This window comes from Thamnophis sirtalis, unplaced genomic scaffold (assembly GCF_051295495.1).
Source record: "Thamnophis sirtalis isolate CommonGarterSnake01/CBP01778 unplaced genomic scaffold, rThaSir2_p1.2 scaffold_15, whole genome shotgun sequence".
NCBI lineage: Eukaryota > Metazoa > Chordata > Lepidosauria > Squamata > Natricidae > Thamnophis > Thamnophis sirtalis.
This window is the reverse complement of record NW_028261395.1, coordinates 12,788,628-12,932,806: the sequence shown is the minus strand read 5'-3', so window position 1 is coordinate 12,932,806 and position 144,179 is coordinate 12,788,628. Positions and strand designations below refer to the sequence as shown.

Here is a 144,179-nt window from a genome sequence, read left to right as displayed (position 1 = left end):
TCCCAGATGTGCCAACGTGGCTATTTTAATAAAGTGGAATTTCGAGGAACTTCTTGCCTCAGATTCTCATTTTATTTGGGATGATACTTGGAACTCTGAGGATCCCACTTTATCAGGGTACCCCCATAAACAGCTTTTAAATAATCTTCCAACTTGATCGCTTATTGGGAAGGTGAACCAAGGCAGATTTGACTATGAGGCACAAGGAGTATTAAAATCACATCCAGTTTAGGATTAGTACAGGGCCATGATGGTGAACCTATAGCATGCATGCTCCAAGTAGCATGTTTAACCATGTCACTTGACACGTGCAGCCTTGCCTGTTTGTCTTTCAAGTTTCTGGCGCACTGTACTTCTCGCACCTGGCAGTGGTGAAAACTAGCATGCGTGCCGGCCAGCTGATCATTGGTGTTTAAGCACGCCAGAACCCGGAGGTTTGGCTTTTCTGGAGCGCAGTCCCTTAGCCCCTGGCAGTGCCAAAAGCCAGTGTGCACATGCGAGCCGGTCAGCTGATCTTTGGCCACACATGCGCCCCAAAACCCAGAGGTTCAGCTGCTCTGGAGTGCAATCACAACAAGCACGCCCACACACAATGTGCAGGCGTGTGACATTTCCACAACTTTTTGGCACTCAGTGCAGAAAAGGTTTGCCATCCCTGGCTTAGAGACTTCTAAGAACCAACCAGGATAGCTTCCAAACCATGATCAGAGTCTTAGGGTTATGTGTGAGTCCAACTAATTGTGGCATGTTTCACATCTGATGGCCACAAGGAGTTTTGAAATCACCTCCAGTATAGGATTAGTACAGGGCCGTGATGGTGAACCTATGGCACGCTTGCCCTAAGTGGCACTCCTAGCCATGTTGCCGGCATGTGTGGCCTTGCCTGTTCATCTTCCAAGTGTCTGGCGCACTGTACTTCACGCACCTGGCAGTGGTGAAAACCAGCGTGCGCATGCGCACCGGCCAGCTGATCGTGATGTGCCCCAGAACCCGGAAGTTCAGCTTTTCTGGAGCGTGGGCACAATCATGTGCCCACATGAAATGTGCAGGTATATGACATTTCCGCACCTTTTTGGCACTTGGTGCAGAAAAGGTTCGCCATCACTGGCTCAGAGACTTCTAAGAACCAACCAGGATAGTTTCCAAATCATGATCAGGGTCTTAGGGTTATATGTGAGTCCAACTAATTGTGGCATGTTTCACATCTGATGGCCATAAAAATCCATGCTTTCTGCCTTATGCAAGGCGGCCAATGACTGATGGTCTCTTCAGGTGTGTTTGTTGTTTTCCAAAATGGAGGTCACGTGTGGAGAGTTGTTGGTCTGCGTCCTTGTTTTTCAAACTTTAAGATGAATGGACTTCCACCCCCAGAATTCCCCACTTAACAATGCATCTCCCAGGATTCACTGGCCATCAAGCTGTCCAGGGAATTCTGGGAATTAAAGTCAGTTCATCTTCAAGTTCCCATACTGAAAAATGCTGGTCTGTATTCTCCCCTTGTGTCAGGAGTTAAACTCTGCACCAAGACTTGGCTAATCCACACATTTCTGAATAAGCAGGAGACAATTTTGCAGATGACTCCTGGGTTGTTTGGCTAATCCCTGATTAGGCTTACTCCTTTTTAGCTTTTGTTTTATATCTCTGGTTTTTATCTTTCTCTCCCCCCTTGGAAGACCCAGCCCTGCATGGCTTCTCCCCCACAGGAGCCTCTCCTGGAAAGACAGGAAGCCAAAGCGAAACTGGAAAAATCCTGGGGGCTGTGCCCCCCCCCCAAAAAAATTCAGCCCTGGGACCCATAAACCAGGATAGTCTTTCCCAAGGAATCAGGGGTGGGGTGAGGTGCCCGAGATCCCCTCCTCCTTCCTGGCCATCTTGGGCCTTTTCTATGGGTCTGGGCTTTGCAGTCCCAAGTGCCTTATGCATGGAAAGAGGTGGCAGTGGAACATGGGATGAGCTCCCCTCTTCCAAGGACTCAGAAGATGGAACTTGGAGGGGGCTTTCCATCTGCAACACAAGGCTCCTGAGCTTCCCTTTCTTCCCCCCATTTCATTCCTCACTTGGGGTGAGAGGCACGCTTGATTTCTCCATCTCTTTTCACTTGGTTTCTTCTGACTTCTCCCTCTCTGTGTGTTTATTTGTGGGTGTTTTTTCAACTAGGCAAAGTTCTGATAACTACTTTTTCATTAAAGTTGATTTTATTCTTGTAGTCTGGCCACACTGTTGCATCAGCCCTTTTGTTGAGCAATGACTTTCAAAATAAAGCAAATGTTTGCATGGAATCAACAGGCAGCTACTTCAGATCCGTGACATGCTGGGGCATTAACTGTCTCCTGGGTTTTCTCTCTAACCATGATGGCAACAAATGTCACATTTCTAGTGAGCTTCATCCATATGTGCCATGTATTCCCTCTGGGCTCAGTTTCAAGCATGGAGACCCCAAACCTCTCAATTCTAGGTGACCAGTTTAATTCGATATCTGCCCCTGTTATTATGAGCCATATGGGGAGTTGAATTATCCAGGGATCCCTCCTGAGAGGCAGAATTATGATAAAAGTTTCAGCTCTGCTCTTTGGCCGAATCCTCCAGGGGAGACTTTGGGCAGAGAAATAGGGAGTTTTGGGACAGGCAGGGTCTGTGCTCTTGAATGTACGTCTCTCTCCTTTCTAGGTGAAGTGAGTGTTTCTCTGTGTTTGAATCAGGAAAGACACTGGATCATATTCCACCTTGTGAGAGTCCTTTGAATTCTTCTCATTCTTCTTTGGAAACAGGAAGGGGATTGATTGATTCACCCCATGAATGATGGATCTCCTGCTTCTGCTTCTGATGCTGCTTTTGTTCCATCCAGTCTCTGGGAAGCTGGGAATGAAATGCCCGCAGAGTTTGGAGCACCGGGATGGAAAACGACCACAGAGCTTTTACAGCCCAGGAGACCATCTCATAGGTATAATCGCCACTGGAAACGAAAGACTGCATACAAAGTTGCTTTTCAACGTGGCTCCTTCTCTTCAGTTTGTTTTTCGTGATCCGTAAGTCATTCAGGGTGATAGAGTTGCACTCCCTCCATTCTAACACTCTCCTTCTTTACTGTTTTTCCCCCCATTTATTCCTATATTGGGGATTGTGTCTAATTTCCTCAATGATTTTCCATGGCTTCTCTTTTTTGTCTGATTTTGTGAAAGAAACTCAAATCGAAAAATAGGCCTAAAAAAATGCTGAAAGGGCTGCAGATTATTTTCCTCTCTCAATTCAATCCTTAATTTATCACTTGAATAATGAATTTTATTTAAAGTAGTGGTGGAACCAGTTGTAGTTGTCGTACCTCAGACCATTTCCATATTTGTATAACTGATCATTGCTTTTGGATCAATGTTGACTTAAGGTTCAGTAGGCTTTTGGAGGCTTATATATTTTTAAAAAGTATTTGTTGCTGCCAATTATAATAATATATTTTTTTACAATAGGGATGTTTATGGTTTTGCAGATGCCTTAAAATTCATTTTCAACATTCAACTTCTCAAGAAGAATTCCCAGCTCCTGCACAATCTCACACTGGGCTACAACATCCATGAAAACTATTGGAGCACTTTGCGCACTTCAGATGCCTTGCCGGACATTCTCTCCACTGGAGAAGCCAATGTCCCCAACTACGGCTGTGGAAGGAAGGAGAACCTTCTGGCTCTTCTTGATGCAACTGACAGGGACATCTCCATCCAGGCATCAACATTAGGTGACACCTACAAAGTTCCACAGGTTTGTGTGGATTTTTCTCCATCTGATAAAGTGAGGGGTGGGTGGTGGTGGGTGAGCAATAGATGCAATCATGTCTTCTCCATGGAATCCAAGAGCTGCTTTTCTCCATATTAGCAAAAATGTCAATATTTTACCCCTTTATGTTCATGTGGAGATTAATCATAAAAGCCCTGAAATGCAAGCAATACATTCCCTGGAGAAGACATTCTACCAACTATTTGATTGATCAAAATATATCCCTAGTTTTTCGGGCCTCTATTGGCATCTTCATTTTCATATATAAAACATGTCTACCCTATCCAGTCGGATTGAAATTGGCAGTAGCAGCATTTTATCTATCTAAAAAGGAGAATAAAAAGGACTCTAGAAACTTACTTCAACGAATGAAGGATCCAAACACAGATCATAAATAAATGTTATTTCATTCTTTGACAAAAATTACTAAATTAGTGGACCAGCGAAATGCAGTGCACATAGTATACAGTACTTGGATTTTAGAAAGGCTTTGACAAAGTAAACGACCATCTACTTTTTCAAAAGATAAAAATATATGGGATAGACAGCATCACCCACGGATGGACTCAGCCTATGGTCCTCACTGGAACTACATCTACATGGAGGGAAACAAGCATGGGGGACTCCATGGTTCTATTTTAGGCCCAGTACTCTTCAACATCTTCATCAACGGTTTGGATGAGGGATAGATGGGGAACTCATCAAATTTACAGATGACACTAAACTGGCAGGAATAGCCAACACCCCAGAAGATAGGCTGAAGATCCAGATGGATCTAGAAAGACTTGAATCCTGGGCCTATCTAGCAAAAGGAAATCCAATGTAGAGAAAAGTAAAATCTTACACTGAGGCGAGAAAAACCAAATGTACAGGTACAGATTAGGTGAAACCTGGCTCAATAGCAGGAACTGTGAGAGGGATCTTGGAATCTTAGAGGACAATCTCTTAAATGTGAGCCAACAATGTGTGGCAGCAGCCAAAAAAAGCCATTGCAATCCTAGGTTGCATCAACAGAAGGAGAGAATCCAAATCACGTGAAGTATTGGTACCACTTTATAATGTCATGGAAAAACCACCCTTGGAATAGTGCATGGATGGAGAACCTTTTCAGCACCAAGTGCTCTTGTCAGGGACGCAATCTGGAAGAGGAGTTGCACAGTGTACATGCCAATGCATACATGTGCACCAGGCAGCTCCTCTTACCGTTTCTGGTATGCACCCACATGACAATCAGCTGGCTGGTGCACATGCACTTGCAGAAACCGGAAGACCAGCTCTTCCCCTTCCTGGCACTACTGTACACACAGAGGCCAGCTGATTGTTGCACACACATGCGCACCAGAAACCTGGAAGAGCAACGGGCAAGGCCGCGCGTGCCAGATGACATGGCTCTGCGTTCCACTCAGCCCGAGTTAAGAAGCTGAGGCAGAGGGTGCCATTTTCCCCTCCTGGGGCCTCTGTGCATCCCGCTTTTGGCTTCCCCAGTCCCCAGAAACACCCTGCCGGCCAAAAACTTTGGTCTTGCTTTACAGCTTCAGTCCGTGGGGCTTGCGAAGGGAAGGCCTACGCTCAGCTGGTGAGGGGGGGCTGGAGGGTGGGCGGGGTGATTCGGGCAGGGTAGCCTCGTGGTCCCATGTGGGCCCGATTTATGGCTTCAGTGGGCTATATCTGGCCTGTGGGCCGTAGTTTGAGGACCCCTAGAATAGGGTCTCCTTCTTGAGCAGAGGGTTGGACTAGAAGACCTCAAAGGTCCTTTCCAACCCTTTTATTTTGTTATAACTTCTGTTATAGGTACATATGTTTAGCATGCTAAATACCTATTGGAATATGCTGATTTACACTGTGATATTATCATACTTACACATTGGATTATATACCCTGTGAGGAAGACTTGGATTCTTTTCTCATAATAATTATCTGATACTTAATAAATCAAGCTCAAAAGTTATAGTCTTTGGGAAATGACATCCTAGCCATAGATGGTCAGCCAATAGAGCTGACCTGGGGTAGTTTTCTCTGAGACTGAATCTTGGCTCCCTCATCCTCAAAGGAGCTCAGTTAGATCAAAGACATGAGTGAAAGTGGTGCTTAAAAGAAAACCTCATAGCTCTCCAGCTTCCTCAGCCCCAATTATTGAAGTATGTGAGGCCAAGGTTTCCCCCATGTTCTTACATCAATCTGATGTTTGGGGCTTCAGAGAGAAACCACCAGCAGAACCAACTGAATCCCAGCCGCTGAGGAGTATCTTGGGGTGGACAAAAGGACTCCAGCTGCTGCCCCTCAGAGCTGATTTGGGAATTTACACAATTTCTGCTTTGCCTAAAATCAGAAAATATGGGTATTGGCATAAAATTTAATCTATGGAAACTGACAGACTCAGAAAATTGTGGCTGTTAGAACAGAGAAAACTTCAATTAAAGACCAATCTTGTATTGTACAACTGACAAACTGTATTAAGAACTGACGTCTCCATGTTTCTTCTACAATTGGAGAAGAAGCTAAAAAGATTCCTCCACAAAGAATCTGGGCCATAGAAGCATTAAAATATGCACCAATCCTCAAAAATTATAGTAGGCCATTTATTGGAATAGAATACTTCAGTTGGCATTTGCACATGTTAATCTAATTGCAATAAATTGGGTTCCACCACAAAAGCGCGTACGACAAAATCGCGCTCGACAAAATTGCGCTGTGACGTCATCACAGCGCGACGGAAAAGTTCGAAAAAGTTGAAAATAAAGCAAAAAACTTACCCTAACCCCCCCAAACCTAACCCTAAACCTAACACTAAACCTAACCCTTAACCTAACCCTAAACCTAACCCTAAACCTAACCGTTAAAGTAACGAAAAACGTAACGCTAACTCTAACCTAACCCTAACCCTAACGCTAACGCTCTAAAGCTAACCCTAACCCTTAACCTATCCCTAACCCTAACCCTAAACCTAACCCTTACCTTAATGTGAATCCGCTTGCTGTAATTTATTTTTTATTAATTTTTATTTGATTTTTTCGATCTTTTTCGTCGCGCTATGATGACGTCAAAGGCGCGATTTTGTCGATCGCGCTTTTGTCGTCCGCGCTTTTGACGGGTCACGATAAATTGTAGGGGTGAGATACAGTAATTTGATTTATACTATTTATAGTTTTTTACTTTATTTATTATTTTCTGGTTTTATTATACAATCTTGCAAATATTCTGTCTTTAATATTTTAAACAATGTTTAATTAACAAATTATTCTAATGCTTTCATGAGAACAAGATTGGTTTTATTAAAATCTAATATTGTGGACTTGATCTGACCCCAAATATAACACAGCATTCTTCATTGTGGAAGGTTTTTGAATGCAGCTCAGAATCTGATAAGTCCAGTGAAACTCTGAAGATGAGGCTATGGATTATCAGCTTTTATTTCTGCAGAAAGCAAAAGACTGGATGACCTTTTGGTCTCCCACCTTAACAGAGTAGGCAGAGAGAGAAAAACAGGCACACGCCAAAAACTTTTCCAAATATGTTACAGCTCACAGAGCTTGCACAGAACGTCATTGCTATAGAAACATAATTTCATATCATGTGAATTTCATGATTTTTCTCAGTGAAAACAATGGACTTTAGAAGGGAAAAGAAATACATTTTCTGGCATATAACTCAGAGCTTTGTTAGGGAATGCAGAACTTACATTTTCAGTTACAAACAAGGCTCCTTGGCAGAATCCACATTTTACTTTTCACAAGACGTTACTTTGTTAGGCTAAGGTTGGCAATTCGCCTAGAACCAGGATGGCGAACCTATGGCACACGTGCAACAGGTGGCACGTGGAGCCTTTTGTCAGTGCACGTAAAGTGTTGCCCTGTTAGCTGGCAGGCGCGTATCCGCGCAGTGGCCAGCTGAGTTCAGCCATTTTAAAAGCCATTTTTCGCCCTCCCTAGGCTCCAGAGGCTTTATAGGAGCCTGAGGAGGGCGAAAACAGACCTCCCCCCCCCCCCCCGAGGCTCTCTGGGAACAGACTTCTGTTTTGCTCATAGGGCAGGTTTAAGCCCTCCGGAGCCTTCAGGGACCTTTAGGGGGCTTCCCTGAAGGCTCAGGAGGACTAAAAACGACCCTATGAGCAAACTGGAAGTCTGTTCCCAGAGAGCCTCGGGGGGGGGGGGGGGACTGTTTTCGCTCTCCCTAGGCTCCTATAAAACCTCTGGCGCCTGGAAGGGTAAAAAAAGCATGCAAAAAAGGGGGGGGGTGCCTGTCATGCACGCATGCATGCTGGGTGTGTGTGCCACACATTGCATTATGGGGTGCGGCACGCCCACGCATGAACCCCCTGAGCTCCCCCACTTATGGCACGTGAGCCAAAAAAAGGTTTGCCATCGCTGGCCTAGAAGTTTTATCCATGCAGTTGGCCCCTTAGGTTACAATGGAGCGTCTCTCACCAGCAATTTAACAAAAGCTGAATTAGGTTACACTCTGCCTATGCTCTAATCCAGTGATGGCAAACCTTTTAGAGACCGAACGCCCAAACCGCAACCCAAAACACACTTGTTTATCTCGGATTGCCAACACGACAATTTAACCTGAATAATGAGGTTTTAGTTTAGAAAAACAACTCATAGGTGATTAATTTCTTTTCTCTGAAAATCCCCCCATAATAACAGCACTTTCAATGATACAAACACCTTTTTATTGAAAGGTAAACATTTGCATTTGTCGTGCTTTTGATTAATGTGACCTTTGCTGTTGATGCACACTGATAATTTTTCTAACCTTGACTCAGACTTTGGAAGTTTGAGAGCAACACATGCAGCACTCAGGTCATCTGTTAATCCAGGGGGATCAAACTCAATTTCAAAGAGGGCCCCATTGTGGTTGATTTTGGAGGCCATGGTGGGTGCGCTCTCACTGCTGCTGTGCTTACTATCCTGGGTTGCCCATGGTGTGTGCAGGAGGGCAAAGTATGTGGGTCAGAGGGAGGCCCACTCTCTCTCCTTATGAGACCTAGCTTTGTAACCAAAGCATCCTCAATGATAGGATGGGAGACCACCAGGAGAGGTCAGGAGGAGAGGACAAGGGGTTGGTCAAAGGCAGCAGGGCTGCTGGTGATCAAGTGATAAGGCAGAATTTACCTCACACACCCACTCTCTCTCCTTATAATCTCCTTCCTTCCCTTCTTTTTCCTTCCCTCTTCATTTTTTCTTCCCCTCTTCCCTTCTTTTTGCTTCCTTGCTCTCTTCCCCTCTTTCCTTATTTTTCTTGGTCTTTCCTGTCCCGACTGGGATGCTCCAATGCAAAAGGGGAAACATTCCTTGCCTTGTGATCAAATGGCACTTTTGCTAGTAGTTTCTGGCCACTGAAAAGACTGAGAACAAACCAGGCTCAGTTTATTCCATGCTTGTATTTCATGGGGACAGACGACAGTACAGCAAAAGTGTCAAAATGATGGCTCTGGTAGTTGATGAGAACTCTTCTGTTTTTTTATATGCAGCAGCTTTAGCATTTAAGAACAGAGACAGGGAGGGTAAGAGAGCAATCCGTGTGTGTGTGTTTGTGCATGTTTCTCTCTCTGCGTGTCTGTGTGGGTGAGAGAGAGAGAGAAAGTGTGCTTCAGCCAGGGCACCCAAACTGCTGTCAGTGGTGTGGGCGACAGCTGAGCAGGGAGGCAGGGTGTGTTTGTACTTTCATCCCCATTCAAGCAGGGCCCCTCATTTCCTCCCCGGCACAGTTGGGGCATGCAGGCTGCTGCCACCTAAGCACCATGATTGCCCCCTCCCCAGCCAGCCAGCCCAAGCGGCAGTGGGCTCCACAGGACAGGCTCTCATTTCTGCACTGGGGCAGAAAACTCTGGTGGGCTGGAAGTGAATGTGGATGGCCTCCCCTCCCCCCCTCAGTGCTTCCTTGCTCAGTTGGAGGCTTCCTTCAGTCTTCAAACAGTTGCAGGGTTTTTTCTTTGCTCCCAGGTTGGTGCAAGAGGCTTTCCAGGGCCAAAATGGGGGGGGAAAACCCTGCGCTTTCTGCACCCCATTTTGGCCCTGGAAAGCCTCCTGGACCAACCTCAAAGCAAAAAATAAAAAATAAAACCCTTGCAACTGTTTGAAGGCTGAAGGAAGCCTCCTACTGAGCGAGAAAGCACTGGAGGCCCAGACCTTTCATTACAGCCCACCGGAGTTTCCTGCGCAATGTGAGCACGCACACACACACACACACACACACACACACACACCCTGCATACTCACACGTCCCCCGCCCTGGCCCCCCACAAAGGCCCAAAAACAAGCCAGCCGGCAGGAGGTGCTCCTGCATGTGGAAGCTAGTGGAGCTGGGCTGGGGTGGCTGGTTTGCCAGGAGAGGACGCTCTGTATGCCACAGGTTCCTCATCACGGCTCTAATCCTTTACAATTCCTTTTTCAGATCAATAATGCAATCGCTTCAGAGGCTCTGAGTGATAAAAGCAAATTCCCCTTTTTCCATCACATGTTCCCCAAAGAAGGATTCCAGGACCCAGCAATTGTCCAGCTGCTCCTCCACTTCAGATGGACCCTGATTGGCCTCTTTGCTTCAGACACAGAAAAGGGAGAGAATTTCATGAGGACTTTTCCTCCTGTGCTTGTCAGGAATGGAATTTGTGTGGTTATATCACAACTGTTCTCAACAACTGGACATACAGCAGCCCTCAGGGATTCCCTCTCTAAGTGGAGACAAGTCAACGTCTTTGTTCACTTCATGGAATATGATTCCCTTTGGGAGAGAATTCTTCCTTTCCATTTAACTTTTATGCGTCTCCCAGGACCCACTGAGGGGAAAGTCTGGATCCTCACAAGTTTTACAAACTATAAAACAAACAAGCGCAGACTTCTCAGATACATCCATAGTATTTGGAACTTTGGTTATCTGGCAAAAGGAAGGCCAAAAGATTCTGCTTTTAATCCCTTTTTCTTTGTGAAAGAAAAGTTTCAAGATCATTATTTTCATTGTTCTCTTTCAAAGAATGTCTTTTCTGTCAAAGGCCGCAAAAGATGCACCCAGAAAGCCCCACTGGAGACCCAGAGGAAAAGGGACAGAGAAAGGGTCCAAAATAGCCACAACTTTTACAGTGTCGCGAAGACTCTGGCCCAGGCCCTGAATGCTGCATATTCCTCCAGATCGAGGAGGGGAAGGAAGGAGGGAGAAAAGATCTTGGGGTCTCCAAGGCTGCAGCCATGGCAGGTAAGGGGATCCCTATATGGATCCATTAATCTTAGATCCTTTGGAGGAGGAATCCAGAGGAGAAGGAGGGGAACCATCTCAACAGATCTGGCCAATTTAATTATTCAGGGAATTAATGGTTCCAAAGAGTAGATACCATGGCATTTTTATATTTAGCACTGCTAATTGGAAAATGTTCTATTCCTTTTCAAAATAAATTCCCGTATTTGTGGGTTTGTGATTAGCCTGGTGGAATTCCACCTTTCTTCCGTCCCCATTGCAGGTGGGTCTGAGTGCAGCTGGACAGGCAGCTAAGCCCCCCTTTTCTCCTCCAATGAAAGGGAGCCTGGGGTGGATCTGAGTGCTTTATTGGGAGAAGAGGGCAGGTGAAACTGAGGAGATGCAAACAGTGGAAATCAAATAGAAAGACGAGATAGGCAGCATTAACTAACAGCCAGCAAAGAAGCAGCTGGAACCTCTCCAGCGATGCTCCGTGTGAGGGACGGAGGCCGTCTCCGGATGACCAGGGGTCTCGGTCACAACGGCTGCTTCCGTCTTCTCCAAAGGCAGACAGAAAATGGAGTCTGGCTTCAGACCTTATAGTTAGGCTTATTTGCCTCCGGCCACTAGGTGGGGCTAGAGCAACAACAGCACAACAGTTACCGTATTTTTCAGCATATAAGACGCACCAGTTTCCCTCAAAAAAGAGGCTGAAAATCTGGGTGCATCTTATACATCCAATACAGCTCTTTGGCCTCCCAAAGCCCCGCCCCTTCACCAAAATGGCCGTGCATACCCTTATGCAAGCTTCCAGAGAGCTCCTCGGGGATGTGGAGGGCATTTTTGGTTGGGGGGGCAAAAATGGACTATTTTTGCCCCCCGCCCCAACCCCAGCAGCACTCTATAAGCCTCCATATGGCTATGAATGCATTTTCTTTGAAAAAAATGGGCTTGTTTTTGAGAAAAATGGGCCATATTTTGCTCATTCCCCCCACCACCAGGAGCACTCTGCAAGTCCCCCCAAGGCTATGCATGACTTTTTTTAAAAAGGGTGGGTCGTTTTCACAAAAACAAGCTGTTTTGGGGAAGTTTGCAGAGTGTAAAAACTTTTTTCCCCCTCTTGGAAAGCTCTTTAACTGGTTGATGAGAATTACATTGATCAAGTGCTGTGCTAGGAGAAACAAAATCTTAAGTGCTACAGATTGTCAGCAATTTCCTTCTCCAGCACATGGATAAATACACCTGGAAACATCTACCTACCTACCTACTCTCTCTCTCTCCCTACCTACCTACTGTATTTCTCTTTCTATCTCTTTTTATTTCTCTCTTTCTATCCCTCTATCTACCTACCCTCTCTCTCTATCCCTACCTACCTATTGTATTTCTCTATCTCTGTATCTCTCTCTATTTCTCTCCCTCTCTATCCTTTTATCTACCTTTCTACCTCCCTACCTAACTACTCTCCCTTCCTACCTACCTACTGTATTTCTCTCTCTTTCTCTCCCTCTACCTACCTACCTACTGTTTTTTTTAAAAAATTGCCTCTTCAAAACCTTGGTGCGTCTTATACTCCGGTAAATCTTATACTCCAAAAAATATAGTACATGTTGTGGCATGACAACCTTTATAAATTTGGAGGAAACCCTGAGACCATCTAGCCCAACCCCTCCTCTCTGCAGGAATCCCAGTTCAAGCTTCTCTGACTGATGGCTGCTCAGTCTTTGCTTTCAGACGATCCATGAAGAGGAGACTGAACTTCTCTGCTTTAGTGGCTCAGCTCTAAAACAGCTCATCCTTTTATCATATTTTTTCTCTCATTCAGTTAAAATCTCCTTTCTTGTAACTGAATTCACTTTTTCCATGTCTGACAGTCTGGAATAAGAGTGAGCGGATTTTACACTCGTGTGTAACAGGAGTCAGTTATTGGAAGAGGGTTCTATCCAGTGGTGGGATTCAAATCTTTTTACTACTGGTTCTGTGGGCATGGCTTGGTGGTCATGTGACTGGGTGGGCATGGCTTGGTGGTCATGTGATTGGGTGGGTGTGGCTTGGTGCTCATGTACCTGGGTGGGAGTGGCTTGGTGCTCATGTGATTGGGTGGGTGTAGCCAACTTGACATCACTCACGTCAAGAGGTACCTTGCCTGGCCTCTCCTTGCGTCAACAAGATACAATTTCCCTGTCTATTTATTTACTACTAAAGAACATCCAAAATACACAATTTAAACCTATGTATATATGCCATATGTGTACATACATATAGCAAGGTATAGTGTGTGTATAGGCACACAAAAAGATACATTACTTTATACACTGTATGTGTATACACACACACACACAGCTCTTCTAAAACTATACACATTCAACCTCAGTTATTGCGTTTGGAAAAAGACACCCAGAGTCCACTTTCTGCCACACATTTAACTATCACTTCTGCACATTAGAACATTACACAGGCCTTCAGATGTTCTTCCCTAGCCTGCACATGACTGTGAGAGCCAGGAGATGTCATGGATTGAGTAAAATGTGGCAAAGCTCACTTAACAATGCTCTTGCTTAGCAATCAAAATGTTGGGATCGATTGTCATAAGTCAAGGACTGTCTCTGCCTTCCTCTGCATGGCAACCTTGTCCTAGTAAACTCCTTCCCTTTTCTGGCAATTTTCCTCTCTGTTAGAGGCACCAAAATAATCCAGAGGATATAAGGTCTCCAGCTGGAGCAGGGGGTTGGACTAGATGGCTTCCAAGGTCCCTTCTGACCCTACTAGAGCAGGAGTTGGACTAGAAAATGACCCCCAAGATCCCTTCCAGCCCTTTCAAACATTGTTGTGCTGTTTGAAAGAGTCTTCTGAAGCTTCTGTGTCCTTCCTTCCTCTCATTTTCTCTCTCTCCCTCCCTCCCTCCATGTATCTATTGACCCATCCATCCAACTATATCTCATTCACTTCCTCTTCCCTCCCTCCCTCTCTTTCTTTCTTTCCCTTCCTTCCATAACTCCTTCTTTCTCTCTCTCTCTCCATTCCTTTCTTTTCCTTTTCTTTTTTTCGATTCTTTCCTCTTTCTCTCTCTTTCTACCCCTTCCTTTCCTCCTTCCAAAGCTAGGAGATCCACCTGAAACCGCCCATTTTACACACACATACAAACACACACACACACACACACAGAGAGAGAGAGAGACTCTCGCGCGCACACACTCTTTCAAACAGCTCTGCACCTCGCCTCATTGTTGGATTTTAGTGGTGGGCTGGTGGCCGAAGTCCTTTCCAAGCGCCCAGCAGCATCGCTTGCATCCCAGGAAAGCCCGGCTGATTAACTTACTGGGACACGCTTTGATCGGTGCCTCTTCTGCGCAGGCAACCTTCTCTCTCCGGATCAGGCAGAGAAGGGGGACATGCAGGGATATGAGTGTGAGTGTGTGTCTGTGTCAGAGAGAGAGAGAGAGAGAGAGAGAGAGGGAGGGAGGGAAAAAAAGAAAGAGAGAGAGAGAGAGAGAGAGGAATCAGAAGCTTTTCAACCTTGTGGGCTGCCTGGGAGGAGGCGGAAACAGAGCGAGGGCCTCTCCCCGTTTCCTCTGGATCTCCCTCCCTCTTCCCCAAGTTTTTCTTTCCTCCCATCCATTCTCTCCCCCACTCCTGAGAGAAAAGCGGTGCTGCTTTGCCTGGGAGTTTTCTGGGCTCTGGAAGGGGCAGCGGGGGAGGGTGTTGGGTTCCCCAGAACTTCTTTGGGAGAAGCGTCATTCTGACCTTGGCGTTGGTTGCAGAAACGCAAAGGGGTGGGCAGCCTTGGAGGGCCTGTTCATCCTTCCCCTTTTCCTCTCAAAACAAGAAATCTCCCCCCACTCCAAGCAGCAACTGAGACTGTGCAGGGGGGAGGAGGGGGGGCAGGAGAAGAAGATCTGAAAGATTCCAATTCTGCTGCAAGAGGAGTTTCTGCAATGGGGAGGGGGAGGGGGCAACCCCAGCTTACAAAGGCCTTTTAGCCATAATTGCCATCAGAGCAGAAGTTGGGGAGGGGGTCAAGGAGGAAAGGGGTCCCCTGGCTCTCCCTCAGACTCCCAGGAAGGAAGGAGGGAAGGAAGGAAAGGAAGGAAGGAAGGAAGGAAGGAAGGAAGGAAGAAGGAAGGAAGGAAGGAAGGAAAGGAAAGGAAAGGAAAGGGAGGGGAGGGGAGGGGAGGGGAGGGGAGGGGAAGGAAAGGAAATGGGAAAGAAGGAAAGGATGAAAAACGGAGGGAATGGGAAGGGAAGGAAAAAGGAAAAGAGAAAGGAAAGAGGGAAAAGGTGAAGAATGGCTGCTGCTGGAGTGGTTGGGAGCAGCCTGAGATGGGCATTCAGGAGCAGACCAAGACAAGCAGGAGGCCACGGCAAAGACAGGCAAACAGGCTGGGCTGTGTGGCCACGTGGTCGAGGCAAGGGAGCCAAACAGCAGCTGCAGCAATGGCTTTAAGGCCCCAGCCAAGGCCTGCAAGGCAAGTAGTGGTGGGGAGAGACATGGCCAGGCAGAATTTTTACTATCGGTTCACTCGAACCGGGCCGGACCGTCTGACTCCCACCACTGGCTGTATCCTCCCTTCCCCAACCGAGAGATTGTTTCAGTGGGAAAAGGGGCTCCCAGACTCCTCTTGATCTTCAGCTCTTCTCCTTGTTGTCTTTCCTCAAGACTAAGAGCATCTCCTTTCAACTCTTCCTTGGCTTCATTGTCCTTCCCTGAAGTTCACGTAGATTTTGGGCAAATTCTTCTCCACGTGTAATGCCTGCAAGGGGACCTGGTCCTTGAGTTGGGGTCTCCCCAAACCAGAACGTTCACTTCCTCAGATTCTTATGGCTGCATTTGCCTTCTTTCCATGGACATCACCCTGCTGACTCAGATTCTGTTTCCAGTTAACTACGATTTTGAGATCATTTTCACAAACATACATATCAAATTTGGTATCTTTCATGTTTCTTCCAGTCCATCATTAATGTACTTATATGAGACTCCATTGTTAGTCAAGTCCTAGTAGATAAAAATCAGATATTTTTCTACTGCTTTTTACTTATGAACCCTTCTCTCTGTGTTAATCATAAATATTGTTTCTGGAAACTTGCTATTCCTCTTAAAAAATTTTATTTTATTCAAAAAGGTAAAATAAAAGTTTTGAAAAATAAAACTATTATAAAGACAAAACAAAACTAGATAAAACATTAAAAACAGACAAAGACATTCATATTGTCTCCCCAATTGAATATAATACAGCAATAATAGTTTCTCCCACTTGCAAAATAGGCCCACAATTATAAACTATATATTTACTGGACTTGTCATCTATCTGCTATATATAAAAAACATAGACAATTGTAGAAGAAAGATTCAATCTGGGATAAGAAACAAAGTTTTCTGCTTTTCAAATTCCTGGATGTTCCCATTCTAGTTTCATCCCTTTCTGGAGAAGAATGAATTTTGGAATATTTCTAATGTTAAACTATACTTGGACCAAAATGGAGAGATAAGAGCAGATGTTGGCATTTGCAGCTACTTGTTTCTCCCCAAGGAGGAAGCCAAGTATGTGATTCTAGCGTATTTTAAAAAAGAGAAACTTTCTATCAGACAAGATGTTCTTTCACGGCTAAAGTTGATCAATAAGGTGAGATAAATTTTGGTGTCTTTTCTCTGTTTTCCAAAGCCTGAGGTCCCATTTCAAGTGGGCAAAGCCGAGAGTCTCCAGGGTGGTTGGCATTCCATGCCAGTTGGTGTCATCTGATTGTAGTTCTTCAACAGATGGGACCTACAGTGAGTGGAGGGGCTTTGCCATGTTTTATGGAAATCTTTCAAGATCTTACTGGTCAGAGGTTTCTTTCTTCATCACAGTTGTATTCTTTATTGAAAAATCCAAAGGAATAGAAATTTCCTAAATCTTTTACAATAAATTTTATTCTCAGTTTTAATATGAATATATCATCATATGTAAATCTTTTTTCAATTCCATCTCTGCTGAGTTTATTACGTAGAAAAGTCCTTTATTGTAATGTTAAATGCCAAAAGCAAAAGGGAGGAACTAAATGAAGAATCTGCCAGTAGTTAGTTATACCTCCTGCATCTTCTTAGTAGTAGTCAGGTATTTCATATTTACTTACATGAAGACCAGAGGCTATTTGGCTAATGTCAGTGTCTATCTCTATTTTCTGTGAATGTTTTTTTTTTACATAATATTTTATTTACATTTCATTCTATACAATCACATGTTTACTGTGCATAATCAGGGCATATAACATTGAGTAATAAACACGGCCCTCACTTATATAGAAAATGCCCCCTACAATACAAACCCAATATACCACCTTGACCCACCATACACCCTCTTTCAACCCCCTCCAACTTTCATTCTTCCTTCTCACATACCCCTCTACACCTACTTCCCCTCCCCCTCTATCTAACCCTAACCCTATCACTCCCTTTCTTAATCCATTCCCTCCCTTCCTTCTCCTCCTCCTTTCTCTCACCCTCTCTACTCTCCTTCTTCTTTCACTCAGCTCCTCCCTTCGGTATACTTCTATTACCTTCCAATATATTCAGTTTGTTCTTTTTTGACACTAACATTAAGAAAAACCACAGTATACAAGTGCAATCATGTACTTTAGAATTTAACACATATTATATTTCCCCCCTCCCCCCTCCCCCTAGATCCCCACCTCCCTTCCCTCCCCCCGACTTCCCAGAGCCCATACATTGTATAACTTTTTGACAATCACAGTCTAAAATATCTCTACATTGAACTCAGCTTCTTACTGTTACCCAAATTTTAAACAGTTTAAGTTATTACTGATACTAAGCATAAGCTATCTGGAGTTTCTTAATCCCATATTTACTTTGTGTATAATCAATCCATTTTTTCCAGTCCCGTTTATATCTCTCGTTTGAATGTTCTTTAAGATATGCTGAAATTTTTGCCATTTCGGCTAAGTTTATAACTTTCAAAGTCCATTCTTGAATTGAGGGCAAGTCTTTCTTCTTCCAATATTGCGCCACCAAGAGTCTTGCTGCCGTTATTAAGTACAGAACCAAATTAATCTCTGCTGCTGTAAAGTCAATACATATACCTAGTAAAAACAGCTGGGGGGTGAATTTTATCCTTCTTTTGAAGATATTTTGCAGGATCCACCATATTTTTATCCAAAATGCCTTAACATTACGACATGTCCACCATATATGAAAATATGTAGCATCAAGAGAACCACATCTCCAACATTTAGGCTGAACATTCGGATACATAGAAGCAAGCTTTTTGGGATCTAAGTGCCATCCATAAAACATCTTATAAAAAATTTCTCTCAGATTTTGTGCTTGTGTAAATTTCACATTTCTTACCCAAATTCTTTCCCATGTGTCCAGCATTATTGGTTCCTCAATATTCTGAGCCCATTTTATCATACAGTCTTTAATCAGTTCCGTTTCAGAATCCAACTGTATTAATGCATTATATATCCTCTTTATGTGCATTGAGCTTTGATCTCTTATTTGTTTAAACAAATTATCCTCAACTTTTACAAAGCCAATTTTTTGATCTGTTTTCCACCTGGCCTGTAGTTGACCATACTGAAACCACGTTTGAACTACCTTCTCTTCTTTAAGTACCTCTAAAGATTTTAATTGCAACACCCCTCTTTCTAAAATAAGAAGTTGTCTATAGGTGGTTCTATCGTGTTTTTGTTCTGTATTCATATTTTCAATTGCATGTCTAGGAATTGCCCACATGGGCAATTTATCATTTAATTTATGTTGGTATTTTTTCCAGACCCGCAATAAAGCATTTCTTAAAATATGATTTTTAAAATTCTTATCCAGTTTTTTGTTAAATAACAAGTAAGCATGCCAACCATATACCAGGTCATGTCCCTCAATATTCAATATTCTATCATTAGTTAAATGAGTCCAATCACTAATTGCAGATAATGCCACTGCATCGTAGTATAATTTTAAGTTAGGTAATTTCAATCCTCCTCTTTCACGTGCATCTTGCATTATTTTCATCTTTACCCTCGGCTTCTTTCCTGCCCACACAAATTTGTTGATACCCTTCTGCCATTCTAAAAGATTCACATCTCTTTTGAGTATTGGTAACATTTGAAAAAGAAATAAAAATTTTGGTAAAATGTTCATTTTCACTGCCGCTATTCTACCCAGCAAAGACAAATGCAGTTTCTCCCACCTTTTCAACTCCAACTGTATACTATGCCAAAGTGATTCATAATTATGCTTATATAATTTCCCATTTGAGGTTAAAATATTAACTCCAAGATATTTCATATTTACTTACATGAAGACCAGAGGCTATTTGGCTAATGTCAGTGTCTATCTCTATTTTCTGTGAATGTTGACTACTAACACATTTTCTTTGGCATTCCTCATTTTTCTGCTCAGTCACTGCCTCAGTCCAACTGTGCGGAAAATTGTCTTCCTGGATTTGTCAAGAGGGCTCGAGAAGGAGAGCCAGTTTGCTGCTATGACTGCGTTCCTTGTCCGGAGGGGACCTTCTCCACTCAGGAAGGTGGGTCACACTGAGGAAAATGAGGCTTTGTGGAACTGGATCCATCCAGAATCTTTTCATGAAAGTGCAAGTTAAAAGACACAAGCTCACCTTTTTTTAATTTTTAAAATGCACAATTTCTTATCTAAAAGGAAGCAAATCAAAAAGTCTTTGAAGGAGGGGTTGGGAGGAGATTGGAGGAGGGGGTTGTAGACTGGGCAAGCTTTACTAACAGCAGAGGAAACATCTCCCCTGTTTTCTAGTCTGGATATGTGCTGCTAAGTTCACCTTTCTAGTAACATCCGAGTTCTTTGAAACTTGATGGATTGTTTTAGGTCCACCTTCTGAAAGACCTTGCAATTCACTGTATATTTGGATCCTCCCCTTGAGGATCACTGAAAAGGTGTCACTGGTCCATAATGTGGTGCTGTGGATAGTTATGGGGGCAACTCATTGAACAAATATTCTACCACTCATGTAGATCAATCAATCAATCAATCAATCAGAGAAAAGCTGGAAAGGACCTTGGAGGTCTTCTAGTGCTACCCCCTGCTCAAGTAGGAGACCTGATACCATTTCAGACAAGTGACTGTCCAGTCTCTTCTTAAAAACATTCAATGTTGAAGCACCCACAACTTCTGGAGGCCAGCTGTTCCACTGTTTAATTGTTGTCACTGGGAGGAAATTTCTCCTGAATTCCATATAGCTTCCAGATGTTACAAGATACTGTAGGTATCCTCTAAGTCCAGCATGTTAACTGCCATGTGGCAGGACTCTAAATATTTGAATAAAAAGATTATGTGATTCATTATTAACCTGTAATAATGTAGCTTCCTATGAATTACATTACACATTACACCAGAAATAATTAACACCCCAGGACTTTCCTCAACTTCATATGCCTAGCTACTTTAAAAAAAGTTACATCCCTCATGCTATTTTTAATGAAAAATAAAAGGAACGAAATATTAAAGAAAACCGATTTTTGGTTTCTCAGATGCAGAAAAATGCACCAAGTGTCCAGATGACAAATATCCTAATGAGGCCAGAGTCCAATGTATCCCCAAAGTTATAGCCTTCCTGTCTTATGAAGAACATCTGGGCATCATCCTGGTCTCTTTTGCCCTGCTCTTGTTCCTAACTACAGTCCTTGTTTTAATTATCTTCATTAAATATGGAGAAACTCCCATTGTCAAAGCCAACAACCGGGACCTCTCCTACATCCTCCTGGTCTCCCTCCTGCTTTGCTTCTTGTCTCCTTCTCTCTTCATTGGTCAACCAAGGAAAGCCACCTGCTTTCTCCGACAAACGGTTTTCAGCATCATCTTCTCCGTTGCCGTTTCTTCTCTCTTGGCCAAAACCATCACGGTGGTGCTGGCTTTCCTGGCCACAAAACCAGGAAATCGGGTGAAGAGATGGTTGGGGAAGAGCTTGGCCAACTCCATCATACTCTCTTCTTCTGCAGTCCAAATTATCATCTGCTCCATCTGGCTGGGAGCTTCTCCCCCCTTTCCTGACTCTGACCTCCACTCCCAGCCTGGAGAGATCATCCTGCAATGCAACGAAGGGGCCGTTGTCATGTTCTATGTCACCTTCAGCTACATGGGCTTCCTGGCTGCCATCTGCTTCATGGTGGCTTTCCTGGCCAGGAATCTGCCTGGGGCCTTCAACGAAGCCAAGCTGATCACCTTCAGCATGCTGGTCTTCTGCAGTGTCTGGGTGACTTTTGTGCCCACCTACCTGAGCACCAAAGGGAAACACATGGTGGCTGTTCAGGTCTTCTCCATCCTGGCCTCCAGTGCTGGTCTGCTGGTCTGCATCTTCATCCCCAAGTGCTACATTATCCTTCTGAGGCCAGACCTGAACACAAAGGAGCAGCTTACAGCCAGAACAAATTAGAAACATGAGCTATTTAGAGTCACAAACACATCATTATTTGTAAAAGTACTATTTTTTACCTGGCTCCTAAAGGGGATTCAACATAATTTAATCATTAAAACAGACCTATCATAAAAGTATTCTTTTACTGTGAGAAACATTTACCAATTCAAAAAAAAATCAGTTGTTTCTACAATGATCAAGAATTGTAATATCGATCAGCAATTATAAAAAATATGGAACTGGCCTGGGCAAGGACCACAACAACTGTTTCAATCACTTCTTTAAACAAAAGTTAGCATTCAAGTGATGAACTGAAGTTTGGATGGAAAGAAGGAAAATAATCTGGAGTTGTTACAGTTTTTATTCCGTCCCATCTTGGGATTTCAGCGACTTCCACAAAATAAGAGAAAAAGAGAGAAGCTTTGGAAATCCAGACCATGCAGGAAATTAGAGACAGGTCCTTTCATATAGGAGTAAGTGGAGTAAAGAGAAAAGAAGGAAAGTGTTAAGAGGAATGCAAACAGAGGAAAGGAAACTCCAGCACAGGGAATGACTTAGGAAGGAAACTGACCAGGAGGAGCCTGGTTGGAAGTCCTTGTTGTATGCAATCTTCCGGTGAAACTGAGGATTCTCCCAATGAGACAGTCTCCTGGCCTGGAAAAGCTCCATGGATTGTTTCTATCCTGGTGCTCCCTACTCAGCAGCAGGGACGTGCAGTCAGGGGTGGCAGAGCCTCACCACTGTCATCATGAAAAGAAAAAAAAATGTAAAAGGAAAAAGGCAAGAGCTGAGGTCAGGCTGAGCTAGTTGCTGCCAGAGTCACTGTGGGTGTCTCTGTTTAACTGTTTAAAAAAGCCTCTAAAAAAGCGCCCTCTACAGGAGGAGGTAGGAGAACGATGTGCCTCATCTTGTCTGACTTTAGGTGTTTTATGATCACTCGAGCAGAGTTAAGCAAGGGTTAAAAGCCTAAAAATTCCTTACGTAGGTAAGGCACGTTCTCCTGCCTCCTCCTGTAGAGAGCACTTTTTAGAGGCTTTTTTAAACAGTTAAACAGAGTCATCCACGGTGACTCTGGCAGCAACTAGCTCAGCCTGACCTCAACTCTTGCCTTTTTCCTTTTACATTTTTTTTTTCTTTTCATAATGACGGGCAAGAGCAGAATTGAAATCCTCTCTGAAACAGCTAGAAAAGGTATGTGTGGGTCGGAGGGATGGGGAGGAATTCAAATTTCATCCTCAAGTGTACATCCCTCCCCAAGTGTACTTTGATTGCAGGCAGAGCCACGTTGCCTTTTCAAACACACACACACATACACACACATACATACACACACACACACAGCTGGATAAAACTATATAGACCCAGCTTCACTGATTACAAGTTTGAAAAGGCAACGTGGCTCAGCCTGCAATCAAAGGCTCAGATCGGAAGGCAGCAGCGGAATAGGGGGAGGGGTATGGCAGAGGAGCTGCTTTCAAGCCATTGGAAAATATATCCAATCCAACTTCTGTGTTTGTGTTTGTTTCAGAGAGAGTGAGTGAGAGAGGGAAGGGGGTAGGAGAGATAGTCCAATCCAACTTCTCTGTGTGCGTGTGTCTGTTTGACAGAGGGGGGAGGGAGGGAGAAAGGGAGGAAGGAGGGGGAGGGAGAAGAAAAAGAATGAAGGAAACTTTTTCGCAAAGTAGAAAACAAATGCTGTCACTTTAAATCGGAACTGAGCATGCCTCGCTGTGGAATTCTGGGAGTTGAAGTCCACAAGTCTAAAAAAATTTGAAACCCACCACTGTGTCAGTGCCTCACCAGCCATAAACCTCACCACATGTGACTGCTCAGCGGGTACTTCATTCTCAGCTTCCCAGAGACTGGCTGGGACACCAGCAGCACCAGAACCAGGATCAGGAGGTCCACAATTCATGGGGTGAACCAATCAACCCCCTTCCTGTTTCTAAAGAAGAATTAGAAGAACTCAAAGGACTCCTGTTATGTTCTGGGCGGAGATTGGAGGCGAGGCCCGAGTGAATTCTAACAGCCCTTTATTCAATACTGCCTGCGAGGTATCAACTCCCTGGTTGTCACAGCACGTTTTAAAGGAAACTGATCACCTGAACAATCAGGAGAGAGCATTTTCCCACTCCAACAGAGGACCAGAATGAAAACTTCAACTGACAACAATACACTATACACCTTCTGTACCTCAAAAATAATAAGACCTCCCCAAAAATAAGGACAAGCACTTATTTCAGGGGTTAAAAGAAAACAAGACCCTGTCTTCTTTTGGGGGAAACACAGTACAATACCACATTTTTCAGAGTATAAGACACTCTGAAGTGTAAGACGCACCTAGCTTTTGGGGAGGAAAACAAGGGGAAAATATCTGCCTCTGCCTCCCAGCAATTTGCCTCCTTGCAACAAACAGTACAGACAATATACACTGTTTGTAGTGTTATATTTCAGACTAGTACAGATGCTGTTAAAATTGATGTGCTTTCTGGAAGTATAGTTATTCTCTGCTATTTAAAAGAATAACACTTTTTAAAACAATAGCACGGGGCCTCTTCAGATCAAACATTTATTTTAAAAAGCTTCTTCATTTTGTTAAATTGTCTAGAATAATAAAGCAGTCTTTAAAAAATAAGTCTAATGATTTGAACATTCTGTAGGCATTTATAGTTGTTGACTTGCCTCCTTGCAGCAAACAGCCTGATTAGCGCAAGAAAAAAATCTGCCTCCCAGCAATTTGCCATGGAGCAAACCGCAAATTTCACTTTCCATTTCTTCCATTAGCTTTTCAGGCTGCAGGGAAGCCCCCGCAAGCCCCCATTTGCTGCAAAGAGTTAAATTGCTGGGAGGCAGAGGCCAAAGGGTTGGGGCTGGTGGGTGGGTGAGGCTACATTCAGTGTATAAGACGCACCCAAATTTTCACCCTCTTTAAGGGGGGGGAAGCTGCATCTTATAGTCCTAAAAATACGGTATATAACAACTCTCACAAAGTGGAATATCCAGGTGCTTTCATGATTCAAAAGGAGAGAAGCTAAGCTTCAACTGAAAAGGAAAAGCTTGAATAACAAGGATATTGACCTTCTGCTGTCCTTCAACATGGTCTCTTGTCTCCAGAGACTGCTGGGGAATTTCATCCAGAGCTATAGAGTTTGGTGCCATTCTATTTGTTCTGTTCTATTCTGTTCTGTTCTGTTCTACTCTACTCTACTCTACTCCTCTCTACTCTACACTCTACTCTACACTCTACTCAGCGATGGTGGCACAGTGATTAGAATGCAGTCCTGCAGTTTCCTTCTGCTGACTGCCAGTTATCTTTGATTTGGCAGTTCGAATCTCACCAGGCTCAAGGTTGACTCAGCCTTCCGTCCTTCCGAGGTGGGTAAAATGAGGACCCAGATTGTTGGGGGCAATAGGCTGCCTCTAAGTGCTATTGCTATTCTACTCCACTCCACTCCATTCTAGTCTACTCTAGTCTATTCTATCCTTAGGCATTAAAAACCATCTGGATGACTACAGTCACTCTCACCCCAGAATTCCAGGTTCAGGCAACAAGCCAGCTGATCAATTCATGTTTGTCAATCAATTCCTATTGCGACCAATGAGCAATCAACTGGGTACAAATATGAAAAAAAAACCTCAATGGAAAATGTCCCAAAGGTGCTTTTTCAAGAGGCAAATGGACTTCTTTGTTTTCCTTTGAACATGATTACGTGTCTAAATTTTAAAAACAGCAACTAGCACCATTTTTAACCACAAAATTGGACCCTGAATCTTCTCCTGGCATCCGTTTTGTGTTTGGGTTGCCATCTCGTGGCCATTTTGAGTAGGAAAAACTGACAGCAGTCATCTCAAAATGTAATATAAATAAGAATAAGTAATAAAAATAATTGCTTCAAAAAAAAAATCCCATGGGAAATTTAGGGACCAATAACAGCCTGCCACCTCGTGGCCATTTTGAATATTGCAGGCAGAAGCCAGTGATCGAAAAGTTGAATGTACCGTATTTTTCAGAGTATAATACAGACCTTTTTTCCTCAAAAAAGAGGCTGAAAATCTGGGTGCATCTTATACACTGAATACAGCATGTTTTCCCTCCACTCGGATATGCATGCTCTTTTTTTTGGAGAAGAAATGGGCCATTTTTTTCTCTTTGTGGGGGCACCCCCCCCATGAGCACTCTACAAGCCTCCTAAAGGCTATTCATTCCCCTTTTTTGTGAAAAATGGGCCATTTTTGGGAGGTCTGCATAGTGCAAAACCTTTTTTTAAAATTTTTCTCTTCAAAACCTTGGTGCGTCTTATATTCCAAAAAATATGGTAAGTAAAAGTTATCAGGGGACAGATCGTGGCATTGGGCTGTGAACCCCACACACACACACACAGACATTTGGCTAGCAGTGAAAATGGGGTCCTTCAAATTAAATGAAAACCATTGCTTTAAAAGTCTCTGGGAAATTCATCATCTTTTAACAATCCCATTGTCAGCGTTACAAATATCATTAAATCAGAATCCAAGGCGATAGTATCCTTAATGTTCCAATTTAATAAGTCAGACATGTTGGCACATCTGTGGAAAATCCCAATTCTGAAAACTTCCTGGGATTTCACCCAGTTGAAAGTTCATGATCTTAACCCCACACCCATAAATCCATCACATGGTCCAATCTTCTTCAGCCACGCTGGCATTTCCACCCATCTGGTTCCGGTCAGATGTAGAGGTGCGGAGACAAAAGTTGACCTTGGGGTTCTAGAAAAGAAAATAATGACAACAACACATTCCACAATTCTACTCCTTTCTATTCCCCCCTCCCAACTACTACACTAATGAAACAGCACAGTGAAATAATAGAGAGTGTGGCAGGCTAAAAATCCTAAAAGGAATATAACTGCAGGCCTGACAACCATGATGCCTTGCAGGGTGGAGTGTGGGCAACTGAATGGAGCTGAGTGTTTACTGGCCGGATGCCCTTCATGTTGCCAATGTGGAGTTTTGTTCAGCAGATATATTCTCATTGTGGCCAGAGAGAGAAATATCTGCCTCTACCTAGGATCTCAGCCTCCTGATTATGAGGGGAGAGCTTCACCCCACCACTTTTAAAAGTCTATGGGAAATTGCATAGCAAGAGAGCCTGCCCTCTCGTGGCCATTTTGAGTATGGCAGGTGGAGGCCGCTGATCGCAAGAGTTTAAGATAAATAAAAGTAATGGGGTTACAGAAGGGGGGAAATTGGACATTGATTGAATTTTTTTCACTTGCATGCTTCATACTGGGGGAAATAAGAGCTCATTCTCCTCCTGAAGCCCATTATGACGCGGAGCCACAATGCGACCATTGGTGGGGTTCAAAGATTTTTTCTACTGGTTCTGTGGCCGTGGCTTGGTGGGCGTGGTATGGCCTGGTGGGTGTGGCTGGCCTGGTGGGCGTGGTATGGCCTGGTGGGTGTGGCTGGCCTGGTGGGCGTGGTGTGGCCTGGTGGGCATGGTGTGGCCTAGTGGGTGTGGCATGGCGTGGTAATCCAATAATCCAATCGCGCCCACATTCCCGGCACACACACCCCACATGCCTGCGCGACCCCCATTTCGGTGCTAGCAGGCCTCCCTGAAGCCTCCTGGGACCAAAAACAGTGCATGGGGTGGGCAACGCATCCCACCAGCCCCTGTGCGCTTCTCCCAGCAGAGACTTGAAAATCAGCTGGCCAGCGGGAGGCGTGGGCGTATGTGCAGTGCAACTGACCTGGGCGACAGCTCGCATGCCAGCAGAAACGGGTCCGCATGCCACCATTATGGATATAAGCAATGGGAAAGACAATGCCATGCCCCCATTGGTAGTCTGACTCTAAGATGGAAGGTGAAGAGCTGACAGAGAGCGGGAGAGTGGCTCCATTGGCAGTGGAGGAAACTGGGGAACGGCAAAGTCAGGCTGGGCAGAGCAGGGGAGAGGTAGAACAAGGGAGAGGGTTCTGATGAAGACCAAGGACCTCCTCCTCTTCCTCAGGCCGGGATGGTGAACCTATGGCATGCGGAGCCATTTGTCAGGGTATGCAAGGCGTTGCCTTGTGAGATGGCCAGCTGAGTTCAGCCTTTTTTAAAGCCATTTTTTGCCTTCCAGAGGCTTTATAGGAGCCTGGGGAAGGCGAAAATAGCCTCCCCCACCCTCCGGAGGCTTCAGGACCTTCCCTAAAGGCTCCGGAGTGCAAAAAACCGACCCTACGGGCAAACCGGAAGTTCGGGAACAGACTTCCGGTTTGCTCGTAGGGCCGGTTTAAGCCCTCTGGAGCCTTCGGGGGCCTTCTGGAGGCTTCCCTGAAGGCTCCGGATGATGAAAAATGACCCAACCGACAAACCGCAAGTCACTTCCGGTTTGCTCGTAGGGCCGGTTTAAGCCCTCTGGAGCCTTCGGGGGCCTTCTGGAGGCTTCCCTGAAGGCTCCGGATGATGAAAAATGACCCAACCGACAAACCGCAAGTCACTTCCGGTTTGCTCGTAGGGCTGTTTTTAGCCTCCGGAGCCTTCAGGGAAGCGCAGGTGTGGCACACCCACATACGACCCCCCCCTTCGGTCCCCCCGCTTATGGCACGCAAGCCAAAAAAGGTTCACCATCGCTGTCCTAGGGCATGCAGGGAAGAACGGAGAAGAGAGCAACCTGGGTTGCGTGGCTTACGAGGAATTCCCTACACAAGGCACACCTGGGGATGGAGTTTAAAGGATAGGCGAATGGGAGGGGCAGTTGTCAGGAACAAACACGGAGCTCATCTGGTGTTAACTTCTTATCTGAGTTCCTGGCATCCTCCCAACTGCTTTGATTTACTGCCGTGCTACTGCTACTTCATTTGTGGAACTCCTTATCTTGCTTGCCCTGCCAGATCAATCACCTTATCTTGCCTTGTTGGATTTATACTTGGACGTTTTCTGCTTGCAACGTTTGGACTGGAGTCTTGTCAGCCAAAGGAGGTTACAAGTTCGTCGGAGAGTTTTTCTCCAGGCCGGAGAGTTGAAAGGGACGTTGGGGGCCCAGTTGGTGGTAATAAAGGGACTCATGCTGGTTCTCTGGCTGTGTTGCCTTTGTGCCACACCCGGGGTCATTGCAATGTCCTTCAATTATGAACCCCAAATTTCTGTCACTAAGTGAGACAGTTGCTGACTTTGGTCCCGTTTTACAACCTTACTCGCCACCGTTGTTAAGTAAACCACTGCAGTTGGTGAAGTGAATCTGGCTTTCCCCATCGGCTTTGCTTGTCAGAAGGTCCCCAAAGGGGATCATGACATCCTCTTTATGCTGCATGCTATACATGCTTTATACTCCTTTGGTAAGGCCTCACTTGGAATCCCACATCCAGTTTTGGTCACCTGATGCAAACAAGATCTTGAGAGTCTGCAAACTGTGCAGAGAAGAGCAAGAAATACGAGGAGGGATCTGGAGGCTGAATCGCATGAGGAACAAGGGCAGGAACTGGGTCCATCTGGGCCAATGAAGAGAAGGATTCGGGGTGTCCTGATAGCAGCCTTCCAACGGTTGAGAGGCTGCCACAGAGAGGAGGGGGTCCAGCTAGTCCCCAAAGCTCCTAAAGGCAGGACTAGAAGTGGCAGATCGAAATTGATGCAGGAGAGAATCGACCTAGAATCCAGGAGACATTTTCTGACAGGGAGAACAAGGAATCCGTGGAAGGGCCTCCCTCCAGAGGTTGTGGGGGCTCCATCCCTGGAGGCTTTGGAGAAGAGACTGGAGAGGCATTTGACTGGGAGGGCAGAGGGTCTCCTGAATCCCCTCCAATTCTCTCTTTCTTTTACCTTGCAAGGCTGAGATCTGAGGCCATCAAAGCTAATCATAACCAGACAAATCCTTTCATGCCATTACATGTATAAGTGAGGGAACATTATTTTCTATCTACTTCTTCCCGTCAATTGGATTCCACCTGAACCGTTTCTTTCCTCCAGCTGGGAAGAGGAGGAATTCCTGGGTCTCTCGGAGGTTCTCTAGGAGGTTGGGATGGATTCCATGCAAAGACGGGCAGGGAGGAGTTTTTGATCTTTTGTTAATGCTTCCCCTTCCCCAGGCCCCAAGCCCCCTCCTCTGGATTTTACGAGCTCTCCTACAACAGGTAGTTCTCCACTCATGACCACAATTGACTCCAAACTTTCTGTTGCTAAGCGAAACAGTTGTTAAGGGAATTTTGCACCATTTTATGACCTTTCTTGCCACCGTTGTTAAGTGAATCACTACAGTAGTTAAGTGAACCTGACTTCCCCATTGACTTTGCTGGTCAGAAGGTCGCAAAAGGGGATCACGTGACCCCAGGACTCTGCGACCGTCATAAATAGGAACCAATTGCACAGCATCTAAATTTTGATCATGTGACCATGTGGATGCTGCAATGGTCGTAAGTGTGAAAATGGTTATAAGTCACTTTTTCAGTGACATTGTAAGTTTGAATGGTCACTAGATGAACTGCCGTAAGTCAAGGACTGCCTGTACAGTCTCTGTCTCTTGTCTGTTTGATGCCTTAATTCAAAGTCCCGAAGAGGAAGAGGAAGAGGCGGGAAAGAGGCAAAGCTTCCCTGGAGACCCCCGGGGGCTGCTGACCCTCCTCAAGTCCCTGAGTTCCTGAGGGGGGGTCCCTGCATGACTCTAAAAGCTCAGGAGGCTCAGCCTGAGGTCCCAGTGACCGACCCAGATTGGATCCTGCGATCTGGAATCTTTTAGGGGGGAAAGAGGAGAATTTTAAAAAGTAGAATAATGTGGCTGCAGAAGCATTCAGGCACAGCTGAACCCCCGGAAAATCTTCTGATTTCTCATATACCCCAACAAATGGCTGAAGCTTTGTTTCCTCTAAGGAGAAACTGCTGGTTGTTATAGCAGAAAGAGAAAAACTGAATTTTATATACAGACACACACAGAGACACACAAAACACACCAAGTTATGTTTAATATCTTTTTTTAGTTTACAAAACAATGTCATGTTTCAAGTGAAAAAAAGGAAGGAGGCCAATTTCTCTCTGTTCTTCATAATTTACAGGAAGACCATGGAAATTTCAAGGCTCTTGTCAGAAAAAGAGGAGCTCCAGTTGAAGAACAAGGAGCTTTCGGTGAAAAGTATCTAACAAATTACAGAAAAGGAGAAGCTTTCCAAAGATTTTGAAGAGAAACTGAACAGTGAGAAATTTTTAGCTAGCAGCCCTGACTTTTGTTCCAGAATTTCATCTTAAATACTCCTTAGCTCTCTCTCTCTCTCTCTCTCTCCCCTATTACCCATAGTTCTAGGTTGAATTACATTGCCTGGAATAAGATTGGGAAAAATAAGACCTGACTCTTTTCAACTTGTTCAAAACACAGAAAATTATACATAGACACACAACCATTCACTAAGGCTGCATTACTATTAGTTTTCTCATCCTTCCTATCACCCATCTCCTCCCACTTATGACTGCAGGACTGTAGCTTTGTGGCTTACATCCTTACGATTTATATTGATATTGATTATTTCCTGATTGCTTATTTTTATCCTATGACTATCATTAAGTGTTGTAGCTTATGATTCTTGAAGAATGTATTTTATTCTCCTTATGTTCAGAGAGCATCTGCACCAAAGACAAATTCCTTGTGTGTCCAATCACATTTGGCCAATAAAGAATTATATTCTATTCTATTGAATTGCAAGCCAATAAACAAAATACCAGATATTTTAATTAGTTTTAATTTTAAAGAAGTCTGATGACTCATGTAACAAACCCAAGGAAGCTAATTTTACTCTGGTTTAGATCTTTTACAGAAGAAATATTTCAGATGAGACCAGCTCAGAAAAGAGAATCGAGATCTGAGTTGCAGGGTTCAAAAACACGATGGAGAGAAGGTGGAACTCCTCAGAGAAAACAACCAATACAGAATCAAGAGTTTGGAGAAAGAACTCAATGATGTAAACAAGGAAAGCCATCATCTCCACTGCAGAGTTCAGGAACAAGCTGCGGAGGACCAGGAGATCCTCAGGGAGAATCGAGCATTGAGGGAACAACGGGACAGGTCAGAAATACCGTCTTTCCCTGAAAATAAGCCCTAGGCTGAGTTTTTTTGGGTGACCCAGTATAAGTGAAGGGGTGGGCGTGGCCAGCACAGGAGGCAGCCTTTCCCTTCCCCGGTCACCTCATGGAGGCTCCACCCCTTAATTATGGCCCGCAGATCAGCTGAGCGAGTGAGGGCCAGGCAACTCAGCCCAGATCTCTGGAGCCCCTTCCCAGGCGCCGACCAGCCAGGGCCCCCTTCACCAACCATTAAAACCAGAGATTGACTCTTCTTCCTCCACCCCTTTTCTCTTTCAGAAATGGACCCAAATGAGCTGTTGCAGCCATCCAGGGAAAGACCCCAGACCATCTTTGGAGACCCCTGGAAAGTCACATTGTTCATCGTTGGGGTCTATTTATTTGTTGGCCTCTGCATTTTTTACCACCAATGCAAACAAGTTACTCCTGTTAAAGGGAGTATCCTCACTACAACCTGGGGAGCTCTGGGGCACTGAAAGCCCCTCCCCCCCAAAAAAATGTTGGTGGAACTAACAGGAGAAAGGAGAGAATCCCTCAGGGCTGGAAGGGGCCTTGAAGGTCTTCTAGCCCAACCCCAATGTTTTCTTGAAAAGCTCCCATTAAGAATAAGCTCTATTATCATTGTTAAGAAAACAATGCACCAGTCAGTTGTATTTGATTCTTTTCTTCTTCTTCAATCCACAGAAAAGGGTGTCCGCAAGTGTCACCAGAGCAACAAAACGAAGATGTGGAGGCTGATATCATCACCATGGAACCCTACATACCCGAATCCATCTGCCCCAACATCATCTTAATTGATGGGCGAAGGATGTCAGATGTTCCACCTTGCACGACAATGTGATGGTTGGTAAGTGTTTGTCAGTTTTTCTTTATTTTTATATTTTAAAGGTATTCTGTTATTATTGTTCTTGTTATTTAATTCTTAACGCCTTTTGTTGTTTTGCATTTCTTGCTTTGGGATTTTGGACTATGGACGCTAACAGTAAGGAAAACTAGAAGCCTTTAATTCTAATTTGGTTGCTCAGGTTTTTTTATTGTTTTGTTTCTTGCTTACTATTTCATTATTCTTAAAATATTAAATCTGTGCTTCCTTTGCCCCAGGACAAATTGTGGCCATGGGTGAAATTCCATCCGTCAAATTGTTGACCAGACTGAACATCTGACATCGTCTTTCATCGATTATGGTGATGTTGGGATCAATGGATTCAGGTATGGAGCTTTCACCGTGATGGAGGCCTCCTCATCTTCAGCTGGTGGTTCTGGTGACGCTTGCAACACCTTCAATGCAGAGGCCAGACAACACATAGACCCCCAAAGATGACCAAAGTCATTTTCCAGGATCTCCAAGGAACTTTGGTGGTCTCTCACTGGATGGCTTCACCAGTTCTGTATCGGTTTATGTAAATATGCATTCTACATCTATATTAAACAATTTAATACATCTTTTATTACATTTCTTGCTTTTATTTGGGGTCTATGTATTCGTTGGTCTCTGCATTTTGTACCACCAATGCAAGTAAGTTACTCCTGTTAAAGGAGTATCATCACCACAACCTGGGGAGCCCTGGGGCACTGAAAGCCCCCCCTCCCCCCCAAAAAATATGTTTTTAGAACTAACAGGAGAAAGGATAAAATCCCTCAGGGCTGGAAGGTTCTTCTAGTCCAACCCCCAAACCTTGAAAATCTCCAGCAATGCAGCCCCCATCAAGAATAAGCTGTATTATTTAAAAAAACATTTTTTAAAAAAAATAAGCTCTATTATTATTATTGTTAAGAAAACAATGTACCAGTCAGTTATATTTGATTCTTTTCCTCTTCTTCAATCCACAGAAAAAGGTTTCTGCAAGTGTCACCAGAGCAACAAAACGAAGACGTGGAGGCTGATATCATCACGGTGGAACCCTACATACCGGAACCCATCTACCCCAACATCATCTTAATTGATGAGCGAAGGATGTCAGACATTGTGCCTTGCACGACAATGTGATGGTTGGTAAGTGTTTGTCAGTTTTTCTTTACTTTTCTATTTTAAAGGCATTTTGTTATTGCTGTTTTTATTTAATTCCTAATGCCTTTTCTTCTTTTGCATTTCTTGCTTTGGGATTTGGGGAGGGGATTGGACTATGCAAGCTAACAGGAAAGAAAATTAGGAACCTTTAACCTTAATTTGGTTGCTTAATTTTATTAATTGCTTTAACAGATGTTTTAACAGATTAAGAGAGTTGAAAGGGACCTCATAGGTCATCTAGTTCAAACACCCTCCCCCACTTAAGCAAGAGACCTTACACCATTTCTGACAAATGGCAGTCCAATCTCTTCTTGAAAGTCTCAAGTGATGAAGCTTTTTCTTCTTGCTTACCATTTTTTTATTATTAAAATGTTCAATCTGTGTTTCTTTTTCCCTAGGAAAAATCACAGCCATGGGTGAAATTCCAGCCATCACATTGTTGACCAGGGTTGAACGTCTGACATCGTCTTCCATCAATTATGGTGATGTTGGGATCGATGGATTCCGGTATGGAGGTTCCACCGTGATGGAGGCCTCCTCATCTTCAGCTGGTGGTTCTGGTGACGCTTGCAACACCTTCAATGTAGAGGCCAAACCATACAAAGACCCCAAAGATGACCAAAGTCATTTTCCAGGGTCTCCAAGGAACTTTGATGGTCTCTCACTGGATGGCTGCACCAGTTCTGTATCGGTTTATGTAAATATGTATTATACATCTATATTAAACAATTTAATAAATCTTTTATTCCATTTCTTGTTTTTATTTGAGGTCTATGTATTCATTGGCTTCTGCATTTTGTACCACCAGTGCAAATAAGTTGCTCCTGATCAGGGGAGTATCGTCACCACAACCTGGTGAGCCCTGGGGCACTGAAAGCCCCCCCAAAATGTTGATGGAACTAGTAGGAGAAAGTATAGAATCCTTCAGGGCTGGAAGGGACCTTGGAGGTCTTCTAGTCCAATCCCCAATCTTTTCTTGAAAATCTGGAGCCCGCATTAAGAATAAACTTTATTATCATTGTTAAGAAAACAATGTACCAGTCAGTTATATTTGATTTTCTTCTTCAATCCCCAGAAAAAGGTGTCTGAAAGTGTCACCAGAGCAATGAAATGAAGATGTGGAGGTTGACATAATCACTAGAACCCTACATACCGGAACCCATCTACCCCAATATCATCTTAATTGATGGGCGAAGGATGTCAGATGTTCTACCTTGCACGACAATGTGATGGTTAATAAGTGTTTGTCAGTTTTTCTTTATTTTTCTATTTTAAAGGTATTCTGTTATTATTGTTCTTGTTATTTAATTCTTAATGCCTTTTGTTATTTTGCATTTTCTGCTTTGGGCTTTTGGGTGGGGGTGGTTGGACTATGGAAGCTAACAGGAAGAAAAACCAGGAACCTTTAATCTTAATTTGGTTGCCTCCTCATCTTCGGCTGGTGGTTCTGGTGATGCTTGCGATATCTTGAACACAGAGGCCAAACCATCCATAGACCCCAAAGATGATCAAAATCATTTTCCATCCCAAAATCAAACCTCTGAGCAAGAAAAAAAATACCCAAGACAAGAAATCAAATCCTGCTCATCTACAGAACAAGTTTTCTCTCAGGGAAATTGACAGATCAGGAGATTTTCATGGAATTGGGTTACAGCTGAATACTGTCACATTATTCATGGTTTTTGTTGTTATTTATCCTCCTAAAATATTTCAAATAGATTTTTAGTTGAATTGAATAGCTTAGATGTTATATTAACGGTCGGAAAAGATCTTGGTCTGATTTTATTTTGCATCCATTATTTTTTGCACCTACTCTTCTTCCTCCATCCGTTTTCTCTTTCAGAAATGGACCCAAATGAACTGCTGTGGCCATCCAGTGACAGACCCCAGAATGTCCTTGGAGACCCCTGGAAAGTGACCTTGTTCATCTTTGGGGTCTATGTATTCATTGGCCTCTGCATTTTTCTCCATGTGCAAGTAAGTTGCTCTTGATCAGGGAGTGGTGTCACCACAACCTGGGGAGCCCTGGGGCACTGGGAGCCCCCCCCCCCAAAAAATGTTGGTGGAACTAACAGGAGAAAGGAGATAATCCCTCAGGGCTGGAAGGGACCTTGAAGGTCTTCTAGCCCAACCCCCAATCTTTTCTTGAAAAGCTCCAGTAATGGAGCCCCCATTAAGAATAAGCTTTATTATTATCCTTCAGAAAATAATGTACCAGTCAGTTATATTTTATTTTTTTCTTCTTCAATCCCCAGAAAAAAGTGTCTGCAAGTGTCACCAGAGTAACTAAGCAAAGATGTGGAGGCCACCATAATCACTGTGGAATCATACATACCCGAACCTCATCTACCCCAACATCACCTCAATTGATGAGCGAAGGATGTCAGACGTTCTGCCTTGCACAACAATGTGATGGTTGGAAAGTGTTTGGAGGAATTTGGTTGTCAGGTTTTTCCCATTATGATGATATTATTGTTGTGTAATTCTTACATGGATTCCATTGGAGAGGCAGAGAAACCCAGGTGGCTGCAGTCAGTTGGCAACTTGGAGGCTGCAGGAAGTGAGTGGCCGGAGGACTTGTCCAAAAGAAGAGTCCTGGCTGAAGGGAGAGGATTTGGGGTCTCTTGAGGTCACCTGGGGTCCTTGGTTGCTTTGCATTTCCTGCTTTGGGCTTTTGGGTGGGGATGTTGGCCTTGGAAGCTGAAAAGGAAGAAGAGTGGGAGGCTGGTACTTTTAAATATTAATTGGATTGCTAAGTTTTATTTATTTATTGTTTCTTGCTTATTTTTTTTAATTGAAATTTTAAATGTGTGCTTCTTTTGCCCCAGGATGAATAGCTGCCATGGGTGAAATCCCAAAACAACTGGAGCCCTATTTGAACCCCATCGGCATTGAAAACGTCACCATCGGTCAATTGCCAAAGGCCGATTTCCTTGGAACAGCTGACATCCAGTCTGAACATCTGGCTGACTGTGTGAAGAACCACAATCCCCCCGTGAGGCAGGACCTTGATGTGGTTGTGGGGCTTGTGTGCTCTGAGGAAGATGAGGGCTACAACTGAGGTTCAAGCATGCTGGACAGGACTCAGGAGAGGAATCGGACAAAGAGCGTCTCTCCCATAAGCAATACGGGGAAAACACACATGACAGAAACCCAGATTGGCTCTCTAGTTGCCCAGGTCAAGGAGGACCGTGCCAGGGGTTCAAATTCCTGGATATCTGGTGGAAAATGACCTGCAGGACTCAGGGATGATGGCTGAGCATCCAGGCCAGCAGCTGCTGAACAACTGGAAGGAAAATGTTATTCCGACTCTCCCCAAGTTGGCATCCAGACTCAGCAGGGGTTCCCCCCCCAGCTTCCTCACCTGAATTGGTTCTCTTCTTTTTTCTTTTTATGCACTTTTTAATGTAGTTTTATGGGGGTTTGTTTGGATGTTTTTTTCATTTTTTGGAGGTTTTGAATTGTTGGAAGAAATGTCCTTCTGGGTTTGGCTCCAAAAAGGGGGAAAAGACACTGAAGACATGGAGGCTGCTTGGAAAGATGGTTTTAATGGTGGGCAGGACCACATGGGTTGAGTCCTGAACAGAAAAGGTGATCACATGCTTCAAGGTTGGTGGAGAAGAGAAGAGGAGAAAGAAGCTCAGTTCCTGGTTTTATGCCCTCTCTGGCCTTTGATCTTGACCTTGTATTCTGATTGGTTGTCAGACTCCCATAGGGCCATGCAGGGGCAACTCTCTAGGCTGCGTTTTGAATCCAGGTTTGGTTGAGTTCTCAGATGCCATGTGGCGAGTTGGATAAAGGGCCAATATTATCATGCCTTAAACCCATCACTCTGGACTGAAGGGGAAAACTATTATGCAAAGTGGACTAGTTCAGGCTTTAATGGCTCATTGACAAAGGGGGGTGGGCAGGAAGCTGCAGGCAGCTATTCTGTCTTTTAAAACATATTTCTTCTTTTTCACATCCAGAGAAATATTCTGCCTTTTCAATATTTCCTAGGATTTCATTTTCCTGGGAGAGGGCTGGGTGATAACTTCCTACAATCCCTCCTTTATTTTTTCAAAACATGTGAGTGGAACACACATGTTTTTGACAAAAGATTAAAATTGGTCAGATCACAGAGACTTACTTTTTCTGATGTAAAAGCACTATGAAGTGATATATAAGTGCTACTGCTATTAGGAGACTGGAGGCTAAAACATACGAAGGACAGTTGCAGGAACTGGGCTGGCTAGTCTAGTGAAGAGAAGGACCAGGGGAGATATGAGAACATATTCCAATATTTGAGGGGCTGTCACAGAAAGAAAGGGGCTAAGCTATTTTCTAAGGCATCTGAAGGCCGGACAAGGAATAATGGAGGGAAACTGAACAGGGAGAGATTCAACCTAGAACAAAGGAGAAATTTCCTGACAGGGAGACCTATCAACCAATGGAGCAGAAGCTGCCTTCAGAAGGTGTGGGAGCTTCATCCCTGGAAGGTTTAAACTAGAGACTGGACAGGAACCTGTTAGAAATGGTGTAGGGTCTCCTGCTTGGGTGGGGGCATTGGACCAGATGGCCTACAAGGTCCCTTCTAACTCTGTTAATCTATTCAAGTTTCTAGAGAGGCTGGGAAGGATTCCACATGTGGATGCCCCAAACTGTGAATGCAGAAATGCTTAATTCCTTCTTTGAATTTCTTTTTAGGCACAAAGGAAAAAAATATGTGAAAAGAACACAAGAGAGATATATAGGTATACAATTCCAAATAAGCACAAAATTCGTAAGGTGGCCGACCAACTGCACCCAGTGAGGAGTCCTTCATGGAGCGACATCTACATGGAGAGAAATATTCAGAGGGGCACCTCAAGTTTCTGCCTTGGGCCCCAGACTCTTCCATCTCTTCCCAAGTGATCTATGTGAGGGGACAGAAAGGGAACTCATCAGGCTTGCAGATGGGACCAAGCTTGTGGGAATTACAAGAATATAAGCTCAATATCCAGAAGACACAAACATTGGATTCTACCTAACAAGATGCAGTTCACTGGTGAGAAAAGCCAGGATCTGCACTGAGGAGACCCCAATGCCCAGGTACAGAACAGGGGGAACCTGGCTCAGCAGTGGCACCTGTGGAAGGATCTCCTGGCAAAGCACTTAAGGATCAGCCAGAACTCTGCTGCAGAGGACAAAATAGGCCCAGGCAGTCTTAGGCAGCAATAAAAGAGGGGAAGATTCAAGAGGGAGAGAAGGGCTGGTAGAGCTTTCTGTCTCTCTGGTCAGACCATCCTTGGAATACTTTGTCCAGTTCTGGTCACCCTGGAAAAGAAAAAGTTGTGGAGATTCTGGACAATGTGAAGAGAAGAGGAACAAAGATGATTTAAGGTCCAGAGGCCAAATCATTTGATGAACTGTTGAGGGAGTTTGCTATGTCCAACCGAGACAAGGTGGGAAGGATTGGGCAGCCATGATAGAATCTTCTGGCACTTTGAGGGGCTCCCACAGAGAAGAGGGGAGTGACTTCATCTCCAGAGCCCTGGAGGGAAGGAGAAGAAGAAACGGGTGGGAATTTGTTAAAGAGAGACCCAATCTAGAAGTCAGGAGAAGTTTTCAGACAGTAGGAACAATTAAGCCATGGAATAAGTTGCATCCCAAAGTAGAGAGTGCTCCATTTCTGGAAGTTTTCAAAGTGGACAAGAGAACCATTTGACTGGGATGGTATAAAGTTCCTGCCTTGAGCAGAGGGCTGGACTAGAAGACCTCCAAAGTCCCTTCCAGCCCTATCAATCTACCTCCTATGTTCTACCATCCCTAAGGCTACTTCACCACCCACCACCCACCGGCCACTGACCAGCTCCAGTTGGCCTTGGTGGCCCCTGGCTTCCCCCTCCGGTTGCTTTTTCTTACAGCCTCTGGAGCAGCAGGGGTTTCTGCCTGCCCCCCCCCCCCCCGAGACCCTCAACCCTGCTCTGTCTTCCAGCTCTGTCAGCCTTGTGGCCTCTGGGGGGGGGTCTCTGCTGCCTCGAAACATCTCCTGCAGACACCTCGGCTCCCAGTTCAGTTTCTAGCTGTTCTCCTCTCTTCTCCTCTCCTGTGGGCTGCCCAGATCCCAGCTGCTTGGCTCGTTTGGCTGCTCGGTTCTGGCTCCCAGATCCGGCTCTGGCCAGACACTCTGCCCCCCTCACAGCAGAGCCCTCACCCTCCTCACTGCTTCCCCTCAGACTCAGATGGCACTCTGAGGCTTGGAGCTGAGCCTGGGGATCCACCCTTACCAACCTCACCACTGCAACGGCCATCACCTCCACCCTCCTTCTTGGCTCGGAGCCCTGGGATTCCTCGGTGCTCTCAGGCCCTGATGCTCGGTGGCTGGGAGGGTTTCAGCTCAGCTAACATTCCTGCAGTGACTGGTAAGGTGGGGGTAAGGGTGGGGCTTCAGGTGGTAAGGGTGGGGCTCTCCTGACTCCCCTGGCACACTGGGTGGCAAGTCAAGGGAAGGGAGGGGAAGAATCTCTTTTCTCTTTCAAATGGGTAAAAGGCTGCCATTCCTCTATTCCAAATATGGGGAGAGAGAGTGTCAGCAAAGTTGTCCCATGTGCTGCTCACTCAGGAGTGCCAACATCATTTCTGAAGAAGGCCACTTGGCTGGTGACCTCCCTGTGGATTTCTTCCCAGTCTTTCTCCAAACACCTGTTCTGCAGCTCTAATTCTTGGATCATCATTCTGACATGGGTCAATCCTTCTCTCTTGTCCTCCAGAGTTTTCTGCAGGTCATCTATTCTGGACTGGTAAACACAGGTCTGCTGCTGCTGAAGATTGTTGAGGTGCTTCTTCTCATTTCCCCTCACATTCTGAAGAATGATGACTTTCTACTTCAGTTGGCTGGATGGCTTTTCTCCACAAAGTGGAAGTTTGGTCCATCTCAGCCAGTTCATGCTGCAGACTCTAGAGGTGCTTCTTGAGTTCTTAAGAAGGTTCCAGACCTCTTTGAGGAACTTCTCAGAGGTTTTAAGGCAGCCTTCTCAAGTTTTAGGAAGGCCACTTGGCTAGGAACCTTAGACATTTTTTTCTGGAGTTCTTCACTGTGTTTCACCAAAGATTCTTTCTCTGGCTCTAACTGGTGGATCATTGTGTTGGTATGATCCAAGCTTCCTTTGTTGCCCCACAGAGTTTTCTGCAGGTCTTCTGTTGTGGTCTGAACTGAATCCACTGTCTGCTTGAGACAATTGAGCTTCTTTTTCATCCGTTGTTTGTCTTTCATGGATTCCTGGATCTGAAAGTCAACGGAACCTGGTTAATCTGGAGATCATGGAGGCCATCACTGCTCATTGAGAAAATAGCCCAAGGATATTCCCTAAAGGACCATTTCTTACCTGCTGCTGACCTCTTTGGAAAATGGAAAGACACAGTCACTTCTTCTCTCAGTTCAGGGATAATTTTGCTAGATGTCTAAAGCCCACAGATGCCTTCAAGTGGCCTAGTTTGAGAAACTCTGACTTAATCCGTCACAACTGATCTCCCTTCAAACTATCCTGACTTCCCATTTGATTCTGACTCCAATTCGACGCTTATCTTCTCTCAAGACTCTCCAAAGGAGTCAGATTCTGCTATCAGTCAATTCGGCCCGCTCTGGCACTGCTAGGGGGTTTCTCATGAGAGGGAAAGGGGAGGAACCATCTGGATTAGGAAAGAGCACCTCCCCTCCAAGTACTTACCAGTCCCATCCAAGGCAGGAAATTCTGGTGGGTCCCTTTGAGCCAGTCCCTCTCTCTCAGCCAAGCATGTTGTTGTGAGGATGATGGAGTCTTCAGTATGTTCACTGCCTTGAGCTATTTAGAGAAAGAATAAAGGTGGATAAAACTCTGAGTAATAAAAAATAAAAATATATAAATGAGTCAACCAGCAGGATGAGTCTGTTTGGGAAATAACTACATCTGGCCAATACCTTTGGGGTCGCAATGCCTTTCCAACTGGGACAACCTGAAGCCATTTTTCCCCCTAGATCACATTGCTGACCCCCAGGCGGCTGCTTCCAGCCCCTTTCCAGAGACAGGAACCTTTGACATGTTGGATGAGGAGTTTGGTGACAGTTATGGAGGCTGCAGACACAGAGGGATCAGCACATCTGTCATGTTGGTTGAACCCCACTTTTCTAATCTCTCCTCCTTAGTTCGGCCTTAGAGGGAGGGGTCTCTCCCTCCTTAGGAGCCCAGGCGATGGAGATCCTGCAATGCCCCCAGTGCCAGCCATCCAACCCAGCCACTTTCCAGGGATGTTGAGCAGAGCCTCAATTATGTGGCCCAGACTCACCAAGGATGATGGAGGTTGCCATGGTGAGCTCCAGCCAATGAACTCAGGAGGAGCCTCTGACATCACAAGCCAAGACTTTGATTGGCCTGGACCTGAGATTTGAATAATAATCACCAATTGGCTGTCTTCCCCCTGGGGGACATGACTTATCTATTGATGAGCCAATCCTGAAGGGGCTTTGAGCCCCAAATTCAGTTCAGGCAGAGAGTCTCCCTCTGAAGGGGGAACCCTTGATTGCTTGGAAAGGTTGGGGAGCCCCAGATTCCGCCCCTTCTTTGGGGGTGGAGTCCAGATTGAAATCTTGTCCCTTGGATCTGAATCTGGTATGAGAGATCCAGAGAATCCAGGTTTCCCTGCACCTGCCCAGATGATGAAAGGGAAACATGCATAAAATATTAGATGTTATTCCTCTTAAAAAGGCATTGTGGGAAGGTGCCTGAAGAAACGATGGATCCAATGATGTACAGTCCCTAACCAAATATCCTACACATAGTCCTCAATTTATATCCATTCATTTAGCAACAGTTCCAAGTTCCACAGCCATTGAAAAAAGCGCTTTATGATGGGTCCTCATATTTACGACTAGTGCAGCACACTTGAGTGCCTGGCAATCAACATGGATTTTTGACAAGGAAAATCAGTGGGCAAAGAGGTGTTTGTTTCATGACTGCAGGATTCACTCAACAACCTCAGTGATTCGCTTAACAACTGTGGCAATAAACAATGTAAAATTCAGCACAACTCACTTAACGACCACCTAGCTTAGCAATGGCATTCCTGGTCCCACTTCTGGTCATAAGTCGAGAGGTAGCTGTAGGGTGTAGCAGCAGGCTGATCTGGAAAAGCTTAAGCAGGGATGGATTTAAGCAGGGGTGGGAGACCACCAGGAAATGCCAGGGTTAGATTGAAAAGAAGGCCGTGGCCTATCTTTCTATGAAGAAAATTAGGTGGGGCCCTTTAGTGACTTTGAGCCAATCAGTAAGTGACTCTGAGTTCTAGTCCTACCTTAGACATCAAAGGCAGATGGGGACTTTGAGCCAATCACCAGGAGGCTCTGATTTCAATTCCCAGAGCACAGCTAGGACTTCATGGCCAATGTCTAATGTCCATTTCTCCCCACATTTTCCATGGACGGAGAGTCCTAACACATTTTTTTTTTTTGGCATTCCTTGTTTCTCTGCTTAGTCTCTGCCTCAGTCCAGATGAGTGGAAAATTGTCATCCGGGATTTGTCAAGAGGGCTCGAGAAGGAGAGCCAGTTTGCTGCTATGACTGTGTTCCTTGTCCGGAGGGGACCTTCTCCACTCAGGAAGGTGAGTCACACTGAGGAAAATGGGAGGCACTGCAGAAATCCAGAGCATTGTCATGAAAGTACCAATTAAAATACGCTTTGAAGCTCAATTCTTTTCTTGTTTATTTTCAAAATGCTCCATTTCTTATCTAAAGGAGAAAAGAGCAAAAAGATCACGAAGGAAAGGCTGGGAAGAGATGGGGGGCTGTGGTAGATTGGGCAAACTTTACCACTATTATTTATCTCTAATAAATTTACCTACCCAGTATCTCTTCTGGTTTTCAGTTTTGATGTTTCCAGCTATTTCTTTTTTTACCTTTTAAGAAATAGATCATAACTTTCATTCTAATTTCATGAATTCTACCTCACAGACTCAATGTTGCTTTTACAGCGCAGACTTGATCTCCTGAAATGATATCCATACATTTAACATATTTAACTTCACCTAAGACAATCCTCTGTGTGATCCAAAGGGCCGAAAAGTAGAAACCGTATCTTCTTAGAAGTTATATGAGAAATTCTTCAGAAATTCCACCTGAACCACATCAAAGATCTTTTCAACATCCAATGCAATGTGAGCATTGGATCGAGAGATATTATTCAGTCACCCGCGTCTTAGTCACACCTTCGAAAGGAAGAGATAAGAGGGTGGAAGTTTTCACAAGCTTTACCACTTCCGGAGAAAATCTCTCTTTGGATGTGACCTGCAACATTTGCCTCTGTAGCAATAGTTAAGTTCTTTGGAATTTGAGGGATTTTCTTAGGTCTGTAATGGTGTAGGGCTTCCTGCCTGAGCAGGGGGTTAGACTAGAAGACCTGAAAGGTCCCTTCCAACTCTGTTTCTCTGTTAGGTCCATCATGTGGAAGATTACTGCGATACATTCTACATGGGCCTCCCCTTCAGGAACTACATGGGCCTCCCCTTCAGGAACTCCCCTTCAGGAACTTCAGGAACAGCCAACTACATATCCCAAGATCCTCTGAATCAGGGGTGAAATCCTCCTGGTTCGGCCGAACCAGTAGGGATGATTGTCCTTGGTTCTGCAAACTGGTAGTAAAAAAAAAGCTTCCAGGGATTGTGCGGCTGAGCTGTGAGCTGCGCAATTGTTGGAAGCATTTTTTTCCACTTTTTAAAGCATTTTCCCCCTTCCAGTTTGGGCGAATTGGCAGGGAAAAATGCTTGAAAAAGTGGGGGGAGGGGTGCTGTGAAAGAGAGAGAGAGAGAGAGAGAGGGAGGGAGAGGGAGGGAGAGATGGAGGAATGAAGGGAGGGAAAAAGGAGAGGGAGGAAGGACCACAATCCTGGCTCTAGACGCGGCTTCAGAGGATGCCTTGAAAGAGCACAGCAGTCCAGGGCTGGAAGGGACCTGGAGGTCACCTAGTCCAACCCATAATAAAAAGATTATTAGATTCATTATTAACCTCAAATAATGTAGATTCCTGTGAAAAGTCTGCACATTAGACTGGAAATAATTAACATCCTATGATTTCTCCCAAATTCATAGATTTAGCTATGCTTTTTTAAAAAAATACATATTCTTATCTCTTTTGGTGAAACCCATCTTGGAAAGTGATCCTACTAACAATAGAAGATATTTTTTAAAATATAGAAGGATAACATATGAAAGAAATAATGCTTTTTGTTTTCTCAGATACAGAAAAATGTATCCCCAAAGTTATAACCTTCCTGTCCTATGAAGAACATCTGGGCATCATCCTGGTCTCTTTTGCCCTGCTCTTGTTTCTAATTACAGTCCTTGTTTTAATCATCTTCATTAAATATGTAGAAAATCACATTGTCAAAGCCAACAACCTCTCCTACATCCTCCTGGTCTCCTTCCTGCTTTGCTCTTGTCTCCTTCTCTCTTCATTGGTCAACCAAGGAAAGCCACCTGCCTTCTCCGACAAACGGTTATCAGCATCATCTTCTCAGTTGCCGTTTCTTCTCTCTTGGCCAAAACCATCATGGTGGTGCTGACTTTCCTGGCCACAAAACCAGGAAACCGAGTGAAGAGATGGTTGGGGAAGAGCTTGGCCAACTCCATCATCCTTTCTTCTTCTGCTCTCCAAATTATCATCTGCTCCATCTGGCTGGGGGTTTCTCCCCCATTTCGTCATTCTGACCTCCACTCCCAGCCTGGAGAGATCATCCTGCAATGCAACGAAGGGGCTGTTGTCATGTTCTACGTCACCCTCAGCTACATGGGCTTCCTGGCTGCCATTTGCTTCGCGGTGGTTTTCCTGGCCAGGAATCTGCCTGGGGCCTTCAATGAAGCCAAACTGATCACCTTCAGCATGCTGGTCTTCTGCAGCGTCTGGGTGAATTTTGTGCTGAATGGTGGGGAAAGGAAGGATTTGTCCTCTTTGCAGCCGTTTGGTGGTTAGCATTGTGAAGGTCAGCCATGAGCTCTCTGAGAGGCCTTGAGGCCACCTGGGGGTTTATCTGCCCCCTCAGGGCTACCTGAATCAGAGGGCAAATGGGGGGGGAGAACCCTTGGAACTGAGGAAAGGACCGTGTTGCTGTCTTGGGAAAGAGCAAAGTCCACCCTCTGGGCAGAGGAAACCCCTGGTTGGAAAGGAGGGTCCAAGAGGCCATCTATCTTAAAACTGAACAGCCCTCTCTCGACAGAGGGGGAGGGGTACGATCCCTCCTCTCTCTCCTGTCTACCACACAGTCCTCCTCAACCCACCATCCCCCCTCCCTCCCTTCTCTATCCTGGATCCTCTCGTCTTCTCCTTTCTTAGAACTGACTCCATTCACTTCATTTCCCTTGAGATTTCCTATTTTGGGAGGTGGGAGGCAGACGGGGCAGCTGGGAAGGTCCAGAATTGGAGGAAAGATCGGATTCCAAAGTCTTTTTGGCCCAGAGGCAGAAAACCTCTTTCCCCCAAAGGGCCCAAGAGATGGAAGGAAAGAGGGCTTCGCTCTGCCCCACAGATCCTAAACTCACCCACTAAGACGGCTCCCACTTGCCCCTCCCCAGCCCCCTCCCCCTTCTAGCCAGAGCGCTGCCCTCCCCTCCCCAGAGGGACTGGTAGGTCTCAATGGTTACGGAGTCCTTTGTGGGGAGCCTCCATGGCAGCTGGCAAGTCTCCTGGTCCTCTTCCCAGCCTTCAAAGAGACACGGAGCTGCTTCCTCTCCATCCGGACCCTCATAGACTCTGGGCACTGGGGATCGTCTGAATGGAGCCCTGGAGTCATAGTAATGTGGAAATGGTCCTGAGAGGCCGTGTGGGGCATCCTGCTGCTCCTTTCTTATATCTCTGATGCACATTTTTATAAGGATCTGAAATTTTGATCGATCTCATCACTCTGTTAAATAAAGAAAGTGAAGGTGTCATTTCTGTGTGGTCTCCTGTCCAATGAGATGATCAAGGTTATCCTAAGGATTGAGGAATTGAGGCATGAACTCTGTGTCAGCTGAATGGAGGGGGAGGGGAAGTTGGGAGAAGGGGAAGGCAAAGGATCGAGACATAGGAAGGGAAGCAGGGAGCAAAATGAAAGCAAACAGGAAGAGAAAGGAGAAAAGGAAGCAGAAGGGGAATTGGAAGAAGAGAAAGGGGAAAAGGGAAAGAGAAAGGAGAAGAAAAGGGAACTAATAAATCCCTTCACCTTCCCTTCCCTTTGGATTATTTTGCAACTACAAATAACTGAAGAAGAATCAGCCAGACACACTCACAACTTCAGAGAGCAAACCAATCAGATCGCCTCTTCAGAAGGGACTCACACAATGAGTCTCCCCCTCCGTCATTCCTTCCCTCTCCCTCCTCATGGAGTTTTCCTCCCTGATCAACTGCCAGTGTCTGGTCAGTGTCTGCAGCCTATTTGTGACATTGTCTTATTACGTAGCCCTTACACCGCAGAGCAAAAACCCACCTAGCTAGTCTTGTCTGAATGAGCAACCCAAAATCCCCGGGAGCTTCGATCTGCCCCGGGAAGACGGAGATCTCAGCCACAGTTGGAGAGAAAGGGATCTAGTGGGATCCCAGCTGCTTTGAGACGTTGGGCGGGAGGAAGGAAGAGGCTCCTGTGACGGTGGAGCTGAATTCCCATCAGGAAGGGCCCCCTTGCAGAGTCCCCGAGGGGCCCTTCAGCTCCGTCCGGCTGCTTGGCTGGAGTCCAAAGGGCGCTGCTAGCGGAGCGTCTCCGGGGCTGCGGAGTCCTTCGGCGGGGGCGGCAGAGGGGGCCTCGGTGGGGACGAAACCTTGGGCTAAAGGGGAGGAAGAGTGGGGGAAGGGCCACACCACCATCTGCCTTCAGTCTCAGCGGCCAGAGGCTTCCGGGCGCTCAGAGGTTTGGGGCTCTTGGGCGGGGCGAAGGGAAGGGAGGGGCTGGGATTCTGAGAAGGGGGAGGGGCAAATGCAGAGAGCCCCGCTTTTCTTTGGCGGAAGAAAGAGGCAGGAGAAGGCTCCCCTGCTGATGGCCGCTTGGCTTTCCCGCAGCGCTCGCCCTGGTGGTCGCCCCTCCAGGTGAGACTCTCCGCATCCCTGCTGAGCCCCGGAGACGCTGTGGGAGGATGGCGGTTCTTTGGCCCCTTGAACTCTCGCTTCTCTTGCGGCTCCTCTGCCCCCTTTCTCGGGCGCTTTCCCCGCTGCTCTCGCTTTTCCTCTCCTTCCCTCCCTGGCTTTAAGCCCCCCCCCCTCCTTCAATGCTCTCCTTCATCCACACACAACACGCCCCCACAAAAACAGCCCCCGCAACCAACCTCCCACCAACCCCCACCCAGAATACTCTTCCCTTACCAAACAAAGAGTGCCCACCCCCGCCTCGCTCCTTTGTCCCTCCCCAAGCAGAAAAGGCTCCTTCTGCTGCTGCGCCCCCTGCGGCCCCCTCGCCCTGCCCGGACCTCCAGCCGTCACCCTCGCCCCTCGCCTACCCTGCTCCCTCGTACCCGGAGCCGGCAAGAACAAGCCACGCACACCCCTCCACGAAGCCGCTGTTTGGGGAAAAGCCCGGCAGTCGCCCCTTCAACCTCCCACCCGCGGAGGACACGCCACGCTCCACCACCAATTAATACACTCACACCGCATTTTCTCAGCTTCCCATGCTTTTAGCCCTGGTGGTGTTATCTCCATGGGTCATGAAACGTCTGTAAGAAAACCAGGAAGCTCCAAGAGCCCAAGGAGCCTCAGGTCAACCCTGAGCTACAAATAGTCTCCTTCATTGGCTCCCAGTTTTGCCTCTAGAAAAACTCGCTTTCTTTTAATGCTCTCCTCAGACCCCAAACGGCATTCAGGAAGGCAGAGACCTCTAAAGAATGGGGGGAAGGGGCTGCTGAACCCTCAGGAAGGTGGGTGACACCAGAGGAAAGGAAGGCCTGGTGGAAATGGATTCATCCACAGCATTTTGATCAAAGTATAACTTTAAAAAATCTACATATCCCACCACCCACCCCCCCAAAAAAAATTGTGTCTCGGCAAAATGCATTAAAGCTCAACTCTTTTTTTATTTATTCAAAATGCACTAGAAACCCTCCAATTTCATATACCTTTACTATAAAAGTACTAGAAAATTATATTTTCTGTGGAATGGAAAATATTCCTGGAATTAGGTGTTGTCCAAAGAAAGTATTTCTTGAAATGTAAAAACAGAATATTAAAGAAATATTGCTTTTTGTCTTTCTCAGATACAGAAAAATATATCAAATGTCCAGATGATAAATATCCAAATGAGGCCAGAGTCCAATGTATCCCCAAAGTTATAGCCTTCCTGTCTTATGAAGAACATCTGGGCATCATCCTGGTCTCTTTTGCCCTGCTCTTGTTCTTAACTACAGTCCTTGTTTTAATTATCTTCATTAAATATGGAGAAACTCCCCTTGTCAAAGCCAACAACCTCTCCTACATCCTCCTGGTCTCCCTCCTGCTTTGCTTCTTGTCTCCTTCTCTCTTCATTGGTCAACCAAGGAAAGCCACCTGCCTTCTCCGACAAATGTTTTTCAGCATCATCTTCTCAGTTGCCGTTTCTTCTCTCTTGGCCAAAACCATCACGGTGGTGCTGGCTTTCCTGGCGACAAAACCAGGAAACCGAGTGAAGAGATGGTTGGGGAAGAGCTTGGCCAACTCCATCATCCTTTCTTGTGCTGAAGTCCAAATTATCATCTGTTCCATCGGCTACATTATCCTTCTGAGGCCAGACCTGGACACAAAGGAGCAGCTTACGGCCAGAATAAATGTAAAAACATGAGACATAACACCATTATGATATTGGAAGAATTGTTAATGTTTATTTTATTTGAAAAGAGATATTCTTTCCACTTTGATAGTAGGCAGGAGCCAAAGAAGAGCAAATCTACTAGTTTCAGAAGGAGAAATTATTGAATGACTGGACTTCTTGTATCTCCCTATTCATCCCAATAAATATATTTTATTCTAAATCTAAAGAGAACTCTGGGAAAGTCATTCAGAGGAATGTAATATTCAGAAACTTCCAATGAACCAGACACCTTATGAAAAATAATTGAGGCACTTGTTCCTACTGACAGCAACTAAAAGTGTTTGTGTGTGTGAGAGAGAGAAAGATCATAAGAGGTCAGGTGGGAGCTGTGGGAACCCTGCTCTAACCGTGTTGTTGGATCATCTCCATGAGAAGCCTTGGAATGGCAGAATGAGCTGGAATTTCAGGGATTGACCTGCTCTCCTTCACTATTATGTCCTTCATTCTTCATTTCCTGATAAAACCCCTTTCACAGAAAGCATCGATTGGAACAGCTGTTTGGGATTTCACTTTGGGGTTGTTATTATTTAAGTATCTACCTTTTAGAAATCCCCACTTTTTTCCTTTCTCATCCAGAGAATGAAAATAGCAACATCTAATCTGTCCCTTTAATTTTCCACTCTATCACTTGTCCATAAAGCCTTTCTCTGCCTTCTATTCCAAGTGGGCTTGTGTGTGTGAAGGGATGGAGAAGAGGCCCAGGGGAAAAAGCCCTTGAGAGTCTCTCCAGGAGGAGGTTGAGGGGATCCTGTGTAGAGGCAGCATCAAATGCTCTGGATTGTGGCATGAGAGCATTCAATGCCGCCTATTCATCCAGGTCAAGAAGGGAGGGGAGGGGGAGTAAGGGGGGGGACATCCAGGTTTCTAGCAAGAGGCACCCATGGAAGCGTGGCACAACATAACCGCGGTAGACTAAAGCGCGCTGACAACACCGTGGTGCTAAAACTGTGATGTCAAAAGCGCGCCCACAACAGCGCGCCCACAACAGCGCGCTGACAGAAGCGCGATTTAACTTAAGGTAAGGTTTAGGGCTAGGTTTAGGGTTAGATTTAGGGTTAGGTTTAGGGTAGGTTTAGGGTTATTTTTAGGATTATGTTACAGCATGCTTCTGTCGGTGCGCTGTTGTGGGCGCGCTGTTGTCGCACGGTTTTGACGGTGCGGTTTTGTCACCGTGCTTTAGTCACACGCGCTTTAGTCTACCGCGGTTTTGTGGTGGAACCCCAAGAGAATACATCCTTCCATTCCCCACCATTCAGTCAGAACTGAAGAAGCTTCTTGGAGGAGAAGTGAAATGTTTTTAAGGAAAAATTCAAGAAATTCTAGCTGTCTTTTGAAAAGAACCTGTGGGATGTGCGCTGAAGATGCCCCAAAAAGGGATGGGGTTTTCGGAGTCTCTTCCATGGCTGAAGAAGGAAAAGGGGTGAAGTGGGAGAGCCTTTCTTTTAGGCTGCACCTCAGGTCTTGTGCAGGAGGTGCCCTTTGCAAAGAGCAGGTGAGCCTATCAGGCCTGCTTGGGAGGAATTCAGTTTCTGCCATGGGTGAAGGGTGTTATTTGATGGCCGAGTCCATGGACACAGGTGGGATTGAACCAAGGTTTGGACGGTCACTTCTCGGAAAGCCCCACAGAACCTGCCCATCCTACGGTCCACATTCAGGGCTCTGCTTCGTGACCCAGGCAAGGACACCAAAGGGGGCTCATTCTTAGCCTCCCATCCCCGAGCAGGGGGGTCCTCTGTGCTTTGCCTGCCACGGCTGGTTGCTGGTGGTTTCAGGCATACAGAATTTAAGGGAATAGCAGACTTGGAAGGGACCTTGGAGGTCTTCTAGTCCAGTGGTTCTCAACCTTCCCAATGCTGTGACCCTTTAATACAGTTGCAAATGTTGTGGTGACCCCCAACCATAAAATTAGTGTCTCGCGAGTCTTTTCCGTGGCTGAAGAAGGAAAAGGGGTGAAGTGGGAGAGCCTTTCTTTTAAGCTGCACTCCAGGTCTTGTGCAGGAGGTGCCCTTTGCAGAGAGCCAAGCCCCATTAGCCCCCAAAGCTCCCCCCTCCTGCTCGCTCCCCCCTCCTGCCCAGTCGAAAGAAGTGGGGGCTTCTTCCACAGCCGAGGAAGGAACAAGAACGGAGGACTCGCCCACACCGCCAGGCTGCCCCAGGGCTCTGCGCCCACCAGAAACAGCGGGGTCGAAGGAGGGTTCCTCCCTGTCCCTGGATACTCTGGGGAAGGGCCGCTTCTCTCTCGCCCTCCGTCACGGGAGCCAGGAAGGGCAGCGGGCTCCTGCGCAATCGGCGCCTTTGGTGCCTGAAGCCCAAGTGGCCAGGAGGAAGACTAGGACAGGGATCTCCTCTCGGATCTAGCCTGGGAGAGAAGCAGCAGAGAAAGGTAAACCAGCATTTTATATTTTATTGTCTTTATTTGCTTTCGGCCCGAGCGGGGCGGGGAAGACACCTTGCCAGAGGCTGCTGGAGAACTCTTTCCGAAGAGCGGGGTTTGGGAGCTGGGCGGGCGAGATTGGAGCGGGCAGGCGGGCGAGCGCACTTGCTCCCCTTTCCCACGGCCCGCGTTTCCCCACGGAGCCTGTGGACGCGGCTGCTGGCTGTGCAGGTGTCCTGGAGGGAAGCCCCGAACCTCCTGGCGTGGACCTGGCGTTGGAGATCCGCGTTTCCAAAGCGTAGCATTATTTCACTCCTCTCTCGTTTTCTGGGTGGGGGGGAGACGAGAAGCGGGTGGTGGCCACTTGGGGAATATTTGTGTCCCCGGGAGATCTGCTCTTCCCCGCCCCTTACCTCCGAAGGGGAGGCCAGGCGTGGGAGAGAGTGCTAATGATAATGACCGATTCCCCCCTCTTTCTGCGGGTTTGGGGGGGGGGAGAGAAGGTAATTGCAGAGCCTGGACTGAAGTTAGGAGGCTGACTCGCTACAATAAGCGGTGACCATTATTTGAAGGAAGAAAAAGCGTAGCTGTGCGATGGAGATTCGCTCTCGCAGAAACTTTATCATCTTTTTTGTTTCCAAATTAAAAAAAGCCTTTTAAACATTCTTATGCCTACAGGCAAAAAAAACCCATGAGGCTTGATGGAGAACGGAGCGGAGGTGACGTGCGAGGGGGAGGCGGGGTGCCGTGGTGGGGGGAGAGGTTGCTGAAATAATTCGATCTATCAGGAACTCGGAGGTGGGGGGGGGGGGAAGGTCAGTGGGAAGCCTTTGCCGGCCCGACGCCAGCCGCAGCTCTGAAGTTGCTTTTCTTTCTACTGAAGCAACAGATGTTTCCCTTGCTTAATATCGGGAAGGCTTGACTGGCAGGCTCTGCTGGCCCCTCCGGCGTTTCAAAAGGCAACCGACAAAAGCCACTTTCCCGGAGAGGGGTTGGGGCTGTTGGGAGAGGGAAGTGGCTGTCGTTCCCCTCTTGCCGCTTTGCCGGAGTTGTTTTGAGGCTGGCCTCTTTGCGCACAGAATCCAGGAAAGGGCGCAACTAACACGTGTCCTTGCCACAAAGTGTCATTGAAACGCAATACTTTCTGTGTCGTCGTCCCCCGCCCCGCGCAATACCAAAGGCCATTTAAACAGATTAAGACCGAAGGACATAAAGCGAAAGTAGAGTTTGTTAGCGAGTCACTCCCCCCCCCTCATGTCTTCCTCTTTAAAACCTGTGGGGAATACAGCCCTTCTCCCGATCCCACTTAGGAATTTGATCTCCAGGTCATCGGAAAACCCGTGGCGGAGAAGGGAGGGAGGTTAGGAGGCTGCTTTCTTCTTTTCCCTCTGAATGGAGGTAGAAAAGTCTTGCTTGAAAAACAATTAAAGAAGAGTCTGTTATTCCCGGGAGGAGAGATAACTTTAAACGATGCCTTTTCAGTGGAAGCCAAAAACTCTCCTCAGCTGGATCTGCCGCCTGGCTTGACAAAGCTCCACAGACACAAATGAAAGCAGAGGAATAAATCCCTAAGAATTTAAATATTTACGGTGATAAAGTTCTGTATTGTAGGAGTTTAAAAGGATAATGAAGAGAAGATTGGACATTTAATTTCATATTCACGTGGCAGGAATGCACAAGTCTCCCTTTGGGCATTTTTTGCATTTTTCCTTTGAAGGGAATAGTAATGCAAGTAATAAGTATTATCGCATTAAAGTAGAAACTTGTTATTCTAGATATCTGTTCTGTTGTAGTATACAGATATGTTATACTGCTTTGAAAGTATTTTCCTTCTAAGCATCTGTATAAATATATGCCTGCAATCGATTGCATTCTTCCTGTGATAAGATCTGACTCCTTCATACGCCACCCTGCCTCTTCCAGGAATCAGCACATAACTATGCCCCATCTCAAATACCAGAGCAATCCTCACCCCTTTTGTGCTGCTAATAAGGGGACAAAAGGGCAATTAAGCAAACAGAGAAGGGAAAAGATAACAAAAGATAAACCCTGCCAGGAAGGATGTAAATCTAAGTTAGGATATATGATGAAGTTTTACAATGTATTTAGATTATATGACTAGAGTGATTTAGAGTAATTAGTAAGTTAGGATATATGACTTGAGTTTTACAATGTTGTTAGATTATATGACCAGAGTAATTTAGAATAATGAGAATACGAAGAACAAAGATTTTTTTGGGTATAAGAAAGGACACAGTGTCATCCAGTGTTTGTGGAACTTTCCTCCCATGTCTCTTGTGCATGGCTTTGGGCCTTCTTACCCAGAACTTTCACTTTGATCAGAGAATAAAGTCTGTTTTCTCTTTTTTTCAAGCCTCCATTTAAGTCTTCATTTTGATTCATTTTTGGCTTAAGCGTATTGCCAAACCTTACACCTTCCTCTGCATGGATCCCCCCCCCTCCATTGGAAACGAGGCGGATGTAGAAGCGAAGGGAGCACACGCCACATGGGCTTGTCCAACAGTTGAAGAAAGAAAGAAAGAAGAAAGAAAGAAAGAAGAAAGAAAGAAAGAAAGAAAGAAAGAAAGAAAGTCCACCCAAGACTGAGCTCAGAGGTCCATCCCAGCATGAACTGCGCAGCAGAGAGGGCCAATGCGGTGGTGGAACAATACATCTGATGCTATGCAGACTATCAGCAAGACAACTGGTCGGACTTACTACCCTTGGCCGAAGTGGCGTATAACAATGCGGTCCATAGCAGCACTGGATTTACTCCTTTTCAGATTACCTGTGGCATGGAATTTGTTCCCATGCCTGAGCTGCCTAGAGAACCTCCCTCCTCCATGTCTTTGAATGAATGGATGGACACACTAAAGAAAGGATGGGAAAATACGAATAAAGCTCTAGCAGATGTGGCAGAAGCTTAGAAGAAGCAAGCTGATAAACACCGCTCGCTCCAAAACCCCTTTGGTGTGGGGGACAAAGTTTTTGTATCTACCAAGTACATGAGATTAAGAATGCCTAGCAAGGAATTTGGTCCAACATTTCTATGTCCATATCCAATAGTGAAGATAGTTAACCCAGTTATAGTTTGACTCAGTCTACCCTGAAGTCTAGGGAAAATTGGCCCAGAATTTCATTGTAGCTTGTTGAAGCCAGTAATTGGGTCTCGCAAAAGACCATCCACCCAAGCTTTCTCTCCTCCTGTAGTGATAGAAGGGGAAACACAATCTGAGGTGGAAAAAATCATAGACTCCAGGCTGAATAGGGGTTGCTTACAGTATTTAGTGCATTGGAAGGGTTACCCTTTGTCTGAAGCTACTTAGGTGAAAAGCTGGAACCTAAAAGTGGAGAAGTTAGTAGAATAATTCCATGAGAAGTTTCCCGATAAGTCAAAGGGTCCCCCTGAGGGGGGAAGAGGTGGTAAAAAAACAAAGTTTTCTGCTTTTCAAATTCCTGGATGTTCCCATTCTAGTTTCATTCCTTTCTGGAGAAGAATGAATTTTGGAATATTTCTAATAGAAAACTGTACTTGGACCAAAATGGAGAGATAAGAGGAGATCTGGCCATTGACGGCTACTTGGTTCTCCCCAAGGAGGAAGCCAAGTATGTGATTCTGGTGTATTTTATAAGACAGAGACTTTCTATCGACCAATATGCTCTTTCATGGCTAAAGTTGCTCAATAAGGTGAGAGAAATTTTGGTGTCGTTTCTCTGTTCTCCAAAGCCTGAGGTCCCATTTCAAGTGGGCAAAGCCGAGAGTCTCCAGGGTGGTTGGCATCCCATGCCAGTTGGTGTTATCTGATTGTAGTTCTTCAACAGACGGGACCTACAGTGAGTCAAGGGGCTTTGCCATGTTTTATGGAAATCTTTCAAGATCTTACTGGTCAGAAGTTTCTTTCTTCATCACAGTTTTATTCTTTATTGAAAAATCTAATGGGATAGAAAGTTCCTAAATCTTTTACAATAAATTTTATTCTCAGTTTTAATATGAATATATCATCATATGTAAAAAAAAAAATTCAATTCCATCCCTGCTGACATTATTAAGTAGAAAAGTCCTTTATTGTAATGTTAAATGCCAAAAGCAAAAGGGAGGAACTAAATGAAGAATCTGCCAGTAGTTAGTTATACCTCCTGCATCTTCTTAGTAGTAGTCAGGTATTTCATATTTACTTACATGAAGACCAGAGACTATTTGGCTAATGTCCGTGTCTATCTCTATTTTCCATGAATGTTGACTACTAACACATTTTCTTTGGCATTCTTCATTTTTCTGCTCAGTCCCTGCCTCAGTCCAACTGTGCGGAAAATTGTCATCCTGGATTTGTCAAGAGGGCTCGAGAAGGAGAGCCAGTTTGCTGCTATGACTGTGTTCCTTGTCCGGAGGGGACCTTCTCCACTCAGAAAGGTGGGTCACACTGAGGAAAATGGGAGGCTTTGTGGAACTGGATCCATCCAGAATCTTTTCATGAAAGTGCAAGTTAAAAGACACAAGCTCACCCTTTTTTAATTTTTAACATGCACAATTTATTATCTAAATGGAAGTAAATCAAAAAGTCTTTGAAGGAGGGGCTGGGAGAAGATGGGAGGAGTGGTTGGGAGACTGGGCAAGCTTTACTAATAGCAGAGGAAACATCTCTCCTGCTTTCTAGTCTGGATATGTGCTGCTAAGTTCACCTTTCTAAGAAGAGCCGAGTTCTTTGAAACTTGATGGATTGTTTTAGGTCCACCTTCTGAAAGACCTTGCAATTCACTGTATATTTGGATCCTCCCCTTGAGGATCACTGAAAAGGTGTCACTGGTCCATAATGTGGTGCTGTGGATAGTTATGGGGGCAACTCATTGCACAAATATTCTGCCAGTCATGTAGATCTATCAATCAATCAATCAATCAGAGTAGAGCTGGAAAGGACCTTGGAGGTCTTCTAGTACTACCCCCTGCTCAAGTAGGATACCATTTCAGACAAGTGACTGTCCAGTCTCTTCTTAAAAACATCCAATGTTGAAGCACCCACAACTTCTGGAGATCAGCTGTTCCACTGGTTAATTGTTGTCACTGTTAGGAAATTTCTCCTGAATTCCATATAGCTTCCAGATATTACAGGATACTGTAGGTATCTTCTAAGTCCAGCATATTAACTGCCATGTGGCAGGACTCTAAATATTTGTATAAAAAGATTATGTGATTCATTATTAACCTGTAATAATGTAGCTTCCTATGAATTACATTACACATTACACCAGAAATAATTAACACCCTAGGACTTTCCTCAACTTCATATATCTAGCTACTTTAAAAAAAGTTACATCCCTCTTATGCTGTTTTTAATGAAAAATAAAAGGAACGAAATAATAAAGAAAACCAATTTTTGGTTTCTCAGATGCAGAAAAATGCACCAAGTGTCCAGATGACAAATATCCAAATGAGGCCAGAGTCCAATGTATCCCCAAAGTTATAGCCTTCCTGTCTTATGAAGAACATCTGGGCATCATCCTGGTCTCTTTTGCCCTGTTCTTCTTCCTAACTACAGTTCTTGTTTTAATTATCTTCATTAAATATGGAGAAACTCCCATTGTCAAAGTCAACAACCGGGACCTCTCCTACATCCTCCTGGTCTCCCTCCTGCTTTGCTTCTTGTCTCCTTCTCTCTTCATTGGTCAACCAAGGAAAGCCACCTGCCTTCTCCGACAAACGGTTTTCAGCATCATCTTCTCAGTTGCCGTTTCTTCTCTCTTGGCCAAAACCATCACGGTGGTGCTGGCTTTCCTGGCCACAAAACCAGGAAATCGGGTGAAGAGATGGTTGGGGAAGAGCTTGGCCAACTCCATCATCCTGTCTTCTTCTGCAGTCCAAATTATCATCTGCTCCATCTGGCTGGGAGCAGCGGCCATTCTTCACCTTTTCCCTCTTTCCTTTCTCTTTTCCTTTTTCCTTCCCTTCCCATTCCCTCCGTTTTTCATCCTTTCCGTCTTTCCCATTGCCTTTCCTTTCCCTCCCCCTTCCTTCCTTCCTTCCTTCCTTCCTTCCTTCCTTCCTTCCTTCCTTCCTTCCTTCCTTCCTTCCTTCCTTCCTTCCCCAACATCTGCTCTGATGGCAATTATGGCTAAAAGGCCTTTGAAAGCTGGTGCTACCCCCTCCCCCTCCCCTCCCCATTGCAGAAACTCCTCTTGCTGCAGATTTGGGATCTTTCACATCTTCTTCTCCTGCACCCCTCTCCTCCCCCCTGCACAGTCTCAGTTGCTGCTTGGAGGGGTGTGTGGGAACCAGGATGTTTAGCCATAGGTAAATTAGCTAGGATAGGATAGAACAAAGAATACTATCTGAATCTTAGTGGAAATTTACCAGAGCCAGGTTAAAAAAGACAGCCCTGAGAAAATCAAGATAAGGAAATATCTGGAATTCATCCTGGGTGTTTACATGAAAAACAGTTCCTGTCTTCTGAACCGTTATCTGTTATCACAGAGATGAGAAACATGCAACAGAGACATCTTTCTGACCTAAATTACTATGCAAGCCTCATGTGGCAAAAAACCTGTTACTCCCTCCCTGCTGTGATTTACAACTCTCTATCTCTTCAATGCCATTCAACTGTAAATCTTTTGTTCCTCCTTCCTGCCCTCCCTTTTGTCAGGATGTAATGAACCTTTTGTTAGTTTATTTTGTGCTAATTGTTGATTATATATGTCCCTTTGATACATTCCTTTCCATGACGATGTAATTAGCTTCTTCTAAATAAAAGGGGCATTCTGTGAAGACAGAATTTGCCAATTCACCCAGACCATAGCCTTTGTCTTATTGGGAAACTGTCTCAGGATTGGAACCGTGAAATTGGTCCACTAGTTGAAGAGACTTCTGCTTCCAAGCAGACGTCGTCTCTTCAAGTGGTGACCCCGACGTGATTCATTTTACAACAGAAATCGGTCGAGGTGCGACGCAGGAGAGACTTCTCGTCTCGTGGCGTACCCAACACTCTCACCTCTTACCCAGCGCAAATTCGTAAGTATGGGGGTAGATTTGTCTACAGGGCGGACGGCTCACCTTATGGGGACAGCTTGGTCTAAAGACCAGGTGAATCACCTTAAGGAAATTTGACAAATAGTTGGAGATCACAAAATTATATTAAAGAGTAGAGGTGAACTTCCTACAAAAAAAGGGGTTCAGGAATTATTGAAATATATTTGGCAGAATTGTCCATCATACCCCTCATATGGGTCTTTAAATATTAAAATATGGACAGATATAGGCTCTTATTTTCATGAGGAGCTGAGGGCACCACCACCTATATTGTTTAACTGGAAAGCAGTTTTAATCGCCCTCTGTCTCCATCACGGAAACACAGTTACTCTTTCAAAAAAGCAGGCGGATGAATTAACACCTTTAAACCCAACCGCCCCTCCCAAATATGAGGAAGTAACAATAGAGGCTGTAGGGAGAGTAAAAGGGGAAAGCAAAGAGGAGATTATACAACAAACTCCTCAGGAAGAAAAATCTAATATTCCTCCAAAATATGAAAAAGTAACAACAGAAATTGTAGAGGGAATTAAGGAAAGAGATGAAGAGGAGAACAAACAACAAACTCCTCAGGGAGAAAAATCTAACATTTATCCGGTTTTAAATACTGGGTGTCCATACGGACCTCTGACTACGGGGATTCAGGCAGCAAGAAGTGGTGAAAATGTAAAATTGGAAGATTTAGAAATGATGGCCGCTTTCCCCGTTGATTTTACAGGAGCAAATCCTGTGCTCACTCCCTTGTCACATAATGTTTTAAAAGATTTAAAATCAGCCATAACAACTTATGGATTATTATCCCCATATGTTCAGGGCTTATTTATAAGTTTAGCTGACAACTATGTTATGTTACCGGGCGAATGGTATTTATTAGCAAAAACGGTTCTTAGTATGACCCAGGCGATGTTATGGAAGGCTGTTTCAACTGCCCTTTGTTTGCATCAGGGAGATACTCTTACTCTCTCAAAAAAGCAAAGTAACATCTATCAAAATTATCCTGAAAAGGGCTCAATTCAAACAGCCACTTGGAAAGAATTAGGGGAGTATTTTCACCAGCCTCCAAGGGCACCAGGGAAAATACTTTCCACTTGGCAGATCATCATGGAATGCTTAAAAGTTCATGAAAAAGCCATGATGGGGGGACCAGACACCCCCCCGCTACATTTGGAAACCTTTTTACTAAATTTGCACTTTGAATCTAAGGCTTTCTCTTCTCTTGTATGCATGTCTCTGTCACCCGCAGCCCGTGAAATTCCTCAGCATTATATCCCTTCAAAGGACGCTTCTGCCTGCTTTCCAACCTGACTCACAGTCGGGAAACTAACCCTGGGGGCATTCAGCCAGCCCCACACAAAAGGCTGCTTCTTATCTTTCTTTCTTATTTCAATCTCTTGGCGAGTGAATCTGCCTGGCTCTTCCTATTTTCTTTTGGTGATTCCGGCTACCTCTCTTTCATTACCCTCTACGATGCCACTCTTGGGCTTTCCTCATCGTGATTTCATGTCTCAAGGAGTTCTTGCTACTCCCTTTCTTACTGACTCTTCTGATTTCTCTTCTGTTGCTTTAAGCACATTTTCATGCCTGAGCACCTAAATCTTTTTCACAGATGTTTCACAGAGCAATTGATTTATAGGATCTGAATTGGAATGGAGAAAAATGCTTTTGTGCGTGCATGTATGAAGGAAATTCCTACTAAAGGTCTGCCTTCACCCTGAGTAAAAACCCTCTGCACATTTATCTGGCCAACCTACTCGAAACCTGGCCCCTAGAAGACAGTTTTCATTTAGATTTTGTAACAAGTTTGCTGATTTTCTGACCACCATCAGATGAACTGAAGAGAAATTCTACCTGAGTTTCTTCCCCGAAGTGACTAAGGAGTCCACAGGGATATGTTAGAAAGCTGTTAATAGTTGTCTTTTAAAAGAATATGTAGAATTGAATTGAGTTGATGGTGATATGTTTGATCAGCTAGCTAAATAAATAAATAAGCTTCGGCTTGAAGCTGTGGGGGAGGGAAGAGTAGTTAGGATTTAAGCTGCTCTCTGAGTTTCCCCGCTGCTTGGAGAATGAGCCACAAGTTCTCCAAGGAAAAGAAATTTGAAGATTTAAAGTGACAGAACCTCCCCCAGGCCTGAAAGTTTTGTTTCATGGTATGTGTGCATGTGTGTGTGTAATCATTTTCAGACCTGGAGGGAAGTTGAAAGTTCTTAATAATAGAAAATGGAGCTCATTGGCTTATGTACAGCTCCCTGAAATAATTGTAATGATTGCTTTGTATGAAGAAAGAAGAATGAAATGGGATTTTTGCATGTGAAATTAATTTACACAAGCAGTTTGATTGCAGTGCAAATGTATGTTGAATAGTAAAAGTTGGTATGAATGTATTTTAATTCCTTTCATATAAAGAAACAGTAAGTTGCAAAGTTGTTTAATGGTATGTGAGTGTATGCTTGTGTGTTTTCATTTTGCGTTACAGTTTTTAAATCATTCCATTGGTTAAAAAACCCTACATTCGGTTTTACCAAACAAAATTTCACATGAAAAGTAGTATGTGATTCCAAAGTTTCTGGAGTAGAAATGGAGTGATCGTTGGAAGAGAGGCGGATGCAGATGCATGAGTTGCTAACATGTGTAATGGGCTTGCAGCAGCAGTGTTAGCCTGAGAGAATGCAGAGTGGAAAAAAGGAGGGATTGTAGGAAGTTAACACCCAGCCCTCTCCCAAAAAATGTAATATCCTAGGAAATGTTGAAAAAGCAGAATATTTCTCTGGCTGTGACAAGAAAGAAACATGTCTTAAAAGGCAGGATAGCTGTCTGCAGTTTCCTGCCCATCTCCACTTTTTGTCAATGAATCATTAAACCCTGAGCTAATTCATTTTAAGTTGGTTGTTAACTTAAAGATTTTTTTTAAAAGATCAAGCATGATTGCAGTGTGAATGTATATGTTCCCAATGCCCCAGAAAGTGATAACTGAAGTATCCAAAGACTTGTGATTGCCTGCGTGAACCCCCCCTCTTTTCCCCCTGAGTCATTCTTTGGAGGGAAACAGGAGAGGTGGGGAGAGAGTGTGTGTGTGTATGTGTTTGAGTGAGCGAAGGCTCCGGTGAGGGAATTGCGCCTATTTAGGAGAGTAGGTGAATTATTGTAAACATGATTAATCGAAGATAATTATGGGGACAGATTGAGCAGTAGAGAGTAAAGAGTAAGTGATGAAAGAGTGGGAGAGACGAAGAAAGAAAAAGAATGAAAGAGACAAAGAGAAGGGAGAAGGAGAAAGTGACTGAAGAATGGAAAAAGGGGAAAGAGAAAGTGAACAAAGAGAAAGAGGATGAGAGAGACAGAGAGAGAAGAGAGGAAGAGGAAAGAGATATTCCACAGTCCCTACAATACCCCAGTGTTTGTTATAAAAAAGCTTGCTGCCTCTATTTTGGCTTTTTCCACTTTTCCAAATAAACCCTTTAACTTGATTTTGGATACCCTCTATGTAACCTAGATTGTGAAATCAATCTATGAGGCCTATCTTTCTCCCTCATTGGAACCACAATTACTCTCACTCTTTTTATTTTTGCAAAAGTTAATTTCTGCTATCACACCTTGGGATAGCCACTCTTACTTTCATCAGAACAAAAAAGCGCTCATAAAACAATTTGGCCTTACGTCGGCAGGGGCATCAGCAGTCATTCAACAATGCCCCAATTCTAGTCTGCAATCTCATTCCATCCCTATGGGGGTTAATCCCAGAGGGACAGAATGTCGCCAAATTTGGCAAATGGATGTGACTCAATATCCATCCTTTGCTCCTTGGAAGTATCTACATGTAATCATAGATACATTCTCTGGCTTCTTGTTTGCTACCCCACAAAGGGGTGAAGCCACAAAACACGTTATCAACCACTGCATTCGAACCTTCGCATCGCTGGGACGCCCAAAAGAGACAAAAACAGACAATGGGCCCGCTTACATCAATGCAGCCTTTGCTGCTTTTTGTAACCAGTGAGACATTGTGCACAAATTCGGCATTCCATCTAACAGCCAAGGACAGGCAATGGTCAAGCGTGCTAATCAGACTCTTAAGTATGCCCTTGATCGCTACATTGAAACACAGGGGAAAGTACCCCCTAGCCTCCCAGCTTTGCAAAACATTCTTAATCTTTGTCTCTATACATTAAACTTTTTAAATCTCACGAGTCAGCCGCCTTCCTCAGCAGCAACTCGTCATTTCGCAGCTCCACCTTCTGCTGACACTCTTCAACCACCTGTCTACTATCGCTGCTTGCCTGACCTGACGTGGCGAGGACCTTCTGACCTGATTACCTGGGGAAGGGGCTACGCTGCAATCCAACTGAAAGACAAGATTCTTTGGATCCCAGGACGGCACGTAAGACCATATTTGCCCAAACCACCTACACAAACACAGAAGCCGCCTGACCATGACCAACCAGCAGGAACCACAGCTTGAGGCTGTCTCTGTCTCTGACCTGGAGAACAGGGCAGAGAACCCTCCACCCTACACTCCCCCAGACGAAGTTTCCAAGCCTTTGGACTGCAGACCATTTTCATATCACATGATTATCTTTGTTTTATTGATGGTCATTTTGTTTTTGCTTTTCTGGGTTGGGGAATGTCAGTCAGTTCCTGCTGGGACAAAGGATGCCTCCACCCCACATCATCGGCCCAATACATGTGGTACTATGGAATGGCAGAGATATTATACACACCAGGATAAATATATTTGCCCTAAAAAATGGAGTCAAGGGAAAGATCCGGACTGTGACAATTCGGATGAATTGTTTTGCCCCTATTGGAGATGTGTGACATGGGGCTATCGTACACAAATATATATGATTAATAGAATTATTAGATTACAAGCTGTATTAGAAATAATTACAAATGAAACTGCATTGGCATTAACAAAACTTGCAAAAGAAAGTGTGTTATCAAGAACTTATATTATGCAAAACCGTTTAGCTTTAGATTATTTGCTCGCTGCTGAAGGTGGGGTATGTGGTAAATTTAATCTTAGTAACTGTTGTATACAGATAGATGATTCTGGAACTGTAATAGAGAAAATTACTCACAAAATGATACAGACTGCTCATGTCCCAGTACAAACTTGGAAGTAGAGGGATGGCTGGGAGGTACAACCCATGGTTATTGCCTCTCCTTTAAAGAAATAAAAAGGAGGAAATGTGGGAACCAGGATGTTTAGCCATAGGTAAATTAGCTAGGATAGGATAGAACAAAGAATACTATCTGAATCTTAGTGGAAATTTACCAGAGCCAGGTTAAAAAAGACAGCCCTGAGAAAATCAAGATAAGGAAATATCTGGAATTCATCCTGGGTGTTTACATGAAAAACAGTTCCTGTCTTCTGAACCGTTATCTGTTATCACAGAGATGAGAAACATGCAACAGAGACATCTTTCTGACCTAAATTACTATGCAAGCCTCATGTGGCCATTCAACTGTAAATCTTTTGTTCCTCCTTCCTGCCCTCCCTTTTGTCAGGATGTAATGAACCTTTTGTTAGTTTATTTTGTGCTAATTGTTGATTATATATGTCCCTTTGATACATTCCTTTCCATGACGATGTAATTAGCTTCTTCTAAATAAAAGGGGCATTCTGTGAAGACAGAATTCGCCAATTCACCCAGACCGTAGCCTTTGTCTTATTGGGAAACTGTCTCAGGATTGGAACAGTGAAATTGGTCCACTGGTTGAAGAGACTTCTGCTTCCAAGCAGACGTCGTCTCTTCAGGGGATGAGATTTCTGGTTTTGCAGGGCTGAGATGAAATGGGGAAGGGTGAACAGGCCCTCCAAGGCTGCCCACCCCTTTGCGTTTCTGCAACCAATGCGGAGTTCAGAATGACTCTTCTCCCAAAGAAGTTCTGGGGAACCCAACCCCCCCCCGCTGCCCCTTCCAGAGCCCGGAAAACTCCCAGGCAAAGCAGCGCCGCCTACCTCTCAGGAGTGGGGGAGAGAATGGATTCGAGGAAAGAAAAACTTGGGGAAGGAGGGAGATCCAGAGGAAACGGGCAGAGCCCCTCGCCCTGTTTCCGCCTCCTCCCAGGTGGCCCACAAGGTTGAAAAGCTTCTGATTCCTCTCTCTCTCTCTCACCCTCTTTTTCTTTTTTCTCCCCCCCTCTCTCTCTCACACACTCACACTCTTATCCCTGCAAGTCCTCCTTCTCTGCCTGCTCTGGAGAGAGAAGGTTGCCTACGCAGAAGAGGCACCGATCGAAGCGTGTCCCAGTAAGTTAATCAGCCGGGCTTTCCTGGGATGCGAGCGATGCTGTTGGGCGCTTGGAAAGGACTTTGGCCACCGGCCCACCACTAAAATCAAACAATGAGGGGAGCCGCAGAGCTGGTTGCAAGAGTGTGTGCGAGTGTGTGTGTGTGTGTGTGTGTGTGTGTGTGTGTGTGTGTGTGTGTAAAATGGGTGGTTTCATCCAAAAGAGTTTTTGTTTCAGGTGGATCTCCTAGCTTTGGAAGGAGGAAAGGAAGGGGGAGAAAGAGAGAGAAAGAGAGATATGAAAGAAAAGGAAAAAGAAAGAAAAGGAAAAGAGAGAGAGAAAGAAAGAGAGAGTTATGGAAGGAAGGGAAAGAAAGAAAAAGATGGAGGGAGGAGGAAGTGAATGAGATATAGTTGGATGGATGTAAAGCAGCCGTAAAGTGAGATTTGGACATTAAGTGTGAAACCTACTGGGTCAGGCTGGACAGCCTCTTAGAACTCCTTTACTTCTATATTAAAAGTCACATAGACAAGAGTTGGGACTTGCAATAGAATAACCGGGACAGTTAGAAGTTACTTAAAGGAAGTCTCCCCATTCACTAACCACAGGATGTTCTCGCCAACCTCCCTATGTCCAAACCACAAAGTTCAATTAAAGTTCGTTAATAACACGTAAGCCATAACTGAAACAAAAGGAGAAGTAAGACCTTCATCTCCTTCTAAGGTTTTCTCCTCAAGGTAACCACTAAGAAATGTGTTAAGCCTAACTCTAAGGTCTGAAGCCAGACTCCATTTTCTGTCTGTCTTTGGAGAAGACGGAAGCAGCCGTTGTGACCGAGACCCCTGGTCATCCGGAGACGGCCTCCGTCCCTCACACGGAGCATCGCTGGAGAGGTTCCAGCTGCTCCTTTGCTGGCTGTTACTTAATGCTGCCTATCTCGTCTTTCTATTTCATTTCCACTCTTTGCATCTCCTCAGTTTCACCTGCCCTCTTCTCCCAATAAAGCATCCAGATCCAGGCCAGGCTCCTTTTCATTGGAGGAGAATAGGGGGGCTTAGCTGCCTGTCCAGCTGCACACAGACCCACCTGCAATGGGGACAGAAGGAAGGTGGAATTCCACCAGGCTCATCACAAACCCACAAATAAGGAGATTTATTTTGAAAAGAATACAGCATTTTCCAATTAGCAGTGCTAAATATAAAAATGCCATGGTCTCTACTCTTTGGAACCATTAATTCCCTGAGTAAATAAATTGGCCAGATCTGTTGAGATGCTTCCCCTCCTTCTCCTCTGGATTCCTCCTCCAAAGGATCTAAGATTAATAGATCCATATCGGGATCCCCTTACCTGCCATGGCTGCAGCCTTGGAGACCCCGAGATCTTTTCTCCCTCCTTCCTTCCCCTCCTCGATCTGGAGGAATATGCAGCATTCAGGGCCTGGACCAGAGTCTTCATGAGACTGTAAGGTTGGTAGTCATTGTGGCCCCTTAATCTGTCCCTTTTCCTCTGGGTCTCCAGTGGGGCTTTCTGGGTGCATCTTCTGCGGCCTTTGATAGAAAAGACATTCTTTGAAAGAGAACAATGAAAACAAGGATCTTGAAACTTTTCTTCCACAAAGAAAAAGGGTTCAAAGGCAGAATCTTCTGGCCTTTCTTTTTCCAGATAAGCAAACCTCCAAAGACTATGGATGTATTTGAGAAGTCTGCGCTTGTTTATTTCGTACCCTGTAAAACTTGTGAGGATCCAGACTTTCCCCTCAATGGGTCCTGGCAGGCGCATAAAAGTTAAATGGAAAGGAAGAATTCTCTCCCAATGGGAATCAAATTCCATGAAGTGAACAAAGACGTTGACTTGTCTCCACTGAGAGAGGGAATCCCTGAGGGCTGCTGTATGTCCAGTTGTTGAGAACAGTTGTGATATAACCACACAAATTCCATTCCTGACAAGCACAGGAGTAAAAGTCCTCATGAAATTCTCTCCCTTTTCTGTGTCTGAAGCAAAAAGGCCAATCAGGGTCCATCTGAAGTGGAGGAGCAGCTGGACAATTGCTGGGTACTGGAATCCTTCTTTGGGGTGAATGTGGTGGAAAAAGGGGAATTTGCTTTTATCACTCAGAGCCTCTGAAGCACTTATATGATTGATCTGGAAAAGGAATTGAAAGGATTAGAGCCGTGATGGGGAACCTGTGGCATGCAGAGTGTCCTCTCCTGACACACCAGCCACACCAGCCCAGCTCCACTAGCATCCACATGCAGATGCACCTCCTGCCGACCAGCTGGTTTTGTGGCCTTTGTGGAGGGCCAGGGTGGGGGACGCGTGAGTATGCAGTGTGTGTGTGTGTGTGTGCTCACATTGCACAGGAAACTCTGGTGGGCTGGAATGAATGGTCTGAGCCTCCAGTGCTTTCTTGCTCAGTAGGAGGCTTCCTTCAGCCTTAAAACAGTTGCAAGGGTTTTATTTTTTATTTTTTGCTTCGAGGTTGGTGCAGGAGGCTTTCCAGGGCCAAAATGGGGTGCAGAAAGCACAGGGTTTCCCCCACTATTTTGGCCCTGGAAAGCCTCTTGCACCAACCTGGGAGCAAAGAAAAAACCCTGCAACTGTTTGAAGGCTGAAGGAAGCCTCCAACTGAGCCAGGAAGCACTGGGGGGGGGAGGGAGGCCATCCACACTCATTTCCAGCCCACCAGAGTTTTCTGCCCCAGTGCAGAAATGAGAGCCTGTCCTGTGGAGCCCACTGCCGCTTGGGCGAGAAGGACAACGACACGAAGAAGAAGAGGAGGAGGAGAATGGCGAGGATTTGCAGGAGCCGGCAGGGAGCAGGTCAGGTGGAGCTGGTTGGCTGGGGAGGGGGCAATCATGGTGCTTAGGTGGCAGCAGCCTCCATGCCCCAACTGTGCCAGGGAGGAAATGAGGGGCCCTGCTTGAATGGGGATGAAAGTACAAACACACCCTGCCTCCCTGCTCAGCTGTCGCCCACACCATTGGCAGCAGTTTGGGTGCCCTGGCTGAAGCAAACTTTCTCTCATGAAATGCAAGCATGGAATAAACTGAGCCTGGTTTGTTCTCAGTCTTTTCAGTGGCCACAAACTACTAGCAAAAGTGCCATTTGATCACAAGGCAAGAAATGTTTCCCCTTTTGCATTTGAGCATCCCAGTCGGGACAGGAAAGACCAAGAAAAACAAGGAAAGAGGGGAACAGAGTAAAGAAGCAAAAAGAAGGGAAGAGGGGAAGAAATAATAAAGAGGGAAGGAAAAAGAAGGGAAGGAAGGAGATTATAAGGAGAGAGAGTGGGTGTGTGAGGTAAATCCTGCCTAAGAATTTGATCTCCTGCAGCCCTGCTGCCTTTGACCAACCCCTTGTCCCCTCCTCCTGACCTCTCCTGGTGGTCTCCCATCCTATCATTGAGGATGCTTTGGTTACAAAGCTAGGTCTCATAAGGAGAGAGAGTGGGCCTCCCTCTGACCCACATACTTTGCCCTCCTGCACACACCATTGGCAACCAAGGAGAGTGAGCACAGCAGCAGTGAGAGCACACCCACCATGGCCTCCAAAATCACCCACAATGGGGCCCTCATTGAAATTGAGTTTGACACCCCTGGACTAACAGATGACCTGAGTGCTGCATGTATTGCTCTCAAATTTCCAAAGTCTGAGTCAAGGTTAGAAAAATTATCAGTGTGCATCAACAGCAAAGGTCACATTAATCAAAAGCACATCAAATGCAAACTTTTACCTTTCAATAAAAAGGTGTTTGTATCATTGAAAGTGCTGTTATTATGGGGTTTTTTTTAGAGAAAAGACATTAATCACCTATGAGTTGTTTTTCTAAACGAAAACCTCATTATTCAGGTTAAATTGTCGTGTTGGCAATCCGAGAAAAACAAGTGGGTTTTGGGTTGCGGTTTGGGCATTCGGTCTCTAAAAGGTTTGCCATCTCTGGATTAGAGCATACACAGAGTGTAACCTAATTTAGCTTTTGTTAAATTGCTGGTGAGAGACGCTCCATTGTAACCTCAGGTGCCAACTGCATGGATAAAACTTCTAGGCCAGCGATGGCAAACCTTTTTTGTCTCATGTGCCATAAGCGGGGGAAGCTCAGGGGGGGGGTGTCATGCGCCAGAGGTTTTATAGGAGCCTGGGGAGGGCAAAAACAGCCTCGGCCGCCTCTGTGGAGGCTCTCTGGAGGCTTCAGGAGCTTCTCTGAAGGCTCCGGAGGACAAAAAATGACCCTACGAGCATACTGGGAGTCATTTAAAGTTTGCTTGTAGGATCATTTTAAGTCCTCCAGAGCTTTCAGGAACTTCCGGTTTGCTCGTAGTGTCATTTTTAGTCCTCCCGAGGCTTCAGGGAAGCCCCCTGAAGGTCCCTGAAGGCTCCGGAGGGCTTAAACCTGCCCTACGAGCAAACCGAAAGTCTGTTCCCAAGCATCCAGTTTGCCCTTAGGGCCATTTTTTTGGACTTGGTGGCTTCAGGGCCGCAGGGGGGGGGGGACTGTTTTCGCCCTCCTCAGGCTCCTATAAAGCCTCTGGAGCCTAGGGAGGGCGAAAAATGGCTTTTAAAAAGGCTGAACTGAAATGGCATGCGTGCCTGCCAGGTAACAGGGCAACACTTTGCGTGCCCTGACAAATGGCTCCACGTGCCACCTCTTGCACGTGTGACATAGGTTCACCATCCTGGTTATAGGCGAATTGCCAACCTTAGCCTAGAAAAGTAACGTCTTGTGAAAAGTAAAATGTGGATTCTGCCAAGGAGCCTTGTTTGCAACTTAAAATGTTACAAACATTTAACTGCATTCCCTAACAAAGCTCTGAGTTATACGCCAGAAAATGTATTCCTTTTCCCTTTTAAAATCCATTGTTTTCAGAGCACTGAGAAAAATCATGAAATTCACATGATATCAATTTATGTTTCTATAGCAATGACGTTCTGTGCAAGCTGTGTGAGCTGTAAGATGTTTGGAAAAGTTTTTGGTGTGCGCCTGTTTCTCTCTCTCTGCCTGCTCTGTTAAGGAGGGAGACCAAAAGGTTGTCCAGTCTTTTGCTTTCTGCAGAAATAAAAGCTGATAATCCGTAGCCTCATCTTCAGAGTTTCACTGGACTTATCAGATTCTGAGCTGCATTCAAAAACCTTCCACAATGAAGAATGCTGTGTTATATTTGGGGTCAGATCAAGTCCACAATATTAGATTTTAATAAAACCAATCTTGTTCTCATGAAAGCATTATAATAATTTGTTAATTAGACATTGTTTAAAATATTAAAGACAGAATATTAGCAAGATTGTATAATAAAAGCGGAAAATAATAAACAAATTAAAAAACTATAAACAATGTAAATCATATTACTGTATCTCACCACTAAAATTTATTGCAATTAGATTAACATCTGCAAATGCCAACTGAATTATTCTATTCCAATAAACGGCCTACTATAATTTTTGAGGATTGCTGCATATTTTAATGCTTCTATGGCCCAGATTCTTTGTGGAGGAATCTTTTTAGCTTCTTCTCCAATTGTACAAGAAACATGGAGACGTCAGTTCCTAATACAGTTTGTCAGTTGTACAATAGAAGATTGGTCTTTAATTGAAATTCTGTCTGTTCTAATAGCCACAATTTTCTGAGTCTGCCAGTTTCCATAGATTAAATTTTATGCCAATACCCATATTTTCTGATTTTAGGCAAAGCAGAAATTGTGAAAATTCCCAAATCAGCTCTGAGGGGCAGCAGCTGGAGTCCTTTTGTCCACCCCAAGATACTCCTCGGAGGCTGTGATTGGGTTGGTTCAGCTGGTGGTTTCTCTCTGAAGCCCCAAACATTAGATTGATGTAAGAACATGGGGGAAACCTTGGCCTCACATACTTCAATAATTGGGGCTGAGGAAGCTGGAGAGCTATGAGGTTTTCTTTTAAGCACCAGTTTCACTCATGTCTTTGATCTAACTGAGCTCCTTTGATGATGAGGGAGCCAAGATTCAGTCTCAGAGAAAACTACCCCAGGTAAGGAAAAGTATTACTTGCTCCATTGGCTGACCATCTATGGCTAGGATGTCATTTCCCAAAGACCATAACTTTTGAACTTGATTTATTAATTATCACATAATTATTATGAGAAAAGAACCCAAGTCTTCCTCACAGGGTATATAATCCAATGTGTAAGTATGATAATATCACAGTGTAAATCAGCATATTCCAATAGGTATTTAGCATGCTAAACACATGTCCCTATAACAGAAGTTGTAACAAAATGAAACGGTTGGAAGGGAACTTTGAGGTCTTCTAATCCAACCCTCTGCTCATGACGGAGACCCTATTCCAGGGGTCCTCAAACTATGGCCCGCAGGACAGATAAATCCCACTGAAGACATTAATCCGGCCCACGTGGGACCATGAGGCTGCCCCACCTAAATCACCCCAGCCACCCGCCGGATGAACTCATGCCTTACCTTCGCAAGCCCCACGTACTGAAAGTGCAAAATTAAGAAAAAAGCATTTGGCCGGCAGAGGGTTTCTGGGGGCCCAGGATGCACGGAGGCCTCAGGAGGGGAAATGGTGTCCACTGCCTCAGCTTCTTAGTTCAAGCTAAATGGAACGCAAAGCCATGTTGCCTGGCATGCGTGGCCTTGCCTGTTGCTCTTCTGGGTTTCTGGTGCACATGTGTGCACAATGATCAGCTCCATTTGCGTGCATTGCAGTGCCAGAACCTGGAAGAGGTGGTATTCCGGTTTCCACAAGCACATGCGCACAAGCCAACTGATCATTGAACGGGTGCATGCCAGAAACCGGAAGAGGAGCTGCCTGGTGCGCATGCACACTGGGCAACTCCTCTTCCAGATCACATCCCTGACAAGAGCCCTTGGTGCTGAAAAGGTTCTCCATCCATGCACTATTCCAAGGGTGGTTTTTCCATGACATTATAAAGCGGTACCAATACTTCACGTGATTTGGATTCTCTCCTTCTGTTGATGCAGCCTAGGATTGCAATGGCTTTTTTTGGCTGCTGCCACACATTGTTGGCTAACATTTGAGAGATTGTCCACTAAGATTCCAAGATCCCTCTTACAGTTCCTGCTATTGAGCCAGGTTTCACCTAATCTGTACCTGTACATTTGGTTTTTCTAACCTAAGTGTAAGACTTTACTTTTCTCTACATTGAATTTCATTTTGCTAGATAGGCCCAGGGTTCAAGTCTATCTGGATACATCTGGATCTTCAGCCTATCTTCTGGGGTGTTGGCTATTCCTGCCAGGTTAGTGTCATCTGTAAATTTGATGATTTCCCCATCTATCCCTCATGTTGATGCCTGGATGGAGATGTCCCTGAAAGCTCCATCAAGTAGAGCCAGAAGGTTGTCCTTCCTTCCACAGCCGTAGTTGGGGACATTGGCTTCTCCAGTGGAGAGAATGTCCAGCAAGGCATCTGAAGTGTGGAAAGTGCTCAAATAATTGGCATGGAGGTTGTAGCCCAGTGTGAGATTGTGCAGGAGCTGCATTTTCCTCAAGTTTAATTAAGAGGATCATGGCATACATGACTGCATCTATTGCTCACCCACCGCTACCCACCTCTCACTTTACCAGATGGAGAAAAACGCACACAAACCTTAGAGCTGGATAAAAGAACTTTAGCTTCTGTCCTCAGAACTAATTTAGGAAGTTGTTCATTTTTCTCTCTCACTAAAATTAGGGAATATTATTATTGATCTTAAATGGAATTAGTGGAAAACAAGAGAACCCCAAAATCTGGTTTGTCAGAACCAACAAAATTTCAATTACAGTCCACTTTCCTTGAACATCTGACAAATCTTATTAGGAGCTGTGGTTTCCCTGTCTCTTGCGTACTCGGAGAACAAGTTCAAGAAAGGCTGCACAGAGAATCTGGGATATCCGAGCAGAGAAAGATACACCCAACCTCTCAATAAGGTTGGCACATTGAAGTGGGTGAGCTGCTACAAACAGACCTCCCAAATTGCCAAGTATTGAGACGCAGAAATATCTCAGGGTCGTATTTATTTGAGCAACATTTGAAAAGCTAGTCATAATGGTTAATTAAAGAACTATAATCAACTGCTTATAATGAAAAGGATTTTATTTGTGGAGTTGAGAAGATGTCATGCATCTTAATACATCTGTTATTGGAATGTCTACTGTCTAAGAAAGAGAAAGATCTTGGACTGCATTGTTAGACAAATGACTCATTGCTTAAATCAAAACAATTGATTTTCTGGGTGGTCAGAATTCCAAAATTACATATAATGCAGCCCCTTATTGGAGCAAAACTCTTCCATTGAGTACTGGATATATGGGTATGACTGTGGCAAATTTTAAGGGTAATGCATAAATATGTTTTCCAATCTTTATTCATATTCTTTCTCACTTATTTTTTTTTATTACTTTCCATTTTTATATATGGACTTATTATGCTCTGTGTTCTACATTATTCATCTTGACATGGCTTAATGGCTAATTGACAATAAATTCTTCTAGTAGGTTCCTGAGAACCAGGTTGGATTTATTAAAATCTAACGTTTTGGATTTGATCTAACCCCCAATATAACATGGCATTCTTCATTGCTTTTTTAGATCAGTGATAGAATTGCTTCAGAGACCCTGAGAGATAAAAATAAATTCCCCTTTTTCCACCAGATGCTCCCCAAAGAAGGATTCCAGTACCCAGTAATTGTCCAGCTGCTCCTCCATTTCAGAAGGACCCTGATTGGCCTCTTTGCTTCAGACAGGGAGAGAATTTCATGAGGATTTTCACCCCTATGCTGGTCAGGAATGGAATCACAACGATTCTCCACAGATGGAAATACAGCTCCCCTCTCTAAGTGGAGACAAGTCAATGTCTTTGTTCACTTCCTGGAAAATGTTCCTCTTGCAAACCAAGTTCTTCCTTTCCATTCAGCACTTGCACACTTGCCAGGACCCACTGAAGGGAAAGTTTGGATCTTGCCAATCTTGGGTGAAGCGACAATGAGAAGGCACAGGCTTTTCAAATATGTCCACAGTATTTGGAACTTTGCTTTTCAGGAAAAAAGTCCTAAGGATGATCCCTTTGAACACAGTTTCTTTGTGGGACCTCAATATCAAGATAAGTATTTTCACTGTTCTGTTTCAAAGTCCATCTTCTCGGTCAAAGACAGGGGAAGATGCACCCAGAAAGCCCCACTGGAGACCCAGTGGAAATGGAACAGGATCCAGCCACCTCATTCTCTGTCGTAAAATTTTTTTTAGATCTTGTGTAATTCTCCAGGCTTGAAAAAGGGTTGGTGGGAGATTTAAACTTCAGACTTGCGAGATTGTCTTGATGTGGTCTTCCAATAAAGTCGAATCACCTCATGTTGTTATGTTTTCTACCTGGTGTACCTGGGAGAAGATTAGCCTGGCAACTTTCTTCTTGAGAAATCCACGTTTTCTGGAAATCCCCCTGTTTTTCCCAAGGAGTTTACAAATAATCTCTTTGTTTGTTTCTTTGCTCAATTTATTTGTGGTCTGTTCTAAAATATTCTCTTTCATAGAGAAATTTGGTCAATGATATTTCATCAATGCAAATGTAGTTTTTCAATATATGATTGACAAATTTTGCTGAACCTTGGTCAGTTTTGAAGACAGTGATAACACTTATTTCCCAACTCACAAAATTTGCAAATTAGACAACTCTAGAAGAAAGATTCACATGTGAAAAGACCACGAGTGGTAAGAAACCAAGCTTCCTGCTTTCAACCTTCATGGGTGTTTCTATTCCAGTTCCATCCGTTTCTGGAGACAAGTGAATTTTGCAATCTTTCCAAGAAGAAACTGTACTTGGATCAAAATGGAGATGTAGCTGCAGATTTGAATATCATAAACTGGGTTACTTTCCATAAGAAGGATGCCATTAAAGAGCAGCTGGAGAGTTTTCAAAGAGAGAGATTTATTATTAACCAAGATGCTCTTTTACGGTTCAAGTGGCTCAACAAGTGAAATATTGGTATCCTTTCTTTATTTTTGAAAGCTATTGAACCCATTTCAAGTTGGCTAAATCTGATCATTAAGGGGAAGACCTTCAAAGAGAATTGAATATGGGGAACAGAACACATAGAGTCTTCTTAGACTGCTTGGAAGGCTTCCATACTATGGACCAAGGTATCCTTTACATGGTGTAGCTTGAAACATTTTTAATGCTGATTTAGCCACGCCCCACTTGGGAGGCTGCTGACAGGATTTCAATCAATCAGAATAGAGCTGGGAGGGACCTTCGAGATCTTCTAGTCCAACCCACTGCTCAAGCAGGAGATTGCATACCATTTCAGACAACTGACCTCCGTTGATGAAGCACTCACAACCTCAGGAGTCAAGCTGTTCCACTGATTAATTGTTCTCATGGTTAGGAAGTTTCTCCTTAATCCCAGGTTGCTTCCTGGTTGATCTGGAGGCTAAATCACTAAGCGGCTAAGGAAACTAGGTATGTTTACCCTCTAGGAAAAGAAGAGTGAGGAGAGAGGCATCTTCCGACATAGAAGAGGGCATTTGTTTATTCTCCATAATGCCTGAGCCTGAGGGCAGGACAAGGAGCTCATCAGAGGAAGACTCAACCTGCAATCCATTTTACAAATCAACAAAGAACATTCCTTTTAAAGTTGACAGCCTTAATTTCTAAGGAACTTTTCCTTCGTATTTAAGTGGGAGATGCTTTTGCTTCACCTTTCCCCACTTTTCCAGATCCTTCTGGTCAGATGTTTTTTCTCTTCATCAGCTTTATTCTATTTTAACAGATTTAAAATAACAATAACTTAATAAATCTGTAACAATAAATTGATTCTAAAATTTACTATGAGTACACCATCATAATAAATGAATAGTAAATAAATAAATATTAATACAGCCACGAGGAAGAAGCCACTGCTTCTTTCTTAATACTTAAATCTTTCCTCAATTCCATCCTGCCAGATATGCCAGAAGCCCAAGGGAGGAACTAAATGAACAATCTGCCATTGTTATATATCCCACGTCTGCTTAAAATGAACCAGAGATTTCATATTCACCTAAGTGAAGTTCAGAAAATACTTAGCTAATGTTTCTGAATGCCAGACAAGGAATAATGGATGGGAACTGGCCAAGGAGAGATTCAACCTAGAAAGAAGAAGGGACTTTCTGACAGTGAGAACAATCAACTAATGGAAAAGAAGTTGTGGGAGCTTCATCCCTGGAAGCTTTCAAGAACAGACTGAACTGTCATCGGTCAGAAATGCTGTAGGGTTTCCTGCTTGAGTGGGGGCATTGGACTAAAAGACCTACAAGGTCCATTCCAACTCTGTTAATCTGTTATCTGTTATCCTTGTCCAAATGTGTGGAAAATTGTCATCCTGGATTTGTCAAGAGGGCTGGAGAAGGAGAGCCAGTTTGCTGCTGTGACTGTGTTCCTTGTCCGGAGGGGACCTTCTCTACTCAGGAAGGTGGATCACACTGAGGAAAACGGGAACTCTTGGGGAACTGGGTTTATCCATAGCATTTTGATGAAAGTACAAATGTTAAAAGATACATTGAAGATTTTCTTGTTTATTGTCAAAATGTGAAGTGTCAGAGCGTTTGCAGTGTGACTACTATTAGGAGACAACCCTGGAGCAAAACACAACACACAGCGACTTCGGCATTTACCAGTGGTTTATACACAAGACATATTCAGATTTATACACCTGGTATGCAAATACCTGTCAAGCAATCAATCTTCTTCTTAACTCTACAGGGAGAACTGAGCAATGGACACTGGACACAAGGAGAGAGAATACGCCTTCTGCTGGCAGCGTTATGTAAACACCTCTTAAAATGGCAAAGACTTTTGGGGACCCCCTCATAGTCTTCAACCGGCTACATTAATGCTGATTCTTTTTCAATGCATCAGCCTTACAGTTGCATCAGCTTTTACAGCTGGTCAGCTCTTAAATCACGATACCTTAAGACACAGTTTCTTATCTAAAGGGATGAGTAGAAAAAGGACCATGAAGTGGGGGCTGAGAAGTGATGGGAGGAATGTCAGAATTCTTTGAATCTTGAGGGATTATTTCAGGTGCATCTCCTGGAAGGATTGTTGTGATGGGTTCTACAGGGGCCTCTCCTTTAGAGTCACTGAGAAGGAGTCACTGGTCCTCAGTGAGGTGGTGTGGATAATCCTGAGTGCCCCTCATTACACGTATAGTAGCAGTGCTCCTAGTAGCCAATCTAAATTACTTGCACGACTTGGCCAGCCAGCTGGATTTCAAAAGGAAGGCATCTTCCTGGTCCAATATTGATTACGTTTTTATGTACTTACTTTATTTATATCCTGCCTTTATTATGCTTACAAATTACTCCTGGTGGCAAACATATCCAACACACCTTCCTCCTCCCCCTATTTTCCCCACAATGACCCTGCAAGAGGGGTTGGGCTGAGAGAAAGTGACCGGTTCAAAAGGACCCAGCTGGCTTTCATGGCTCAGGGAGGACTGGAACTCCTCTTCTAGCCTGATGCCTTAACCACTAGACCAAACTGTCTGCATCAAGAAGTGCCCTCCGTCAGGGCTCAGGAGGTTTACATGGAAAGGTTAACTGATTCATTATTTACCTCTAATAACACTTTTATGAAGGTTCAGCACATTATACGGGAAATCTTTCAAATCTTAAGATTTACCTTAATACCGTAGACTTTACCTATATAGATATTTAAAAATGATAATTTCTGTTTTTCTGTGGAATTGTTAAGAAATGCATCTTGGGAAATATTCTTGTTTTCTGCTGTTGTCCCAAAAGAGCTTGATTTAGAGATTTAGAGATTTATTAACATTTATAGGCCGCCCTTTTCCCCAAGGGGACTCAGGGCGGCTTACATAAAATCAGGGGGGAAGGGATACAAACAATAACGTAGACAGACATAGAGTAAAATAATAAGCAACATTCATTCATCATTCGGGAGGGGCAGTTATCTTTATCCCCAGGCCTGACGGGCTAGCCAGGTCTTAAGGGCTATGCGGAAGGCCTGGACGGTGGTGAGGGTACGAATCTCCACGGGGAGCTCGTTCCAAAGGGTCGGAGCTACTACTGAAAAGGTTCTCCTCCTTGTAGTTGCCAGCCGACACTGGCTGGCAGATGGGATTCGGAGGAGGCCTAATCTGTGAGATCTAATTGGTCGCAGGGAGGTAATTGGCAGAAGGCGGTCTCTCAAGTACGCAGATCCACTACCATGGAGGGCTGTATGGGTGATTAATAGCACCTTGAAGCGCACCCGGAGATCGACAGGTAGCCAGCGCAGCTCGCGGAGGATAGGTGTTATGTTGGTGAACCGAGGTGCACCCACGATCACTTGCGCGGCTGTGTTCTGGACTAGCTGGAGTCGCCGGATGCTCTTCAAGGGCAGCCCCATGTAGAGCACATTGCAGTATTCCAGCCTAGAGATCACAAGGGCCCGAGTGACTGTTGTGAGGGCCTCCCGATTCAGGTAGGGTCGCAACTGGCGCACCAGGCGAACCTGGGCAAATGCCCCCCTGGTCACAGCCGTCAGGTGGTGATCAAAAGATAGCTGTGGATCCAGGAGGACTCCCAAGTTGCGAACCCTCTCTGAGGGGTGTAAAATTTGACCCCCCAGCCTGAGTGATGGAATACTGGTCGAATTGTTGGGAGGAAAGCACAACAGCCACTCGGTCTTTTCCGGGTTGAGTACAAGCTTGTTAGCCCTCATCCAGTCCATAACGGCTTCAAGGCCCCGGCTCATCACGTCCGCCGCTTCATTGAGTTGGCACGGGGCGGACAGATACAACTGGGTATCGTCCGCGTATTGATGGTATTTTATCCCGTGCCTGCGAATGATCTCTCCCAGCGGTTTCATGTAGATGTTGAATAGTAGGGGGGATAAGACCGAACCCTGAGGCACCCCATATGTTAGGGGCCTAGGGGTCGATCTCTGCCCCCCCCACTAACACCGACTGCGACCTGTCCGAGAGGTAGGAGGAGAACCACCGCAACACGGTGCCTCCCACTCCCACCTCCCGCAGTCGTCGCAGAAGGATACCATGGTCGATGGTATCGAAAGCCGCTGAGAGGTCAAGGAGAACCAGGATGGAGGGGTGTCCTCCATCTCTGGCTCTCCAGAGATCATCGGTCAATGCGACCAAAGCGGTTTCTGTGCTATAACCGGGCCTGAAGCCAGACTGGAAGGGGCCAAGGTAACTTGCTTCCTCCAAGGACCGCTGGAGCTGGAAGGCTACCACCTTCTCAACAACCTTCCCAAGAAAGAAAGCTTGGCCAACTCCATCATCCTTTCTTCTTCTGCAGTCCAAATTATCATCTGCTCCGTTTGGCTGGGAGTTTCTCCCCACTTCCCTGACTCTGACCTCCACTCAAAGCCTGGAGAGATCATCCTGCAATGTAACGAAGGGGCTGTTGTCATGTTCTACGTCACCCTCAGCTACATGGGCTTCCTAGCTGCCATCTGCTTCACAGTGGCTTTCCTGGCCAGGAATCTGCCTGGGGCCTTCAACGAAGCCAAGCTGATCACCTTCAGCATGCTGGTCTTCTGCAGTGTCTGGGTGACTTTTGTGCCCACCTACCTGAGCACCAAAGGGAAATACATGGTGGCTGTTCAGGTCTTCTCCATCCTGGCCTCCAGTGCTGGTCTGCTGGGCTCCATCTTCATCCCCAAGTGCTACATTATCCTTCTGAGGCCAAACCTGAACACAAAGGAGCCAGAACAAATGTAAAAACATGAGAAATAACACCATTATGATATTGGAAGAATTATTAAAGTTTGTTTCATTTGAAAGGAGATGTTAATTCTTTGTATAGTATGCAGGAGTCAAAGAAAATCATATGTATATGTTTCAAAATGGGAAATTATTGAATGGAATTTTGGTAGCTCCCTTTCAGCTCAATAAATTTTTGCTAAAGATAACTATGTAAAAGCCATTCAGAGGAATTTTCTGTTCAGCAACAGTTACTGAACAGGATATCTTATAGAAAAATAATTTGGGCCCTTGTTCCTATTGACAGCAGCTAAAAGTGTGTATGTAAGAGAGAGACTGAGTAGGAAAAGAGGTGAGGAGGAAGCTGTGGAACCAAGAACCAGCCTGGTTGCCTGATCCTCTCCCTGAGAAAACCAGAATGATGTGAAATGCCATGTTTGATTGGCTCTCAGCTGAGGAGGGAAATCTTCATCCCTCTTATATAATTATTTCTTTATTTCCTGATAAAACCTCCTTTACAGAAAGTGTTCAGCAGAACAGCTGCCTGGAATTTCAATTTGGGATTGTTTTTATTTTGATATGTACTTCATGCCAAAATTTTAAAAAGTAAAAGAAGTGAAGTATGTAAAGAAATTTCCACTGCGGTTTTTTTTTTTTTATTTCCTCAACTAGAGAAATAAAATACCAATTTTCAGGCCCTTTAATTTTCCACTCTACAATTTGTACCTAAAGCATTTTCTCTGCTCCTCTTCCAAGCTTGTCTTGTCTGTGAAGGGCTGGAGAAGATGCCCAGAGAAAGGGGACTTTGAGACTCTCCCCAGGAGGAGGTTGGAGGGATCCTGTCTAAAGGCAGCCAACATCATTGACCAGGACACAAACCTTCAATGCTGCATAATATCCATCCAGGCCCAACAAGGGGGAGAATAAGGGAGGGGGGATTTCTAGGTTTCTAGGAAGAGGCACCCATGGAAGCTGTGCTGTCCCAACAGTATATAGCTAATATAGGAATTAAGAGCTGTCTCCTTTAAGAAACTACCTCATGGGAAATGTAACTACCTTATGGGAAATGTAGTCCCATAACATGTGACCACATTTGTGCTCCCTGATTGGGCAGTGGGGTACTCTGCCCGGGAAATTGTTTTATTACTGGGCACTCACTGAATCTCCATCGGCACAACCAGAAGCAGCTTTGCACCAGCAGCATGGGTTAGAGGAATTAATGTCTTTTTACACTACGTGATGGGACAGATCATGGAAAGTCAGAAGAATCTTAACACTGAACTGTAAGTTTTGCTATTAAGGATGCCTGATAATAAACGTGATCTGAAAGATATTCCTAAGCGTGGAGTTAACTGGCTGCCCGAGCGGAAATAGCAATAGCAGTAGACTTATATACCGCTTCATAGGGCTTTCAGCCCTCTCTAAGCGGTTTACAGAGAGTCAGCATATTGCCCCCAACAATCTGGGTCCTCATTTTACCCACCTCGGAAGGATGGAAGGCTGAGTCAACCCTGAGCCGGTGAGATTTGAACCGCTGAACTGCTGATCTAGCAGTAGCCTGCAGTGCTGCATTTAACCACTGCGCCACCTTGGAAACTCATTGCCCGGAGCAGAACAGTAAAAAGACATTCCTTTAACCTCCTTTGTCTTCTTCTCTGAGCTCCATAGTAAAAAGACATTAAAACTCCTTTAGCTTCCTTTGTTTTCCTCTCTGAGCTCCGAAGCAGAAGACAGTAGAAATTCTTTAACCTCCTCAGAGTGATAAGGCTTTGAAGTTTATTCCCCTCAAGAAAAAGATGACGAATGATTTGCCCCCATCCAGAAGCTCCTGAGTAAATAAGACGTTGAGGTGGAATCCCAAACTCTGTTTGTATTTTAACTGAGAAAAGCTGCCAGGATTTTCCCACCCCCCCTTTGGAGCAAAGAGAAACATCCCATTTCAGCGAGAAAGGCTGATTATCCTCTCCTGAGATGAACGTGGTTGTGATTAAGAAAGTGTGTTAAAAGGAAATCAGGATTTGCATGATAAAGCAACCCCCCTTTCGTTCCCAAAACTAACAAGAAGAGAAGTTCTTTGTGTAGTAAATGCCTCATGGAAAATCTCCATGCAAACGAAATTTGAGTAAGGAAGAGGTCATCAGCCCAGAGCAGACCTCCCAACTCCTTTGAACTTTATTGATGAGTTGTCTTGGCAACGAGAGGCAATAAAGAGGCCAACTGATGCAAGCCCGCAGACAGCCAAAAGAGACATAAGGCAGAGGCAAACCAGCTGAATGAATTAAAAGAGAGTGCATGTTATGCTCTTGCTGATTTGTTATTGTTTGTGAAGTGGAAAAAGGTGCAAGCCCTTAGGAGGTATCAAGCCAGCCAGGTCCAAGAGGGGTTCTGAGTTCGGGTGCAGTCCCTTAGGAATCCCAACATTGGAGAGGCAGCTGAGCAAGAATCTCGATAGGAAGCAGCCATTGCCCGTCACTCCAAACGATAGACACAAGCAGCACCATCTAATGACCACTCTAGAACTGCAGTCCAGTTCCTTAAGCCAACACTAGCAAGGCACTCGAGAGGCTGGCAGGTGAACTGCGCCTGCATCTCCAAAGCTTCTCAATGCACCCTAGTGGCTGACAGGTGAACTGCACCTGCATCTTCAAAGCTTCTCAATGCACCCTAGTGGCTGGCAGGTGAACTGCGCCTGCAACTCCAAAGCTTCTCAACGCACCCTAGTGGCTGGCAGGTGAACTGCGCCTGCAACTCCAAAGCTTCTCAACGCACCCTAGTGGCTGGCAGGTGAACTGTGCCTGCATCTTCAAAGCTTCTCAACGCACCCTAGTGGCTGGCAGGTGAACTGTGCCTGCATCTTCAAAGCTTCTCAACGCACCCTAGTGGCTGGCAGGTGAACTGCGCCTGCATCTCCAAAGCTTCTCAACGCACCCTAGTGGCTGGCAGGTGAACTGCACCTGCATCTCCAAAGCTTCTCAACGCACTCTAGTGGCTGGCAGGTGAACTGTGCCTGCATCTCCAAAGCTTCTCAACGCACTCTAGTGGCTGGCAGGTGAACTGCACCTGCATCTTCAAAGCTTCTCAACGCACCCTAGTGGCTGGCAGGTGAACTGCGCCTGCATCTCCAAAGCTTCTCAACGCACCCTAGTGGCTGGCAAGTGAACCTTTCTAACCATGGCAGGAGGGTCAAATGTCCAAGTATCAAAAAAGGCAAAAACACATCAAATAGACTATGACCTAACACAGCACATTACGCAGATTATGCCGCAAGACCTCTTGATTGGGATAGAGTTTATCGAAGGCAGGAAAGTAGCTGGAAGCGGTTGCAGCATCTCTGCGACAAACTCGAAGATGATTTACCCCCCAAACGCCTCAATTCTTTATGTAAAGATATGGACGAAATCTACAAGCTATGGAGATTTTATGGAAACTGCCTCACTGATATCCAATTAGAACTAAACGATGATGAAGAACTCCAGAAGAAAATGCTGCACATTCATATGTTAAAAAGCAGTTCCGACGCAGCAAAGACCTTATACAATCCAATCTGAAGAAGGAGACAGCCCCAGATGAGAGGGCTGAGAGTAAAACATCTCAACAGTCATATGTAGCTCCCTCTCATGCTTCCAAGAAAGCATCCTCATCCAATCCCAAGGACAAGAAGGCTGAGTCTGAAGCATCTCGACAGTCATATGTAGCTTCTTTTCATGCTTCCAGGAAAACGTCCTCATCCCACCCCAAGGGAGCAGAACAGAAGCTCTTCTGCTCTCCAACCACAGGGATTGCTGATCAGTTGGTAATCAATGTTTAGGTATCAGAATGGCTCCTAATTGCAAACAGGATCCCTTTGCAAATTCCATTTTAAGGAGATAAGAAAAGCTCTGATGGAACAGACCAAGGTCACTCCAAGATTCACACAAATAATTATGGTTCTCCCACAAGCAGAAGGCGGCAGAGACTTATGGCTTTCCCACATGGAACAGGTGTTTTCCCACAGTTTCACTTTTGTCTATCACCCCACATAATATTGGACACTCAGCCATCTCACACTCTAGGAATCCCCAATTCTGGGTATTCTACATTAATCTGAGAACTTTTCTCCAAGTTTCACACCCCCATTCAATAAGAATGAAGGCGGGACTGGAACGCAAGAGTCCTGGGGATTGGCCCAAAATCCCCCAGGAACTTTTCATGCCTAAGGGAGGATTAGAACTCAGAGCCTCCTGAACTTTGTCCCAAGCTCACCCAGTGGCATTCATGCCTAAGGCAGAACTATGTTTATAAACTAAACTTTCAAATATTGCCCTTTTTTATTCAATCTTCCTTTGGATTATGGATTTCCTGTCTGGCCGCTCTCAGAGATCAGATTAGGTAATCACATCTCTTCAGCCCTAATTCTGAATACTGGTACAGCACAGGGTTGCGTGTTGAGTCCCTTAATCTATTCTCTTTATGTGCATGGCTGCATTCCCACTCACCCCAGTAATTCTATTCTTAAATTTGCAGATGATACAACAGTGGTTTTTCCCCCTCTCCGGGGGGGGGGATGCATCTGCCTATCGAGGTGAGGTGGAACAGTTGCTTTCATGGTGTGTAAACAATGACTTGATCTGTAACACAAATAACACCAAGGAGCTGATAGTGGACTACAGAAGGAATTGCTCAGACATCCAGCCCTTGCTTATCAATGGAGACCGAGTGGAGCAAGTGGCCAGTGTTACGTTTCTGGGTCTTGGCATAAAAGAGGACCTGATCTGGGACGATCACATTGCAGCCCTGGTCAAAAGGGCCCAGTAGAGACTAAACTCCCGGAGATGTCTCAGGAAACAACAGCTGAATGGAAAATTGCTGGTGACCTTCTACTGCTGCTGCACTGTGGAGAGTATTTTAACTGACTGCACCTGTGTTTGGTTTATGTGTGTGTGTGTGTGAGAGAGAGAGAGGGGGGGAGGGAGGGAGGGAGAGGGAGAGGGATCCCTGCTTTAGTCAGGGCACGCAAACTGCTGGCAATGGTGGTGGTGATGGGGGAGCCAACTGAGCAGCCGTTTTTCTCCTCGTCCTCCCCATTCAAGCAGGGCCAGTGGTGAAATTCTATTTTTTTACTACGGGTTCTGTGGGCGTGGCTTGGTGGGCGTGGCAGGGGAAGGATGCTGCAAAATCTCCATTCCCTCCCCACTCGGTCCAGCCAGAGGTGGTGTTGGCCGGTTCTCCAAACTACTCAAAATTTCCACTACCAGAAATCTCCAGAACCGGCTGAATTTCACCCCTGAGGAGAGCGTCTCAATTCTCCCCCAGCGCAGCAAATTCCAGCTTCAGTCGGGGCATGCAAGCCACCTAAGTACCATGATTGCCCCCTCCCCAACCAGCCAGCCAGCCCCGCCTGACCTGCTTCCCCACATGCGCCCTGGCCTGCAGCAGAGGCCCAAAAACCAGCTGGCTGGCGGGAGGGGCCGTGCATGTGCCTGTGCAGTGGAGCTGGGTTGGGGCTCCTGTGCCCGCAGAGAGGGCTCTGTGTGCCACCTGTGGTAGGCGTTCCATAGGTTCACCCTCACGGGTGTAGAATGGGAAGGATGTGTGTTTGTGTTTTATTTCAATAGTTTTCTTATGTATGATGTACATACATGGCATTTTCCATCTCCCTCCAAGGGGCCCCTGGGCCGCTCCAGCTGGTCACCTGGGAATGGGCTCAAAGGGCCTGGTTGCCTGGCTGGGCCTTTCGAGGGAAGCATCTCATTCCCCACCAGGATGGAGCTTCCTCTCCCCTCAGCCCCCCTTCCCCTCTCTCCCCTCCCCCTCCTGGGCCAAGGTGGACACATCAATGCCCCCCCCCCGTCCCAGGAAAGGAACACAATCCCTCAACCACAGACCCACATAAACCGGGAGTCCCAGTGGCTCTTTTCTAGAACTTGGAGGTCTTTTGTGGGGTTTCATTCAAGGCCTGGGAGATGGGAAGGTCAGAGGGGTCCCATCCCACCAAATAACACCCACACAACCCTAAGAGGGGCCACCGTGCCCTCCTACATGGGCCTCTAGCAGTGGTGGGATTCAGCCAGTTCGCACCTATTCGGGAGAACCGGCTGGTAACTTTCTAAGTAGTTCAGAGAACCGATTGTTGGAAGAAATCTCCTTTTGTTTTTCTCCACTTTACAGGGCTAATCCTGTAAGGAAGGCAGGAAGGAAACATTCTAGTGTTGTTTCTAGCCTAATCTTTATTGACCTGCTTACAGAAACTGCCTCTCCAGTTAACCCTTATTACATTGTAACAGCTAAGGTGAAGCGTCCACCGACCTGAGTGATCTTGAATTGGCCACGCCCACCCAGTCACATGACCACCGAGCCCCACCTACCCAGATGGTCATTAGGGCAGAGAACCGGTTGTTAAATTATTTGAATCCCACCACTGGCCTCTAGGTAGGTGTGGCAAGAATTCAGGTTGTGCCATCCCCCGTTCTGTGGGCACCTCCAGGATCTCAGCTGCAGCCTCTCAGCCCTCTGCTTACTCAAGGAACTGAGGAAGCAGAAAAGACCTCAGAGTCCTGCATGAATACGGGAAAACAACACAGGGTGAAGGAAACGGACTCCATCCACTGCTTCATTGAAAGGCAGCACCCGGACGGCAAAGGGGGGGAAAGAAAACTTCCTATTCACTACTCGTCATCTCTCATCCTACCATTTCCCTTTTTACAACAGATGGAAAATGGAGTTTAACTTTGGGCAGAGGGGCACATGACATGGATCTTGTAACTTGTTAACTAACATAGTTAGCTTGTATTTTAATTTGACTTATTTTCTGTCTTTTAAAACAATGTTCAGGCTCATTACAGACTGGAATGTAGGAATAGCCTTCCACATTGCTAACCGGGGAAGATAAACTGGCTGGAAATTAGCTCCGGATAAGAAAAAAGTTTGTCCATACAAATTGGGGTCTGGTTTATCTCTTTCTTGAACTATAAGCAACTGTGTTCCTTTACATGTGTGCCCCTTCTCATGTCAGACCTCAATTTAATGAATGTGTGATATTATGGGATGCAAATATGTAACATGTTTGAGTACATGTAACTGATTTCCTATGCAAAGGTTGCTTTTATCCTGTCCAATCAACTTTCCTCTTTCATTTTTCTTTGTTGTGCCAACGATAAAAAGGAATGTAAGAGGGGTCTCTGGGTTCTCCCTTTTCATAGGCAGATCCCACTTTATCAGGGCAGCCTCAAAAACGGCTTCTAAGTGATCTTCCAACTCGATCGCTTTTTGGGAAGTTGAACCAAGGCAGATTTGACTATCAGGCACAAAGAGTATTAAAATCACATCCACTTTAGGATTAGTACAGGGCCACGATGGTGAACCTATTGCATGCATGCTCCAAGTGGCATGTGTAACCATGTCACTTGACACGTGCAGCCTTGCCTGTTTGTCTTTCAAGTTTCTGGCGCACTGTACTTCTCGCACCTGGCAGTGGTGAAAACCAGCATGTGTGCCGGCCAGCTGATCATTCGTGTTTAAGCACGCCAGAACCCAGAGGTTTGGCTTTTCTGGAGCGCAGTCCCTTAGCCCCTCGCAGTGCCAAAAACCAGTGTGCACATGCGAGCCGGTCAGCTGATCTTTGGCCACACATGCGCCCCAAAACCCAGAAGTTCAGCTGTTCTGGAGTGCGACCACAACAAGCACACCCACACACAATGTGCAGGCGCTTCACGTTTCCACAACTTTTTGGCATTTGGTGCAGAAAAGGTTTGCCATCCCTGGCTCAGAGACTTCTAAGAACCAACCAGGATAGCTTCCAAACCATGATCAGGGTCTTAGGGTTATGTGTAAGTCCAACTAATTGTGGCATGTTTCACATCTGGTGGCCATAAAAACCCATGGTTTCTGCCTTATGCAAGCCGGCCAATGACTGATGGTCTCTTCAGGTGTGTTTGTTGTTTTCCAAAATGGAGGTCACGTGTGGAGAGTTGTTGGTCTGCGTCCTTCTTTTTCAAACTTTAAGATGAATGGACTTCCACCCCCAGAATTCCCCACCCAACAACGCATCTCCCAGGATTCACTGGCCATCAAGCTGTCCAGGGAATCCTGGGAATTAAAGTCAGCTCATCTTCAAGTTCCCAGTCTGAAAAATGCTGGTCTGTATCCTCCCCTTGTGTCAGGAGTTAAACTCTGCACCAAGACTTGGCTAATCCATACATTTCTGAATAAGCAGGAGACAATTTTGCAGATGAATCCTGGGTTGTTTGGCTAATCCCTGATTAGGCTTCCTCCTTTTTAAGCTTTTGTTTTATATCTCTGGCTTTTATCTTTCTCTTCCCCCCTTGGAAGACCCAGCCCTGCATGGCTTCTCCCCCCCAGGAGCATCTCCTGGAAAGACACGAAGCCAATGCAAAGCTGGAGAAATCCCCTTGGCTGTGTTCTCCCTCCTCAAATTCAGACCCATAAACCAGGATAGTCTCTCTCAAGGAATGAAGGGTGGTGGGAGCTGCCTCAGATCTCCTCCTCCTTCCTGGCTATCTTGGGCCTTTTCTATGGGTCTGGCTTTGCTTTCCCGAGTGCCTTATGCATGAAAACAGGGGGCAGTGGAACATGGGACTTGGGCTCCTCCCTTCCCAGGAATCAGAGGATGGAACTTGGAGGGGGCTTCTGCAGATCTGCTTCCCTCCCCCAACATGATGCTCCCCAGCTTTCTTCTACCAAGAGGGGCTCCCCACTCAGCCAGGCACAGTCCTGTCTGTCATCCCTAGAAGAGCCCCCTTGCCTGGCCTCTGCACGGGAAAGTGAGGCAGGGGAACATGGGATATGGGTTCCCACATTCCCTGGTCTCAGAAGATGTAAGTTGAAAGGAAGATTTTGCATATATGTTTTCCATCTGCAACACGAGGCTCCTGAGCTCCCCGTTCTTCCCCCACCCCCTTCATTCCTCCCTTGGGGTGAGAAGCAGCCTTGATTTCTCCATCTCTTTTCACTTGGTTTTCTCTGACTTCTCCCTCTCTGTGTGTTTATTTGTGGGTGTGATTTTTTTCAACTGGGCAAAGTTCTGAGAACTACTTTTCCATTCAAGTTGACTTTATTCTTGCAGTCTGGCCACACTGTTGCATCAGCCCTTTTGTTGAGCATTGCCTTTCAAAAGAAAGCAAATATTGGCATGGAATCAACAGGCAGCTACTTCAGATCCGTGACATGCTGGGGCATTAACTGTCTCCCGGGGTTTTCTCTCTAACCACGATGGCAACAAATGTCACGTTTCTAGTTAGCTTCAGCCACAGGTGCCGTTTATTCCCTCCGGGGCCAGTTTCAAGCATGGAGCTCCCAAACCTCTCAATTCTAGATGACGGATTTAATCCAATCTCTGCCCCTCTTATCATGAGCCACATGGGGATTATTTCCCTTTCATTTCCCTCCAGAGAAATGCCCAACAAACTCTGAGTGTGAGATCTAGTTGAATCCCCCAGGGATCCCTCCTGACGGGGAGAATGATTATCCTCCGAGATTCCACTCTGCTCTGTGGCCGAATCCTCCAGGAAGTCTCTGGGCAGAGAGCCAGGGAGTGTGTGTGTGGGGGGGGGGGGCAGCTTCTCTCTTCTCCCACCCTGTTCCTGCTGGAGATCTTGGCTTCGGGCAAAAAGGGTCCCTGGGTCATTTCAGGCTCTGGACTCCCCCCTGAAGATTGGGGCTGCCTGGATCCCTCCCCATCAAAGAGGGGAAAGAAGGGCTGGATACAAAGGGAGCCCCCCTCCCCAAAACTCCTTTTCCATCTCTGCTTCCTTGCAATTCCGGGAGAGAAAGTTTTTCCTGGAGTCCCTTGGATCCCCTCCCCCCACAAAGACCCTCTTTCTGCACAGGAGGGTTGGGGGGGTCCTGGGCTGTGGCTGCGTTTCCCCCTTTCCCCCTCTCCCCATTAGGGCAAGGGCTGGGAAAGAACCTCTGGGGCTCCTGCAGATGTGGAAGGGGGACGTCCCGTCGCTGGGCTGGGAAGTTCTGCAGATTCTACTCTGCCATCTGTGATAGAGAGGGGTTTGTGTGTGTGTGTGTGTGTGTGTGTGTGTGTGTGTGTGTGTGTGTGTTTCTGTCTGTCTGTCTGTCTGTGTTGAGAGAAACACTAGCAGAATCGCAGGACCTGTAACCATTGTGCCTGCTTTCCCCATTTATTTCTATCCATTCCATTCAGACTCATCTTCATTCTTACACCTATTATCTTCTAAACGATTGAAAAATCTGCCCCCCCCAAAGCCCCCACCAGCGCCAGCGGTTCAAGGCAGGGGAAAGAGGGGGGCACGACCCCCTGGCGCCGCCTCACTGCAAGGGGGGGGGGGCAGAGCGAAGCCGGATTGCCTCGCGCAACAACACCCCCTCCCCCCCACACAAACAGACACGACAGCTCGAGGGAAGCCTCCGAGACTCCCGCGTAGAACTCCCGGAAGAAGCCGAGTCGGCAGCTTCAGAGGACAAACGGAGCATGCGCCAGAGAGCGTTTCCCTCAGTTGCTCCTGGATGAGGGGGGGAGAAATCCACATGGGAGGATGCTTGTATTCCTTTCCGCTCTAGGACTTAACACCTCTCTGGGCTTAACCTTTGCGCTGCTCTCTAGATCAGTCAGGAATAGATGATGCGGACTATGAACATGAACCACCGGGCCTCAGTTGGCATTGGCCCTTTCTCGTGAGCTGAGCTGAGCTCCTTCGTGTCATAAACTCCAACCTCCCATAGATATCCTGGACCACAGAACCCATAATCCCTTCTTAATGCCAGACTTCTCTCCCCACCACGCACTGCCAAAGGAGGGAGACCAGAAGGGCCCCTTGGTCTCCACTCCCCGTATCCCCCCACCCAAAAGCCCCCACCAGCGTCCCCACCCAGCAGACAGACAGACAGACAGACACACACACACACCCCGAGCCTCGCGCGATAAACGCCCGAAAGAAGCCGCCTAGGCAGCTTCAGAGGACAAACGGAGCCTGCGCAACAGAATGTTGCCCTCAGTTGCTCCTAGATGGGAGGGGGAGGGAGAGAACTCCAGGGGGGAGGATCTGTTGCAAGGAGCCGCTTCTCCTTTCCGCTCTAGGACTTAACACCTCTCTGGGCGCGTCTCTCTTGCCTCTGGTTCGCAAAGGAAGCGGCCGTGACCGGTGGCAATCACCAGAGGGCTCGCTGTGCAGGTGGCGAAGTCCTGGCAGCCTTCGAGCTTCAGAAGGGAACTGAGCACCTTTTGCCCCTTTCACGCTTTTTTCACTCCCCAACCTGATGAAAAGTCACGGAATGGGGGGGGGGGGTGATTCCTCAGCTACCGCCCCCTTTGCACCTACACAGTGACACCCCCCCGCCACGCACCACCGAACCATGAAGCTGCAAGAGGGTCTGGCGGGGGGGGGGGAGGACCATCCCCAGGAAGGGGGGCTCACCGCATGACAGGCTGCAATGGGGGTCTTGCAAGGGTTAGGAGGTTGCTGGGGGGGTCTTCCTATCCCTTCTGAGCCACAATCGGAGCCAGTGCAGGAATTTCTTTCCTTTTAGACGTCTTTCCCACGTGATGCCAGGAAAGTTTGGATGCCCTTTCCGAGCCCCAGAAAGGAATCTCGCTTTTAGGGGATCTCCCCAGCATTGCCAAGCAAAGGGTGGGTGGCCACTGTCACCCCCCCCCCCTGACAACCTAGGATTTCCCTGCAGGAGAGCAGCTGCTGGCAGCATTGCTGGGGGTTCCCTGCAGGGGGGTGGGAGAGGGACGTTTTGTGACCCCTCCTGGGTGGGAAAGGGATGCAAGCCTCCCTTCCCTGTGTGTGTGTACATGAACGCCCAGACGTGTGTGTGTGTGTGTGTGTGTGTGTGTGTGTGTGTGTGTGTCTTCTTGGGGGATCTAACTCTGGACTGAGGAAGGGGCTCTGTCTGAAGGCATCAAAATCCCAAGAGTATTCACCTGCCTCCATTCATCCCCTTCTGCCACAGTCACACTCTGGCCCTTTGTGCACAATTGTGGGTCTTTGTGTTGAATATCTGAATATCGTTTCACCATTTGGGGAGGAGGCTTCCAAATAAGCCTATAGATGGTCCTCGACTTACGACCACAATGGAGCCCAGAATTTCTGCTGCTAAATAAGACAGTTGATAAGCGCATTTTGCTCCCATTTTACGACCTTTCTTGCCACAGTTGTTAAGTGAATCTTTCCCACTGACTCTGCTGGCCAGAAGGTCCCAAAAGGCCATCCCATGAGTCTGGGACACTACGACCGTCATAAATATGAGACAGTTGCCAAATGTCTGATCACGTGACCATGGGGATACTGTAGTAATTGTAAGCGTGAAAAACGGTCATAAGTCCCTTTTTTCAGTGCTGTTGTTAACTTTGAACTAAATGATCCGTTGTAAGTGGAGGCCCTCCTGCTCTTTGTCCAGGGCTGATTAAACAGAGACACAACTGTCCTCTCAGCTTCTGCCTCAGTCGAAGAACCCCGGATGCTCTCCAAGGGCAGCCCCACAGGGAGAGCCTTGCGGTAGTCCATTCTGGAGGGTGAGCAGGGCCTGAGTGACCGTGAAGGGAGCCAGGTGGCCCAGGAAAGGGAGCGACTGGGGGGCAAAACCCCAAACTCTGCCATGGCCCCTCCTGACCACGGCTGCCCTCCCTGCTCTCCGGCAGGAGTTGTGGATCCAGAAGGACCCCCAGATCAGGCCCTGGGGGGGTCTGGGCTGCTGCTCCCCCGCCCATCCATCCACCCTCAGAGGAGATAAAGTCAAAAGGAGAAAAGAACTCAGACCTCCCATTCACTCCTGCAAGGTTCAGCAGAAGGTTTTGTCCCCCATCCAAAGCACTGCGACCTTCAGGCGCCTGGAGAAGGACGCTGGTCTCTCTTCCTGGGACGTCTTTGTCTCCCCAAAGAGAGAGAAGCCAAGTTGTGGGGGCTCCGAGAAGCCAAGTCTCCCCTTGTGGAGGGGCAGAGACAAGTAGGGAGGAGGGGGCTTTCCAGGAGCAGCAGGGGCTCCTGGAGGGAAGGAGCATTTCACTCCCCTCTGCAGGAGACGGAAAAAAGGAGGATGGTTTCTTACACTTAGAGGGACCCACTTAGGAGTAGAAAGAAATCAGTTCCACTGGTGACCTCCAGGAAAGGCCCAGCAAAGAGGCCTTCAATTCTCTGGGACGGAGTCAGAAGGAAAACAGCCTCCAATGTCACCCAATTATAAGCAGAGGGAGAAAATATTGGGGAGGGTCAAAAAAGACACAAGAATTAGGTAGACAGATCTCCCGTTCTTGTCTTTCAATGGGAGTTTCTTTATTTGTGCCTAGGAGTGGATGAGGATTAATCAGGGCCACATATTGGAAGAAACTGGACATAACCCGGGAGGAGGGTCCCCTCCATCTCAATGAAGACCTCAAAGGTATTGAAGGAAAAGCAGCCGGAGAGCCAAGAGGAGAAGCCATTTCAACCCTCGGACCCCCTCCCTTAGGCATGAAAACTTCCTGGAGGACTTTGGGCCAATCACCAGGAGAGTCCTGAGTTCCAGTCCCACCTTAGTTCTTATTGAATGGGGCTGTGAAAGTTGGAAATATTTTCTCAGATTAACTTGGGATACAAGAATTAGGGATTCCTAGAGTGGGAGATGTCCGAGTGTCCAATATTGTGATGTGTGATGGAAGAAAGTGAAATTGTGCAAAAATGTCTGTTCCATGTTGAGCAAAGCCATAAGTCTCTGCCTTCTTCTGTTTGTGGGAGAACCAGAGGCCTCTGTGTGGTCCCTGTGAATCTTAGAATGACCTTCTTATGGTCCATCAGATCATTTCTTACCTCTTTAAAATGAAATTCGTAAAGGTATCCTATTCCCAATTGGGAGCCATTCATAGACATAAACATTGATTAAGAACAGATCAGCAATCTCTGTGGTTGGAGAGCAGAGCAGCTTCCATGGGTGCCTTTTCCTAGAAACCTCAAAGTCCCCCACCCCCTAATTCAGCCCCTTCTTGGACCTGAATGGATATTATGCAGCATTGAAGGTTTGTGACCTGGTCAATGATGCAGCTGCCTTTAGACAGGATCCCTCCAACCTCCTCCTGGGGAGAGTCTCAAGGTCCCCTTTCTCTGGGCATCTTCTCCAGCCCTTCACAGACAAGACAAGCTTGGAAGAGGAGCAGAGAAAATGCTTTAGGTCGAAATTGTAGAGTGGGAAATTAAAGGGTGTGAAAACCGCCATTTTAATTCTCTGGTTGATCAAAGAAAAAAATACGGTGGAAATTTTACACATTTTTTATTTACTTTGTTTTTATTATTTTGGTGTGAAGTTCATAACAAAACCAAAACAATCCCAAACTGAAATCCCAGACAGCTGTTCTGCTGAACACTTTCTGCAAAGGAGGTTTTATCAGGAAATCAAGAAAGAATTATATATTCGATTTCCCTCCCCAGCTGACAGCCAGTCAAACATGGAATTTCACATCATTCTGGCATTCTCAGGGAGAGGATCAGGCAACCAGGCTGGTTCTTGGTTCCCACAGCTTTCTCCTGAAGTCAGTCTCTCTCTCCCCTCCCTCCCTCCCTCCCTCCCTCCCTCCCTCCCTCCCTCTCTCTCTCTCTCTCTCTCTCACACACACACACACATTTTTAACTGTAGGAACAAGTGCCTGAATTATTTTTAAAGGTGTCAAATTCAGTAGCTGTTCTTGAACAGCAAATTCCTCTGAATAACTTTCAGCAAGGTTTATTAAGTTGAAAGGAAAGGGAGCTAGAACAATTCAATGATTTCCAATTTTGAAACATATGAATATTTTCTTTGACTCCTGTGTACTGTCTAAATGGAAAGAATACCTCCTTTCAAACAAAATAAACTTTAACAATTCTTCCAATATCATAATGGTATTATATATCATGCTTTTACATTTGTTCTGGCTGTAAGCTGTTCCTTTGTGTTCAGGTCTGGTCTCAGAAGGATAATGTAGCACTTGGGGATGAAAATGCAGCACAGAAGACCAGCACTGGAGGCCAGGATGGAGAAGACCTGAACAGTCACCATGTATTTCCCTTTGGTGCTCAGGTAGGTGGGCACAAAAGTCACCCAGACACTGCAGAAGACCAGCATGCTGAAGGTGATCAGCTTGGCTTCATTGAAGGCCCCAGGCAGATTCCTGGCCAGGAAAGCCACTGTGAAGCAGATGGCAGCCAGGAAGCCCATGTAGCTGAGGGTGACATAGAACATGACAACGGCCCCTTCGTTGCATTGCAGGATGATCTCTCCAGGCTGGGAGTGGAGGTCAGAGTCAGGGAAGGGGGGAGAAGCTCCCAGCCAGATGGAGCAGATGATAATTTGGACTGCAGAAGAAGACAGGATGATGGAGTTGGCCAAGCTCTTCCCCAACCACCTCTTCACCAGATTTCCTGGTTTTGTGGCCAGGAAAGCCAGCACCACCGTGATGGTTTTGGACAAGAGAGAAGAAATGGCAACTGAGAAGATGATGCTGAAAACCGTTTGTCGGAGAAGGCAGGTGGCTTTCCTTGGTTGACCAATGAAGAGAGAAGGAGACAAGAAGCAAAGCAGGAGGGAGACCAGGAGGATGTAGGAGAGGTCCCGGTTGTTGGCTTTGACAATGGGAGTTTCTCCATATTTAATGAAGATAATTAAAACAAGAACTGTAGTTAGGAAGAAGAGCAGGGCAAAAGAGACCAGGATGATGCCCAGATGTTCTTCATAAGACAGGAAGACTATAACTTTGGGGATACATTGGACTCTGGCCTCGTTTGGATATTCGTCATCTGGACACTTGATGCATTTTTCTGCATCTGAGAAACCAAAAATCAATTTTCTTTAATATTTTGTTCCTTTTATTTTTCATTAAAAATAGCATGAGCAGGATATATTTTTTTAACTAGCTAGGTATATGAAGTTGAGGAAAGTCCATGGGTGTTAATTATTTCAAGTGTGATGTGTAATGTAATTCATAGGAAGGTACATTATTACAGGTTAATAATGAATCATATAATCTTTTTATACAAATATTTAGAGTCCTGCCACATGGCAGTTAATATACTGGACTTAGAGGATACCTACAGTATCCTGTAACATCTGGAAGCTATATGGAATTCAGGAGAAATTTCCTCACAGTGACAACAATTAACCAGTGGAACAGCTGGCCTCCAGAAGTTGTGGGTGCTTCAACATTGGATGTTTTTAAGAAGAGACTGAACAGTCACTTGTCTGAAATGGTATCAGGTCTCCTGCTTGAGCAGGGGGCAGCATTAGAAGACCTCCAAGGTCCTTTCCAGCTCTACTCTGATTGATTGATTGATTGATCTACATGACTGTCAGAATATTTGTGCAATGAGTTGCCCCCATAACTATCCACAGCCCACATTATGGAACAGTGACACTTTTTCAGTGATCCTCAAGGGGAGGATCCAATATACAGTGAATTGCAAGGTCTTTCAGAAGGTGGACCTAAAACAATCCATCAAGTTTCAAAGAACTCGGATCTTCTTAGAAAGGTAAACTTAGCAGCACATATACAGACTAGAAAGCAGGAGAGATGTTTCCTCTGCTATTAGTAAAGCTTGCCCAGTCTGCCACTCCCTCCTCCCATCTCCTCCCAGCCCCTCCTTCAAAGACTTTTTGATTTACTTCCATTTAGATAATAAATTGTGCATGTTAAAAATTAAAAAAGGGTGAGCTTGTGTCTTTTAATTTGCACTTTCATGAAAATGTTCTGGATGGATCCACTTCCAGAAAGCCTCCCATTTTCCTCAGTGTGACCCACCTTCCTGAGTGGAGAAGGTCCCCTCTGGACAAGGAACACAGTCATAGCAGCAAACTGGCTCTCCTTCTCGAGCCCTCTTGACAAATCCAGGATGACAATTTTCCACACAGTTGGACTGAGGCAGGGACTGAGCAGAAAAATGAAGAATGCCAAAGAAAATGTGTTAGTAGTCAACATTCATGGAAAATAGAGATAGACACGGACATTAGCCAAATAGCCTCTGGTCTTCATGTAAGTAAATATGAAATCCCTGACTACTACTAAGAAGATGCAGGAGGTATAACTAACTACTGGCAGATTCTTCATTTAGTTCCTCCCTTTTGCTTTTGGCATTTAACATTACAATAAAGGACTTTTCTACTAATAAAATCAGCAGAGATGGAATTGAAAAAAGATTTACATATGATGATATATTAAAACTGAGAATAAAATTTATTGCAAAAGATTTAGGAAATTTCTATTCCATTAGATTTTTCAATAAAGAATAAAACTGTGATGAATAAAGAAACCTCTGACCAGTAAGATCTTGAAAGATTTCCATAAAACATGGCAAAGCCCCTCCACTCACTGTAGGTCCCGTCTGTTGAAGAACTACAATCAGATAACACCAACTGGCATGGGATGCCAACCACCCTGGAGACTCTCAGCTTTGCCCACTTGAAATGGGACCTCAGGCTTTGGAAAACAGAGAAAAGACACCAAAATTCATCTCACCTTATTGAGAAACTTTAGCCATGAAAGAGCATCTTGTTTGATAGAAAGTCTCTGTCTTTCAAAATATGCCAGATTCTCTCTCCTGGGATCCTCTTTGGGGAGAACCAAGAAGCCATGAATGAACAGATCTGCTTTTATCTCTCCATTTTGGTCCAAGTATAGTTTAATATTAGAAATATTCCAAAATTCATTCTTCTCCAGAAAGGGATGAAACTAGAATGGGAACATCCAAGAATTTGAAAAGCAGAAAACTTTTTTTCTTATCCCACAATGAATCTTTCTTCTACAATTGTCTAATTTCCAAATATGGTTAAATAGGATACAAATACTGCCATTATCTTCATAAGTGAATGAAAAATTTTGAGAAAAAATTGTCAATCATTTAGTGACAAAATATAAAGAAAACATAATCGACACAATTCCTCAATTATAGGGAACATTCTAGAGCAAATGGCAAATAAAATGAACAGAGAAAAAAAAGTTGATCCATAAAGTCTTTGAAAACAACAGGTTTCCCAGAAAGCATGGGTTGATCAAGAAGAAAGTTGTCAGGCTAATCTTCTCCCTGGTCATCTTGATGAAAAACTTCTCTGAATGTGCTAATTCTACTTGACTGTATTACGACATTAAAAATTATTTTTTGCAGATTTGAAAGAAGAAATCTCCCACCAGCTCTTTTCTCAGTCTGAAAAGTTAGTGAGGATCCTGACTTTCTTTCTCTCCTATTATGCAGCTGCAGGATTCTCCCCTCTTATCTGATCCTTCCCTAGGCAGCCTCTCTTCCCCTCATCCCAAAAATCATTCTCACACATCATTACTCTTCCTAAATAGATTATGGGAACTCAGGTGATAGAACTGGATTTCAGTAAAGGACTCAGAAATAATTTTGCAATAGGATTAGAAACATGAGGGGTGGATGGTATGATAACTAAGTGGATAAAAACTGTCTTCAAAATGATACTCAAATAACTTTTAACCCTTTTTAATATTTCTTATGAAATCTAAAAGTGATGGATAGAAATTTGCCTTTGGTCATCAATTATTCTATGTTGTCATTAATACGGTAATGAATGAGATCTTAGAGTAATCTAATTCGATGTGATTTAAAGAATATAAAGTCTTTCAACTTAGAACCCTTATTTGAAACTTCATTTTAAAAGTTTGATAAAATAACAATGGTTTTAAATCAAGTTAAAGGCGATAATTAAAAGCAAGCAACAATTGTTGAATCGGATGGATTGGATGGATGGACTGGAACTTAACTTGCTGCTGGCATCCCTGAAGGAGGAGTCTGGTTTGAAGGCAGGCTGCTTGGAGATGGCTGGAGAGGCCATGGACCCCGAAGACTCAAAGTGGACGGAACGGATGACTGATGAAATGGATCCTTTCAAGAAGATTGAGGGAAATTGAGGAATGGATTTGCCATATTTAACTGGAAAACAAGTCTTAAGAGTTGTGTTTGTATTTGTATTTGTATTTGTCTTGTATGCCGCCCACTCCCGAAGGACTCCGGGCGGCTCACAGTAGACAAGGGAAGGGGAAATAACTAGACAAAGAAAAGACTTTAAAAAAAAAAATGCAACATTCACAGTTTCCGTGGGGCTGGAGAAAAAAAGTTTTTACACTCTGCAAACATCCCCCAAACAGCTCGTTTTTGTGAAAATGCCCCCCCCCCTTTTAAAAAAAGTCATGAATAGCCTTGGGGGGGCTTGCAGAGTGCTCCTGGTGGGGTGGGGGGGAATGAGCAAAAAATGGCCCTTTTTCTAAGGTGACCAGATTTTCAGATTGGAAAAGAGGGACACCCTTGACCGGGGGGGGGGGGGGGGGGGGGGCTTGATTAAAAAAAAATTTTTTGTCAAAAGGTCACCCCAGGACACTGAAACCAGCATAAATACGAATCTGTTGCCAAACAAAATTTTGATCACGTGACCATGAGGATGCTGCAACGGTCGCTAAGTGTGAAAAATGGTCGCAACGGTCGCTAAGTGTGAAAAATGGTCGCAACGGTCGCTAAGTGTGAAAAATGGTCATCAGTCACTTTTTTCAATGCCATTGTAACTTTGGTCACTAAATGTTTTTCCCCTCCTCGAGACTCCTCACTTCTTCCTTCATTCCTCTTGCTTATCTACCTTCACGTTATCTGTCTTCTGCTCTTTCCCTCTCTTCCTTCCTTCCTCCCTCCTTCCATCCTCTTCTTTCCTCACTCACTCCCTTCCTCCTTTTTTCTCTTCCTTCCTCCTTCCATTCTTTATACGATATAAAATTCAATGCGGGTGAAACACACCAAATCTGGCAAAGCTGCCTTGCACCAACCTGGCCTGCCCATAGAATAGCAGCCACTTTGAGACACATAAACCTGGTCTGAACATATTGCATCACAAAGATTTGCAAAGATCACATTTGCAAAAAGGAACATTTCTTGTAGTAAATACATTTTATAAACAATTTAAAAGTAAAAATCCCCCCAAAATAATAAAAAAGGTATTCTATAAATAAAAGAAATCCTTAAAAACCATTGTTAAGTATTACACCAGCAATAATTTATACTGTCACCATTTCAAACTATCATCAGAAATACGAATCTGTTGCCAAACATCAACATTTTGATCGCGTAACCATGAGGATGCCACAACGGTCGCTAAGTGTGGAAATGGTCGCTAAGTGTGAAAAATGGTCATCAGTCACTTTTTTCAATGCCATTGTAATTTTGGTCACTAAACAGCCATGTTCCTGACTTAACAACCACCATGATTCACTTAACGTGGCAATAAAAGGTCGCAAAATGAGGCAAAAATCATTTAACAAACGTCTCCCTTAGCAACAGAAATTGGGGGATCAATCCTGGTCGTAAGTCGAGGATTACCGGTAGCCAATTGCAAAAGGCAACTTTACTTGGAACAGGTGAGATTGTGCCCGGATCCCTTTCATGCCAACATCCCATCCTGTCCATGGGGAGAACTCCACAGGCGGACAAAAGCCCCAATCCCCTCTCAACCTCCAGCTGACTCTGCCATCCGCCATAACCACACATGCCCCTCAAAGGCAAAACTCAGGGGGCTGAATTCTACAGGGGGAGGAGTAAAGGGGGGATTTGAGGGGCAGCCCAAAGCACCATCTGTCTAAATTTGCATCAGGCAGGCAGTAACATTTTCATAGACCATGATCAGAGGAGCAGCTGATCCTATGGAGAGACTCCTCCTGCATTCAGTCCCAGGCCTACAAGTGGAAGTACCCTTCCTTCCTTCCTCCTTTCACCTTCCTTCCCTCACTCCCTCCCTCCCTCTTTCTTCCTTCTAGCCTTCCTTCCTTTCCATTCTTTCTCCTTCCTTCCTTCCTCTTGCCTATCTGCCTTCTGTCTTTCTGCTCTTTAGATCTCTCTTCCTCCTTCCTTCCTCTTTCCATCCTTTCACCAAAAATCAGGATGTTTTATTAGCATCAGCATCATTCTGCTGAAAATGCCAGATTCTGTGGTACTTCTGGATGAGATTTAGAAAATTACAGAGACATGAGGAACCATTATATAATTTCACTTGGCAAAACTCTGATTAAAATAATAGCAACAAAATGTAAGGTTTTTTAATTTTAAAACTCTAGCAAAACATAGATTTATTTCCAGTTTAGTTAATTAATGCCATTATAAACAGGAATGCAATTGATTAAATAAAAATGACTTTTTCTTTTATTAAGAATACTTATTCTACACTAAACTAGAAAATATTTCATAGGCCCTTCAACAAGTTTGTTACAAATTTTCAGGATTGCATGCATTCTTGAAACTGATACCATGTAATGTTAAAAAGCAGATAGCTAACTAAGTACACTAAAAACCATGTTTAATTATTTGCTACTTAAGGCCAATAGCAATGATGAAGAAATTTCTGTCATCCTCAGTGACAATATTTTTAGGGCCAAAAAATAAAACTCTGTATATTGGATCTGTTGAATGGAGAAAGGCCTGCTCCCCCATTTCAAGGAGCTGCTGCTTCTTCCACTGCCTCCTCCCCCCACCTCTTTGAAGTCCAGCCAGCTGCCTGCCAAGCTCTCCGTGGAGACTCACCCAGAGTTTTCACTGCGATTTGCCTGGTGAGGGGAGGCGGCAGGTTGATGCAGACCAAATCCACAGTATAATAAATACAAGTATAATAAATACCTTCCTCCTCCTTCTCCTCGCTGCGATCTGGATGCCCGACGCGCCTTCCTTTCCTCCGCGTTCGGCCCTTTCGCGTGGAGCCTCAAGATTACGAGCAATGCAGGGTTGCTAAGTTAAGGGCGTCCGGTCCCAACTTCAACAGCATGACCCGGCATCCCAAGCGGAGTCCCCCCCCCCCCCGCCTAGCTGCATTGTCCACACGCACGGGGATTCAAAGTATCCGGCCGGATTTCTTGAATCCCCGCGCGTGTGGACAACGCAGCTAGGCGGGCTCTGCTTGGGATGACCAGGCTATGGAGGGCATAGCCAAGGTGGCGCAGTGGTTAAATGCAGCACTGCAGGCTACTGCTAGATCAGCAGGTCAGCGGTTCAAATCTCACCGGCTCAGGGTTGACTCAGCCTTCCATCCTTCCGAGGTGGGTAAAATGAGGACCCAGATTGTTGGGGGCAATATGCTGACTCTCTGTAAACCGCTTAGAGAGGCCTGAAAGGCCTATGAAGCGGTATATAAGTCTACTGCTATTGCTATCTCAAGCGAAGCTCCCCCCCCCCCGCCTAGCTGCGTTGCCCACACGCACGGGGATTCAAAGTATCCGGCCGGATTTCTTGAATCCCCGCGCGTGTGGACAACGCAGCTAGGCGGGCTCTGCTTGGGATGACCAGGCTATGGAGGGCACATAGCCTGGTCATCTCAAGCGAAGCTCCCCCCCCCCCCGCCTAGCTGCGTTGCCCACACGCACGGGGATTCAAAGTATCCGGCTGGATTTCTTGAATCCCCGCGCGTGTGGACAACGCAGCTAGGCGGGCTCTGCTTGGGATGACCAGGCTATGGAGGGCACATAGCCTGGTCATCTCAAGCGAAGCTCCCCCCCCCCGCCTAGCTGCGTTGCCCACACACACGGGGATTCAAAGTCTCCGGCCGGATTTCTTGAATCCCCGCGCGTGTGGACAACGCAGCTAGGCGGGCTCTGCTTGGGATGACCAGGCTATGGAGGGCATAGCCTGGTCATCTCAAGCGAAGCTCCCCCCCTGCCTAGCTGCGTTGCCCACACGCACGGGGATTCAAAGTCTCCGGCCGGATTTCTTGAATCCCCGCGCGTGTGGACAACGCAGCTAGGCGGGCTCTGCTTGGGATGACCAGGCTATGGAGGGCACATAGCCTGGTCATCTCAAGCGAAGCTCCCCGTCCCCCGCCTAGCTACGTTGCCCACACGCACGGGGATTCAAAGTATCCGGCCGGATTTCTTGAATCCCTGCGCGTGTGGACAACGCAGCTAGGCGGGCTCTGCTTGGGATGACCAGGCTATGGAGGGCATAGCCTGGTCATCTCAAGCGAAGCTCCCCGTCCCCCGCCTAGCTACGTTGCCCACACGCATGGGGATTCAAAGTATCCGGCCAGATATCTTGAATCCCCGCGCGTGTGGGCAACGCAGCTAGGCGGGCTCTGCTTGGGATGACCAGGCTATGGAGGGCATAGCCTGGTCATCTCAAGCGAAGCTCCCCCCCCCCCGCCTAGCTGCATTGCCCACACGCACGGGGATTCAAAGTATCCAGCCGGATTTCTTGAATCCCCCCGCGTGTGGGCAACGCAGCTAGGCGGGCTCTGCTTGGGATGACCAGGCTATGGAGGGCATAGCCTGGTCATCTCAAGTGAAGCTCCCCCCCCGCCTAACTGCGTTGCCCACACGCACGGGGATTCAAAGTATCCAGCCGGATTTCTTGAATCCCCGCGCGTGTGGGCAATGCAGCTAGGCGGGCGGGCAACCCGCTTGCTGTTGAAGACACGCTGGACGCGGCAGGGCAGGGGCCCACGGCCGGGAGCGGCTTCTGGCGGCTACCGGGCGGCAATCTCACACCATCCGCTCGCGGCTCTTAGTACACACCAGTCAGCGCAGCTGCAACCTCTTTCGTCTTTTGGCGAAAGGAAATGGAGACTCGCGCAGGCGTGCTGAAAATTTCCCATCCCAGCCAGCTCACTGATTGGCTGGAGTCCAGGCCAATCCAATCAGTGAGCGGCAGGCTGGGCTGGCTTAAATTTGTAGGTAGGTAAAAGCACGCTTTTTTTTGGCGCGCGCTGCTCCCGCCCATCAGCTGCTAGCTTGCTGGGCTGGCTCATCGGTAGGATAGAGAACAGAACGATGAGCCAGCCTAGCAAGCTAGCAGCTGATGGGCGGGAGCTGCGAGCGCCAAAAAAAGTGTGCCTTTTAAAAAGGTGGGCGAGACGCGGGAAAATGCATTGAAAAGCGGGGGTGTCCCGCCAAAAGCGGGACGTCTGGTCACCTTACCTTTTTCTCAAAAACAAGCCTGTTTTTTTCAGAAAAATTGCATGCATAGCCTTATGGAGGCTTATAGAGTGCTGCTGGGGGATGGGGGGCAAAAATGGTCCATTTTTTGCTCATTACTGCCCTCCCCAGCCCCCAGGATCTCTCTGAAAGCCTCCATAAGGGTATGCACGGCCATTTTGGTGAAGGGGCGGGGCTTCGGGAGGCAAAAAATCCTGTATTGGATGTATAAGATGCACCCAGATTTTCAGCCTCTTTTTTGAGGGAAAAATGTGCATCTTATATTTTGAAAAATACGGGAACTCTTATGCTGTTGTTGCTCTAGTGCCACCTAGTGGCTGGGAGCAGATAAGCCTAACTCTAAGGTCTGAAGCCAGACTCCATTTCCTGTCAGCCTTTGGAGAAGACGGAAGCAGCCATTGTGACCGAGACCCCTGGTCATCCGGAGACGGCCTCCATCCCTCACACGGAGCATCTCTGGAGAGGTTCCAGCTGCTTCTTTGCTGGCTGTTAGTTAATGCTGCCTATCTCGTCTTTCTATTTGATTTCCACTCTTTGCATCTCCTCAGTTTCACCTGCCCTCTTCTCCCAATAAAGCATCCAGATCCACACCAGGCTCCCTTTCATTGGAGGATAAAAGGGGGGCTCAGCTGCCTGTCCAGCTGCACACAGACCCACCTGCAATGGGGACGGAAGAAAGGTGGAATTCCACCAGGCTAATCACAAACCCACAAATAAGGGGATTTATTTTAAAAAAGAATACAGCAATTTCCAATTAGCAGTGCTAAATATAAAAATGCCACGGTATCCACCCTTTGGAACCATTAATTCCCTGAGTAATTAAATTGGCCAGATCTGTTGAGATGGTTCCCCTCCTTCTCCTCTGGATTCCTCCTCCAAAGGATCTAAGATTAATGGATCCATATCGGGATCCCCTTACCTGCCATGGCTGCAGCCTTGGAGACCCCAAGATCTTTTCTCCCTCCTTCCTTCCCATCCTCGATCTGGGGGAATATGCAGCATTCAGGGCCTGGGCCAGAGTCTTCATGAGACTGTAATAGCTGTAGCCATTTGGGACCCTTTTTCTGTCCCTTTTCCTCTGGGTCTCCAGTGGGGCTTTCTGGGTGCATCTTCTGCGGCCTTTGACAGAAAAGACATTCTTTGAAAGAGAACAATGAAAATAATGATCTTGAAAGTTTTCTTCCACAAAGAAAAAGGGTTCAAAGGCAGAATCTTTTGGCCTTTCTTTTTCCAGATAACCAAAGTTCCAAATACTATGGATGTATTTGAGAAACCTGCGGTTGTCTATTTTATACCCTTTAAAGCTTGTGAGGATCCAGACTTTCCCCTCAATGGGTCCTGTCAGACGCATAAAAGTTAAATGGAAAGGAAGAATTTTATCCCAAATGGAATCAAATTCCATGAAGTGAACAAAGATGTTGACTTGTCTCCACATAGAGAGGGAATCCCTGAGGGCTGCTGTATGTCCAGTTGTTGAGAACAGTTGTGATATAACCACACAAATTCCATTCCTGACAAGCACAGGAGGGAAAATCCTCATGAAATTCTCTCCCGTTTCTGTGTCTGAAGCAAAGAGGCCAATCAGGGTCCATCTGAAGTGGAGGAGCAGCTGGACAATTGCTGGGTACTGGAACCCTTCTTTGAGCTCCATCTGGTGGAAAAAGGGGAATTTGCTTTTATCACTCAGAGCCTCTGAAGCTGATCCATATTTGATCTGGAAAAGGAATTGAAAGAATTAGAGGCGTGATGGGGAACCTGTGGCATGCAGAGCCTCCTCTCCCGGCACACCAGCCACCCCAGCCCAGCTCCACTAGCATCCACATGCAGGCGCACCTCCTGCCAGCCAGCTGATTTTCGGGCCTTTGTGGGGGGCCAGGGCGGGGGACGCATGAGTATGCAGTGTGTGTGTGTGTGTGTGTGTGTGTGTGTGTGTGTGTGCTCACATTGCGCGGGAAACTCCGGAGGGCTGGAATGAATGGTCTGGGCCTCCAGTGCTTTCTCGCTCAGTAGGAGGCTTCCTTCAGCCTTCAAACAGTTGCAGGGGTTTTATTTTTTATTTTTTGCTTCGAGGTTGGTACAGGAGGCTTTCCAGGGCCAAAATGGGGTGCAGAAAGCGCAGCGTTTTCCCCCCCATTTTTTCCCTGGAAAGCCTCTTGCACCAACCTGGGAGCAAAGAAAAAACCCTGCAACTGTTGGAAGGCTGAAGGAAGCCTCCAACTGAGCCAGGAAGCACTGGGGGGGGGGAGGCCATCCACACTCACTTCCAGCCCACCAGAGTTTTCTGCCCCAGTGCAGAAATGAGAGCCTGTCCTGTGGAGCCCACTGCCGCTTGGGCTGGCTGGCTGGGGAGGGGGCAATCATGGTGCTTAGGTGGCAGCAGCCTGCATGCCCCAACTGTGCCAGGGAGGAAATGAGGGGCCCTGCTTGAATGGGGATGAAAGTACAAACACAACCTGCCTCCCTGCTCAGCTGTCGCCCACACCATTGGCAGCAGTTTGGGTGCCCTGGCTGAAGCACACTTTCTCTCATGAAATGCAAGCGTGGAATAAACTGAGCCTGGTTTGTTCTCAGTCTTTTCAGTGGCCACAAACTACTAGCAAAAGTGGCATTTGATCACAAGGCAAGGAATGTTTCCCCTTTTGCATTGGAGCATCCCAGTCGGGACAGGAAAGACCAAGAAAAATAAGGAAAGAGGGGAAGAGAGCAAAGAAGCAAAAAGAAGGAAAGAGGGGAAGGAAGAATGAAGAGGGAAGGAAAACGAAGGGAAGGAAGGAGATTATAAGGAGAGAGAGTGAAGGTGTGAGGTAAATCGTGCCTTAGCACTTGATCTCCAGCAGCCCTGCTGCCTTTGACCATCCCCTTGTTTCCTCCTCCTGACCTCTCCTGGTGGTCTCCCATCCTATCATTGAGGATGCTTTGGTTACAAAGCTAGGTCTCATAAGGAGAGAGAGTGGGCCTCCCTCTGACCCACACACTTTGCCCTCCTGCACACACCATTGGCAAGGAGAGTGAGCACAGCAGCAGTGAGAGCACGCCCACCATGGCCTCCAAAATCAATGGGGCCCTCATTGAAATTGAGTTTGAGACCCCTGGACTAACAGATGACCTGAGTGTAACCTAATTCAGCTTTTGTTAAATTGCTGTTAAGAGAAGCTCCATTGTAACCTCAGGTGCCAACTACATGGATAAAACTTCTAGGCCAGTGATGGCAAACCTTTTTTGGCTCATGTGCCATAAGCAGGAGAGCTCATGGACATCATGCGCGGGTGTGCCGCACCCATAATGTAATGTGTGACACCTCCCCCCCCAATGTGCATGCATGCATAACAGCTGCGACCTCTCTTTTTTGCATGCTTTTTTCACCCTCCCCAGGTGTCAATTTGTTAATTAGACATTGTTTAAAATATTAAAGACAGAATATTAGCAAGATTGTATAATAAAAGTGGAAAATAATAAACAAATTAAAAAACTATAAACAATGTAAATCAAATTACTGTATCTCACCCCTACAATTTATTGCAATTAGTATTCTATTCCAATAAAGGGCCTACTATAATTTTGAGGGCTGCTGCATATTTTAATGCTTCTATGGCCCAGATTCTTTGTGGAGGAATCTTTTTAGCTTCTTCTCCAGGTGTACAAGAAACAGGGAGACCTCAGTTCCTAATACAGTTTGTCAGTTGTACAATACAAGATTGGTCTTTAATTGAAGTTTTCTCTGTTCTAACAGCCACAATTTTCTGAGTCTGTCAGTTTTCATAGATTAAATTTTATGCCAATAGCCATATTTTCTGAATTTAGGAAAAGCAGAAATTGTGTAAATTCCCAAATCAGCTCTGAGGGGCAGTAGCTGGAGTCCTTTTGTCCACCCCAAGATACTCCTCAGCGGCTGGGATTCGGTTGGTTCTGCTGGTGGTTTCTCTCTGAAGCCCCAAACATCAGATTGATGTAAGAACATGGGGGAAACCTTGGCCTCACATACTTCAATAAGGGGCTGAGGAAGCTGGAGAGCTCTGAGGTTTTCTTTTAAGCACCACTTTCACTCCTTTCTTCGATCTAACTGAGCTCCTTTGATGATGAGGGAGCCAAGATTCAGTCTCAGAGAAAACTACCCCAGGTAAGGAAAGGTCTTACTTGCTCTATTGGCTGACCATCTATGGCTAGGATGTCATTTGCCAAAGACCATAACTTTTGAGCTTGATTTATTAAGTATCAGATAATTATTATGAGAAAAGAACCCAGTTTAAGTATGATAATATCATAGTGTAAATCAGCATATTCCAATATGTATTTAGCATGCTAAACATATGTACCTATAACAGAAGTTATAACAAAATAAAACGGTTGGAAAGGACCTTTGAGTTCTTCTAGTCCAACCCTCTGCTCAAGAAGGAGACCCTATTCCAGGTGTCCTCAAACTACGGCCCACAGGCCGGATAAATCCCACTGAAGCCATTAATCCGGCCCACGTGGGACCATGAGGCTGACCCACCCAAATCACCCCAGCCACCCTCCAGCCCCCACTCGCCGGCTGAGCTCATGCCTTACCTTCGCAAGCCCCACGTACGGAAACTGCAAAATTAAGAAAAAAGCATTTGGCTGGCAGAGTGTTTCTGGGGGGCCCTGATGCACGGAGGCCTCTGGAGGGGAAATGGTGCCCACTGCCTCAGCTTCTTAGTTTGAGCAAAGCCATGTTGCCTGGCATGCGTGGTCTTGCCTGTTGCTTTTCTGGGTTTCTGGTGCACATGTGTGCACAATGATCAGCTGGCATTTGCGTGCATTGCAGTGCCAGAAACTGGAAGAGGTGGTTTTCCGGTTTCCACAAGCGCATGCGCACCAGCCAACTGATCATTGCACACGTGCATGCCAGAAACCGGAAGAGGAGCTGCCTGGTGCGCATGCACACTAGGCAACTCCTCTTCCAGATCACGTCCCTGACAAGATCACTTGGTGCTGAAAAGGTTCTCCATCCATGCACTATTCCAAGGGTGGGTTTTCCATGACATTATAAAGCGGTACCAATACTTCACGTGATTTGGATTCTCTCCTTCTGTTGATGCAGCCTAGGATTGCAATGGCTTTTTTTGGCTGCTGCCACACATTGTTGTCTCACATTTGAGAGATTGTCCACTAAGATTCCAAGATCTCTCTCACAGTTCCTGCTATTGAGCCAGGTTTCATCTAATCTGTACCTGTACATTTGGTTTTTCTATCCTAAGTGTAAGACTTTACTTTTCTCTACATTGAATTTCATTTTCTTAGGCCCAGGGTTCAAGTCCATCTAGATCCACCTGGACCTTGAGCCTATCTTCTGGGGTGTTGGCTATTCCTGCCAGTTACTGTCTTCTGTAAATTTGATGAGTTTCCCCATCTATCCCTCATCCAAATCGTTGATGAAGATGTTGAAGAGTACTGGGCCTAAAATGGAACCTTGGGGTCCCCCACTGCTTGTTTCCCTCCATGCAGACCTAGTTCCATGGAGGACCACAGGTTGAGTCCATCTGGAGGTGATGCTGTCTATCCCATATATTTTTAGCTTTTGAAGAAGTAGATGGTCGTTTACTTTGTCAAAGCCTTTCTAAAATCCAAGTACTGTATACTATGTGCACTGCATTTCGCTGGCCCATTAATATAGTAATTTTTGTCAAAGAATGAAATAACATTTATTCATCATCTGTTTTTGGATCCTTCATTCGCTGAAGTAGGTTGTCAATATCTAGACTGATTAACAAGGGTTCAAATATGCATCCTTCCCTTCCTCCTTGGTAAGTATCAAAACCTCCCTCTTAAACAAGGAACTGGAGAAAGAGCTTGGATCAGGGCCAACAAGCTGAGTTCCATTTTGAGGGCAATTTCCTACATAATATTTCTCTGTTAATTATGACAAATGCACTAACATCTAGACAGCCAACAAACTCTGTTTTAGTTTGCTGATATAGATAAGAGATTTTAAGACAAATTGTCAGCAATATTAGATTATTAACATGCAATATTTATTATAAAATCTATATAGCTCTTCACTACCTAAAACCTTCTGGTTCTTCTGTAAGGAATCCATTTTTCTCAAGTTTAACTAAGAGGATCATGGCATAAAGTTTAGCCACAACATATCCTAGTCAATTTGGTCTATAATTGCTAGACTTCTTTTTATTCCACTTTTTAAACAGATAAAATGCTACTATTGCCAACTTCAATCCGACTAGATATTGTAGAACTTTTTTATATGTGAAAATGAAGATGCCAATTGAGGCCCCAACAACCAGGGATATTTTTGATCAATCAAATAGTTGGTAGAATGTCTTCTCCGGAGAATAAATTGCTTGCATTTCAGGCCTTTTATGATTAATCTCAACATGAACGTAATGGGGTAAAATATTGATAATTTTGCTAATATGGAGAAAAGCAGCTCTTGAATTCCATGGAGAAGACATGATTGCATCTATTGCTCACCCACCACCACCCACCCCTCACTTTACCAGATGGAGAAAAACACACACAAACCTGTGGGACTTTGTAGGTGCCTCCTAATGTTGATATCTGGATGGAGATCTCCCTTCTAGCTGCATCAACAAGAGCCAGAAGGTTCTCACAGCCGTAGTTGGGGACATTGGCTTCTCCAGTGGAGAGAATGTCCAGCAAGGCATCTGAAGTGCAGAAAGTGCTCCAATAGTTGTCATGCATGTTGTAGCCCAGTGTGAGATTGTGCAGGAACTGGGAATTCTTGTTGACCATTTGAATGTTGAAAATGAATGCTAAGGCATCTGTAAAACCATAAACATCCCTATTGTTAAAAAAAAATGTTATTATAATGGGCAGCAACAAATACTTTTTAAAAATATATAAGCCTCCAAAAGCCTACTGAACCTTAAGCCAACATTGATCCAAAAGCAATGATCAGTTATGCACATATGGAAATGGGCTGAGGTACGACAACTACAACTGGTTCCACCACTACTTTAAATAAAATTCATTATTCAAGTGATAAATTAAGGATTGAACTGAGAGAGGAAAATAATCTGCAGCCCTTTCAGCTTTTTTTTCAGGCCTATTTTTCGATTTGAGTTTCTTTCACAAAATCAGACAAGAGAGAGAAACCAAGGAAATCAAAATCATTGAGGAAATTAGACACAATCCCCAATATAGGAATAAATGAAAAATAAAAAGAGAAAAGAAGGAGAGTGTTAGAATGGAGGGAGTGCAACTCTATCACCCTGAATGACTTACAGATCATGAAAAACAAACTGAAGAGAAGGAGCCACGTTGAAAAGAAAGTTTGTATGCAATATTTCCCTTCCAGTGATGATTATACCAATGAGATGGTCTCCTGGGCTGTAAAAGCTCTGTGGTCGTTTTCCATCCTGGTGCTCCAAACTCTGCAGGCATTTCATTCCCAGCTTCCCAGAGACTGGATGGAACAAAAGCAGCATCAGAAGCAGAAGCAGGAGGACCATCATTCATGGGGTGAATCAATCAATCCCCTTCCTCATTCTTAAGAAGAATGAGAAGAATTCAAAGGAGTCTCACAAGGTGGAATATGATCCAGTGTCTTTCCTGATTCAAACACAGAGAAACACTCAGCTTCATCTGGAAAGGAGAGAGATGTACATTCAAGAGCACAGACCTTGCCTGTCCCCAAACTCCATATTTCTCTGCCCAAAGTCTCCCCTGGAAGATTCGGCCAAATAGCAGAGCTGAAACTTTTAGCATAATTCTCCCTCTCAGGAGGAGAGATCCCTGGATAATTCAACTCGTTCCTGAATTCAAACATTCTTGGGAAATGGAGGGAAATTAAAGGGAAATAATCCCCATAATAACAGGAGCAGATATCGAATTAAACTGGTCATCTAGAATTGAGAGGTTTGGGGTCTCCATGCTTGAAACTGAGCCCAGAGGGAATACACGGCACATGTGGATGAAGCTAACTAGAAATGTGACATTTGTTGCCATCGTGGTTAGAGAGAAAACCCCGGGAGACAGTTAATGCCCCAGCATGTCACGGATCTGAAGTAGCTGCCTGTTAATTCCATGCCAACATTTGCTTTATTTTGAAAGTCAATGCTCAAGGGCACCCCTACAAAAGGGCTGATGCAACAGTGTGGCCAGACTACAAGAATCAAATCAACTTTAATGGGAAAGTAGTTATCAGAATTTTGCCTAGTTGAAAAAACACCCACAAATTAACACACAGAGAGGGAGAAGTCAGAAGAAACCAAGTGGAAAGAGATGGAGAAATCAAGGCTGCCCCCACAGCAAGGGAGGAATGAAGGGGGGAAGAGAAAGGGGATCTCAGGAGCCTCATGTTGCAGATGGAAAGCCCCCTCCAAGTTCCATGTTCTGAGTCCTGGGAAGGAGGGAGCCCAAGTCCCATGTTCCACTGCCACCTGTTTTCATGCATGACATTTGGAAAAGCAAAGCCCCAGACCCATAGAAAAGGCCCAAGATGGCCAGGAAGGAGGTGGGGATCTTGGGCACCTCACCCCATCCCTGATTCCTTGGGAGACACTATCCTGATTTATGGGTCCTAGGGCTGATTTTTTGGCGGGGCGGACGCAGCCCCTGGGGTTTCTCCAGGTTTGCTTTGTGTCTTTCCAGGAGAGGCTCCTGTGGGGGAGAAGCCATGCAGGGCTGGGTCTTCCAAGTGGGGAGAGAAAGATAAAAACCAGAAATATAAAACAAAGGAGGAAGCCTAATCAGGGATTAGCCAAACAACCCAGGAGTCATCTGCAAAATTGTCTCCTGCTTATTCAGAAATGTATGGATTAGCCAAGTCTTGGTGCAGAGTTTAACTCCTAACACAAGGGGAGGATACAGACCAGCATTTTTCAGACTGAGAACTTGAAGATGAACTGACTTTAATTCCCAGAATTCCCTGGAAAGCTTGATGGCCAGTGAATCCTGGGAGATGCGTTGTTGGGTGGGGAATTCTGGGGGTGGAAGTCCATTCATCTTAAAGTTTATAAAACACGGATGCAGACCAACAACTCTCCACATGTGACCTCCATTTTGGAAAACAACAAACACACCTGAAGAGACCATCAGCCTTTGGCCGGCTTGCATAAGGCAGAAACCATGGGTTTTTATGGCCATCAGATGTGAAACATGCCACAATTAGTTGGACTCACATATAACCCTAAGACCCTGATCGGAGTTTGGAAGCTATCCTGGTTGGTTCTTAGAAGTCTCTGAGCCAGGGATGGCAAACCTTTTCTGCACCAAGTGCCAAAAAGGTGTGGAAATGTCACATACCTGCACATTTCATGTGGGCACGATTATTGTGCCCATGCTCCAGAAAAGCTGAACTTCCGGGTTCTGGGGCACATGACGATCAGATAGCCAGTGCGCATGCGCACGCTGGTTTTCACCACTGCCAGGTGAGTGAAGAACAGTGCGCCAGACACTTGGAAGATGAACAGGCAAGGCCACACATGCCAGCAACATGGCTCTGCGTGCCACTTAGGGCAAGCATGCCATAGGTTCACCATCATGGTCCTGTACTAATCCTAAAGTGGAGGTGATTTCAAAACTCCTTGTGCCTGATAGTCAAATCTGCCTTGGTTCACCTTCCCAATAAGCGATCGAGTTGGAAGATTATTTAAAAGCTGTTTATGAGGGTACCCTGATAAAGTGGGATCCTCAGACTTCCAAGTAGCATCCCAAATAAAATGAGAATCTGAGGCAAGAAGTTCCTCGAAATTCCACTTTATTAAAATAGTCACGTTGGCACATCTGGGAAAACCCGAATCTGAAAGCTTCCAGGTTTTCCCACCTAGCTGAAAGTCTAAGAGTTTGCCCTGAGGGGAAAATAACATGGGTTTTGTTATTTCTTAACTAATATAGTTAGTTTGCATTTTAATCTGATTTATATTCTTTCTTTTCAAGTGATGTTCAAGATTTATTAGCTTTTAACATTCCTAAACTGATAAACCAGCTGGAGACTAGCTCCAGATAAGAAAAGTTTGTTAGTACAAATTGGGGTCTGGCTTATCTCTTGTGAACCCTAAACAACCTTTCTCCTTAGAATTTATTTCCCTTCAACCCCATTTTAATAGATATGTATGCTATTATCCTGTCCAATCAACTTTTCTCTTTCAGGTTTCTTTGTTCTGTTAACTATAAAAGGGGATGTAAGCTGAAGATCGGGGTTCCCTCTTTGAATGAGGAATCCCTTTTGTCTGAACATTCTGATAAATTGTAATAAAATGATCTTCCTGTCTCGGTTTGTCTCATTGGAAAACAGGCACACCGAGGCAGGAGCCTGAAAAGGCCATATTTGGCCATCAGCCCCCAACACCCACAAGTCTATCCCATGGTCCAATCCTTCATTGCCTCCATGCTGCACAATCTCAATTCCCACCCCATTCTGGGGCCAGCCAGAGGTGGAATCTGCCCATTCTCCGAACTACTCAAAATTTCCTGTCAGAACCTGCTGAATTTCAGCCCTGAGCAGAGACTCTCATTTCTCCCCCGGCACTACAAATTCCAGCTTCAGTCGGGGCATGCAAGCTGCTCGCAGTGGTAGCCACCTAGGCACCATGACTGCCCCCTCCCCAACCAGCCAGCCAGCCCCGCCTGAACCGCTCCCCCCTGCCGGCCTGCGCAAAGCCTCGCCATTCTCCTCCTCCTCTTCTTCGTGTCATTGTCCTCCTCGCCCAAGTGGCAGTGGGCTCCACAGGACAGGCTCTCATTCCTGCCCTGGGGCAGCGAACTCTGGCAGGCTGGAAGCGAGTGTGAGTGGCTTGGACCACCCCCCACCCCCCAGTGCTTCCTCGCTCAGTTCAAACAGTTGCGGGGGGGGGGGAGGTTGGTGCAGGCGGCTTTCCAGGGCTAAAACAGACAAAAAAAAACCACGCTTCCACGCCCCATTTTGGCCCTGGAAAGCCTCCTGCACCAACCTGGGAGCCAAATAAAACCCAATCTGCAACTGTTTGAAGGCTGAAGGAAGCCTCCAACTGAGAGAGGAAGCACTGCAGGGCCAGGTCTGTCACACTCACTTCCATCCACCAGAGTTTGCTGCGCAATGCGAGCGCCTCCCCCCATGTTCACACATCCCCCGCATGCGCCCTGGCCTGTCACAGAGCCCCCAAAATCAGCTGGATGGCGGGAGGCGGGCGTGCATGTACATGCACAGGGGAGCTGGGCTGGGGCTGGCGTGAGCGCAGAGAGGGCTCTGTGTGCCACTGAAGGATCAGAGGATGGAATCTATGCACAGATATAATACAGGATAAAATGGGAATTAAAATATAAAAGTCAGACGTGGCAGAAGGGAGAGATAAAAGCCTGCTTGTAAGTCGTGTACAAAGACAGGAAAATGTCATCAGCCTTAAACCACAGAAGTCCAGTTAAGGTTCTTTCAAACTGCTAGGTGGGCAGAAGCTGGGACAAGTCACGGGAGCTCACTCTGTTGTGTGGCGCTAGGGATTTGAACTGCCGAACCGCCGAACTTTCTGATCGACAAGCTCAGCATCCTAGCCACTGAGCCACCGTGTCCTGTACAGATGTAGAACATGCAATATCTAGCTGGAGGGTTTAAATTATTCAAAAGAAACGTATCTAATCAAAGAGGTGGCAGATTTGCGTTTTGTATAAGAAGTGGCTACACTTCATAAGAAATGCAGGGGAAAAGGGACGAAGGCTTCCTTGAATCCCTTTGGGCTAATAGACAAGGGGAAAGGAATGGCATTGCCATATTCTACAGACCCCCCTATCCAAACAGAGGAAACATCAACGCTGATTTGGGTTCTATCCCTGCCTGCAATTTTCCTCTCAGCTTGACAACAGAATCGGAAGGGAGGGGGTGGAAGCCCAGGGGGGAAGGACTCAAGAGAGCCAGCCGCACCCTGTGGAAGTTCATTCACTTCAAGGTTATGTTACGGGCCCTCTTTAAACGGCACAGGCTGTTTCCCAAAACACAAAGATTGTGTTGGATTGGCAAACAACGGACAGCGGGAAAAGGAGAACTTCACCTACGCAGCTGCCTGTGGCAACCTTTAGAATTGGCTTCACTTCATCTGTCCCAGGGGTGGTGATGAAAGAAATGTCCTTCTGGGTTCGGCTCCAAGTGGGGAAAAAGACACTGGAGACATGGAGGCTGCTTGGAAAGATGGTTTATTGGTGGACAGGGCCACATGGCTTGAGCCCTGAACAGAAAAGGTGATCACATGCTTCAATGTTGGTGGAGAAGAAGAGAAGAGCCAAGGGAGGGGCTTGCTAGGCTTCTTATAACCTCTTCAGTCCCACCTCTCTGTTTCCTGTTCCTGTGTAAGAAATGTATTCTGATTGGTTGTCAGACTCCCATGGGGCCATGCAGGGGCGACTCTCTAGGCTGTGTTTTCAATCCAGGTTTGGTTGAGTTCTCAGATGCCATGTGGTCAGTTGAGTAAAGGGCCAATATTGTTATGCTTTTACTCCCATCCCCCTGGAGCTGCAGTGGAGAAGTCTTTATTATGTAAAGGGACTAGCTTGGCCTTCTTAACGGCCCATTGACAAAGGGGGATGGGCAGGAAGCTACAGGCAGCTATTCTGTGTTTTAAAACATGTGTCTTTCTTTTCACATCCAGAGAAATATTCTGCCCTTTCAATATTTCCTAGGATATTTCACTTTTCTGGGAGAGGGCTGGGTGATAACTTCCTACAGTGGGTTCCCGCAGGCTCTACAGCCAGATCGCTCATGCACGCCTTGTGCACGCCTCTCGCACGTACGCTTTATGCATGCTGCACAGGCATGCGCAATGCAAGAAAAATGCTTTTGTGCATGTGCAAAAGTGAAAGACAAGATGGCGGAGCCTATGGCACCACCGGGAGAACCACTTCGAGGGCGTGGCAGGCCTGAGTCACTGTTGGTTCCAGCGACCCAGACCGCCAAACCACTACCTCTTCGGTCGAATCAGTCTGAACCAGTAGGAATCCACCACTGGTCTGTGCCTATATGGATCTAAGTAAAGTTATACTTTTGGTAAAATTATGTCCCAGGAGGTGTTCCTCACACACACACACTCCGGTCACATATGCGACTTGCTAGTGGGATGGTTGACAGGATATAAATGACCATTTTGCTAATCGGTTGACTAAGATACGCAGCAGAAAGCACACTCTAATAGTAATGGGGGACTTTAACTATCTTGACAAGAACTGGGACAGACACATTTGTCTCCTAGATGTAGAGGAGGGAAGTAGAGCATCAGCTATACAGGACTAAATTCTCATTGACGTTTTCATTTAATTTGAGGTCTATTTCACCGCGTTTTCACCTCTAGGGAGATGCGGGACTCACAATAAGATCCTACGTCGGATTTCGCCCAATCCCCACCCTGAATATTTTTATTTATATTAACTTTTGCGATTTCTTGTCCCCACCTGCCATACGCAAAATGGCCATGAGGTGGCAGGCTGTTATTGCTAATGCAATTTCCCATAGGCTTTGAAAACCGCTGTTTTCATTTAATTTGAGGTCTATTACACCCCGTTTTCACCTCAATAGAGATGGGGGACTCAGAGTAAGATCTCATGTTGGATTTCGCCTGAATTTGCATCCTTATTTTATTTATATTAATTTTTGGAATTACAGGTTGCTGTCTGTCATACGCAAAATGGCCATGAGATGGCAGGCAACAATTGCTAGTGCAATTTCCTATATACTTTGAAAACCGATGTTTTCATTTAATTTGAGGACTATTTTACCCCGTTTTCATTTTAAGAGAGACCGGGGGCTTCAGAGCACGATCCCACTCAGATATCACAAGGTCTGTACCCTAATTATTTTTATTTCTATTAATGTTTGCGATTACTGGTCCTCACCTGCCATACCATTAATGACCACGGGGTGGCAGTCTGTTATTGGTATCCAATTATCCCTTGGATAGCCTCTGTTTTCATTTAATTTGAAGGGATTTGGCATCTCGTTTTGGCCACTAATGTAATCAGCTGTACAATCCCACGTTGGATTTATCTTGCTCTGTTCCCTGATTATTTTTATTTATATTATTTATTGTGATTTTTCTTCCCAACCTGCAATGTAAGAAGTGGCCACCAGGGGCAGGTTTTCTTGCCCCTTGCAATTTTCCAGACTCTTCTTCTCAGTTGCCGTTTCTTCTCTCTTGGCCAAAACCACCACGGTGGTACTAGCTTTCCTGGCCACAAAACCAGGAAACCGAGCGAAGAGATGGTTCGGGAAGAGCTTGGCCAACTCCATCATCCTTTCTTCTTCTGCTGTCCAAATTATCATCTGCTCCATGTGGCTGGGAGCTTCTCCCCCATTCCCTGACTCTGACCTCCACTCCCAGCCTGGAGAGATCATCCTGCAATGCAACAAAGGTGCCGTTGTCATGTTCTACGTCACCCTCAGCTACATGGACTTCCCCTCTTCCTCCCCCTCCTCTTCCTCCCCTCCCCCTCTTCCTCCCCTTCCTCTCCCCCTCCCATTCCCCTCCCCCTCCCATTCCCCTCCCATCCCCTCCCCACTCCGCCAGTTCCCCCTTCCCTCTCCCCCTCCCCTCCCCCTTTCCACCCCACCCACTTCCCTTCCCTGATGCATTTTCCTTTTTAAAATTTAATTGATTTCCCTACTTTATAAATCACCATTACTGTGGAACCGGTGGGCGGTTAGAAAATTTTACTACTAACAGAGATACAAAAGTGGGTGGTAGGTATAAAAAGGTTGACTACCCCTGTTCTAGGGTGTTGGTATTCCTGCCAGCTTAGTATCATCTCCACATTTGGTAAGTTCCCCTTGTATTTCCTCATCCAAGTCGTTTATGAAGACATTGAAGAGCCTAAGACGGATCCTCGTGGTGCCCCACTGCTTACGTCCCTCCATGTAGACGTAGACCCATTATTGGTCTACAGTTGGAAACAAATAACTTGTTGGACTGTCGCTCAAGTGTGCAAAGGGAGACCAAAGTTTGAGAAAGCTGTTTATTGCTTCTCTCAGAAAGGGTTTTCACAGGCCGCAGGGGTGGTTGTGGTCCTTGACAAGCCGATGTCTGTTTCTGGGCAGAGACTGAACCTTCTCCATTTCTACGGAAAGAAAAAACTGGGAATCCTGGAGTGAGTCTCCTCTTCTCCTAGATGTTGTCATGTTGGAAGGGCTGAGGGAGTTTGCGATACTCCCAATCTCCTGCTTGCCACTATTCACATGGTGCAGCCACAGGCAGTCCATTCTGGTCAAGATGTTGTGTGGCTCATTCTCCAGGTTTTCTCCACCCACGTCTCCTGGACTCCAGCCTCATTCTAGCCCAATGTGCCAGTGCAGCTCGCGGAGGATAGGTGTTACATGGGTGTATCTCGGTACACCCGATATCGCTCACGCGGCTGCATTCTGTTGCATTCTGTTCCAGTTGTAGTCTCCAAACACTCTTCAGGGGCAGCCCCATGTAGAGCGTGTTACAGTAGTCAAGTCTTGAGGTGACGAGGGCGTGAGTGACCATTTGAAGTGCCTCCCAGGTAGGACCGCAACTGGTGCACCAGGCGAACCTGGGCAAAAGCCCCCCTGGTCACAGCTGACAGATGATGTTCTAGTGTCAGCTGCGAGTCCAGGAGGACACCCAAGTTGCGGACCCTCTCTGAGGGGTGTAAAATTTCACCCCCCAGGCTTAGAGATGGAATATCTGGACTGTCCTTGGGGGGAAACATCCATAGCCACTCGGTCTTGTCAGGATTGAGTGCAAGCTTGTTCACTCCCATCCAGGCCCTGACAGCTTCCAGGCACTGGCACATCACTTCCACCGCTACACTGAGTTGGCACGGGGCAGAGAGATACAGCTGGGTATCATCCGCATATTGATGGTATTTAATCCCGTGCCGGCGAATGATCTCACCCAGTGGCTTCATGTAGATATTAAATAGGAGGGGGGACAGGACCGAGCCCTGTGGCACCCCATATTTAAGGGGCCTAGGGGTCGACCTCTGTCCTCCAACCAACACCGACTGCGACCTGTCCAAGAGGTAAGAGGAGAACCACCGTAAAACGCTGCCTCCCACTCCCACCTCCTCCAGCCATCGCAGAAGGATACCATGGTCGATGGTATCGAGGCCGCTGAGAGGTCAAGGAGCATCAGGATAGAGAAATGTCCTCTATCCCTGGCCCGCCAGAGATCATCGATCAGGGCGACCAAAGCAGTTTCAGTGCAATAACCAGGCCTGAAACCCGACTGGAAGGGATCTAGATAATCTGAGAACATATAAGAGAGAAGACCTGAAGGCCTGTGCCCTCTCTGGTTTAGTGGGAAGAGCAATGGCTCTCATGGAGATTATCATACAACATGGTTGGAGGTTGTTTCTCACAGCGTCCATCTTTCCTCTTTTCCTTCTCACTCACTCACACACAGATACACTTTTAGCTGCTGTCAGTAGGAATAATTGTTCCAATTAATTCTTAAAAGGTGCCATGTTCATTGGCAGCTGCTGGACAGCAAATTCCTCTGAATGACTTTCACTTTAGAAAGATTTATTGACATTAAAGGGAAGGGAGTTACAATAATTCCAGGCATTCCATCATTCCCCATTCCCCAAAACATAGATATGATTTTCTTTGACTCCTGCATACTCTCTAAGTGGAAACAATATGTTCTTTCAAATAAAAGGAAACTTTACAATTCTTTAAACTCATGGTGTTATGTCTCAGGTTTTTACATTTGTTCTGGCTGTGAGATGCTCCTTTGTGTTCAGGTCTGGCCTCAGAAGGATAATGTAGCACTTGGGGATGAAGATGCAGCCCAGCAGACCAGCACTAGAGGCCAGGATGGAGAAGACCTGAACAGCCACCATATATTTCCCTTTGGTGCTCAGGTAGGTGGGCACAAAAGTCACTGCAGAAGACCAGCATGCTGAAGGTGATCAGCTTGGCTTCGTTGAAGGCTCCAGGCAGATTCCTGGCCAGGAAAGCCACCGTGAAGCAGATGGCAGCCAGGAAGCCCATGTAGCTGAGGGTGATGTAGAACATGACAACGGCCCCTTCGTTGCATTGCAGGATGATCTCTCCAGGCTGGGAGTGAAGGTCAGAGTCAGGGAAGGGGGGACAAACTCCCAGCCAGATGGAGCAGATGATAATTTGGACAGCAGAAGAAGACAGGATGATGGAGTTGGCCAAGCTCTTCCCCAACCATCTCTTCACCCGATTTCCTGGTTTTGTGGCCAGGAAAGCCAGCACCACCGTGATGGTTTTGGCCAAGAGAGAAGAAACAGCAACTGAGAAGATGATGCTGAAAACCATTTGTCGGAGAAGGCAGGTAGCTTTCCTTGGTTGACCAATGAAGAGAGAAGGAGACAAGAAGCAAAGCAGGAGGGAGACAAGGAGGATGTAGGAGAGGTCCCGGTTGTTGGCTTTGACAAGGGGAGTTTCTCCGTATTTAATGAAGATAATTAAAACAAGGACTGTGGTTAGGAACAAGAGCAGGGCAAAAGAGACCAGGATGATGCCCAGATGTTCTTCATAAGACAGGAAGGCCATAACTTTGGGGATACATTGGACTCTGGCCTCATTTGGATATTTGTCATCTGGACACTTGGTGCATTTTTCTGCATCTGAGAAACCAAAAATCAATTTTCTTTAATATTTTGTTCCTTTTATTTTTCATAAAAAATAGCATAAGAAGGATGTAATTTTTTTTAAAGTAGCTAGGTATATGAAGTTGAGGAAAGTCCTAGGGTGTTAATTATTTCTTGTGTAATATGTAATGTAATTCATAGGAAGCTACATTATTACAGGTTAATAATGAATCATATAAGCTTTTAATACAAATATTTAGAGTCCTGCCACATGGCAGTTAATATACTGGACTTAGAGGATACCTACAGTATCTTCTAACAATCTGGAAGCTATATGGAATTCAGGAGAAATTTCCTAACAGTGACAACAATTAACCAGTGGAACAGCTGGCCTCCAGAGGTTGTGGGTGCTTCAATATTGTATGTTTTTAAGAAGAGACTGGACAGTCACTTGTCTGAAATGGTATCAGGTCTCCTGCTTGAGCAGAGAGTAGCACTAGAAGACCTCCAAGGTCCTTTCCGGCTCTACTCTGATTGCTTGATTGATCGACATGACTGGCAGATTATTTGTGCAATGAGTTGCCCCCATAACTATCCACAACACCACATTATGGACCAGTGATACCTTCTGAGTCATCCTCAAGGGGAGGATCCAATATACAGTGAATTGCAAGGTCTTTCAGAAGGTGGACCTAAAACAATTAATCAAGTTTCAAAGAACTCAGATCTTCCTAGAAAGGTGAACTTAGCAGCACATATCCAGACTAGAAAGCAGGAGAGATGTTTCCTCTGCTATTAGTAAAGCTTGCCCAGTCTGCCACCCCCTCCTCCCATCTCCTCCCAGCCCCTCCTTCAAAGACTTTTTGATTTACTTCATTTTAGATAAGAAATTGTGCATGTCAAAAATTAAAAAAAGGTGAGCTTGTGTCTTTTAACTTGCACTGTCATGAAAATGTTCTGGATGGATCCAGTTCTACAAAGCCTCATTTTCCTCAGTGTGACCCACCTTCCTGAGTGGAGAAGGTCCCCTCCGGACAAGGAACGCAGTCATAGCAGCAAACTGGCTCTCCTTCTCGAGCCCTCTTGACAAATCCAGGATGACAATTTTCCACACAGTTGGACTGAGGCAGAGACTGAGCAGAAAAATGAAGAAAGCCAAATAAAATGTGTTAGTAGTCAACATTCATGGAAAATAGAGATAGACCCGGACATTAGCCAAATAGCCTCTGGTCTTCATGTATGTAAATATGAAATACCTGACTACTACTAAGAAGATGCAGGAGGTATAACTAACTACTGGCAGATTCTTCATTTAGTTCCTCCCTTTTGCTTTTGGCATTTAACATTACAATAAAGGACTTAATAATGTCAGCAGGGATGGAATTGAAAAAAGATTTACATATGATGATATATTCATATTAAAACTGGGAATAAAATTTATTAAAAAAGATTTAGGAACTTTCTATCCCATTACATTTTTCAATAAAGAATAAAACTGTGATGAAGAAAGAAACCTCTGACCAGTAAGATCTTGAAAGATTTCCATAAAACATGGCAAAGCCCCTCCACTCACTGTAGGTCCCGTCTGTTGAAGAACTACAATCAGATAACACCAACTGGCATGGGATGCCAACCACCCTGGAGACTCTCGGCTTTGCCCACTTGAAATGGGACCTCAGGCTTTGGAAAACAGAGAAAAGACACCAAAATTTATCTCACCTTATTGAGCAACTTTAGCCGTGAAAGAGCATCTTGGTCGATAGAAAGTCTCTGTCTTTCAAAATACGCCAGAATCTCTCTCCTGGGATCCTTTTTGGGGAGAACCAAGTAGCTGCCAATAGTCAGATCTGCTTTTATCTCTCCATTTTGGTCCAAGTATAGTTCAACATTAGAAATATTCCAAAATTCATTCTTCTCCAGAAAGGGATGAAACTAGAATGGGAACATCCAAGAATTTGAAAAGCAGAAAACTTTGTTTCTTATCCCACATTGAATCTTTCTTCTACAATTGTCTAATCTCCAAATATGGTTAAATAGGATAGAAATACTGCCATTATCTTCATAAGTGAATGAAAAAGTTTGAGAAAAAATTGTCAATCATTTAGTGACAAAATATAAAGAAAATATAATCGACACAATTGGTCAATTACAGGGAACATTCTAGAGCAAATGGCAAATAAAATGAACAGAGAAAAAAAAGATGATCCATAAACTCTTTGAAAACAACAGGTTTCCCAGAAAGCATGGCTTGATCAAGAAGAAAGTTGTCAGGCTAATCTTCTCCCTGGTCATCCTGATGGAAAACATCTCTAAATGTGCTAATTCTATTTGATTGTAATACGACTCTGGTGATAGAACTGGATTTCAGTAAAGGACTCAGAAATAATTTTGCGATAGGATTAGAAACCTGAGGGGTGGATGGTATGATAACTAAGTGGATAAAAACTGTCTTCAAAATGATACTCAAATAATTTTTAACCCTTTTTAATCTTTCTTATGAAACCTAAAAGTGATGGATACAAATTTGCCTTTGGTCATCAATTATTCTATGTTGTCATTAATACGGTAATGAATAGGATCTTAGAATAAGCTAATTTGATGTGATTTAAAGAATATAAAGTCTTTCAACTTAGAAGCCTTATTTGAAACTTCATTTTAAAAGTTTGATAAAATAACAATGGTTTTAAATCAAGTTAAAGGCGATAATTAGAAGCAAGCAACAATTGTTGAATCGGATGGATTGGATGGATGGACTGGAACTTAATTTGCTGCTGGCATCCCTGAAGGAGGAGTCTGGTTTGAAGGCAGGCTGCTTGGAGATGGCTGGAGAGGCCATGGACCCCGAAGACTCAAAGTGGACGGAACGGATGACTGATGAAATGGATCCTTTTGAGAAGATTGAGGGAGATTGGGGAATGGACTTGCCATATTTAACTGGAAAACAAGTCTTAAGAGTTGTGTTTGTATTTGTATTTGTATTTATTTGTCTTGTATGCCGCCCACCCCCAAAGGACTCCGGGCAGCTCACAATAGACAATGGAAGGGGAAATAACTAGACAAAGACAACACTTTAAAAAAAACGCAACATTCACAGTTTCCGTGGGGCTGGATGTTTCACAAGCCCCCCAGCCTGCTGGAGCAGCCAGGACTTGGTGGCTTTGCGGAAGGCCGGGAGGGTAGTAAGGGTCCGGATCTCCACGGGGCGGTCATTGCCGAGGGCTGGAGCTGCAACAGAGAAGGCTCTCCCCCGGGGAGTCGCCAGCCGACATTGGCTGGTGGATGGAATCCGGAGGAGACCTAACCTGTGAGATCTAATCGGTCTATGGGAGGTAATCGGCAGGAGGCGGTCTCTCAGGTACCCAGGTCCGATGCCATGTAGGGCTTTATAGGTAGCGACCAGCAACTTGAAGCAGATCCGGAGACTAATGGGTAGCCAGTGCAGCTCGCGGAGGATAGGTGTGACGTGGGTGTACCTGGGTGCACCCACAATCGCTCGCGCGTCTGCATTCTGGACTAACTGAAGTCTTCGAACACTCTTCAAGGGCAGCCCCATATAGAGCGCGTTACAATAATCCAGTCTTGAGGTCACAAGGGCATGAATGACTGTCTGAAGGGCCTCCCGATCCAGGTAGGGTCGCAATTGGTGCACCAGGTGAACCGGGCAAAGGTCCCCCTGGTCACAGCCGACAAATGGTGTTCTAAAGTCAGCTGGGGATCCAGGAGGACTCCCAAATTGTGAACCCTCTCTGAGGGGCGTATAATTTCACCCCCCAGCCTGAGAGATGGAATAATTGGCCAATCTTTGGGAGGGAACATCAGTAGCCACTTGGTCTTGTCTGGATTGAGTTCCAACTTGTTTGCTCCCATCCAGACCCTAACAGCCTCCAGGCACTGGCACATCACTTCTACTGCTTCACTGAGTTGGCACCGGGCAGACAGATACAACTGCGTATCATCTGAGTATTGGTGGTACTTAATCCCATGCCGGCGTATGATCTCACCCAGCGGCTTCATGTAGATGTTAAATAGGAGGGGGACAGGACCGAACCCTGCGGCACCCCGTAGTTGAGGGGCCTTGGGGTCGATCTCTGCCCTCCGACCAACACCGACTGCGACCTGTCTGAGAGGTAGGAGGAGAACCACTGAAGGACGGTGCCTCCCACTCCCACCTCTCGCAACCGTTGCAGAAGGATACCATGGTCGATGGTATCGAAGGCCGCTGAGAGGTCAAGGAGCACAAGGATAGAGGGGTGACCCCTATCCCTGGCCCGCCAGAGATCATCGATCAGTGCGACCAAAGCAGTTTCCGTGCTGTAACCAGGCCTGAAGCCCGACTGAAAGGAGTCTAGGTAATCGGTTTCATCCAAGGACCGTCGGAGTTGAGAGGCCACCACTTTCTCAACAACCTTCCCAACAAAGGTCCTGTTTGCATTTACAGGACATCCTATAACTTTGGGGAATGGAAAGCAGAAGTTGTGAAAGATTCTAATTAAAATTTTGAGGAAATGTATTTTTATTATAAGAATCAAACAAAGATGTTTAACCCTGGACAGATTATGGATGGATCAGAGTTAATGATTGTGTTGGTCTGTGGTAGAAATTTTCTGTGAGTTAAATACAATAGCAGATAGCCGACAATTTTGAAGTTTTGAAATTTAACTTTATTGTTGGATTGCCTGTTAACTATGTTTTTTATATACAGCAGATAGATGACAAGTCCAGTAGATATATAGTTTATAATTGTGGGCCTATTTTGCAAGTGGGAGAAACTATTATTGCTGTATTGTATTCAATTGGGGAGACAATATGCATGTCTTTAACTGTTTTTAATGTTTTATCTAGCTTTGTTTTGTCTTTGTAATAGTTTTATTTTCCAAAACTTGTATTTTACTTTTTTGAATAAAATAAAATATAATAAGAGGAATATCAAGTTTCCAGAAACAATATTTATGATTAGCACACAGAGAAGGGTTCATAAGTAAAAAGCAGTAGAAAAGTATCTGGTTTTTATCTACTAGGACTTGACTAACAATAGAGTCTCATATAAGAACATTAATGATGGACTGGAAGAAACATGAAGGGTGATGTCCATGGAAAGAAGGCAAATGCAGCTATAAGAATCTGAGGAAGTGAACGTTCTGGTTTGGGGAGACCCCAACTCAAGGACCAGGTCCCTTTGCAGGCATCACACGTGGAGGAGAATTTGCCCAAAATCTACGTGAACTTCAGGGAAGGAGAAAGAAGCCAAGGAAGACTTGAAAGGAGCTGCTTTTAGCCTTGAGGAAAGACAGCAAGGAGAAGAGCTGAAGATCAAGAGGAGTCTGGGAGCCCCCTTTCCAATTGAAGCAATCTCTCAGTTGGGGAAGGGAGGATACAGCCAGTGGTGGGATTCAGACGGTCCGGCCCGGTTCGAGTGAACCGATAGTAAAAATTCTGCTTGGCCACGTCTCTCCCCACCACTACTTGCCTCGCAGGCCTTGGCTGGGGCCTTAGAGTCATTGCTGCAGCTGCTGTTTGGCTCCCTTGCCTCAACCACATGGCCACGCAGCCCAGCCTGTTTGCCTGTCTTTGCCGTGGCCTCCTGCTCGTCTTGGTCTGCTCCCGAATGTCCACCTCAGGCTGCTCCCGACCACTCCAGCAGTGGCCATTCTTCACCTTTTCCCTCTTTCCTTTCCTTTCTCTTTTCCTTTTTCCTTCTCTTCCCATTCCCTCCGTTTTTCATCCTTTCCTTCTTTCCCATTTCCTTTTCTTTCCCTCTCCTTCCTCCCCCTCCCTTCCCTTCCCCTTCCTTCCTTCCTTCCTTCCTTCCTTCCTTTCTTTCTTTCAATCTTTCTTCCTTCCTTCCTTCCTTCCTTCCTTCCTTCCTTCCTTCCTTCCTTCCTGGGGGTCTGAGGGAGAGTCAGGGGACCCCTTTCCTCCTTGACTAGGGTGATCAGACGTCCCGCTTTTGGCGGGATAGCCCTGCCTTTTCATAAATTTTCCCGCGTCCCGCACGCTTCTTAAAAACACATGCTTTTTTGGGCGCTCGCAGCTCCCTCGCTCCCCCGCCCATCAGCTGCTAGCTCGCTGGGCTGGCTCATTATTCCGTTCTATCCTACAAATTTAAGCCAGCCCAGCCTTCCGCTCACTGATTGGATTGGCCTGGACTCCAGCCAATGAGTGAGCTGGCTGGGATGGAAAATTTTCAGCACGCCACATGCTGAAAATTTTCCATTCCAACCAGCTCACTGATTGGCTGGACTCCGCTTTGCTGAGCACGCCTGCGTGAGTCTCCATTTCATTTCATCTTTTGGGGTTGCAGCTGCGGTTACTCACTGGTGAGTAATCATGTTATGAATTGGTACCGGTGGGAATCGGGAGGCACTGGGGGGAGGAGACAGCCCTCCTCTCCTCCTTCTCCCCCTTTGCGGAGTTCATTTCACCTCCTCGCGTCACAGCCAGCCCCTGTGCTGCGCCGCCACGGGCGGCAGAAGCTCCGGAACCCGAGTGGAATTTCTCTGCACGAGTGAAACAGCCCCCGCCGGACTCACGGAGCTTCTGCCGGTGTGGCGGCGCCTGTGCTGCGCGGTTCCCAGCGACCACACCGCGAGTCCGCGAGGCGTGGTAGCATCCCGCCACCCTCCCCTGCGGCTCTCCTGCGGCGGCGGAACGACTGGAAGTTCTCTGCGCGAGGTGAAACGGCCGGCAGCCGCCTCGCTCTCCTGCCTCTCCGTTCCCAAGCAGCCCCGTCCTCTCCTCCTCCCTCGGTCCTTCCCGCGGCCGCCTCGCCAAAATCTAGCTCTCCCTCCCCCTGCTTCGGCCGCTGCTGGCCATCGCCCAGCCGCCGCAGCCACCTCCCCTTCCTCCCTCCTTCCTCCCTGGACTCCTCTTCCCGCCCCCGCCGCCTCGGCTTGGAAGAGCCGGGAGAGCGAGCGAGCGAGCGAGCGAGAGAGAGAGAACGGGGGAATCTCTCGGGGCTCACCAGAACGCTGCTCCTTTCCCAGAGCAGAGAGAGAGAAGGAAAGAAGGGGGGAGAGAAAACTGGGTGCCCGAGCTCTTTTCCCACATCCCTATGCAGCGGGGAAAGAGAGGTCACTCCCAGTGAAGTGTTGCCCCCACGCTCGCTGCTTCTGCCGCAGCCACCCGAGGCTGAGACGGGATTCGGGGTTTTGACAGATGCCCGTTTCCCCCTCCCCGTGCCCGAGCCCTTCCCCCACATCCCTATGCAGTGGGGAAAGCTCGCTGCTTTTGCCGCAGCCACCCGAGGCCGAGACGGGATTCCCCTCTGCCAGCGCTGGGCAGCAAAGCCTGAAATGTTAAGCTCACTCCCTCTTCCTGCAGCACGCCCCGATGCCGAGATCCCGCGCACTTGGGGCTGCTGCGATGTCCAGGGAGGCTCAGCTGGTCTGAGTAGGCAGGGCAGGGGTAACGCGGTGCCCAGCTCAGGAGCTCTGAGTAGGGGGGGAGCCACCCTCTCTGCCAGCGCTGGGCAGCAAAGCTGAGATGTTAAGCTCACTCCCTCTTCTTGCAACACGCCCCGATGCGAAAAACGCTGAAATCTCACGCACTTGGGGCTGCTGCGATGTCCAAGGAGCTCCAGGATGACTGAGAATCCCCCGTGTTATTCCAGATAGGATAGAATATTGCCTTTTCCACTTTTTCCATTCCCCCCAATGGCGGTTAAGAATCAGCAAAAATTTGGGGCGTGTGTCTGCGGGAGAAAGAAAAGAAAAGTAAGGAAAAGGAAAGAAAGGAAAAAAAGAGAAGAAAAGGAGGAGAGAAGAGGGGAGAAAAAGGGGTTTGTTGTAGAGTTGATAAAGCTTTTAAGAGTTTGGCAGCGAGAGGATTCTGAATGGATCCCGAATGATCGGGACTCGAAACAGCTCTATTACGTCCTGCTTTTTGTGGGGGGGAAAGAGAGAGAAAGAGGGAGAGGGGAAAAATTTTGGGAACGGCCGTAGCCTTCCTCATCTGGATCCTGGAGCGAAGCGCAAAAAAGCACAAAAAAAGCGTTGGGTTGGGGTTTTTTTTTGATACTCTGATTTTTGTCACTCTCGTTACTGTTTTCAATTCAATTCTTTTTTTCCCCAGTCTTTTTTTTAAAACTGAACGCTTCTACCTCCACCCCTCCTTCTGCCCCGAGGAGTTTTGGAGTGGAGGGGAGGAACAGGGTTTGAGGCGCGGGGATGGAGGTGGGGGTGGGGATCGGCTGGCCAAGACGGCATAATCCCCCCCCCCCCCCCCCCCCCCCCCCCCCCGCTTTCCAAGCTCACAAACAGCACGGATCTCTCCAAATCTTTCTCTCCAGCTCTAAGTATTTTACACCGAGGTTTTTAGCTCCAGCATCCCTGTTTTTAAAATGCTGAAGACCCATCCTGATCCCTCCAATGACGTTCCAGATAATGAAATATGCAGGGCAGGTTGTAGTAAAAAAAAAATGCCAATTATCATGATTGAAACAGGATCTGAATGGAAGAACTCCAATTTGCTTGGCATAATGTTTAAAGGACTTTGATTTGAAGAGAAGAGATTTCAGAGGAAGAAATGGCTATGGCTTCAGAGGAACAAGTGGCAGCCTCAAGTTACATGAGCTCACCATATGTCATACCTACATGCTTGCAAATTCTTTTACTTATTGGACCAAAGACCCAGCTAGGAAAAATGATAACACATGGAATCCTTTAGTGAATGCTATGCAGCAGTATGTGTATCAAAAGCATAGATTTACAGGAGCTTAGTAGAAATATGCTGTAGTAATGCAAATCAAAAGCAGAAGAATTTATCCTTGAGGATCTTTACTATTTTCAAGCCCCCTTCCCTCTTCAGGCTTCAGAATTTAAGGAAAGAGAGAGGGAGAGGGAGGGACAGAGAGAGAGAGAGAAAGGGGGACTGTGTGCACAGGAGTAGGGATTTTCTAAAAGTCCCATTGAATCCAGAGGAGGGAAGAGAGAAAGAAAGAAAGGGAGTGTGTGCACAGGAGTGTGGATTTTCTAAAAATCCCATTGAATCCAGAGGAGGGGAGAGAGAAAGAAAGAGGAGTGTGTGCACAGGAGTGTGGATTTTCTAAAAATCCCATTGAATCCAGAGGAGGAGAGAGAGAAAGAAAGAGGAGTGTGTGCACAGGAGTGTGGATTTTCTAAAAATCCCATTGAATCCAGAGGAGGAGAGAGAGAAAGAAAGAAAGAGGAGTGTGTGCACAGAAGTGTGGATTTTCTAAAAATCCCATTGAATCCAGAGGAGGGGAGAGAGAAAGAAAGAGGAGTGTGTGCACAGGAGTGTGGATTTTCTAAAAATCCCATTGAATCCAGAGGAGGAGAGAGAGAAAGAAAGAGGAGTGTGTGCACAGGAGTGTGGATTTTCTAAAAATCCCATTGAATCCAGAGGAGGGGAGAGAGAAAGAAAGAGGAGTGTGTGCACAGGAGTGTGGATTTTCTAAAAATCCCATTGAATCCAGAGGAGGAGAGAGAGAAAGAAAGAAAGAGGAGTGTGTGCACAGGAGTGTGGATTTTCTAAAAATCCCATTGAATCCAGAGGAGGAGAGAGAGAAAGAAAGAAAGAGGAGTGTGTGCACAGGAGTGTGGATTTTCTAAAAATCCCATTGAATCCAGAGGAGGAGAGAGAGAAAGAAAGAGGAGTGTGTGCACAAGAGTGTGGATTTTCTAAAAATCCCATTGAATCCAGAGGAGGAGAGAGAGAAAGAAAGAGGAGTGTGTGCACAAGAGTGTGGATTTTCTAAAAATCCCATTGAATCCAGAGGAGGAGAGAGAGAAAGAAAGAGGAATGTGTGCACAGGAGTGTGGATTTTCTAAAAATCCCATTGAATCCAGAGGAGGGGAGAGAGAAAGAAAGAGGAGTGTGTGCACAAGAGTGTGGATTTTCTAAAAATCCCATTGAATCCAGAGGAGGGGAGAGAGAAAGAAAGAGGAGTGTGTGCACAGGAGTGTGGATTTTCTAAAAATCCCATTGAATCCAGAGGAGGAGAGAGAGAAAGAAAGAGGAATGTGTGCACAGGAGTGTGGATTTTCTAAAAATCCCATTGAATCCAGAGGAGGAGAGAGAGAAAGAAAGAGGAATGGTGCACAGGAGTGTGGATTTTCTAAAAATCCCATTGAATCCAGAGGAGGAGAGAGAGAAAGAAAGAAAGAGGAGTGTGTGCACAGGAGTGTGGATTTTCTAAAAATCCCATTGAATCCAGAGGAGGAGAGAGAGAAAGAAAGAGGAGTGTGTGTACAGGAGTGTGGATTTTCTAAAAATCCCATTGAATCCAGAGGAGGGAAGAGAGAAAGAAAGAGGGAGTCTGTGAGGTGGGGGGATTTCCTAAACCCCATTGAATCCAGAGGAGGAGTGTGTGTGTGTGTGTGTGTGTGTGTGTGTGTGTGTGTGGTGTGTGTGTGTGTGAGAGAGAGAGAGAGAGAGAGAGAGAGAGAGAGAGAGAGAGAGAGAGAGACTATCACTGTGTTGTAGCTTATGATTCTTGATGAATGTATTGTATTTTATTTATGTACACCGAAGACAAATTCCTCGTGTGTCCAATCACACTTGGGTAATAAACTATTGTACTCTACTCTACTCTACTCTACTCTACTCTACTCTACTCTACTCATTTCTATTTCAATTCTAATAAGGAGTTTAGCTTCTCTCTCTTGAAAATGTAAGCTAGCATAATGCAAGCTAGCTTTAGCTTTCAAACAGTTCATTTAGTGACCAAAGTTACAACGGCCATGACCATTTTTCACACAGTGACCATTTTTCACACTTAGCGACCGTTGAAGCATCCTCATGGTCACGTGATCCAAATTTTGATGTTTGGCAACAGATTCATATTTATGATGGTTTCAGTGTCCTGGGGTCATATAATCGCCTTGTGTGACCTTTTGACAAAATATAAAATTTTTAATCAAGGCCCCCCCCCCCACCGGTCAATGGTGTCCCTCTTTACCAATCTGAAAATCTGGTCACCTTATCCTTGACCCTCTCCCCAACATCTGCTCTGATGGCAATTATGGCTAAAAGGCCTTTGGAAGCTGGAGTTACCCCTTCCCCCTCCCCCTCCCCATTGCAGAAACTCCTCTTGCTGCAGAATTGGGATCTTTCAGAACTTCTTCTCCTGCCCCCCCTCCCCCCTGCACAGTCTCAGTTGCTGCTTGGAGGGGGGGGAGATTTCTGGTTTTGCAGGGCTGAGAGGACAAGGGGAAGGGTGAACAGGCCCTCCAAGGCTGCCCACCCCTTTGCGTTTCTGCAACCAACGCAGAGTTCAAAATTACTCTTCTCCCAAAGAAGTTCTGGGGAACCCAACACCCCCGCTGCCCCTTCCAGAGCCCAGAAAACTCCCAGGCAAAGCAACGCCGCCTCCCTCTCAGGAGTGGGGGAGAGAATGGATGGGAGGAAAGAAAAACTTGGGGAAGAGGGAGGGAGATCCAGAGGAAACGGGGAGAGGCCCTCGCCCTGTTTCCGCCTCCTCCCAGGCGGCCCACAAGGTTGAAAAGCTTCTGATTCCTCACTCTCTCTCTCTTTTTATTTTTTCTCCCCCCCCCTCTCTCTCACACACACAGACTCACACTCTTATGCCTGCAAGTCCCCCTGCTCTGCCTGCTCCAGAGAGAAATGGTTGCCTGCGCAGAAGAGGCACCGATCGAAGTGCGTCCCAGTAAGTTAATCAGCCGGGCTTTCCTGGGATGCGAGCGACACTGCCGGGCGCTTGGAAAGGACTTCGGCTACCAGCCCACCACTAAAATCAAACAATGAGGGGAGCCACAGAGCTGGTTGGAAGAGTGTGTGTGTGTGTGTAAAATGGGTGGTTTCATCCAAAGGAGTTTTTGTTTCAGCTGGAGCTCCTAGCTTTGGAAGGAGGAAAGGAAGGCGTAGAAAGAGAGAGAAAGAAGAAAGAATTGGAAAAAGATAGAAAAGGAAAAGAAAGAAATGGAAAGAGAGAAAGAAAAGGGGGTGTTAGAAGGAAGGGAAAGAAAGAACGAGAGGGAGGGAGGAGGAAGTGAATGAGATATAGTTGGATGGAGGGGTCAATAGATACATGGAGGGAGGGAGGGAAAGAGAGAAAATGAGAGGAAGGAAGGACACAGAAGCTTCAGAAGATTCTTTCAAACAACACAACAATGTTTGAAAGGGCTGGAAGGGATCTTGGAGGTCATTTTCTAGTCCAATCCCTGCTCTAGTAGGGTCAGAAGGGACCTTGGATGCCATCTAGTCCAACCCTCTGCTCCAGCTGGAGACTTTATAGCCTCTGGATTATTTTGGTGCCTCTAACAGAGAGGAAAATTGCCAGAAATGGGAAGGAGTTTACTAGGACAAGGCTGCTGTCAGCCTCTGCTTTGCTGTTGCTTCGGCTGCCATGAAACCGGGAGGGAGGGCATGGTATTTGGGAGGGGTTACTAATTGTGCTGGAGGAAGGTTGTGGAGCTCAGCTGCCTGTCGGACTACGCATGTGTAGGAGATTTCCACCTGGACTAACGGCACCAACATTCCATTTTCGTGATGCCTTTAGAAGTTATCTCACACCTGACACTTGGGAGAATTATGATTGGACTGTAACTGTGATGCCAAGGGGTGGGGAATGGGTTATTCTATATATCAATCGCTTTCGCGCCTAAATAATCAGACTTCGCTTCGCTATGCCTTTAATCATTTATAATTAGTAAAAGTACACTTGATTTCTACTCATGGAGTCTCATGGTCTTCTTTCCTAATTATCTAATGGAGAGGTTCTGACAGCTGCCATGCAGAGGAAGGCAGTGACAGTCCTTGATTTATGACAATCGATCCCAACATTTTGGTTGCTAAGCAAGAGCATTGTTAAGTGAGCTTTGCCACATTTTACTCAATCCATGACATCTCCTGGCTCTAACAGTCATGTGCAGGTTAGGGAAGAACATCTGAAGGCCTGTGTAATGTTCTAATGTGCAGAAGTGATAGTTAAATGTGTGCCAGAAAGTGACCTCTGGTTGTGATTTTCCAAACGCAATAAGTGAGGTTGAATGTGTATAGTTCTAGAAGAGCTGTTTGTCTGTGTGTTTGTGTGTGTGTGTGTGTGTACATACACATAAAGTATATAAAGTAGATAATGTATCTTTTTGTGTGCCTATACACACACTATATGTTGTAATATGGATGTACACATATGGAATATATACATAGGATTAAATTGTCTATTTTGGATGTTCATTAGTAGTAAATAAATAGACAGGGAAATTGTATCTTGTTGAGGCAAGGAGAGGCCTTGCAACGTACCCCTTGACGTGAGTGATGTCAAGTTGGCCACGCCCACCCAATCACATGACCACCAAGCCATGCCCACTCAGTCACATGACCACCAAGCAATGCCCACAGAACCAGTAGTAAAACGATTTGAATCCCACCACTGGATAGAACGCTCTTCCAATAACTGATTCCTGTTACACATGAGTGTAAGATCTGCTTACTCTTACTCCAGAGTGTCAGACATGGAAAAAGTGAATTCAGTTACAAGAGAGGAGATTTTAACTAAATGAGAGAAAAATATGATAAAAGGATGCGCTGCTTTAGAGCTGAGCCAGTAAAGCAAAGAAGTTCAGTCTCCTCTTCATGGATCGTCTGAGAGCAAAGACTGAGCAGCCATCAGTCAGAGAAGCTTGAACTGGGATTCCTGGAGAAAGGAGGGGTTGGGCTAAATGGTCTCAGGGTCTGCACCTAATTTATAAAGGTTGTCATGCCACAACACCGTATCTTTTGGAGTATAAGATTCACCGGAGTATAAAACGCACCAAGGTTTTGAAGAGGTAATTTTTTTTAAAAAGTAGGTAGGTAGATAGAGGGAGAGAAAGAGAGAGAAATACAGTAGGTAGGTAGGGATAGAGAGAGAGAAAGAGAGAGAGAGAAAGAGAGAACTACAGTAGGTAGGTAGGGATAGAGAGAGAGAAAGAGAGAGAGAAAGAGAGAAATACAGTAGGTAGGTAGGGATAGAGAGAGAGGGGGGATAGATAGGTAGAGGGATAGAGAGAGAGAAATAAAAAGAGATAGAGAAATACAGTAGGGAGGGAGGGAGAAAGAGAGTAGGTAGGTAGGTAGATGTTTCCAGGTGTATTTGTCCATGTGCTGGAGAAGGAAATCGCTGACAATCTGCAGCACCTAAGACTTTGTTTCTGCTGGCACAGCACTTGATCAATGTAATTCTCATCAACCAGTTAAAGAGCTTTCCAAAATGGAAAAAAAAGTTTTTACACTCTGCAAACCTCCCCAAAACAGCCAGTTTTTGTGAAAACGCCCCCCCCCTTTTTTAAAAAGTCATGAATACCCTTGGGAGGGCTTGCAGAGTGCTCTTGGTGGTGGGGGGGCAAAATGAGCAAAAAGTGTCCGTTTTTCGCAAAAACAAGCCCGTTTTTTGTCAAAAAAAATTCATGCATAGCCTTATGGAGGCTTATAGAGTGCTGCTGGGAGTTGGTGGGGGGGGGGATAATGGTCCATTTTAGCTCATTATTGCCCTTCCCAGGCCCCAGGAGCTCTCTGAAAGCCTCCATAAGGGTATGCACGGCCATTTTGGTAAAGGGGGGGCACTGTTCCCTCTAAGATGCGTGGATGCGCGGATGCGCACGTGGCAACAAAACACCACGCAGCAGTTTCCAACTGCCACCCAGTGTTTTTTGTGAGACGCCTTCCATGATAATAGGAGGGGAAAGCCAGCCTGGAGACAGCAATCACAAGGCAAGAAGTAGCTGAGAGAAGGGGTGTGGGGGTTGGGAGAAGGCATGGGACCGGTTCCCAGCAGCGGCTGCTCGGATTTGCCATTTGAGAGAGAGAGAGGAAGGGAGGGAGGAGGAGGAGGAGGGGAGAGAGTGAGTGAGTGAGAGCGTGAGTGTGTGTATCCCTCCTTCCTTCAGCCCAACATTCTCGCTGGCATCCCGGCCAGACAAGAAGGACTGCAGAGGGTCTCCTCGAGTCTAGGGCAGCGAGTCATTCAATGGGAAACGTGCCTCTTGGAAGAAATGACCTAGCTTGGCTCTCGCTTTGTCTCTCCTGTCTCTTCGCTTCTCCGTTCGGTCGTTGGCCGGCTGATTGAAAGTGGGAGCCAAGCCGGGTCATTCCTTCCAAGAGGCAACTTTTCCACCGAATAACTCGCTGCCCTAGACTCGAGCCCCTCTCATCCATCTGGGATGCCAGCAAGAGTATTGGGCTGAAGGAAGGAGGGATTCTCTCTCTCTCTTTCTCTCTCTCTCTCTCGCTCTCTCCCTCTCTTTAAGAGAGAAAGGGAGAGAGAGAGAGAGAGAGTTAGTTAGTTAGTTAGGTAGTTAGTTAGTTAGTTAGTTGGTGGGCAGACTTAGCACTTTGTTAAGTTTGTTTCTCTGTGTGTTGTGTATATATACATGTCTCAATGGGTGCAATTGTGCAAGCATTGTTTTTCCTCTTTAAAAGAATTTTTGGATTTCTCCTCACCAAACCTTTAAGACTGAAAGAGTTAGAGTTGAAATATAAAGAGATTGTCAATCGCCATACTGTTAGATTGCTAGGCAATTATGGACTATCTTGATTATATCCTCCTTAGAAAGAATATGCTACTGTAGGGTTGAGAAAAAGATCAAACTTCATTCCATGGAAACCCAACAAAGTTCATAGGGAGGGATTCTTTCTATGATGGGCTTCTTGGGTCAACGTGAATATCAGTTATCAAAAATGTAGGTAGAAAATTAAGCAGGCAATAGGCAATTACAAAAAGGGAAGCCAACTTTCTGAATCTGTTTCCTTGCACTTAGTGACTTATAAATAGACTAATGTTCTGAAAACCTGACCTAAATTACTATATATTTTAAATAGCTGTAAAGCTATGCTGAAAAAGTTTTTCTCAAGGTATCGTGATAAATTCAATAAAAAGAAGGGAATTCTTGATGAACTTAAGGAGAAATGAGAGTATTGGATAGTAAATGGACAAATAAAATTACCATTAAAAGAGAATATTTGCACCTCAGGGTTGAAATGAGATGTTCTCTCTTACTCTTTCCTCTTCCTCTCTTCTCTCTCTGTCTCTCTCATCCTCTTTTTCTTTGTCTCTCTTCTCTTTCTCTCTCCCTCTTTTCCATTCTTCTGTCACTTTCTCTCTCCTTCTCCCTTCTCTCTCCTCTTTGTCTCTTTCTGTCTCTTTCTGTCTCTTTCACCCACTTTCTCTTTGTCTCTCTTTCTCTCTCCTTCTTTCCCACTCTTCTGTCACTTTCTCTGTCCTTCTCTGTCTCTTTCTGTCTCTCTTCCCTCTTTTTTTCTTCCTCTATCCCACTCTTTTACCACTTTCTCTCTACTGCCCAACCTGTCCCCATACTTATCTTCGATTGATCATTTTTGCAATAATTTACCTTCTTTCCTAAATAGTTCCCTTACTCACTCACTCAAACACACGCACGGACGCACTCACGTACAAAACCATTTTTCTCCACTCCAATTCGGATCCTATAAATCAATTGCTCTGTGAAACATCTGTGAAAAAAATTCAGGTGCTCAGGCATGAAAATGTGCTGCTCAAATACTATACTTTTCCCCACACACTGAAAAAAAATTAGAGGGAATATTGAAGGGGGGGGGGCTTTGGGAGGCAAAAATGCTGTATTCAATGTATAATAGCAATAGCAATAGCAGTTAGACTTATATGCCGCTTCATAGGGCTTTCAGCCCTCTCTAAGCGGTTTACAGAGTCAGCATATTGCCCCCACAGTCTGGCTCCTCATTTCACCCACCTCGGAAGGATGGAAGGCTGAGTCAACCCTGAGCCGGTGAGATTTGAACCGCTGAACTGCTGATAGCAGTCAGCTGAAGTGGCCTGCAGTACTGCACTCTACCCACTGTGCCACCTCAGCTTTCAAGACGCAGCCAGATTTTCAGCCTCTTTTTTTAAGGAAAAAGGTGCATCTTATAGTCTGAAAAACACAGTAACTGTTGTGCTGTTGTTGCTCTAGCCCCACCTAGTGGCCGGGGGCAGATAAGCCTAACTATAAGGTCTGAAGCCAGACTCCATTTTCTGTCAGCCTTTGGAGAAGACAGACTCAGCCGTTGTGACCGAGACCCCTGGTCATCCGGAGACGGCCTCCGTCCCTCACACGGAGCATCGCTGGAGAGGTTCCAGATGCTTCTTTGCTGGCTGTTAGTTAATGCTGCCTATCTCCCCTTTCTATTTGATTTCCACTCTTTGCATCTCCTCAGTTTCACTTGCCCTCTTCTCCCAATAAAGCATCCAGATCCACGCCAGGCTCCCTTTCATTGGAGGAGAATAGGGGGGCTCAGCTGCCTGTCCAGCTGCACACAGACCCACCTGCAATGGGGAGGGAAGAAAGGGGGAATTCCACCAGGCTAATCACAAACCCACAAATAAGGGGATTTATTTTAAAAAGGAATAGAACATTTTCCAATTAGCAGTGCTAAATATAAAAATGCCATGTTATCTACTCTTTGGAGCCATTAATTCCCTGAGTAATTAAATTGGCCAGATCTGTTGAGATGGTTCCCCTCCTTCTCCTCTGGATTCGTCCTCCAAAGAATCTAAGATTAATGGATCCATATCGGGATCCCCTTACCTGCCATGGCTGCAGCCTTGGAGACCCCAAGATCTTTTCATCCTCCTTCCTTCCCCTCCTCGATCTGGAGGAATATGCAGCATTCAGGGCCTGGGCCAGAGTCTTCGCGAGACTGTAATAGTGGTAGTTATTTTGGACCCTTGTTCTGTCCCATTTCCTCTGGGTCTCCAGTGGGGCTTTCTGGGTGCATCTTCTGCGGCCTTTGACAGAAAAGACGTTCTTTGAAAGAGAACAATGAAAATAATGATCTTGAAACTTTTCTTCCACAAAGAAAAAGGGTTCAAAGGCAGAATCTTTTGGCCCTTCTTTTACCAGATAACCAAAGTTCCAAATACTATGGATGTATTTGAGAAGTCTGAGCTTGTTTAAATTATATACTCTAAAGCTTGTGAGGATCCAGACTTTCCCCTCAATGGGTCCTGGCAGACGCATAAAAGTTAAATGGAAAGGAAGAATTCTGTCCCAAATCAAATCAAATTCCATGAAGTGAACAAAGACGTTGACTTGTTTCCACTTAGAGAGGGAATCCCTGAGGGCTGCTGTATGTCCAGTTGTTGAGGACAGTTGTGATATAACCACACAAATTCCATTCCTGACAAGCACAGGAGGAAAAGTCCTCATGAAACTCTCTCCCTTTTCTGTGTCTGAAGCAAAGAGGCCAATCAGGGTCCATCTGAAGTGGAGGAGCAGCTGGACAATTGCTGGGTCCTGGAATCCTTCTTTGGGGAACATGTGGTGGAAAAAGGGGAATTTGCTTTTATCACTCAGAGCCTCTGAAGCTGTTAAATAATTGATCTGGGAAAGGAATTGAAAGGATTAGAGCCGTGAGGGGGAACCTGTGGCATGCAGAGTCTCCTCTCCCGGCACACCAGCCACCCCAGCCCAGCTCCACTAGCATCCACATGCAGGCGCACCTCCTGCCAGCCAGCTGGTTTTCGGGCCTTTCTGGAGGGCCAGGGCAGGGGACGCATGAGTATGCAGTGTGTGTGTGTGTGTGTGTGTGTGCTCACATTGCGCAGGAAACTCCGGTGGGCTGGAATGAATGGTCTGGGCCTCCAGTGCTTTCTCGCTCAGTTGGAGGCTTCCTTCAGCCTTCAAACAGTTGCAAGGGTTTTATTTTTTATTTTTTGCTTTGAAGTTGGTACAGGAGGGTTTCCAGGGCCAAAATGGGGTGCAGAAAGCGCAGGGTTTCCCCCCCCCCCATTTTAGCCCTGGAAAGCCTCTTGCACCATCCTGGGAGGAAAGAAAAAACCCTGCAACTGTTTGAAGGCTGAAGGAAGCCTCCAACTGAGCCAGGAAGCACTGGGGGGGGGGGGGGGAGGCCATCCACACTCACTTCCAGCCCACCAGAGTTTTCTGCCCCAGTGCAGAAATGAGAGCCTGTCCTGTGGAGCCCACTGCCGCTTGGGCTGGCTGGCTGGGGAGGGGGCAATCCTGGTGCTTAGGTGGCAGCAGCCTCCATGCCCCAACTGTGCCAGGGAGGAAATGAGGGGCCCTGCTTGAATGGGGATGAAAGTACAAACACACCCTGCCTCCCTGCTCAGCTGTCGCCCACACCATTGGCAGCAGTTTGGGTGCCCTGGCTGAAGCACACTTTCTCTCATGAAATGCAAGCGTGGAATAAACTGAGCCTGGTTTGTTCTCAGTCTTTTCAGTGGCCACAAACTACTAGCAAAAGTGCCATTTGTTCACAAGGCAAGGAATGTTTCCCCTTTTGCATTGGAGCATCCCAGTTGGGACAGGAAAGATAAAGAAAAATAAGGAAAGAGGGGAAGAGAGCAAGGAAGCAAAAAGAGGGGAAGAGGGGAAGGAAGAATGAAGAGGGCAGCTAACAGAAGGGAAGGAAGGAGATTATAAGGAGAGAGAGTGAAAGTGTGAGGTTAATCTTGCCTTAGCACTTGAACTCCAGCAGCCCTGCTGCCTTTTACCATCCCCTTGTCCCCTCCTCCTGACCTCTCCTGTTGGTCTCCCATCCTATCATTGAGGATGCTTTGGTTACAAAGCTAGGTCTCATAAGGAGAGAGAGTGGGCCTCCCTCTGACCCACATACTTTGCCCTCCTGCACACACCATTGGCAACCAAGGAGAGTGAGCACAGCAGCAGTGAGAGCACGCCCACCATGGCCTCCAAAATCAACCACAATGGGGCCCTCAATGAAATTGAGTTTGACACCCCTGGACTAACAGATGACCTGAGTGCTGCATGTGTTGCTCTCAAACTTGCATGGATAAAACATCTAGGCCAGCGATGGCAAACCTTTTTTGGCTCACGTGCCATAAGCGGGGGAGCACAGGGGGGGGGGTCGTGCGCAGGCATGCTGCACCCATAATGCAATGTGTGACACCTCCCCGCCAACGTGCATGCGTGCATAACAGCTATGACCCCCCTTTTTTGCATGCTTTTTTCACCCTCCCCAGGCGCCAGAGGTTTTATAGGAGCCTGGGGAGGGTGAAAACAGCCTCCCCCACCTCCCCGGAGGCCCTCTGGAGGCTTCAGGAGCTTCTCTGAAGCCTCAGGAGGACAAAAAACGACCCTATGAGCAAATGGAAGTGACATCCGGTTTGCTCATAGGGCCAGTTTAAGCCCTTCGGAGCCTTCAGGAGCACTCAGGAGGCTTCCCTGACAGCTCCGGTGGACGAAAAACGACCCTACGAGAAAACCATAAGTCACTTCCAGTTTGCTCGTAGGGTCATTTTTAGTCCTCCCAAGGCTTCAGGGAAGCCCCCTGAATGTCCCTGAAGGCTCCAGAGGGCTTAAACCTGGCCTACGAGCGAACCGGAAGTCTGTTCCCAAGCATCCAGTTTGCCCTTAGGGCCCTTTTTTTGGACTCTGGTGGCTTCAGGGACTTGGGGGCGGGTCTGTTTTCGCCCTCCTCAGGCTCCTATAAAGCCTCTGGAGCCTAGGGAGGGCGAAAAATGGCTTTTAAAAAGGCTGAACTGAAATGGCATGCGTGCCTGCCAGGTAACAGGGCAACACTTTGCGTGCCCTGACAAAAGGCTCCGCGTGCCACCTGTTGCACATGTGCCATAGGTTCGCCATCCTGGTTATAGGCGAATTGTCAAGCTTAGCCTAGCAAAGTAACGTCTTGTGAAAAGTAAAATGTGGATTCTGCCAAGGAGCCTTGTTTGTAACTTAAAATGTAAGTTCTGCATTCCCTAACAAAGCTCTGAGTTATACGCCAGAAAATGTATTTCTTTTCCCTTCTAAAGTCCATTGTTTTCAGAGCACTGAGAAAAATCATGAAATTCACATGATATCAATATATGTTTCTATAGCAATGACGTTCTGTGAAAGCTCTGTGAGCTGTAAGATGTTTGGAAAAGTTTTTCTCTCTCTGCCTGATCTGTTAAGGTGGGAGACCAAAAGGTTGTCCAGTCTTTTGCTTTCTGCAGAAATAAAAGCTGATAATCTGTAGCCTCATCTTCAGAGTTTCACTGGACTTATCAGATTCTGAGCTGCATTCAAAAACCTTCCACAATGAAGAATGCTGTGTTATATTTGGGGTCAGATCAAGTCCACAATATTAGATTTTAATAAATCCAACCTTGTTCTCATGAAAGCATTAGAATCATTTGTTAATTAGACATTGTTTAAAATATTAAAGACAGAATATTAGCAAGATTGTATAATAAAAGTGGAAAATAATAAACAAATTAAAAAACTGTAAACAATGTAAATCATATTACTGTATCTCACCCCTACAATATATTGCAATTAGATTAACATGTGAAAATGTCAACTGAAGTATTCTATTCCAATAAACGGCCTTCTATAATTTTGAGGGTTGCTGCATATTTTAATGCTTCTATGGCCCAGATTCTTTGTGGAGGAATCTTTTTAGCTTTTTCTCCAATTGTACAAGAAACAGGGAGACGTCAGTTCCTAATACAATTTGTCAGTTGTACAATACAAGATTGGTCTCTAACTGAAGTTTTCTCTGTTCTAACAGCCACAATTTTCTGAGTCTGTCAGTTTCCATAGATTAAATTTTATGGCAATACCCATATTTTCTGATTTTAGGCAAAGCAGAAATTGTGAAAATTCCCAAATCAGCTCTGAGGGGCAGCAGCTGGAGTCCTTTTGTCCACTCCAAGATAATCCTCAGCGGCTGGGATTGGGTTGGTTCTGCTGGTGGTTTCTCTCTGAAGCCCCAAACATCAGATTGATGTAAGAACATGGGGGAAACCTTGGCCTCACATACTTCAATAATTGGGGCTGAGGAAGCTGGAGAGCTATGAGGTTTTCTTTTAAGCACCACTTTCACTCCTGTCTTTGATCTAACTGAGCTCCTTTGATGATGAGGGAGCCAAGATTCAGTCTCAGAGAAAACTACCCCAGGTAAGGAAAGGTCTTACTTGCTCCATTGGCTGACCATCTATGGCTACGATGTCATTTCCCAAAGACCATAACTTTTGAGCTTGATTTATTATCAGATAATTATTATGAGAAAAGAACCCAGTTTAAGTATGATAATATCACAGTGTAAATCAGCATATTCCAATAGGAATTTAGGATGCTAAACATATGTACCTATAGCAGAAGTTATAACAAAATAAAACGGTTGGAAGGGAACTTTGAGGTCTTCTAGTCCAACCCCCTGCTCTAGAAGGAGACCCTATTCCAGGGGTCTTCAAACTACGGCCTGCAGGCTGGATAAATCCCACTGAAGCCATTAATCCGACCCACGTGGGACCATGAGGCTGCCCCTCCCAAATCACCCCGGCCACCCGCCGCCGGAGGAGCTCATGCTTTACCTTTGCTAGCCCCACGTACTGAAACTGCAAAATTAAGAAAAAAAGCATTTGGCTGGCAGTGTTTCTGGGGGCCCAGGATGCACGGAGGCCTCAGGAGGGGAAATGGTGCCCACTGCCTCAGCTTCTTAGTTTGAGCTAAATGGAACGCAAAGCCATGTTGCCTGGCATGCACAGCCTTGCCTGTTGCTCTTCTGGGTTTCTGGTGCACATGTGTGCACAATGATCAGCTGGCATTTGCGTGCATTGCAGTGCCAGAAACTGGAAGAGGTGGCATTCCGGTTTCCACAAGCTCATGCGCACCACCCAACTGATCATTAAACGCGTGCATGCCAGAAACCGGAAGAGGATCTGCCTGGTGCGCATGCACACTGGGCAACTCCTCTTCCCAATCACGTCCGTGACAAGAGCACTTGGTGCTGAAAAGCTTCTCCATCCATGCACTATTCCAAGGGTGGTTTTTCCATGACATTATAAAGCGGTACCAATACTTCACATTTGAGAGATTGTCCTCTAAGATTCCAAGATCCCTTTCACAGTTCCTGCTATTGAGCCAGGTTTCACCTAATCTGTACCTGTACATTTGGTTTTTCTAGCCTCAGTGTAAGATTTTACTTTTCTCTACATTGGATTTCATTTTCTTAGATAGGCACAGGGTTCAAGTCTTTCTAGATCCATCTGGATCTTCAGCCTATCTTCTGGGGTGTTGGCTATTCCTGCCAGTTTAGTGTCTTCTGTAAATTTGATGAGTTCCCCATCTATCCCTCATCCAAATCGTTGATGAAGATGTTGAAGAGTACTGGGCCTAAAATAGAATCTTGGGGTCCCTCACTGCTTCTTTCCCTCCATGCAGACGTAGTTCCATTGAGGACCACAGGCTGAGTCCATCTGGGGGTGATGCTGTCTATCCCACATATTTTTAGCTTTTGAAGAAGTAGATGGTCGTTTACTTTGTCAAAGCCTTTCTAAAATCCAAGTACTGTATACTATGTGCACTGCATTTCGCTGGTCCATCAATTTAGTAATTTTTGTCAAAGAATGAAACAACATTTATTTATCATCTGTTTTTGGATCCTTCATTCGTTGAAGTAGGTTGTCAATAT

At 45.8% G+C, this 144,179-nt stretch overlaps 1 protein-coding gene across 1 annotated transcript; it reads right to left on the bottom strand.

Moving 5' to 3' along the window:
* Positions 1 to 39,927: 39,927 nt before the first annotated feature.
* On the bottom strand, positions 39,928 to 110,776 carry LOC148042476 (vomeronasal type-2 receptor 26-like). Its single transcript, XM_087702405.1, has 9 exons — positions 110,550 to 110,776; positions 109,827 to 110,106; positions 104,245 to 105,039; positions 96,873 to 97,085; positions 96,159 to 96,285; positions 95,128 to 95,187; positions 41,041 to 41,154; positions 40,380 to 40,615; positions 39,928 to 40,176 (listed from the first exon to the last, which is right to left on the bottom strand). Exons 1-9 carry the CDS (start codon positions 110,774 to 110,776, stop codon positions 39,928 to 39,930), a joined length of 2,301 nt encoding a protein of 766 aa, XP_087558531.1.
* Positions 110,777 to 144,179: the final 33,403 nt, after the last annotated feature.

Bases quoted from the DNA above. Each gene is read 5' to 3' on its own strand.
- LOC148042476 (XM_087702405.1), bottom strand. From the start codon at position 110,776: ATGGTCCTCCTGCTTCTGCTTCTGATGCTGCTTTTGTTCCATCCAGTC. The intron at 105,040-109,826 runs GTTTGTGTGTGT...TTCCTTTTCCAG, and splicing joins GCACCTACAAAGTCCCACAG to ATCAAATATGGATCAGCTTC. The intron at 41,155-95,127 runs GTATCCCCAAAG...TTCTCTAAATAG, and splicing joins AAACGAGGCCAGAGTCCAAT to CTCAAGGCAGTGAACATACT.